Genomic DNA, 131,649 nt, shown 5'->3' with positions numbered 1-131,649 from the left:
GGTTAATTCTTTCCAGGGGACAAACAACTCATTCAAGATACAGCCGGTGTAGTCAGATCTATTAATTTGGAATCTAGACACAGTTGTGAATTCTAGAAGCTGGTGAGTAGACATTTCATGTGTAAGCCACTTAGCAAAGACAGTGGAAACCTCAGTGACTTATATCAAACTTCAACAAACGACCGGGCCGTTCGATCCCCCAGAAAATGCCGAGTGATACATGGCCATTACAACAATTTTTAGGGAATAAGGTTTATGTCTTTAGTCTTCGTAGATTGCGGCCTGAAAACCCATAGACACAAGAGGTTTGTAATATCCGACAGTCTCTCGATGGTATCCCATTGACACCGAACATCGAGACAGAGGAACTGATTAACAAAAAGCGATAGAATAGCCAGTAAAAGTAGTCTGTGTGCATAAGAAAAACGAAATAATCAGAAGAGATAATTACCGGGTGGAAGCGAGAAAGAAAACAACAAATTCACGCACTGAACAGTAAAACTCAAGTTACAGATGATGTGCAGTCCGCACAAACGAACGGGCGGCAACGACAAGAGGCCTGCTGAATATGAATGAACGGATGAAGTTTGAATTTAAGTATGGAAATAAAAACCCGTTACACTAATCAGCCATTGACTCAAGAGCGTCGACTGGCGCATTCATGAGCACTAATTCGACTGGTTCGTGGCGCAGCGTTCGAGACATGCAACTTTTATTTTTCTCATGTATCCTCCCACTCGTGTTATCGTTCACGTTACACCATACCCCATGGCCTTTCTTACCTTGTTCCACAAAACTCCAGAATGTACAAGAGATTCTTGAGATATTTGACCGCGTTGATTCTGCCTGCCTCATAGTACACGACAACGAGGTGACTTTCTGTTTCATGAACCATGGGATTTCTTGATTGTGCGGAATGGCTGAGCGGAAGCAACAGAGATACTGACATATACATATGTAATCTAGAGTGACTCGTGTAACAACCACGCTTGATGTTGCGCACTACTCAGTCGAAGTAGATTCACCTGCCATGCGGTGCCTCGCGGTAGAGTGAGACTACGTCCAGCACCGGTTACGTGCCTGACACAAGCTGTGCGTTTTGAACGACTGAACGTGGGTGGAGATTTGGAACGTACTACATAGAGACGGCAGGGAGCTCGCCAATGGCTGGATATGGAGACCCATCCGAGATCCGCACGGCAGTCCGGTCGAACAGGAGAGCCTCTCGGTGTACGCGCTTGAAGTCATGCCGGCTCACCCAGCATCCGCACGGGCATGCAAAAGCACACCGTCGCACCCTCACTAAGAACCACGGCGACATAGTGACTACTGACACATTCCCCTAATGCTCTACCCAGGACAAGTGACGCACTGGGAGCTAGCCTATCGAGTGGCAATAAAACGAGCACACTGAGCCTATTTTGTTGAGGACAAATTTTGTGAGTGAACTTAAACGCCCACAATAGTGCTGAAAACCTTGGCGCGAGTATCCAATAAATGAATAATGAATTTGAGAACAGGCGATATGGAGAGCTAACTATAGAACGCAGCGAGCACCTGTTAATATTTTCACTCGTAATTATTATTGAAAAGATCAATGACAAAGCATAATCCTCCATCAAGACGGATCTACGCGAGACCAACTATCGCTAGAGTAAAGGATATTATGTGCAGCACAAAAGCGCCACAAACACACAGACCATGAGGCAACGGCCCGCAGGTCCGAGATACGAGAACAAAGACAACTCCTTGCTGCGAGGATGCATTTCTTGCGAGAGCGCAGGGCCTTGCCGGTAAACGCGTCGGTCGAATACACGAGGAGTGACTTGCACGACCACCAAGAGATCCACAACTGGCCAAGCCGAATGGTCACAGACCTTGCAATACAATTCTGTCGTTCACAGGACTCAGAGAGTAACTAATTCCAATACAGATAGGAGGCAAGTTCAGCTGGTAAACACCAAGAGTAGCTGTGAGGCAGTCGCGCACTGCGTGGATCGATCCACAGAGACATAGAGTAACGAACGTACTCCGTATGTCGTAGGTATAACACTCTTAAGTCTAGAATGCACAGCCCAGGTCAACCCTGCTGCGCCCATCTGACAAACGACAGATGAGTCCCGAGTAACCCTGGGTCGGGCTCACGCTAGTGACACAATATGAGAACGCACAAAACACCGTCTTGACAGACGCGCAGTTCAGTGTCCTGATTCACTCAATTGACTATACATCCAGTGATGAACAGAAAGATACGCAGCAGTTGTGTGTTTGAATCTAATGGTAGTGATCTGAGGAGAGAGAAATTGGTCATTAAAATTATACCGTATATAAATCTTGTGACATATCCAAAAACAATTGTCGATATAGAGAGAGCGTCTAATCGATCTGCTCCGTGTGGCGATGTACCTAGCGATTCAGTAGGTTACTTTAATCTAGCAGCTATATAATATCGAAACCTCTACAAAAGCCTAAAACCACCAAATCTATTTGTCCAAACAGGATAGGAATGCTGGTAGCCGACCATCAGTTATATCAAGACGTGATTAGGAGATAATCTACAATCGATCTATCTCTCTCCAGCCTTATTATCTACAAAGCTTTCTCTCTCGCCATACAAAAAATCTCCAATCTCTTAGCCCACCGAAAATTATCAATTTGTTTTTTGTTAATAGATTGATAGTCAAATATACTACTGTACTGACTGTCATCCAAAATGCAGTTATTTAAGAAACTGGAAAATAGCAATATATCCATTATCTTAGAAGCTTTCCAGACTTAGAATCTTACAGCTTAACGTAAAACAAAACCTCATCAGCCTTTCACTCTCACTAATTAAAGAGAAGTCTATAAGAACACAATCGAGAAATGCGAATGCACTAAGTGTCTATACATGACCCCCGAACCAACACTAACAAAATTATCAATTTCACTATCTCAGAATGTATTCCCTTAAAGCTAGTCAGAGCATTAACAAATCATCAACATGCTCGCATAGATCGTTAATCTAGTAATAATTTCTAAACATGATCACCTTACAGTAGTTTTTAAGATGATGAATTAACATAAGCGCAAAGGTACACAAACAAATAACTCAAACAGCGCGAAAGTAGAGCGCACATATACACACAAGCATATACTTAGAGACATTTATATTTGAGTCTTCAAAAAAAAACATATCCTGTAAAGATTCAGAGAAACCGAAGAATACCTACCTGAAATTTGTTAATCTCTGTCGGGACCTCCACGAGGTTTGGACTATCGGACATGTAACTCGACGTGCATGACGCTCTTACAGAGGACGGCGAAAACAACATCTAAATAGACGATGACAGATTATCACAGGGGAAGATACTTTACAAAGCATCCGAAAACACAGACCGGACGAAGTCTATCTGTTCACAGCTCCACGCCCCTTAAAGACGCACTCACTCCATGAAGAGAGACAGAATAGAGGAAAAAGATAGGTGTGGAGTGCTAGAAGAAGTGACCCCCATATCATTGCTAATATATCCCCCTTAACTCAGATAACTTTCGCTTAACAAACATTTAAAAAATAAATTAAACGAACACCCATACACAGGCTAACGCTGTCACATTATATGATCCATAATTTAACACAGTTATTACTTCGCTGCATTATTAAATTTCTCCTTAATTTTCATCCAGTAGTATGACGTGGAATGACCCTGATAAGGGATTAATGTAGGCACTTATTTGTCTCGCTCAAAGGCATTCAGACAACGACCTCTCACCGAGGCCAGTGATTCATAGGAACTCTGCGCATGGAAAGAGATGCCTCCTAGGACAGCAAGAACAGCCCCTTGTCCAACGGCTACGTCGGCCGCTTCTAACCGACTGTGACACTCTGCCAAACCCTTTATTCCACTACTATGTAGAAAAGAGCATACAAATACAATGCACTATCAGACCCCAAACCCTTTTATTTCCTAAAATCTTGTCACACCTGTATCATCCTGTATCGTTGAAGATTGCTTCATAATCATCTGAGTCAGTTTGAGTATCAAGTCTGCTCCTGGTTACTGGGTTCTGGTTTACCTCTTAATGGTCTCTAAGATTACAGTTAACTTCGTGTTCATGCTCAAGATGTATTATTTTGCTCTGTCCTACGTTGTTGCAGTCCGTTGCCACAATATGCTGATGTAGCGCTACATCTCTGCATTGGAGGGTTATCCAGCTTACAAAGCCCACTGAGTGTCACATCCTGTCGATGTCTAGCTGAGCGGCAAGTAAGGCGCTGGAATCCAATCCTAAACTGTCGCCACCTGAACAGAGTTACTTCCAGAACCAATACAATCTTATCTGTATGCAGACGAGATCACGAATTCAAATTAAATGCTCAAACCACTCAAATCCAACACCCGTAAACGACAATTAACTTGAATAATACTCAAAGGCTTGACAAGGACAGAAAAATGCAGGATGGATGAAGGACAATAATTCATTTAGCAGACATAAACGGATCCTTTTTCTTCCACAGTAACACGATAACACTCACTTGAAAAAAAAATGTGTTTGGTAATCTTAAACGTTAAGTTTGTACAAATAAACGAACAATAAGACAGTCAGTAACATAAATAATGAGTATCTGTACAAATATAACTGATAAAAGATAGGCAATAAACAAACTCACGTGAGTCACTCTAACTGCACAATCCAAGATGTGTGTTCTCAACAACCGGGCTCCGTAAACGCTCTACAACTCCACCCGTGAGTAGAACAAAAATTAATCTAGAAATAAACAAGATACACATGTAAGTCTAATTAATTAGCAACACGAATACGCCGTAACAGTTTTAATTTAAATTGTCTCGTAGGGCACAACTGAACACTAGGTACATAAATCATCTCCTCACCTACAGTCATCGACCAAAGCACAAGCACCGGTACACACACGAACCCTGTACTTTGTCGTGCAATTAAAGAAGCTTAATAACGCTCTCAATAGACTACAAAAAATCATTAAAAAATCAATCAACGCTGTCTACAAACCCAACGTCGTCTGATCGCTGAGCCAATTATAGACTTACTTCTAGCTTGAATCTACTTCGTTTTCACACTATTTCTATTGGATTAGAACTTTACGAAAAGATCTTTGCCTGATAAACAGACACCACTACCTCTCGATTATATCAAATCATATCAAGCACGAACGCAATACTGTGCTCGTGCTCACTAGGAAGCCACACTTAGACTTGTGCCAGATACCATAAACAGGACTAAAATGAACAAAATATTCTGGTAATGAAACATTCGTCAAAGTCGATATACCCCAAAACATATGGTCTTAGACAACCGACTCTGAACGACCATAGTATTCTTTTGAAACTGGCATCCAGAAACTTATTATATTACACCGGTCGTCGCAACGAAAAAACCCATAGAGCCCAAAAGTAAATGAATGTATACAAACAATAACTATGAAATGAGCGATTTCAATATACATTATTAATAGTTATTAATATTCGGATCATACGACCTTTGGAACATTTTTCATTCACTTCTCTGAACCGCTTTCCATGTTATAAAGGGTGCTCCGTGTATATCGTCGGTTCTTGTGCTGTACTGGAGGTGGTAGACAGCGCAGGGTTATCTGTTGTCTAGCTGTTCTGTTTAAGAAAGCGCAGCTTCAGCAAACAGCTGAGTTGGTGGCCTGAAAAACACGGACACACCAGCATGAAGGTCAGCAGGTCGACAGGAATGGCTGAGACAGCCTAACACATAATAAAGCTCAGCAAACGGCCGCAATAGAACGATATGGTTCTTCTCCACTCGTGGCTCCAATTCACAAGAAAGCTAATCTGACATGACGAAAACCAAGGACTGCAACGATACCCAACGCAACTCGGAACAGCATGATATACGTTTAGATGTAGTTCCCCCAAAACCACCCAAGCGTCGATCTGCTTCGTAAGTGAGTCTGTTAGAATCCTTATTGTGCAAGTCATCTCAATGAGCGCGGATTCTCCAATTGCTCCTACTCTTAGTCTGAAAGACCACGCACATAAAACTTTGCAACATTTAAGCGAACGACGGCTGAGAGTTGTGCGATCTATTGATGGCAAGTAAGCGAAGGTTCTGTAGCCGATTTTGCTATCAATCTGTCCACACAATGAAAGAGTCACAGAGAGCCTGCACAACTACATCAGGTTGAGCACACTATGCTCCTGCGCTGATGTAAAGTAGACCACACAAGCCATCAAAGAGCAAGTGTTTGGCAAAGCGACCCCCAACCACTAGACATCAACACCACGCTGTCAAACGTGCGTTCGCCATGCGACAGAAAGTTGTTAGCTGGAGACCGTCATGTCAACCAACCGAGTCGCTGAAGGCGAACGGATCTCCGTGTATGGCTAGCTGGATAAAGAGGCCACCTGAAGACAACTGTTGGCAAGACAGGACTGCTTTAGTGTTTCCCAGTGCAAAGACACATTCCCAGGGACCTAGACTTGGTAGAACTTTCTTCCTGTAAGCGAGCGGCCGCAGGTGGGAAACCCATCGTTTCAGAGTGAGGAAATATGCTTACTAGCTGTGAAAAAGCACATGCATAAACTTATCCCGAGCTTGACTGCTTGAATAATTACGCTGTTGACGAATTGCCGACGTGTCTCTGATGGCAAGTTGCAGTCCATGGCTTGGTGAAGTGAATGCTAGGCTGGGTCTCCCAGAAATGAAGAAGTGTCTAATCTTGAGGCCAATCCTTCAAGGGAAGATACAGAGTACGAAAACTCGGACATCGTAGACAGCTGAATCTAGACAAAAAGACTACTGAGCCTAAGTCACGACGCAAACCGTCGTAAATATACTGTGAGTTCGAGGAAATAAGTTGGCTCGAGAGAAATCCTGCATTCTGAAGGGTTCAAGCCAAGATAGAGCCGTCGTTACCTTTGACTTTGGTCATCGGCATCTTATCTTTTGGGAAAAAACAGATGAAAACGGACAGGGTGGTTGGTGTCAAAATTACTCCCGGTCATTGTGGCGCTGTTGTATTGGCTGTTTATGCCCATTTACGCTCATGTAGATCAGAGAAACGTTTTGAGATTATAACTAAAGCGCGATGTGTCCCGAGGAATTAACATTTCTGAAGGCAATCTGACCAACGTCGGAAGGAAGCAACCATCGAGGTCAGGCTACGTGGGCTTGAGACACCTCATCATTTTAGTTTTGGAAGTCAGCACAGTTCATTTTCCATTAATGGTTTGTCCAAGTGCAATGCTCGTGTAAACTGGGGATATTGTGGAGAACGAGATCTCTGATCCCTATTTGATGGTGTTTCTCGATGTGGTTCGTGCTGGGCTGAGTAAGGACAGTGCGAGATATTCAGAGCTGCTATTAAGAATTCAATTTTATGACACGAAAATATGCTTTACTCTTCGGAGGATGAGCATAAAGCTACTTCTCTCTCCCGCGTAACTCATCCATGGGTCGACATCACTGAGACACGTGCCTGTGTTGAAGACATGTTGGTTACTTAGTGTCTGGGTCCGTCAAAAGGGTCCTGAACTTTGTTGTTGTTGTTGACGTGGTGTAGTGGAATTGCTGTCCACAATGGCGAGGAGTTAAAACTCTGTGAATTTTATCTGATGCAAACAGAAAAACGATTCTTTTGTATGCAATCATAGCTAAGTTGGTTGTGCTAGTGACAGCCGAAATGTTTCTTGCAGATGTGAAAATATGACTTTCAACCCATGATCGTGCAAGCAACCTCGTCGGACAGCTTTAGGTGGCGCTGACTGTCTCTATTGGCAAGAAAGAGCAGGTGCCAGCCATCAGAACATCCAGTTGAACTCTAACTGGAGTCAAATCGCTAACACCTTGTCATATCTACGATTGCATGACAGGTAGCCAGACAATTCACATCCTCTACTAGAATTAGCGTGTAAACATACGTCTTCTCGCCCTGTACCTACATGCTTACGGGGTTTCATAAAACTACTAGACGAAAACCTTAGGGTCAGAATGTCAACCAAGAGCGCTAATTACAACGTCTATATCGTGATTTTGGAGGTTCCCTGACCGCGCTGGCTCGATCAGTGGATAGGGCTCGATGGCTGATGCGTGGACTTGCAGATTTTATAAGAGAACCTTGTACTACGCCAAGGACAGAAAAATGGTGATCGCTGGCTCTAACAAGTTGTGATGGCGTCGGCGCAAAGCGAGAGCACCAACGTAGTCAACTAAAGTTGCGATCGAGAGAAGAAGTAAAAACCTCCGAGCATTAGGTTGACCCTTGAAACCTATATATCGTCAACACTTGAATTCCGGAGAGCTGAATAACGCGCCTCGACTTACAAATAAGTTTACGAGCGACACGCGCCACCTGGTATATGCATGGATAACTGCCTCCATATCGACCAGCTCCAAGTCTTTGCGAAGTCTTCCTCAGAGAAAAAGCTTCGACAGGTAAACATAATACAAGCACGGTGACCCTGCGCGATGAAATCATCACAGAGCATTCTGGGGGCAGGCTCGACTTGTCCGTCAGGGCAAGGAATGGTTGCTGTGTGTAACCCTTCGTCTGTACAGGTGAACTAGTGAACAGCAGAAGTATTCTTACCATCTTCTCTCCTCTCTACTTCCTGGGCTGTTAGCTTGCGGCTCCTGCCAGCCATGTCAGAAACGTCTACGCAAGGTTGGCGCATCTCCGACAACGTTGACCATGCATTCTCGATAGTAATCTCCTTTCAGCTCTGTGTTACACAAGTTGGGCACAATGGAAGTACCAATCGAGTTTCCGATCGCCAGAAATTCCTCGCTCATTCGTGAAGACGCCCAGAACCAATCTTTGAATAGTACTGCAAAAAGTTGAATTCTGGTGTGTAGGAACTACCGCGCGTGGACCAATATTTTCAAAATATTTGACTGTATTCCAGTAGCAACATTTGAATTAGGCAACAAGTCGTTTGCCAAAACTGTGTTTACTGCTTTTGAAGACATTGCAGGCATTTCTTCTACCAGCTGGCTGCGTGTTTGGGGGTTTGGATTACTTAACGAATCAACAGCACTGACACCAAAATCGGTCAGATGTCCTGCGTGGTCTTGAGTACGGAAGACGGTAGAAATTCACCTCGTAAGCAGCATGACTGATTAGCGGGCAGGGCGGACAGATGACTGGCAGAAATGGGCTGAAGAGGCGCGAGGGTGACGCTTGCTGAGCAGTTGACCACCTGCAGCGTCCTTCCACATGGTCATGGTGCCCTGCGATCGAACGGTCAGTTGTTGGCGAAAGATGGGCCTGTGTGTAGACTTACCCCGAAGAGGAAGTAAAGTCGATTAAGATGACGTTACTACCTACAGATGAGACATGTCGTCAACTCGTTGTGGTTCAGCGGCTACGTTACTCCCGAGGTCACAACATTCTGTGCTTTTTGTGCCGTCTTTGCTGATGAGAACGAACACTCTGTCGCGCTCGCTGCTTGTCGATACCTGATTAAATCTTGTGCGTCCAGAGGCTGAATAAATTCCTGTTTGCGGGTTGGCGGCTTAGGCAGTCCGTTGTAGGCGGCGCTGCTGCGCTGCGCTACAAGTCTGAAGTGTAGTGTTTGCTGCTGGTTCCGAGGTTGCTGTTGGCGGTGTTGGTCTTGCATTGATTGCTGCCGGATCGTTTCGGTTCTGTAGCAGCTGCAGCGGTGTGGTTGCTGCTTGTGTGATGCGTTGCGCTGCACCCTGCTGGGTTGTAGTTTGGTTGCGGTTGGGGCGCAAGGGGTTTGTGATGAATCGGGTCTGTGTTTCCTCTGACTCTTGCGATGTTCCAATCTGGTCCCTCTGACTTCTTCCCTGCGCTCCAGTTGAGGAGCAGGGACTACTGAGCGACTGCTCTGTCCACCAGACTCCTAAACTGCGGAGTGTCCCCGGTCCTGTCAAACACTGCCCGTAGACGCTTCTGGACCTCCAGGGGCAGGGTACGAGCCTGCCTCCGCCACGGCTGCACTCGGTCCAACTCCGAGGAGAGTCACGACGCCCTTGCCCGCGCCTTCGATTGTGTGGTGCGGGAACCGAGTCGAAGCATTGAACATCAGGGCATTGCTCATTGAAGGTCATAACCCGATCGCAGGAAAACATGGTGTTCTTTACACGTCATCGCCGTGTTCGGGACGTATTGACGATCTGCTCGGAGGACGGTGCCAGGGTTTTCTCTCAACGAAAGTAGGATTCGCGCAACAATCGTTCGAAATAGTGACACACGATCATAATTAATTCAACTACAGGTCATTCCGAAAAGACAGTAAGTTTCTGATTTCTTTCCACGAGACATGCTATCTGTCTGATCAGTTGTGACCTTTGTATCCTAGGGAGATACTTGAACTCTGAAGATGAGACGTGCAGCTGAAAAGATGGCGAACTCTTTGAAACCGAGAATTTCCATAAGGCATCTAGAAAGCTGTGTGAACTGGATTTTTCTTCTTATCTTCAATGTTTGGCTGCGATTCAACTTCTGCAGCCAAATTCGTAGAACCCTTGTTTACGCAGATAATGTCTCCAAATCTTGAAGTGAATCCAACCTTAAATCTGAAAGGATATAAGGGACCTATACCTTACTTGTAAGTATCGATTTGTATCCTTACGCCCGTAAGTAATTAAAATTTCATTGTATACATCAGAGTTAATTATTATCAGTAAAAATCAGAATTTTGCTAAAGAATACATAGTCGCTACAAGAGTATTCGGTGTTACTGTTAGTAACGCATTTTGTCTCAGTCCAGTAAATTAAAATTGAGAATGATTTTTAATTCATTTACAAGCAAAATATGGAACACGGGAAAATCCTACTTGCACGATATTGTTGATCACCAGAAGAACTGTCAAGTGTGAGTGGTTGAGATTGCCCCTGGAACAAACAATAAAAAATAAGTTCAATGTCACAGGTTTGTTGATATTCGAGAATAAGTAAAGATAAAGAGCCGTTCCACTGCCAGCGAAAAACTGTCGTGTCTCTGTTTCTGTCGCGGGCTTCTGGAATGGCGAGGTCTCTTGTTCCCAGGATGTAGTGTTCATCTGGCAAATTCATTCTGGGCTATGAATTCTTCTTCCAATATTACTTGACAATTTGGATTATAACTAATTAGACAAACTGGATCATATGATCGGCGATTGTCAAAAGTAAGGTTTCAGAACCGCAAACATCCGCATTAAAATCCAGCCTTAAAAATCTTTACGGCTTTGGTGAGCTAAGAAATGTTGTAGGTGTCCGAGCATGCAGGACTGTTTTGTGCCTACCATTCATTGATATGAACTGGTTCCTCATTCCAGAAAAACCGGACAAACGAGCATAGAAGATGCATGAATCCCCATCCAAGCATCCGAAATTTCAATCCACGCAGAACTTCCGAGCAGACTGCAACCAGGCAACCAGATCTACCCAGTCTCTACACCGTCCCCCGAAAAGGGCGATGACTTAGCGAGCCGACTGTGCTGATCTTGTCGAGCTCATCGATCTTTGTTCTGGCCACTCGTTCAGCGAAGGCATGGCTCACGTACATAGGCAATTTCCACGTCCGGCCCTCGACTGCGGGGAGTGAGCACTCACCCGAGGGCCACTAGCAAAAAAGAGGATAAAGAAGAGGCAATCATTAATAGTGCAAGAAAGACTGGAATGGAGTCAGCCAACGTACTGACATTTATACAATTGTCTAATAAAAACTAGTGGGCGCCAATTGTTTAACTGGTCCTAGACATCTGGCATTGAAGAATATGGATAAGAAGGGCGTAGTATCCGGAGGCAAGTTGGGCTTCCTCAAAGTTTTACACCGAGGCAGATAAATGCTACAGGTCCTGCTTACAGCGCTTCTGCTGGTCGTATTCATGGGGCATGGTCGCTGCAATTCACCTCTGTCTTTCAATTTCATCAGGGCTACGTACACCATGTACACTAAGCTACTGGATGAGGAAATTTGTTTCACAAAGAAGTTTAGGTCTTTATATTCGATTGAACGAAATTCACAGCTCTCTTCCTACTATATAAAATAATTTTTTTCAAGTGGGCGTTTAGCGCAATATACTATATCAAATTATAAACAAAAAGGTTTCATTAGGAGCAAATTTGCAATTTTATACTCTCCCTGATTCTGTGACCATGAAAACGACTTTTATTTGAGATCTTTACTGCTCTTGCATAATACATAACTATTTTTTAGTTTACATATAAATAAAATCCTAACAGACAATATGAATCTCCCGAACGAGACCTTTTTAGTGGTTGATGTTCCCATGTATGAACACAGACCGCAGTCCGGTCCACTGCTTGTCCAGAGTCCGTGAGGTAGCTCCCTTCTGGCGCACGGACGTACGGGTGAAGTGAATTGCTCACCACGACACCAGGATGGGATTTTGTGGTGTTGTGGTGAATGAAGTTGTGTTGCATGTGAGTGATCTTATTCGAGCTTAGATTCTATTGTGCGTGAGTGTGCGTAATCGGTTGTGTTATGAGATATGGTGTTGTTGGTGTTGTTTTTGTCTAGGTGGGTGTCGCTACCGTGAGTGGGTCCTTCGTGGTGTGGGCGTGCTGTGGTGACTGGGGGACTGCTGTCTATGTTGTCCGAGGCTCTTCCTCCTTGCCGATCGAGGCTGTGTGGGTATCTGAATCGTTACAGGATCGGACCGCGTAGGGCAGTAGTGGGGCTACAGTGATGTTTTGAGGCTGGCACAACGTTGTACAGTGGTCTGTTTTTTATGTTGGGTCTTGTCGGGTGCTGCTGCTGTGCGTTGGTGGTGCGGGGCTGTGTTTGTGCTTGTAGCGTTTTGTGGTGAGTACTGCTGGTGGTGGCTTGAGGAAACAGAAGAGAGATGCTTAGTGACTAGGTAGGCTGGGCAGATTGAGGAGCGGGATGCTTTGTGGATGCCCGCCATCATTCGCAAGGCAAAGAAGACAAAGTGATAACCTCACAGCAATGACGATATAAACAGAAAGTGGAAAAAATATAAAGAAACAGCAGGTACATGTAGGGATAAAACGTAGATAGAATAGAGTGGTTAAATATGAAGTCTCTTCTGCCACTAGAAACATGTCATTGAAGGCTCAAACCGCACGTACTCACTCGATATATCAAAATAAACCACATGAAGTGTTAAAGACACACCAGAAGGCTAACTAAGCGGCCCACTGAACAGTATGTAACAGCTATATTAAAAATGCAAATACACAGCTTAAGAACTTAAACACTCAATAAATAACAACACAGCGTGAGCGCACTGCCCTTTCAAATATTCCAGGGAGAGGAAGGAGCACAGAACACATACTATCCTACAATCCGTTGTCAACACATGATCGTGCCAGTCTCATGGGCAGATTCGGTCCACTCGATGCCTGAGTAATCGTCACGCATGGAGCGTGGTGGAAACCATGATTCACGCCTACATCACACTCGGAGGATTAACCGCGACTGTCTGACACATTCACCCACGCTACCCAATCTTCTTTACCATAACAAGCCTTTCTGCCCCCCGCACACCTCAATCTCGCTCCATCATCCTGTGTGTCGTGAGAAGAGGTAAGGTCATTGAATTACGTGTAATGCAATAAAATATCTTCTTTGGAAGATATATCTCCTTCGCTTCCTTTTGGCATTTACAACTGGACAGAGGGCAAGACAAATCAAAGTGGGATTTAATTTCCTGTCGAACAGCAGCTGTTTACTGTGCATGCGGTGCGTGTTATAGTACAGAGTTCGCCTACTTGCTTCGGTGCTTGTTTGCTCATGTGCATACTACTACACCGTTGTGGTCTGATTCTATATATTGTGCGCATTCATCATTGTCGATACAATCTACATTCTGCTTGCCGTGTTCCCGCGATTCCGGTTCTAAATAGTGAAGTTAGTAGTCTCCTCTATATTACTATATATACGTAAGTGAGATCCTAATTCTATAGTCGTTCTCTCATTAACGGAGCTCGTCGTAGGTACATAATCTCAATATTGTAATAAAGCCTAGAGTGCACGCTAATGTGTCTTCTCGCTGGGTAGACGATATGACAATATTCTTATCATATGTGGTTACACGTGCATAGAGTGATGCACCCTGGTATCAGTCTCTCTCCATCGTGCGATGATTTATAAAATTTACCTTGGTCGCTCCACTGTTGCATGTGTGTCGCCATGTCTCATCTAATGTTTGTTATTCATAATTATTCATCTATATATCGTTTGTAGTACTAACATCTTAACAATCAGCGCGCACTCATACAACTTACTGCCTCTTGAAAAGCTCCATCAGTCAAAGACACACAAACGGCCTAATACATATGTTTACTCACCTACTAAACTCAGAAATATAGGATTCAACAATGCTTATCTCAATAAATAATTATTTATTATTAATACAATATGCAGTATCGTTATATGTAATTTTAGTTCGAGGTTTCTTAATGTTACATGTTCATAACAGCCATGATCTTTTCAGTTGAACGATCCTTTTCCAAAGGTTTAATAAAGTAGTCTTTTACAGGTTAATTGAATCGAATATTCAGGTTTCCAATTATCCAGGTGTTATCAGAGTGATTTATATATATTTATAAAACCAACTGGTTATCAGCAAACTTAGTGGTCTCCAGAGGCTTCATTTTCATAATAAAAACAATGATTTCAGCTGTCGGCTACGAATTAACCACAAGTTAGCGGCTAGGACTGAATTTAACACTGTCCAAAACTATTTCAGCCCCGGACCTGAAAGCAGGTTTTGAAATGTGTTCCCGACTCTAAGCTGGTTCCGACCAGCCTGATTGACACCGGGTATGAAGCTGGTTTCAGTTTTTGTGACGTCGCGAAAGGAGAAATGCAAGATGCGGACGAAAGAAAGACAAATTGGCTTCGTAAACGGGCATAATTCTAGCCTGTCATAGAAGCAGGCTCAAAACTTACTCCCGAGTTGTTGTGACGACTCCGCCACCGAGAAGGCGGCAACTCGTTGTGTGTCCAGGTTATCTTACCTGCAGGGACATTTCTCACATCATTTACTGTTTACCTTAACTGGAGTGGTCTGTACATTCATTTTGCAGTCACCTCCCTTTGGTGACGTCACGTGGTATGAGCGTATGGAGCCAACATCTTTCATAGCCCACCAGCGAGCAGCTTGGTTTGAAAAGGACATCATTCACATATCTACTGGGGTGTGATGTGGGAGTTGTCTGTCCCTAATTAGCTGTGAGCGATGTCTTCTTACTCGGGCCGGCAATGGTGGCCAGTGACGCGTTCATGACGAACGGCGGCCAGAGAAGGGGACACCGCTGCACGCAGTTACACTGTGTGGGGATCCGGATGAGGAGCTTGACGAAGGGAAACCTCTCCCTGGGGCAGTAGACCACCACCGAGAAAACTGCCACGAGGTTTCCACGCACCGCCCTACTATAGGGCACATGCCAGGCACAAGACACTCGGAGCACCTGCATCGAACTATACATAACTGGAGAACAGATGAATAAAATATTCAACAATACATAATACAATACCTTTACACGCACATACATAGACTGTAGGATGCATTCATACACATACAACCACATATAATAAAGTGTAATAGAGATACACGCTTACATGAGTGGTAAGCTATATACAATAATGATTAAAATATAAAAATATATTTAAATATGTATAACCTCTATAGGCTAATCTTATACACTGTTTATCAGAACACTGGGCTGAACAGAAGAGAAGAAAACAAAAACGAACAGTCATGAAGAGGACGAACCTCAACCTAACTCGAGGTAAAAGGTATGTACCCAGAAAACTTACGTGCATCGGGTGTAGTGGTACTTGTTAAACGGGAAGAGAATGTAGCACGTGCCACCGAGGTAACTCAGGTGAAACAGCGGGACTCTCACGGAGTTGCAGGTAAACGAAGGCGATGGGCAGCAACGGCTAATACTGAACACGGAACAGTTGGTATGAACGTTCTTCACTGCCGTGTGCATCGTAACAACACATTTCACATCCCTGGCAATGTCACGACTGATTGTGTCACGTGAATTACTCGTTAATGCAAGATTTTCTCCCGCTCATTTTTAAGAAAAAGCCCGACTATTTTGTAGCCAAAAAACCCCACACACACATTATCAAACAATTTGGCACTCGGGTAGTTGCGGATAACTCCTTCATTTCAAACGAACCAGCCACTGTCCCCACCTCCCCTCACACGTCTGTACACACACTAACATGGAAACATTCTTACAAAGGGTTCATGATGTGTTCCGATACACCTATGGCAACACTCTCCATGTTTTGTCCCACATTCTCCAGGGATTTTTGGATCTCAGGAGGTGCTGCGGAAAGGTCTTTCATCACCTGGTCCCTAAATAATAATAGAGACTACAAGTACAATATATCACAAAGCAGGACAAACAGCATTTTTGGTCTACAAATAACTGGTGCATCGGCTTATCCCTTGTTTGTTTGCCTGCCACATCCCATCGGCACTCATGTTCATCGGGTATATCGGTAAATATTAATTGTCAACAAAAACTAGTAACTTTTGGATTTTTCTTGTAAAATTATTAAAACACGATGCAGTGAAATCTAGGAGCCAATAAACACAGCTCCTTAATTCAGTCGTAACTCTTTAGCACTCATTATTCCTAGTTAGATGCTTACTGTTTTGGCTGAATATATCAATGATCATCATTTATGATGGTGATAAAACTAGCATCTACTGCAAAATGCTCTTCTGTTTGTTTTGTTTTTTTTTGTATATATACTCCAAGCTACAAAATTTCTGTTGATTTTATCGCGACATTTACTTCTTGAACGACTCGACCACCATCGCCACTACTCATACAACGCTACCTGTGCTACAACTGCAACTACTGTTACGATTGCATCTTCCTCAATGTTCGGCATCGATAATGTTGGTGTTGCTATGAATGATAACATACATTGTTGGGATAGGGTCCGCTGTCACATTATCTGACAACATTCGGAAGATGTGCTGTTCCACGTTGGCCGGAGGACAGGTGTACCTCAGCTGCTCATCAACCTGCGCTGCTGCCGCACCCACCATCACCAGCAACTGTGAGCACAGCAGAGAGAAGTGTTGATGTATGATGGCTGAGGGCGTGAGGAATGTTGATGAATAATAAATGCAAGTGTGGGGTGTGGGAAAACTGTTGATATGTCTCCATGTTGTCGTCGAAAACTATATTTTAGTTTAGTGTGAAAATGATTTTTTATTGATTTGCATTTATATGGAATTTTTTATTTTTACTTTAGGATTCTCTTTATAAAAAAACTAAATCGAGTTAAAACACTTTGAGAATAGTAAAATCTGAATAAGAATTTTTTCGAGACAAGGTACAAAAACTTACAAAGCATGAATCTTCAAATGTTTAGCAAAACTTAGACGCTAAAGAAAAAAAAAATGAAGTTGAAATATATTCTTACAATGATCACCCCGAACATTTCAACTGGAAGGGTTCACGTGGTGTTTCCTTTCTTCTGTCTTCCTCGTGGAAGAGTGAAGCAGTAGTCGCCTGCTTATCTGATGTTGCTATTAATACTATCATCAACCTGTGTCTCATTGATCGTTATTGTCAAATCAGTCAGCACCTACACTGAGGTATCGTCATCATAAAACAGCGTTTATGCATCTGAACTAGTGTCACCACACTTATTTACATTTTTATTTTGATAATCGATCATAAACTGTCAGGAACATGTTCAGAGCATCATCGTGACCGCCATAAACATAGGGAAAGTGGCTATCTCAGTCACATATTGGGACAACATCGATCTTTGTGTAAAGTTAGACACATTAACGAGACAATGATATGTTACTTCGGCAAACTTACATGTCGACGTTGAAGCATCGCAAAAGAAATATGTTCTGACAATTTAAATTTTTGTCCTTTATTCTTGAAACATAAAAGTACATAAATGTTACATTTTCTGACTTTGTCGTCTTCGGTACATGTTGCAAAACGGAGCTCATTCCAGACCTGGAGGACTGTAAACTTCTGAACTCCTCTTGTAGGTGTAGGAAAGTCGAACAGCATGAGAGACATAAATTAACCGTTTATCTTCTGAGAACACTGAACCTGTCTTGTAAATAGTTTTGTTGTATGTAATATCCGAGAACTCAGTTTGCTCAAACAGCAAACATAATTTGTCAGGTTTGAATGTCGGAAATGTGTGCGTGTATATATATAAATAATATAATCTTCGCTTCATCAGTGAATGAAGAAGAATTCCACTTTGCTTCTACGACTGTGGTTTCTGTGTTTTGCAGGTTATGGATACATCTTCAGAGGCAAACATACACGCACACTCAGAGAAAAGGAACACACGCACACACAGAGACAGGCACACACACGCACATACAAACACACACAGACACAGGCACACACGCGCACACACAGAGACAGGCACACACGCACACATACAAACAAACATACACGCACACACAAACATACACGCACACATACCATATTCGTGCGTGCAGTCCCTAGTGTATGTACTCCTATATGTATATTTGTTTATGTGTGGTGTATATGCCAGATCCACGAAGGATGCAGAAAAAACAAGTGTATATTTATCTCCCTTACAAGAAATAGCTTATTAGTCTGTAGGTGAATAGTCAGGATTTGAACCCAAGTCTAGCTAGCTATTCAAGATATAAAACAGACATCCTGGCTTGTTATTGAATCTTTTTTCATTACAATGACTATTTCAGCAAACGTCACATAAATAAAGTAAGTCTTTTATCGGTAGGCATCAATCAAATATTTATTGTTGATTGGCAGACTAGTCAGATGTTATCAACAACAGGCGTTGCTCTTTTCCTACCTTGGTAACGCCCCTAAGCTTGATGAGTAAGAGCTCTGGTTGCCTAATTCTATCGCAAAAAAAATGTCAGCCACAGTTTTGTTTCCAAAAATGACCAACTCTGTATTCGTAGATGTTGGATGGTCAGGCAGACGCGGTGTGTCTCTGACCTTCCCCGTGCGACAAGTAGTTTATCTAGCGATGGCGGAGATGGTGGACATGGATGTATTATTACTTGTGTTGGACCGCCACCCTGGAGGGCACTGCTGCATGCAGCTGCAGTCTGCGGGGATCTTCATGAGGATCTTGACAAAGCGAACGATGTGACTGGGACAGTAGGCCACCACCTTGACAAACCGCCATGATGACTCCACGCATCGCCCTACCACAGGGCAGGAACCAGGCACAAGACACTGCGAACACCTGCATCACAGACAAAAACACACACACACACAAACACACACATGACACAACTAAATAGTATCTTTTCACTAATAAAAAACACGATTGATCATATATAATCATCATATCACATGTCATTGGTCATGATTTCTAAAGACAAGATCATTTGACCACCAGCGAGCAGAGAAAGAGCATGAACTGGTAGCTGACTGCTCATCTGGGTGGGATGTACCTACAGAACTTACGTGCATCGGGTGTAGAAGAAGTTGTCGAGAGGGTAGAAAATGAAGCAAATGCTTCCGTAATACCGGATGAAAAACAGCGGGATCTTCACGGCGGTACAGTTGAACGCTGGCAATGGACAGCAACGACTGATACTGGACACAATGAAAAGTGTGAAACAATTCAATAGTTTCTATCTGAGTTTTCTTGCTGGAAATAAGCATATTGACGTACAAAATGACACAAAAGGCTTATTTCAGAGTAGTTTTACACTCTAACTTGCGTTGAATTATTCAAGTATAAACGCATAAATATTCAGCCACTTTCACAAGCGTCCTTGCATATGAATGTACCCAAGGTGTGGCAGTCTACCCTTACAATGGGCCTACGATGTCCAAAGTGTTGCTTGGAAGCTTTAAGGAAATACTCTCCGCATTTTGGTTCAGATTGGACAGGAACGTCTGGATCTCAAGAGGTGCGTCCTGCAGGTCTTCAAGCACCTGATCCCTGTACAGACGGTCATGATGACCACAAACCAGGACAGAAATTATTCTCGTTTCACGAAAACCACGTGCACCAACTTATTTTTTTTAGCATCCCTCACTCGTAAATATACTCATTTGTTGTTTGGCACTCGTTTTGGCTGGATATATCACCAAACTGACAATTTAAATATAAAAGGATTAAAAAAATTGCAGACCAAGGGAAGATACACTGATGGTAAATTTACGAAGAAAAGAAACCGTATTCATTTATTAAAAGAAAATCACGGATAAGTTTTTAGAATATACTAACAATACATTAGTAAGGACTGAAATACAGACAAAACAACAAGAAATAATAAAACTTAATAATTTTGCAACTACAGAAATACATAAACAAGATAATATGTAAAGAACAGTAAGTATATGAATTAATAATACAAATACATAAAACTCCAGGCAACTATATATTATCAGCAACTTCAATTACTCTCTTCTGACTACTAACCCTCCCTTAACTTTCTATAATTTACTGTAATTCTGCTGATCACCATCTCTATCACAGCCTCTATGACGAGGTGGACGGCGGGTGGTGCTAACGACTAGCTGATGTAGTTTCTTCCATGTGTTGATGTGTATACGGTGGTAATGTTGTTGCTATCAATAATGACCTACAGGGGTGGGATAGGGTCCGCAGTGACATCCTCGGTCATCATCCGGAAGGTGTGCTGCTGGGCGTCAGCGGGAGGACAGGCGTACCTCAGGAGTTGGCTATCAACCTGCGCTGCTGCTGTACACACCATCACCTGTAACTGTTGTACACACGGAAGTGTTGATGTAGAATGGCTGTGGGGAATGCTGATGATGAATAATGACTGAGAGCGTGAAGAATGTTAATGAATGCCTTCTGGATATATTGCGACTGTTGGGCCACAGAAACTCGTATTTTCTGATTTTATAAAATGTGGAAGGGAGGAAGAATCTTAAAATAATTAAAATGCTTTTTTTCTAGAAATACGTGCATACACTTATGACAACAACAAAAAAACAAAAAACAAAAACAAACAAAAAAAAAAAACAAAACAAACAAAAAAACAAAAAAAAAACCCACAACAACAACAACAAAACAACTAACAAAATCACCAAACAAGCGAAACCTTAACAAAAAAGTCGAATTTTAGTTGAACAGTAATGTAAATGAACCAGTGAATTTTATACATATAATTATAAACATATGACTATGTCTAATTATCTTAATTTTGTCTAGTTAATTAGCTATTAACTGCTGACTGGAATGTGTCGGAGAATCTCTAATTATAATTTAAGGGTTTAATTTTAGACATCCTAGACACAGAACTTTTGTTGCTTCAGGGTACCGGAGGATTGCGGTTAAGAAATTCTACTTACGAGAATCGTCCGAAACATGTTGACAGCAATGTTTTTCCTCAGTCTTTTCTTGTTTCTTCTTCTTGTCGGAGAGCGAAACTGTTTCTTCTGCTGGTCTGAAGCCATTATTTATACTGCAATTACTTCGAGTCTTCTTGATCAATTATACTTACATCATTAACAGCTGCCCCAACGTGTCATCATCATAAAATAATGTTGATGAAGCTGAACTAGGGTCAACACGCTTGTTTGCATTTTTATTTTTATTTTATATCTTTATACGACCATGAGATGTCAACAAACTTCCCGTTCAAGCCAGCACTGTACCTATCATGCACATAAGTAAAGTATGGATCTTAAAAGTGTGGAAACATTGATTTTAATGTGGGACAGACACTAACCTAGCCCAGAGGGTGTTTAAATGTCAAATCTTGAATATTACATTTCACCACACCTTTTATTTATTTATTTTTTAGCGCGGATTATTGAAAAAATGTACTGATCAGTCAAAATATTCGTGTTTAGAAAGCAGAAAAGGTCTTTGCCCACTTGTCGTCCAAGTCAGCACTGTTATTCATACTACTTACTACTACTAGCCTCTACTGTTAATTATTACACACCACTGCTAGTAACAAATACCACTAATACTATATACTCATCAGATATTATTCAGAGGGGACTGAGCAGCAGATACCAGACGAGAGTCTACAGACGACGAAAAGAAACTCTCGGGAGGAAGACAGCGGAAGAGAAAGCCACGTTAAAAAACAAACAAAAAAAAACCAACAACAAACAAACAAACAAACCAAAAAACCCCCCAAAAAACAAACGAACAAAAAAACAAAACAAAAACAAAAACAAAGTCACACACACACACACACACCCCCCCCCATCCATAATAGCGAGCTGGCTGAAGTATGGGAAAACAAAAATTCTCAAGCAACTCGAATGAGATCGAAGGAAAACACTTACATGATGACCGTCTAATGTTAATGTGTTAAGTCCCTTCCAAAGGTCTTCCAATGGCAACGGCTTTATCGTTACCCACTAATTTCTCTCAAGAATCCCCCGAAGTAAATTAAAGACAGGAATTAATTCTAAAAATAATTATTAAAGACGGAATGAATGACGTTTGTCTCTTGAGTCCATGGATATATATAGCAAACAAAATAATATTTTATTTCCACGAAAAATATGAAGACGGACAAGAATATAAGAATAGGAAAAAGTGAAGAAGAGGAGTCTTCAATTTTCATCGAATTATTCAATCGCTTAAATGAACATTTAGAATCCAGCAGCTCAATATAGCATGACTTGTAAGATTGTGGGTATTGATCGTCAAACGACACTTACACTCAGTGCATAGAAGTCTTCTTCGGAAAAAAAAAGATACTGTCAGAAATTGTCACGAGAATTTTGACTGCCACTTAAAGCAATTGTCAATAAGCCAAGACAGAATAAAACTGTTGAGACGAGTGCTAGAAACGAGAGATTTACACACCCGTAGACCGGTTTAACAGCCGTCAGTCCAACAGCGATGTACAAATGACACTGGGAGTGAGGGAAAGTGTGGTCAAGAAGAATGAACAGGATTAAAGATTGCTGTTGGTCTTCAACAAGTCTGTGTCGGCTGTGCGCTGTACAAGCAAGCCTCACAACAAATAAAGAGCACACGAACGAATGAACGAGCGAGCAAACGAACACACGAAAAAAGAAAATTCAGAAGATGAATGGAATGCACACATACATCTAACTTCAATATTTCCACCTGTACACACGTACTCACATAGGTATGCTCACATAGGTATGCTCACATATCCAGCTACCAGTTCATCCGATGTGAGTACTTACATACTCATATATCGTCATAAAAGCGTACACCCGTAAGTACAAGAGTTTTTTTTTAAACATTACAAGACTAAATGGACAGACAGATCCTACAACAAACCGTGTAAATTAATATCTTTGACAGATTTTTTTTTAAAAAAAGACTTAGGCATTCATTACAATATGGATCTTTCCACTAACTTGTATTACTGGACTGCTGGTAGACAATTTTTTCAGTTAGCTACTAAAACGAGGCAGGTTTTTACAAAGCTTCCGGTTTAGTCACATTGTTTAGGCTCGCCGAGACTAACAGCGGAGAACTTCGCAAGAGGCTAAGCGTTGGTCTCGGCAGACAGACAGCAGTCCACCTACACACATCCGTGGTTCTTTCTCACTGCAGTTGTATGGATCAAACCTTGTATTTCTGGTGAAGTAAGTAATATTAGTAACATTTTTGTATCAAACAGCAAACAGATTGACACATACAGATACACACATGCGCTCCGAGAGAGAGAGAGACTTCGCAGCCTTATATTCTTTTCTGTGAAGGAAAGAAAGTTTGAGGAGAACAAGTTTCCATTCTTCCCATGGTGGCCTGAAGATTGTACCTCTGACGTTAAGCGAATTGAAAATTAAACTAAAAGATGTCTTTTAATTTCCTTCTAAACTTAAGGCAGTTGAAGAACGTTGAGCAAAAGAAAAATTATTTATCGAACTTCACAGAAAACTCTTGAAGTCTTATTTGGTTCTGTGGTCTGCTTGCACCTAGTACCTCCAGCTTTGCGACATTCACCCTACACAGAGGAACAAAAGCAGCTTGTGAGTTTTTGTTGTTGCTCTGGTTGTTGTTTTTAGCTCTGTTGGTGCACTTTTACTGGGCGAGGAATTTTCTCAACTGTCCACACAAAGCTACTCTTGTCCACCTGATTGGTGTACAGTGTCTCAGTGCACTCTTACAGTGGGTGACATAGTCGGTAGACAATGGTGGACCTGCCTCGCCCGGCCTCTTCACCTCCGCCATAAACCTGTCTCTCGTCTGTTGGAGTGTGTGATATACCTGCCGCTCTCCTGTAGCACCCTCAGAGCGAAGAACTGTGTGACGTAGGCAGGAAAGTAGACGTTGCTGAAGGGCGGATGGTGGTGGTGATGGTGGATGCCAGGGAGGACAATGTGTGTAACCATAGTGTCTAATTGGTGCTACAAGACCCCACAGCTCACCCCCCTGCAACGAGACTTTTCCCTACATGCATTGTTCTTACGATGAGTGCCTTTTGAGTTGTTGGACGATGCTGAAAAAAAAAAAAGATTATATTCTAAGCTGGTACTCAAGCCATCAAGCATCCTCTGTATGTCTGATCATGCGTTTGCATGTGAGTTTTCACTCTTGAGGTCTGGCTGTAGGACCAGTCGTCACCGCAACTCATTCTTTCCAATGTGTGTGTGTTGGGGTGGAGAGAAACTTTTTTAAAGAAACTATTCAGAACCGTGCAGCTTTTTTTAAAAGACCCATTTCAGCTGGATGTAACTAAAAAAGAGAAAACAAAGAAAAGCAGCCAACTACGAATGCTTGTGTAACGCGCGGGTGCGTGTTTGTTTGTTTACAGGATTGAATGGAAATGAGTTTGCATAAAATGCAGCGAGTATTTTTATGTTTGCATTTGATTTTCATTTCACTTTTTGTTTCTCTACCGGATCTTAGGGTTTCCTCTGCGCACACTCGCTTCACACAGCTTGTCCCTGACCGACAGTTAACTGTAGGGGTCAGCGCTTAGGGGTCAGCCTTTGCTAGCTCGCCGCACAAACAACAGGGGTCACAGTATAATTCACTCGAGGTGTTTGGATAGATAGGATGCCAAATAGATGAGAGGGACTATACAGAGAGAGACTATGGACAAGTCTAAAACTTATGTTTACTATTTTACAAAGTTGATCGTACGTGAGAGTTCTTTGCTAATCTTTTCTCGACAGTCAGTCTACGTGAGGTTGGAGGTGAGGGTATCTTTGTATGTACCCGTCGGGACCTCACTGTACACTTATCTTGCTTCACTCTCACACCTACTTCACATCCCCTTCACAACCAAGTCCTCTATCTGAGGAGAGATTTGTTTCACCTGCCACCACCCACCCTTCCCATGATCCACTTCACCGTTGTCGCTTGTTTTCATCTGTCCAACAGCTTGTATCTGTGTCAGAGGTCACTGCACGCAGCGATAATATAGTGTGACGTAGTTGCAGGGGAGTAGAAGGCCGACAGGTAGCACTGCCAGCCCGGTGCACTGCGCATCCAGGTGAGCACCACCCGTCGTCTGTCCTGCACTGCACTCACCTGCACCCCGGGGACAGGTGCTCTCTGCTCATCTCTCGGCGAACTTCGCTTGAGTCAGATTTGTAAGTTGAAGTAGATTAAATATTTTTAACTTACAAATCTGGGAACGAACTGTTAGAATATTAATGTGTTAGTAAAGAAAGAGAGAAGTGATTGTAATTATATGGGTACATTTTCGGGTAGTGTACCGATCTTTAACGACGTGTACAAGGGTGGATGTATCATGCACATATAAGTTTAAAGGATGTCTCTATTCGGACCGCCATAGGGTTTCTACACAAAGCAACTGTTTTCACAGTCCCGGATGCTTGATTCTGACATTTTTATGAAAGATAAATGAACCGTGTCAGGCATAACTCAAAAGGTTTTCATTGCATACGCGAGGCGCATGCGCGCTTGTTTGTTTGCATGCGAGTGCTTTGTGCTTGTGTGTATGTATGTGTGTGTTTGTGCTTGTGTATGTATGTGTGTGGAAAAATAGTGTTTTGAATGTTTCTTACGCTGGTGAACCCAAAAATGGACGGTAGACTTGTCTCAGTGCATTTTATAAGTGGCTGGCAAAGACAACTGCTTGAGACCGATACTTACTTTCAAATATTTGTTTATATTTCCTACTTTTTTATGAAAGCTTAGACGCCAAAATTAAGAAAAAGACAGCTGTCTACGAAAATGACAAATAATAGGTGTTCTTGTGTCGAACGTTCAGATATACATAAGCAATGAAAATTAGGTTTCGTTCCCACAATGCATCACTTTCTCCATGATTTTCTTGCTGGTGTTTAGGGGCTGCGGTGAAGTCATCGTCGCCAGCGCCATGGAGATGAAGAACGTCTCTTCGGCCCCGTCGACTATGTCCTGTTCGTCCTCATGCTAGTCATCTCCGCCGCCATCGGCATCTTCTACGGCTGCTGGGGAGGCAAACAGAAGACGACGAAGGAGTTCCTGATGGCCAACCGCAGCATGAGCATCATCCCCGTGGCCATCTCCATTCTGGTCTCCTTCATGTCCGCCATTCTGATCCTGGGCACCCCGGCTGAGATGTACACGCAGGGCACGCAGTACATGATCTACATCGTCGGCATCCTCCTCGCCATCGTCATCGCTGCCCTCATCTTCGTTCCGCTGCTGTACCCGCTGAAGTTGACCAGCAGCTTTGAGGTGAGCTCGCAGACTGTCAATATTCTTTCTAACGTTTCATATTTAATTTACTTTGATATAACATTTAAAAAATTATAATGCGTTAATGTTTATTTCTTCATCTTCTCACCACCGTAATGTTAAATTTAAATTATGTGTCATTGCTTTTACTGTTATATGTTCAATAAATGCTTACAGTTTCTCGCAATTAGACAGAGGTTTTACTTTGGGTGTCCTCAGTTAATCAGAGAGGATAATTGACAATGTTGTTGTGTGTTTCAGTATCTGGAAAAAAGATTCAAATCTCGACCAGCCAAGCTGACTGGCACACTAATAATGATTGTTCAACAGGTCAGTGCGTAGGGCGACCATTCTTAATAACTGGGTTTGCCTTGTCTTGCTATGGGAAGACCTTTATGGGAAAGGTAGAATGGAACTATTGGGTGACAACGAAATTAGAGTAGAGTAATGAGATAAATTAGCTGTAAAGTCTACTTGTCGGAATAAATAAATAAATAAATAAATAAATAAATAAATAAATAAATAAATAAATAAATAAAACAACCGTTTTTTAATTCTTAGAGCGTTCCCTACAAACGCAGCATGTGTGAGATTTCACAAACTGTAAAACAATTTTTTTCATTTAGCTTCCTTCAGCATAACAACATTCTGATGGATTTGTAACACCATCTTTTGTTATTTTCAAACAAATTTTTCTTGGGTTTAATTTCAGATTTTGTACATGGGCATTGCTTCCTTTGCTCCGTCTACTGCTTTAGAGGCAGGTGAGTTCACAACAGGTGATATTTGCTCAGGTAGGTCAGTAACAGGTCTGTCTCTGCTTCTCTCTGTTTATCAGACAGAAAAATTTAAAGGTTATTATTCTAGGTGTACGAGGCATTGTACAACCCACTTGCCCGTTTTCAAGTGGCTCATCGGAGCAAACCTGTGCTGTTCCTGTAACGACAAGAGCGGCCTAAGTGATATATTACTGGGAGGCTAAACATTTATTATCTACTGTCCAGACATTGCTCCAGATTTTTCTTTTTATTTATTCTGTGTCATCTTCTTCACATCTCACCCACTCTTGGTGTTTTAGCTATTTGCCCTGGCGTAGTCCATCAAAATTGAGTAGATCGTATATAAACTCCTAACACTCGTTCTAAGTTCACCTGGTACCTTTTTCAAAAATCTTGAAATGTCAGGTGTTAATATTGAAATGTGACATATATATTTATGATAGTGTTGGTTGAGTGTCAAGTTTGTACAGAAAATAAAATAATGGATGCAGAGAAACAAATGTTGTCAATAATGGAAGTCAAGATTGACTGATTGATTGAAACAACGAAAAACCCAGTCAGGGTTTGTATTCAAGTTTACCCACCCTGTTACCCTAGAGGCTAAACCCAGTAGTTATGGCCAACGGTGCACCTACCCAACTCGTTTTACCACCTGGTAATTTATAGATAGTTATCACCCTCTCTCTCTCTTCTGATTCCCTTTGAGAAGACTTTCTTCCTTGTTAAGAAAATATGGCGACGATCGTGATTAATTTAGCTCAACAGAAGCATTAGCGAAGACAGAGATTTTTCAAGACATAACAAACAAACTTTACAGACCAGTACAGAACTAACTTAATAACAGATGCTGCAAAAAAAAAAAAATAAATAAAGAGATAATGAAAGAAAACTATGCTGATCGTTTAACTAATCGAGCCCTTTGTTTTTTGTTTCCGAATGAAAATAAAATAATATTTCTGTCACTAACACTTGCTCAAAAACATCCCTTGGTCAGATGTAATTAATTTCGCCTTTCTCCAGCTTCTTGTTTGTTTTTGTTTTTTTTAATCACTTTAGTGGTAGCTTTCCCATTTCAATCTCTGACCCAAAGGCAGTGACACTTGTTGGGAATCTCGCTCTGTCTATCAATTATTTCAACTCATGTCGGGGGTTACTTTGCCTCGCGGGTTATACATTAATCAGGTAGTTCCTCCCCCAGTTTAGGGAAATTTTAGCATGTCTGTGAATACGAACTCCTGGCTGAAGTGTTTGAACAGACTGAACGTGTTGGTAACTTTTTTTTTTCTTTTCAGTGACTGGGTTTCCAGTCTGGGGGACGATAATCATCGTTGGCCTCGTCTCTACGTTTTATACCACTTTAGTAAGTTCCTGCAGAGGGTTAGCTTTCTTCTCACTCTCCCCTTCATTCTTCTGGCAATCTATCTTTCTTCCTGTTTTATCTCTTCACTTTCATTTGTTTCGCTTTCTCTTCATCTCTCTTTTGTCTTTCTGCCTTTCTTTGTCTTTTTCTGTAGCTGGTCACGTGTTTCGCACTTATTAAACCTATTGGTCGTCGTCTAGTTTTTGGCTTTGTCTAGGATGTTGATGTTTCTCAAGATGTGTCTACATGCTAAACCCTTCTCCTTAAAGTTCCGTGCATCATCTGACCTTTGATGTCGTTTGTGACAGGGAGGAATGAAGGCCGTGGTGTGGACAGACGTGTTTCAGTCGTTCGTCATGCTGGCCGGACTGTTAGCCATCGTCATTAAGGTCAGAGGTCACAGTGTGAATTAGCATAGTTTAGGATGGAGGAGAGAGGGCGTAACATGACCACACACACCACACACAGAAGCAAGTACACGCACGTATACATACATACCAGACATCTTAATCACTTATACCACCATTAAAACACATTCACACACCACCCTCAGTCCTGTCTCTCTCCCTCTCACGTACACAAAAAACAACACAAATGATCTTCACTGAGATCATTCACAATAAGTTAAACCTACTTACAGACACAATCGTACAGAGACATTTCTGTGTTCATTGAAAACGTTTTGCTGCAATTTCCGCTGTGATTAAGTAGCACCCTCTAAATGCTGTTGTGGTGTATAGTTGTGAACATGAATATACACACCACAAGCAAAACACCTGTATGATTGGTCTATAGATAATACATATCTAAGTATCATATACTAACCACAACCGACACGACTTTCTTCACGCCCCAGTAGTGTCGATGGGTATCACAAGTGTGACTATATTTACATGCTCACTGTCTTCCCGTCTTGTCCCCAGGCTGTGATGGACGTGGGGGACATGGACAAGGTGTGGGACATCAACGAAAAATGGGACCGCATCGAGTTCTTTGAGTAACTATCGTCCTGAAGTCGCTTTTTCTTTAATCTTTACTAGTGAGACCTGTTGATATATTTTTAGACCCTGACGTATCATGTGGTAGTTTGAACATTGACCACAACATTTAAAACTTATTTATTGCTTGGCTTAAATTCAAAGTGTTTATGGCTTTTACGCTGTTCACTGCAAAGTTTGTTATAAAGTTTGTTCAGTTGTACACTTATTAGATATTATTTTACATCCAGCATTAATTCTAGTTAAAGAGGTCAAAGGTTAACCTATATCGCTTCACTTGTTTTTCTTCTTGTTCAAGTTTTAACGCAGATCCAACGCAAAGGCATTCCTTTTGGTCGCTCATAGTGGGTGGCATGGTCGGGTGGACTGCTACCTATGGGTGCAATCAGGCCAGCGTGCAACGGTACTGTGCTCTTCCCAGCTTGTCGAAAGCAAAAATGTAAGTACTAATTGGATAAACAGTAATTAAAAAAACGAATAGAGCAAAATAAATTGAAATTCGTAACCAGATGTATTTTCAGTTTCGTGTGATGCGCCTGTCAAATACGCGTAGAGATTGAAAAAAAAAAAATTGAAAAGCAACTTTTTTTTCCAACTGGTGCTTGTTTAATAAAGGGCATAGGTTTGATATTTGAAACGCACCAATAACTGACCCAACAACGAATTGTTGGCAAAATTAAATACATTAAATGAATGAAGGAATAAATGGACGCAGAAACTGAATTAGTCTGTTAATTTTTTCTCATCTGGTACTTTAAAATAAACGTGAATGTGTTATATTTCTGTCAGTAGAACAGTGATGCCGACAAACTTCTCCTCATTTCCTCTCAAACAAGCAGACAGAGATGTATTCAGACACGGGGTGGGAGCGAAAGCATTAAGAGACAAAAAAGAATTTCCTCTTCTTCTTAAAACTTAAAAGCTAATGTTGTCCCTCAGATCAGTCCTGCTGAACACCATCGGCGTGTTCATACTGGTCCTGATCACCTGCCTTGCCGGTGTCGCTATGTTCGCCTATTACGCCGACAAAGGCTGCGACCCGCTGACATCAAAGAAAGTTGCAAACGCCAACCAGGTAACGTGGCTGTTGTGAGTGTCTTTGGTGTGGGTGGAACGTCTGCCTAGTTTCCTTCATGCATGATTCTCATTTTGTCTTGGTACACCGGTCTTTTTGCCCATGCAACGTTGATAGCAGGGTGAGAACTGACACTAGTGAGGGTTACTGGACCTATAATTATTACATCTCTGAGCCTAACTTGCCACTGACTGACTGACTGACTGACTGACTGACTGACTGACTGACTGACTGACTGACTATAGGCTCAACAAGATTACTGTAAGCACATCCCACTAACCAGAACGACTGACGTGTGTCTTTTTAAAGCTCATCCCTTACTTCGTGATGGAGGCTTTGAACATCCCAGGACTTCCCGGCCTATTTATCTCCTGCCTCTTCAGTGGCGCCCTCAGGTGAGGACAGTATCATTCTTGGAGACTGTGTGTGTGTGTGTGAGAGAGAGAGAGAGAGAGAGATCCGTGTCATTCTGTGTGAATGAATGAATTGTGCTCATCTTTCCATTCTAATGGCGGACTGAAGAATGCTGGAGATATTCATGGCCACCACAAGATTCTACCATTTCGAAGTTAACAAGACAAATAAGTAAGAAGGTAGATCACGAAACAGATACCATAATGCTTCTTGACATCCCCATCATTAATCGCGATGACCATGTGCAGCACCATGTCCTCCTGCCTCAATGCCTTGGCGGCTGTCACGTGGGAGGACTTTCTCAAGCCCTACTTTGATCACCGGCTGTCGGAGGGACAGAAAACATGGGCCACAAAGCTGCTGGGTAGGTACATACCTGGTTCTTTCTTCATGTTTAGAGATATAGCACACGAAGGGTTCTGAAAGTCATCTCCTTGTCTTCCCTCCATTCACTATTTTTAAGAATTAAAGTTTGTATTTAATGTAGACCCTCTCAGACACATTAATACCTCAGTGTGCATCTCTCACTTACCTTGGCACATTTTCTTTTGTATTTTTTCTTTCGATCTATCATATTTTACGTTGTAAGTAATAAGTTAGAAAGATTACAATCACTTTTATCTTGATTCCGTTTTAGTTCTGATATTTGGAGCAGCCGGTATTGGAATGTCTTTCATGGCACAAGGCTGGGGGGAACTGTGTTGCAGGTGAATATGACACACCTCATGCTTTCACAGACGACTATATTCAGTTAGTGTTAACGAAGAGAATAGTGGAGTGGGCGGAGTAAATGAAAGAAAAACTATTGTAACTATCATAGAAACATTTCCTTCCCTTTCTGTTTCTATTGACAACAGTAAACTTCTCTTCAGTCTTTGCTGTGATTCATTGCGGTGATTCATACATGTAGTACACACAGATATTTACCCCATGATATATTTACTCTACTTATTCAAAACCCGTCAGTTTAATAGTTGAATAAACGTTAATGTTACGTTGTTCGTGTGTCAATTAACCGATTTTAATAAATTGAATTAAATAAATAAAAGTACATGTACTCATTAACTAACTGATGTCTCATATACTGTCCAGGCATCTCTCAGTTTTACGGGAGCTGCTTCTGGTCCAATACTCGGTCTTTTCATTCTTGGGGGCTTCTTCCCGTGGGCCAATGGCATCGTAAGTAGTGTTCAGTTACTATTCGGGTCTATTCTTATTTTGCGTGATGAATAAGCGAGGTCTTCAGATTCGAAAATTTACAAGTAACAAATACTTTTTAACAAAATAATAAAGGCAAAGAAGTGTATTTTCTCTCTTTCTTCTACTTAATCACTTTTTTGTACAGGGAGCAGTGGTAGGGGGGACGCTGGGACTGGCCTTACCCCTGTGGATAAGTATTGGCGCCTACAACCTGCCCGGCTCACCCAGTCGACTCAAGTTTCCCACTGACAACTGCACCGTCGCCAACACTACCATCAGCAACATGACGACGATCTTCACCACACTGACGACAATGAACAGCACAGTGACCACTCTCGCTCCTGCCACCAGTGAAGTGTGAGTTGACACGATAGTGCGCTGGTGAGCCTGCACGCGTGCGTGTGTACAGTGCGAACATACTCGCCAGTAAGAAGAGCGAGTGAAAGAGTGAACAAAGAGTTTGGGTAGCTTGGAGTTGGCAAGTGTGTAGAGAGCACCGCTACGTTTGATTGCTCTCGTCAATGTTCGTGAATATTGATGTCATCATCATCATCCGACGCAAAACCTTGCAGATACGATTAGGAAAAAGGGAGATAATAAAATTAAAATCACAAGACACCAGCGGTTGTCTCCCTTTGTATCCGCAGTAATAATGTCCATGACATTGCCTCCTCCACCGACTGAAAACAAACTTCACAACTACAAAATGTGACCAGTGACTCCGCAGTTTGCAGGCAGCAGGACACATGTTTGACAGGCATAAAGAAGGTTTAGTTTGAAAATATGGTCTGCTTATAACCTGTATAGTTTGTTTACTCATTTGTCGACGCTGATATCTACTTTGAAAAAAAGCTGTTGTGTGTTGTTGTTTATGACACAGCTTCTTAGTCTAATGCTTACTTACTTTCCAGAACGGGGATCGACAAGTTGTATACCATCTCCTATCTCTGGTATCCGTCTATTGGTACAGCTACCGTGGTGGTCGTCGGACTTATCGTCAGTTTTATTACTGGTAAGTATGTAGTGACGGTGGTAAATCATCTACTACACTTAGGAGAGATAAGTGATGCCGAACTTGTATAGTTTTTTTTTCTACTGCTCTTTTCCTTCAGACATGAGGAAGTTTAGATGAATATTGTAAGAGCTGGTTTTAAAAAAAGTGTGACAATGGGAGGAAACTGAAAAAAAAAAAGAGAGAGAGAGAGAGAGAAGGAGAAGTAGCACATTTATTTTAACCAGAAAAATGTTGCTTCTGGTCTATTCAGGTCCCATGAGCATAGACGAGGTGGACTCCAAATATCTTATTCCGCTATTTGATCGTCTTTTCTGTTGTCTTCCGGCGTCGTGGCGGTCCACTCTCCGCTGCCACAAAGAGTTCCAGGACCCCGATGTATGTATCTTTGTGAACAGAAAAGCTGCATAAAGATTGGTGTACATATTTACGGCGCAAACAATAACAGAATTAGGGGACACATTGACTATCACTTCAGTAGGTTGGCTGGTTGGTTGGTTTGGTAGGAAAGTGCTTCCACCTTGCGGCGATTTCGCACTATGGGGGGGGGAGGTGCAGTGTTGTCCATAGGAATGGGAATTCCATGGGAATCCCATGGGAAACGTCCCATGGGATGGGATGGGATGGGACAGCACACATTTGTATTTCCCATGGTAGTCGATACTTGATATTGCAAAATAAATTTACTGTTATTTCATTCATCAAGGATTTAAATCTTTCCTCTGAATCACCTATTGTATGTGAAGTAGCAGGAATTATAGAACAAAAGCCGAAAAGTGGTTTTCAGTGTTGTCCATAGGATTGTTAATACCATGGGAATCCCATGGGAAACGTCCCGTGGGACGGGACGGGATGGGACAGGCATAAATTGCCATGGGACGGGATGGGACGGGATAGAAAAATATGTCCCATGGACAACCCTATGAAGGTGACAAGCGAGTGTTTTGACCACTACACTACCGGGCGCTCCCCATCACTTCAGGATTGCGTAACGGGGGAAAATATTGGAGCACACACACACCAAATCTTAGCAGGGGAGAAAACTTACAAAACTTACTGTTATAATATTTTTGAATAGGTTACCCCCCTTTTGTTTTCCGTTTTGGCTCACACACGCAAATGTAAGGAGGAAAGACGACGATGAAAATGTAACGATGACGACGACGATGACAATGATGATGATTATTGGGACAGAGGAAGGAAGGGATGGAGCAAATTCCCTTTTTGATGTGAGTGTGTGCGTCCCGACCAGTTTCAAGCCCATTTAGACTTTAAAAAAAATTACATATTTTGGCTATTTTGGCTTAAACGAATAATTAGTCAAGAAGTGCATTTTGTTGCAATGATAATGAAAATTATTTTTATAATTCTTGTCAATGCTTTCAGGATATCAAAGCTGACGAGAAGGAAACAGAAATCGTGATCCCCGCCATCACAAAGCCCGACTCTGCCTTCGCAGTTTCCTTCAAACCAGACATCGTCAACGGGAACGGAAACGTGACGTCATTTGGCAACGGGCGAGGCAGCCTCAAGAACGACTTCGGCATCGCCTCTGACAACACAAGCGACGGCGTGTACAAAACGCTGTCGACACAGTTTTGAATTATCTCCATCATGTCATCGACTGCTTGCTACATTATCATTCATTTTCAGAAACCGATGGGAAGAACATGCGCTGTTGTATTTCCTAAGCATGTCAGAACTAGCTGCAGGGCAGTGTATTTCATGAAAATAAACATCTTCTCTAAAAAAAAATCAAACAAAAGATAACAAGAAATTAAAGTTATATATCATATATTTAGCTAAGGTATGAATTTTTTAATATCCAAAGCCACTAGTTTCTGAATAATCACCAACCACACTCTTGCCAGAAGTTAAAGAACTGAAGAGGGAATGTTACGTTTCAAAGTTACCCCCCCCCCTTTTTCAAAATAATATAAAAAAAATAAGAACAACAACAAACACTGCAAAGTCTCTGAAGTTTCGATCCCGATTGGGAGGGAAAGTGCTTCGCCGAGAGGTGATGAGTTGAGAGGGAGGGGAGAGGAAAGCCGAGTACCCGACAGAGAATCCCCACACCCCGAAAAATTCAGTATTAACGTCTTCCACTAATTTGGAAATATTTGGACAGACATGTTGGAAACATATGTTAGACAGAGATGATGGACAACCTACTGTGATTCCTCAGTATTTTATTCTGTCTCATTCTGTCTCTGTCTCCCGGTGTGCGTGCGTGCGTGCTCTGGTCTGTGTGTATGCATGTGTGCGTGCGCTCGCGCGTGGGATTTTGACGAAACACTTATGACGTAAGAACAGCAGCGTCATAGCTACTCCCACGTGACCTCTCAGAGCACGTGCTGCTTGCCGTGGGTAGGCGGCCTGCTTCGCGCATTCACGAAGTCCAATTCGCAAAGGAACCCTGTGATTTATATCATAAGGTGGCATCTGCTGTACTTAATGTAAAATGACTCTGTTTTGATATGACATCATGAATAAATTATCTCTTAATTCGACCTTTCTTTTTCATGCCATCAGGGTTAGCGCACGATAAGTGCACACTGTGCATGTGATTGTGTGTGTAGGTGGGGTATGTGTGTATATCTAACAGTTGTACTTGCAACCACACAAAATATGTGATTACTGGTTTCAATGACATGAGACGAGTGTTTACACTGGACATCTACACCATCGGCGCAAGAAAGCGTCCATACACACTATGATCATGGTATATCCCAAGACACTTCTGGCATGGAAACGTTATTGCACCCGACATCGGGGGGAGAGGAGCGTGCGTCTGAAAATCGTTTGGGCCACTGACAGGGAAATGGTCAACTGGACCACTGACGGAGAAACTCGATCGTCATTGGGACCATTAAGTGGGAAAGTCGCTCTACGGTTGTTGTTTACCCCTCTTGTTTACCCCATTCAACAAAAGCTAAATAAAAGATGTTGTAAAATTCTGACGATGGTTTTGCTGGCATATTACATTTCTTTTTCCGGTAAGTACATTTTTATCCCTCGCTGAAGTCCCCTGACAGGATATTCCGTCCCGTGACTGAGGCGTGATCACACTTCACGCTTGACTGCGGTTAGCTCGTGTTTTCTCTCATTCTTCTCTTGATGATGCGAATAGTGTCCCACGATTAATACTCATTGACGGATTGTTGATTGAAATCCCCTCGACTGATGTTGTTGGACCAAGATCCTGACAAAAACATGATACAAGCACATATACAGTGATCATTATTTTACCGGTAGAAAGCTGATAATTTAAGTTCTCATTGGTGTCAGCTGAGTGAGTCCCACTACACTTTATTTATGAACATCGTGATCGTTCAGCTCTACCTATACCTGTCAGGGGTAGACAATCTCTCCGGGCCACTTGTAATTGTAATCATCAATTATTTCCCCAGTATATAATAATAATATGTTTACAATTCGATTGTCAATATCTACATTTCATGATGTGTGATAGAGACTACCCGTAAACAAAGGAGATGAAAGCAGCCCACACTCCACTGAGTGAAAAGGGGTACAACCCCACCCCTACCCCACACAAACGGGTGGCTCGAGCTTTGTCCTGAGCACAACTCAGGATCTTCTCCACAATCTTCACTCCAGTGTCAAGCACAACGAATAGACAATGGGCAAAACGCCCCTGAAAATACCCCCTGACCATTAGTTTATGTATAGATATTTTAAATTATGAACACAAAATAGTTTGCAAGCAAAATGCCACTTTTTGGCCTCCTTCACAGCCACCATCACGAGACTTGCGTGCCCGCGGTGTGTGCACGGAGGGTGGGTCGTCTCACATGGGTGGGCCCTGGCTTGGGGTGGAGGTGGTCACGAGCAGGCCATTGGTCAAAGTGTCCATCTCTCTGTTGTAAGGGTGGGCAGTCAAGAGTGAGCTGTCTTTTTGTTCAAGTCCTTGGTGCCGGCAACAGGTCGAGTCGGTAAGCAAATATTTACTTATTGTGTATGTACAGCGGTTCTCGTGTTAGGCCCCGTGATAACGACTTACACGACAGTGGTTCATGTGATAGTCAAACATCCTCTTTTCTCGTGTAACTATAATATAGTAAAGACAAAGACTGAGTGATGGGATATATTGATATATTTTTAATCTTCAGAACACTTACAAAAATATGTGGTGAAAGAAAAGAATAATTTACATACACCATAAGCAACTGCTTTGTTTAATCATTTAAAAAATCATAGAAAGTGATCTTCGTGTCGACATCATATCGTGTCAGGTTCGAGCCTAATAAACACAGTATAACAAGACACGTGCAAGATCTGCCAAACCACTGGACTAACAATATCCTGCTACACAAAGAATGCTTGCTGCATCATACTTACATACCTCTGTCACAAGCACATAACCTTGAACTCATAAAAATTAGTTTTTTTATTTTCAGATATACGATGACATCGTCTTTGTCCTCCTCCTTTTCTTCCGAAAATTCCTTTTTACGTCATTTGCTCAAATGGAGACACGAAGGGGAAGACGATGGGCAGAAACAGCGGTGAAAGTGTTGCTAAAAAAAAAAAAACAGAAAAATAATAAAGTAACACTGCAGACCCTGCAAAAAGCCCTGAACTGCCCCGAAATGCCCAGCAAGTCTGTGACCATTCCGCGCCCAGTGGACGGTCGCATGCAGGTGTTGAACCGCAAGGCACTGCCGCACGTCATCGACTGCAGGGAGGGGCGCTGGCCGGACCTGCGGACGCACAACGAGTTGCAGTCCATGGACTGTTGCGAGCATCCGTTCTTGATGAGGAGATCTGTATCAACCCTTACCTTTGAATATCCGGTGCTGCCTGCAGTTCTAGTTCCCCGATATCGCGACCTCTTGGTAAAAAAGCAAGCCAAGGTTTCAGACTATTGTGGAGCCGTTGATGCCACAAAATGTCACATAACCATTCCCCAAGGAGCCTCCAGTGACGTCACCTTGTACTGGTCTTAATGGTCCGTGTGACGTCTCCCCTCCAGCATACCAGGCGTGCGACTGAGGAGGCCAGGACATGGACACTCAAGCGCCGTACAACTCCAGAGGTCATCCACAGCTTCTTCAGCAGTCCTCGGCGCTCTCAGCCATATCAGAACCTTCGAGCTCCTTTAGCATCCACTCCAACACTCCACCACCAACGTATCCTAAGAATCAGCAAAACAGCACAACTTGTTGTCAGGGCAACGTACCAGTGTTCCAGTCTCACCTGCCGCGAGTCCCTGCCTATCTCATTCCCCATCAGCTGTCATTTAACCCAGCCGGCTCAAAATCCGATACCCATTTCGTCCCTTCCGACTCACCTCCTCCGTATCATGAAACAGAAAAGGCGGTGAGCAAGCCGGTCTTCAGTCGACCTCTGGGGCGTCGCAGACCTCGACATCCACACATCAGATTAGTGCCTCACCCATGAATGCAGCCATGTCGACGACCTCTTGCTTGCATTATGCTCCTAAGTCATCCAGCAGGCCTTCTGTCGATGCACAGCCCGTCTCGTACGTGGAGCTGAAAAACTCCATCGCTATGAGCTCAACTGTCACGTGGGTGAGGTGTTCCATGCTTCCCACCCGAGCTTCATCGTCGACGGCTTTTGCAACACAAACAACCAGGCTAACAGTTTCTGACTCGGCCTCTTCTCTAACGTCAGTCACAACTCCACCATCGAGAAGACCCGCCGCCATATCAACAAGGGCATACATACTCCTGTTCCACGTCGGCAGCGATACGTTTGTTGAATGTCTCAGCGACTGCAGCGTCTTTGTCCAGGGCCACAACTGCAACCTCTCCAACAGCCCTCAACCAACCATCGTCTGCAAGATCCTGTCTGGTTACACGCTGAAGGTCTTCGAGAACCAAATGTTCTCGCGCTTCCTGTCAGAGTCAGTGCTCCATGGATACGAGACCGTCTTCAACTTGACAATGATGTGCACTATTCGACTAAGCTTCAAGGACTGGGGCACCGCTTTAGCGAGAACCAATGCCTCCCTATAGGCAGACACTGGGTGGTGCTGTCGAATGGATTAGCAGACATTTTCATGCAATTATTTGTCAAAACTAGCACATCAATAAAGTGTGAATTGTATGTGTTTTGCCGACATCTTATTTCACGGCGCCGCTGTTACATCGCTGGTGTACATCAATCACAACATAGTCCACTCATACAACCCTAATATGAAGATTACACTCATCGCCCTCTCGTCTATCAGCGAGGTTCCAGTTCTGTTTCCTGTCTCATGACCGCTCTACCAACCGTTGAGTACGTTACTCACAGTTCATCGTCCCTCTTAGGGTTGTCGCTCTCCACATGTCCAGCCAACTAGAGTCCATTAACACAAATACACACAAACACACGAAGTCCGTACACACTGGCCGTGTCGTCAGGTGGTGTCCGGGGTCACAGGGAGGTAATCTGCGGTGACGTCACGGGTTCCTAGCCCACGTGCTGCTGGGTGCTGAACCAAAATCCCTTGGTCCTGGGATGGATTCTTCCTTATCCAGAATGGCTCCAATTCTTCGGCCCATACAGCTGTAACCTGTAACCCGAGGTTACACTATATACTACCATCTCTAAACAACGTTCTCCTATTCACACGTCTTTCTCTCTCATGTTTCCTACTTCCAAACCTGCGTAAGTACTATAACATTTCACAATAACAAAAAATATATCATTAATACAATTCCATACGTAATAACAGAAAAAGATGTCATACCTGTCTAGGCGAGGTTAATCCAAAACGTGTGAGTACCGCGCCCAGGGTGGATGGCCTCTGCCCTCTATACACACAAAGCTCAACTCGGGCGATCGTGACTCAGTCACGTCCTCTTCTCTCGGTGTCCCGGGCCTGAGTAAATTCCCTCAACTCGTTCCCGCCAAAACCTAGCGGTGAACTGTGTTCACCAAACACTTTCTGTCACAGTTAACCCTTTCCTGTCTACTGTTTTCATCCATTCAGCCATACATTCAACATACACTTTTAGTCCGCGAGCCACAAAAGGGTTAAATAATCTGAAAAAACACGGGAGGCACGGACTGTCCGAGACATCGTCCCTCTAAAGGTGTCAGCTTCTTTGGCTACGGTTGTCCGAGTTTCTCCACTTCCCCGTGGTATTAACTACCCTCGTGCACAATTTTTGTTTTGATTTCACAGTGTCCACGAAATGTGTTTGACAGTCAGGCCGACACAGAGGAGAGTGAAAATACATAAACACGCGACTCGACTTTGTGGATTTTTCCCGTTCTTGCCGCTTGTCTTTTTGTGTGTTTACTTCTTCATTCCGTTCTTCCTCCACCTGTCTGCAGTACACAGAATATGCTGATGTCATTAACAGGACAACGGTACAGTTTACAAAGGGAAATTACTGCGACCCTAACACTACTTACTACTCACTCCCACCGTCCTGCTTTTATTCCCGTGACCACATCCGTGACAATGCCATTAGTATTATAACGGTTTCCACGAACCACGATTTCTCGTCAAAACGATTTAATTGACAGTTTATCCAGTCCTTATATTTAACTGAACACCACAAGTATGTGGTCTGTATACAAATGAGACAATACTATTGTTGTTGTTCGTGAAAAAAAAATATTTTGCTCCTTTCCTGCCTTATTTTTAATCTTTATCTACGAACTTCCGCTGGTCGTGACTGACAAAGAGAGATAAAGAATCTTTTTTTTTGAAATAAAGGGTACAGATACATGAAAACTTACACAACCTGCCCTAATATTTCTCCTGATTAATCTGTAATCATTTTAATATAGTGTTCGAAATAATTCTCCTGTTGTGTTTACTTGATACACTCGGTATGTTTATTTAGTCGACATCATTGTTGCTCGATTTCAAGTTACTCGACTAGAGCATCAGCACAACTGTACATTTACATGGTTAGTCGTGCAACCTCCCATTTCTTGTGCCCTGAGACTCGGGGAGCATCACAAGGTCTGACAGGAGGAAGCAGCCGTTAGCCATGGTGCAATCACACGTCACACACACGGACTGCACGGTCACGTGCTTGTCCAAGTGCATTTATTCTGTTTACGTGATAAAATTCTATCTAAAATTTGCTCGGTATAGTCTGGCGAGCTAACATCTTATACACTATAAAAGTTTGTAGGAACTCGGCCTCAATTCATATCGGGGATTGTAACGTGCTTGTGGGTAGACACAATGACAACACTCTCCACCTTCCTTGTTTTGTGTCTTCTAGTTGGCAAGTTTTTTTAAACTTTAATTTTTAAAAACATGATGAAATCATGTTGGTAATCTGTTTCACTATCAGTTAAGGTCATGAATACGATTGTTTCAGGCGTTGGTTGTTACAGTGATATGCATCTATCCCATTATCTGTAGACATGGGAGTTAACATTTATGATACAGAAAATGGAGAAAGTTGCACGTACATTTCACAAAGATTAGAGAACATCCACGTGTGACACACTGACGAACTCTTGGTGTCAGGTGTCAGTCAGGCGGCGTCACTGCGGCAGCTGATCGGTGTGTGTGCGGAGCTGTGTCCTGAAGCTGGGTGTCCTACAGGGTACGTGTGTCACTCCAACGGCTGTGGACACCAGTGCTACCCTTCCACCTCGGTCATAGGTAAACATGTCTGTCTGTCTGTCTGTCTGTCTGTCTGTCTGTCTGTCTGTCTGTCCAACCAACTGGTTTTAGTCTTTTCTTTGAACCTAAACTTTGAATTAGTTGACAGTTAACGGCCAGTAGGGAGTGGATATTCTCAGTGTAAGACAAGTACACATTTAGAAACAGATTTAAAAAATTTAAACAGATACACATTTAAAAACAGAACCTTTTACAAATATAACATAGGTAAATTATTTCAACCACTGTCCAGTCACATAATTTGTGTGCAGACTGCAGGCTGAGGCCGGTGTGCGCCCTGTTCTGTGCCAATGGCTACGCCCGGGGAAGCGATGGGTGTCCGCTGTGTGCCTGCCTGATTGATGGAGTTGTCGCCGAGTAATAAAACACACTTCTTGTGATATAAAAAGTGCGTGCACCCAATGAATTAATGAACAATTGATTGTTGTATGTGTGCAAAGACATGCGAGAGTCTATAATCTAATCCAGTGATGCACAACCTTTTTCGGCCTGCGGGCCATATCCATTTCGGACAGCCGTGTCGCGGGCCACTTCGCCGCAAAAATACAAAAAAAGAAAAAAAAAAGTGCAGATACCATTTTTTATTAGAAGCAAGTTGTACTTGCCATTAATTATGTAGTAATTAGTGGGAAATTTGAAGTTGTTTTCCCGAAACCAACTTCTGAATGTCCGGCTGCATCGTAGAGACACCAAGTCGGAGCACTGAATCGAAATGTTCGTCCATCGAAAAAAAGATTGGGAAACGCCCCTTCGTGGGGATAAATACTTCTTCTTCCCTTTTTTCGTTTTTTTTTCGGTTTTTTCTTTATTACTAACATGCCGATTTCCTGCACTGTGGGCAGAAGTTTCGCGGGCCGGATGGCACCGCGTCGCGGGCCGGATATGGCCCGCGGGCCGTAGGTTGGGCATCCCTGATCTAATCTGTTAAACATGCAAGCTAAGGTAGACCAACGTGACACTCGTCTCACCTGTTGTCTGTTGCTGACGTCTGCTTGTGTCCAAACGAGCCTTCTGGTGGGAAATAGGACACACACACAGAAACACACACAGATACGCAGAAAGAAACACACACGCACACAGAAGCACACACGCACACACAGAAACACACACACACACTGACACACGAATGAACTCTGATCCCTTCGGACTCGAACTGTGGAGTCCGAGCGAATGTCCAGCCCTTGTCTTCTCTGAGAATTGAGCTTTCTGCAACCGGTCTTCACGTCCAACTTCTTCCTTTTATTTAGTCGAAGCACCAAGAAAATTGAGAGGACATATTTAGCTCATTTTCCACACACACACACACACACACACAACACAACACACACACACACACACACACACACAACACAACACACACACACACTTTACCCAGCATACCCACTATTTTGTGGAGTCTTCGTGTCAGGTCGTGCAAACATTGGACTTTCAAACACAAACATGTTTGTTTTGTTTCCAAATCACTAAAGCACGACCGTTTGCTACACCAACGTACGTATCCACACGCCAAGGTAGCGAAATTGTGAAATTTCGGTTAATCATAAAATATAATCAGATAACAATTTCTTTTGTTCGGTACTGGAAGGTAGGAGACAACCGCTGGGACTTTAAAACAAAATAAAAACTCAGATCGTGACGGCAGCAGGCTCAGCCGCTGTGTTCTCAGCAACCTTTGAAAAAAAGAAAGCTTGACACGATTCTTGTCTATTTGTTTACCCATGTAAGGATCGCCAGCCTTATCTAGAAAGTAATCGTAGCTAGACATTTTCTTGCTTCTATTTATTTCATTTGAGCTCCTAATTTCTGATCTCCATACCTTCTACTTTTTCCCATTCGGGTACATTCTTTTTGAAGACAGAAGAAAATGAAGACAGTTTTTCTAGCACTAAGCGTTTGTATAGTATGCGGTAAGTGGACAATTTTGTTCTATAATGATGTAGCAGTGACCATTAAAACTACTTTTAAAATTGTCAATGATGTTTTGCACCGACTTTGCGGCAAATTAACTCAATCTCGAACTTTCCTACTAGTCACCTGGTGTGTATGACATTACATTGACATCCACGTACATTTAAACATGTAGCTTGTGTGAAATGGAAAGATTTAGTCTGAGACAGACAGTTGTACAGAAGAAACCACTTGAGCATCCGCTGACTTTTGCCCAGGGTCTAGCCAAGGGGCGTCACTGCGTCAACTTGTCGGTGACTGTGCCGAGTTGTGTCCCGTTGAAGGCTGCCCTGCAGGTTCCGTGTGCCAGTTCAACGGCTGCGGACATGAATGCTTTTCTCTCACCTCCACTCCTCAGCCAACAGGTAAACATAATTATTATTTGTAAAACAACCTGTGTTATGCACCTGTCACATGACCTCCTGCCCTTCCTCAAACTGACAAACGTGGGACTGTCGATACGAGCTCCATGTTGTCCTGTCAGTCAGTCCACTTTACAGTGTTTCTTATTGTTGTTGTGGTGACATTAGCTTTACATTGTTTGTCTGTATTTTCATGTCATCATCGTCATTGTTATGGTGTCTGATTCAGACTGTCCTCGCTATCTTCAGCTACAGACATGAAGACAGTAAGGCTCAGTCTTTCTAGTTTCTGTCGTGAGATTCAAACCGCACAATCATTCCACTATTAAAAAAAATTAGTTCTTTTATCAGGTTGATTGTAGACTGTCTGCTGCGATGAAAACCATCATAGTTATGTGTATGTACTTGCTTTCTTATCCAACCCCCGCCCATGTCTCCATCAGGTTGCAGGCCTGGACGAATGTGCGCCCTCTTCTGTGAAAACGGTTTTGCAGTCGGAAGTGACGGCTGTCCGAGATGCGCATGTCGGCCTGACGATTGACTTCCTGTTGAGTAATCACCTCGTGCAGGCAATCACACGACAGTTGCTGAGAACCAGTCGTACAGACTACTCGGTGTCTGGTCATGGAAAGTAAAGCGTTTCTCTCATTGCACTCGTTTTCTCAAGCTTTGTGTGTTTCTGAAAATACCCGTCTGGCCTCGTTATGGCCGCCACCCAGGGCCTGTTACAAACACACGTGACGATAATATATAGCGATGGAAAATATTGCTTTAAGCTTAAAAACAGCTTACAAAAATAATATGCAAAATACCGTTTGTGTATGGGTAAGAATGTACTGTTCACTACAGTTCGCTTTAAAAAAAAACGGGTGTGAGATGTATTATGTAATTAATGGTTTGCTATTGTGTTTGAACACTAAAGTGCCGTACTCTGTCTACGACTTGGATACAAACGAATCTAAAACAATATTAAGCAGTACATGTACCGCTGTAAGAAATCTTCGTGAAGAATATCTCTTTATTACAATGATTACAAAACAAGACTGAATCGCGTAACGCTTTGCTAGAATAATTCAAAGGTTTTAAAATGTTTAAGCATAGATGCACTCACTCAAAAAACATCTGTAGACATGGTTGTTCTGGGTAATATTCTCTTGGTGTTATGCTGTATTTACTGAATTATTAGTGTACTAGTTCCTTATTTGTTATCAACTTCTCTGTTATATTTGTGGAATAGTTTACAGAATGGAAATTATTATTAGAGCACACACACACACACACACACACACGGAGAATCTTTAAAAACTTTAAAAGACAAGAATTATAGACATTTGACAATTCCATTGTTTACGTAATGCATGATGTAGGTGAACCTTTCGCTTACCATTAATATAGATTCTGAGCACCTGGCCATGATCTTCACCTCAGATAAGGATTCTGACCAATGAGCTGCCGCCAGATAAAACCAGTCAACGTATTTTGCCGGAAAGTGGGGCTAATGTATTAGTTTTTGAACTAATGTTTGCTTTAAATAGTTTGAGAGCTTACTTGTTGCTTGGAGGGCTTCGAGGCCTTGAAGGAACAATTGAAAATGAAAACAGCATTCGTTATCTGTCTTCTCTGTTTGCTTCTTGGTGAGTTTCATGAACTCCATGTTCGAAAACTTTTCTTTTATTTAGGAAAGAACTTAATTTAGAATTAAAAAAATGTGAAACACATTTTTATTAGACTTGTTTGACTCTTAAAGCATGCTAATTTTGTACTAGAAACTTTTTAATGGATGCCATGGTTTACTATGAAGAATCATTTTTTTAAGAAGTTAAAGCCTGTGAATTCAAGATTTTAGTTTCAAAGCTCAAAGAACTGTGTTTTGAAAGCCATTCACACCAAGTTCTCAAGAAAAGCCACGCACAGTCTAAATGTTTTCTCAAGAAGCTTGTGATTCAACAGCTGCACAGTTAGTCTGGTGTTTGCAGGCTTGAGTCACGAGGCAGCAGTGCGCCAGTTGAGTGGTGTGTGCGGTGAACTTTGCCCCGAAGACGGTTGTCCAGAAGGGACTGTCTGTCGCCCCAACGGTTGCGGTCACGAGTGTTTTCTGGCAGCCTTCACCCTCGGACCGGAAAGTGAGTAGTAGAGTAGTAAAGGGTATACGGCCACCCGTAGTCTGTTACTGAATCCAAACTCAGCAGCTTCTTCTTCTGGTTAATAATAATAATGATGATGATGATGATGATGATGATGATGATGATGATGATAAATTTATATATTATTTATATTGATTCTTGTGAACAAGTAGTAAATTGTAAAGGGTTTCATGGCTTCAGTCGTAAGGTTCAGTGAGAGAGCATAGCTATTGAATTCACTCTGGGGCACTGCATCAAAGGAGAACCCTAACCCTCTCCTTCTACCTACTTTTTAACATTCGTTAATATAAAAAGCAACGACAAGTTCTTTGTTACCATTTCATTTACAGTCCACTAGAATGCCACTTATTTGTTTCTCATCAGTATTTTCTTTCCGTCTAAAATCTACAACTTCATTTGCTTGATCAGTTATGATCATCATTACTGGCACATTTCTTCATTACTAATTCGTCCCTTTGTATTCTTTCTCGCCGCGGCGATAGACTGTCTGCACCGCCCTCTGTGCGATATGTTCTGTGTCAACGGCTTTAAGACTGGAGCTGACGGATGTCCCATCTGCTCATGCGCGTAGCTGAGTTTGTGAGTGGCGTGGACTGGATGCTCTTTGATGACCTGGACCAGAACTTGGTCTATGGTATCAGTGTTGACAAGGAGTTTTCTTACACAGTCCAGGACGATACCTGCTGCACTGGCGACTGAAAGTTTGTAAGACCGGAAAATCCTTCTTTAGTATGTGTGAAAAAGTCACAAAGAAAATTAACGTTTGTTTATGATGGAAATAAACTTGTGTATCTCGTAATTACACTTTGATCGACCTAGTTTTTTATTATTTGTTTTTATCTTTTGTTCGGTTTTTGTCAGTAAAAATTACAACGAATAATCGCATTGGAAACCATCTATGTCATGCATTACTACCAGTTTGCTGTACCAGCAATATATATTCTGGGAAAATTTAGTTTGTTACAGTAACTGTCCATTAGTAGAGATCAGTTGTGACCTTCCTCACTTGAAATACAATCGTATTGCAGCAGCCAAGGCCACAGATTGAAAAGTTTTTATATATTATGCTTGCTATCTCTTTTATCTTTTTCTCCCAGGTTCATAGACGAAATTGCGTGCACGCGTCTCTCCTCACCACATAAACAACCCCTCCTTATCAAACCACATGATCTCTCTTCCTCGTCACTCTCTCATCCAGTCTCTTACACCCTTCTTTTTCTGCCACCATGCCTGCTATTAATTATGGACCAAGCGCCTTTAAAAAAATATAAATAAATGTTTTCAAAATTCTAAAACCGTAATTCTAAAAATGACGGTAACTCTATTATTTGGTTTTGATTGTTTACTCCCTTTCATTTACAAGTCCACAGAGCACTGTGAAGTTCCAACAGTCTGTCCATCAACAAGCTCTGTCCATAAAAATCAGTTTGACTCTTTCATCAAGCGACAGTAGAGTTGCAGTTTGATGTTTTGTATCGGCGAGCAGACAACATGGAGTGCAGACATATTGCTAGTGTCACGAGAAGGACAACCAATGAGATGCAGGCTGCTGACACAATCACCCAAACCAAGACTTCCGACAGGTGGGTTTTCTGAAAAATAGCTCCCCTTGAATTATCTGCAACTGATCAAATACGACACAACATTTATTATTACATCTCAAACGAAAGAACCACCTGTAACAAGCTCTTAGAAAAAAGTAATTACACCCTGCGCCTACCTGAACTGACACGGACATCGCTGGTGTCGTCCAGCAGGATGCTGGTGGTGATGACAGTGTAGTTAAAACCTGCACCAGGCATGGAGATTCCTCGCTTTCGTCTTAGTGAAGGTTTTCGTGGGGGGCATTTCCTCTTGTCGATCTGAGTCAAGTGCAGACAGTCACTTTTCATTTGTCTCAATACATTTTTATAAGAACCTCGATCGCATTTTAATGCAAGATACCAAAGAAAAATTTCGGACAAAAAAGCGGTGGTTAGAATTTTTGCAAAAACAACGACGATGACTATGACGATGATGGACCACACCCACAGACAAGGGATGGAGTACAGGAGGGGCAGGGGGACTGTCCCACTTACATTCCTCATGTCGCATTTGTCTTGGTCTTGCCGAGTGCAGGCGTACAGAGAACATCGCAGGTGCAGTGCGAAGGACGGGAGGATGCGAACAGCTTGAAAGTAAACAGAAGCTGCGTCCTTGTTCCTGGACATGACATAGCCTTGAACAGTCGGTGGGTAGAAGCACCTGTCAGGTCATTAAACAAAGAATCATTTCACGATATCCAAGAATAACAGCGATAAAGAGTAAAACTTGAAAAAAAGGGTTTTTCCTGAATTCAGAGAGATATCATTGCATCCCTCGGTTCGCCAGAAATTACTTTCTCTGCATGTGGCAGCTGTTTACAGGGTCAACCAGGGTGATATTCCTTCCCCCCGCCTCCCCCCGATTTTAATTTCTAAAATTTATAAAAAGAGGGAGTAGGAACTGTGCAGTCTGAAACAAATTTAACAATGGAAAGGTACACACGTGGATTGTTTAATTATCCTGAAGCGTGTACAGTCTGCAATGAGCGAAGAAGAAGGTAAAGGTGGAGGGATAGGAGACTGAACACACAAACATTGCTGTTATGTAGGTGGTGCTGATGGTGGGGAGGGGGATGGTAATGTCAGGACATTGAGGAAAAGGTCCTCTGACCGCAAGGTTATGCAACTTTAGAGATATAAAAAATAGAGCAGGAAAATGACTACGAGTTGCACCTGTACACTTACCTGTCGTCGACAAGATCAATCCACTTCTCAGACTGTCCGTTCAAATCAGGCAGAGCCCTGCACCCCGAAATCCCAAGTTGTGTGTACTCTGCACACACACACACATACATACACACAGGTGTTTGTGATGTCTAAGTCATTTCAGAGAAAAAGAAAACTTACTGCAGAAAAGTGAGCGATTCTCGAGAATGGTACTCACGGCTTTCATTCTTCAGGCTGAAAGTCAGTCGGAGGGGGGTCCCGACGGGTACCCTGCTTTCTATCGGCACCTTGCCTCCGGCGGCGTACTCCACACTGTAGTCAACGTGAGCCGCCATCTCTCCCACTACCATCGTGGAACCGCTTACAACCACAGCATGCAGAGCAGCATCAATATTTAGAGAGATGATATTTGCGCTCATAAACATATTTTGTCTGAACGTCTAAACTCGTTTAACCTAAGTAGAGGAGTTGCAACTAAAGGAAGTTTGTTATTTTGAGAGTGCGGTATTCGGAGATAAATACTTTTTGCAGGAGAAGAGAGAAAGAAAGAAAAGGCTGGTAGTCTGGAAGCTTATCGAACAGGCGCTCCGCTGAAAGTTTATTGTTTTACCTTTGCGTGACAAGGTCCACCGTGACGAGGTCACCACGTCAGTGGAAATGTCACGGTTCACCCGACATTCGAAGACGACGGCTTCGTCGACAGCATACACAGCAGCGGGCTCTGTCGGCTCATATTCCACCACCATCGTCAACCTGTACACTTCGTAGTCACCCTGAGGGCGCATTTGCACCTTTTAGTCACAGTCACATTGATAATTCAACGCCACTGGCTTCATACCGCAATCAAGTGTTACTGTCATGTCATAGGTCACGAATGTCATGGCTGCTTCTATTTTTTTGCCTGTTAATTATGAGTTTACGTCTGTGTGCCCATGTTGTTTACATTCAGAAGTTGGTTTCGGGTAACACACACACACTTGTTCTAATAATGGAACGCATGTCGTGTGGCCGCAGCCGAAAAAGGTTGGGCATCACTGATCTATTCTATACTCAGTGCATGGCTGTCTTGTGCAAGGGAGCGAACCGTTTGTCTCGCACGTGTGACCAAATAAGCGTTGCTTCCCTTTGAAAAGTAAATCACGGGACTGAGCAGGGGAAAAAAAGTTTTTGATGATGTTTTCAACATAGGTTGCCAGTCATGAAGAGAAATGGTTTTAGCATCTACCATACAACCTCATGCAAGAATGTACAGCAAGAAAAATGGTTAAAACTAATTTATGTAATTAGAAGTTACAATACAACTTTATTCCAGCAAACAATTCCTCGGCTCGCATTGGTGCGAAGGGAACTCAAACTGCTGATAAACGACTTGGTTTAAGTCCGTGTGGTAACAGATTTTGCTGTAGTGAGACTGTAGTCTGCTACTATAAGTAAAGAAAGGGTTCTTACATCCATGACCTTGTAGGGGTTTCCAATGCAGTCCGAGGCGCCATTGCCGGTGTACCTGTGGAGTTTCCCAAACCCCTCCCAGCCAGAAGGTTTGTTCTGGTCAGTGGCTGACCACGACGGTATCACACAGGCTGAAGTGGATGGTCCGTTGATATCTGCTAGAGTGACCACACGGCCTCTGAACTGCAGCGGGTTGATGTTGAAAATCATGAATTCTCGGAAACACTGCACGTCGTCTGCTCCCAGTCACAGGGAGAAGGATGGAGGAAAAGACGCATAAAGGATTAGGTCAATACTAATACTAATACGGCTAGTTTAACGGGTCTAAAATGTGTTTAAAATAATAGTGTGCTTTGGAAAGCTATTTCCAACTTCAGCTTTTTAATTTTATTTTGTCTGTCTGTCTTTCTCTCTCTGTTATCACATCTCTCTCTCTCTTTCTCTTCTGCTTACCTGTATGTGTATAAACGTGTCTTTGAGACTTAAAGAGAGCTAGAGAGAGAGATGAAGATGGTCGCTTGTTGGTGCAGTCCGTTATTCACAGCAATAACTCAGCCTTGTAAATAGACTACATCGAGAAAGAAAGCATGTAGCTCGGATATGATTTACGATGACCCACAACGTTTATAGCCGAGACGGGGGATATGGGGAAGGGGGAATGAGAAAGGAAAGATTAAAAACCAAAACAATTCTGCGCATTCCCTGTCTGCACTTATTATCATATATATACACACACAGCTTACACTCGCACTCTCAGCCTCATCACACCTCAACTTACATCGTTTCAGTTCACACGCAAGTCCGTAGTGCTCAGCGTCGCACAGACTGGTGAAGTCCGGCCTATCTATATTGCGGCACTGGTCACCTGAGTATGGGGCCGGACACATGCAAAAGCCATCTTTCTGGCAAACACCGTTGTTGTAACAGTTCGAGCCAGTCCGCTGGCAGTGGAAGGTCGCTTTTACTGTAAACAGGATAAATGAAGGAAGGAAAGCCAAACCTTTACACTCACAGAAACAGTAACAGACTGAAGCATACGCATTTTCAGCAACTACAAGCTCAGTGTTCAGTCCATACCACCCTGAAATGAACTCTGGGTATGTGAGTGAATAAGACCTGTTGTACACTGTATATGGTGTCGTCTTCGGTCGCTATTGAGGGAAAATTAAATTAAATGGAAACACATTTTCTTCTCTCTCTCTCTCTGTCTGTGTGTGAGAGAGCGTGTGTACCCTCTGAGACTGTTGACCATAAATATTTCCTTTTCCTTTGCTTTTACAGCTCTCCCTGACATGTTTAGTAGAATGCATAAGTCACTGCCTGCAATGCTTTAGTTCATAAGAGATGTTACTAAAAATCCCGATGGCGGATTTCACCTTCTAGTAAACTTTCAAGAAGGAAAACGAGCAATCACATACCTCTGCTAAAAGTTGACAAGAAAGATAGGAGGGTCAGGGTAACAATCGCATTCGCCATCTTTGCGAGTAAAATTTTTCTTAATTTTGTTTTCACTTCCGCTTGTCTCCCTTTTCCCTTTCTGCTACTTCTCTCCCCTCATTTTTTTCTCCCGGCTTCCTTGCTCTGGGACAGGTAACCCTTCACGTCGGTCTTACACACACACAATGAGATAGATGTAAATGTGCAGCTCGTTCCCTGAGACCAAGAGCTCCATGTCATGCTTGACGACACGCTTGATGACAGGCTTGACGACAAGCTCTTGTCACATTAAAAGTCAGCGACTTGTTCCAACGCATGTGTCTTGTTTTGCTCCCTGACCTTCTGAAAAAGAACAGAGAGGTTATGTGAAATCATTGTCTTTCAGGCCATGTTTAAAATGTAAACAATATAGAAAGAGTCTATTTTTTCCCTTCTTACATCATAAAGACGATTGTGCACAGCCCCAGTGTCTTCACACAGGGATCTTAATGTAAATATTAATCCGTCAAGTTTTACATAAAGCTAAAAAGCAGAACTTCTCTCTCTATATATATATATGCAGTGGAGCTGCAATGTATGTATACATACACACGCTGGCTCCCCCCTTTTCTCCCCGAGTCTTTTTCGCTCTCACAGAATATTGTCTCAAATTACAGCTTTGCCCGCGACTGATTTCCGTAGGGACGTATGTCGCATTTTTTTCTCAATATTATTTTTATATCTGGAATAAGCGGTGACGTATTACAACGCAGAAAATAATCGTCAAAAAATTAGAATGGAACTGAGCAAGGCACAACTATCAAACAGTCTATGGCCTTTGTGTCATGGAAACGGTCATTTCCTGCCTGATTTGGTGAGGATCGGATAAACCGCTTGGATTTGATCAGGTATCAAGCCCACACACACAGACACATCCACCCTATAATTTACCCGACCCCCCACCAACACACACCCATGCACACGAACACACAGCCGCCACACTTATAAGATTGTATAACGTGTTTTTACAAAGCAAAGGAATATTTCTGAAACTAAAGACTTTTCCAAGTATGTAAAAAAAATTCACTAGCATGTCGTCACAGGAAGATTAATTGCACACGAAGGCCTAAATTGGAGTGTAATTAAGCAAGCGAATTAATTGCACTATAAAAATGTCAGATTGTACATGTCAGTTCTACCTTTACATTCACTGGTTGTAGTGGATGTCTTGTTGGTAGGCAGGAAGGTGCTTAGTCTCTCCCTCTCTCTCTCACACACACATGCTCACCCTTAGACTCGCTCAGACACACGTGCAGACACGCCTCCACACATTTTATGCATGCCTGCAAGTGGACAGGTGCGTGTGCAGGTGTTTGAGTGAGAAGGATAAAGGACACACGTCACGTAACGCACTTTAGGTGACGTCTACAGCGTTAGGGAGGGTCTACAACAGCTTGAGTTACAAATAAAGTTAGGAAAGGCGTAGACAGATATTTTGGGTTGCGTATATACCTACATATTTTGGGTTATGCGTGCGTGAGCTTGGGTGGCTGCAGGCAATCTTCTGCATTTCTTGTGCATTTTAATTTGTGAATAGAAGTGAATACATTGTATGCGTCACATATAAATGCCAGAAGACTGAAGAATAACTTCATCAAACACTTACAAGCGACAAAAATTTAACACAAATCTTCAGAAGTTTTATAAATAATTTATTTAGAGATTTTAAGAAATTGTACCACTGATGCCGATCCGGACAAATCAAGAAGATGTACAATGCAGGCGACTACCTGTCAGTTGTTTTCATTTATTAACGTCCCCATTTATCGGTGTTCCTTCCTCTAAAGCAGGCGCTCACCCATTTGGACCACACAAGAAGGATCGCACAAACGACGAGGCTGACGACAGAAGCGATAACAAACACGCACGCGGAGATGATCAGGGCCGACAACTCCCGGTCACTGGCGGGCACGTGGTCGTCTGTTTGAAACATGCATGACGTCACACAATATCAAATCACACATCAAGCATAGCCTCCTACACCCAGATAGGTTTAGTATGCGTAACAGTTACTACATGTAAACAGAGTTATCGCTAACTATGGTCTATCTATATGTTGAGGACTATTTCCTTCTAGAGTAATTGGCGCAAAGTAAAATCGGAAATTACAAGAAACAATAATCTAGTAACAAACACCTTGATTGATTGTCCCAGTACCTTTAGCTTCCTGTCATGGGCAGATCACTCTCAACTCTTAGAAGCCACGAAAGTCGTTGTTTCTCTCTCGTCTCTGGCTGGACCGGGAACCGCTCCTCCTCTCTTCGTGTCCTCGATGTCACACATCCCCTCGCCTTCTGCTGCAGGATATCAGTTTAATGGCTAATGTATTGTGCATTGAGATATTCCTTTTTGAGTTTATACTACCGGATGTTTTGTTATCATCCAATCAACGTACCTGTCTTGATAATCCCAGTTTCTAAGTTTTCTATCTGCCGCCGGTAAAATAAAGTGTTTTAAATGTTCATTTCTTTCTCCATTTCTCGGTTTGTGTGTGTGTGTGTGTGTTGTGCAGAAGATGAGATGTTTACCTGGCAACTGGCACTAGTCTCACAGCCGACCACAGCACACGACAACACCAAATTTGGAGACTGAGGAAACCTGGGTAGCAGAAACTTGACCCAGAAATACCCGCGAATACTGGGGTCTCCAGCGTCCAGTCCGTATCTTTGGATAACACACCTGATAAATAGTTTTTAATTAAACCATTTATTCGTCATTAAACAACATCATTTTTTATAATTTACAGGAGTTCAAAGGCATGCATTACGGATCTTAAGTTTACTTCAACTAAAATAAACCAGACTTTGGTCTTATATAAAACGCACACTATACAATGATCAGGTATAATAAAGTATAATCAACGTTTCTTACCCATCTTTGTATATAATGATTGCGTTCTGAGAATCATCTTCTGCAGGGCGAATATCACATTCGTTGATAAACAGATCCAAGAGGTCTTGAAAAGTTAGAAAAAGGGGAGCAAATTTTGTTTTTGAAAATTTGACTGTAATGTCGGTATTATACACAGAGATATACTGACATAAGCAGGTACATGTAGCTGGTGGACATGGCCTTAAACATTTGTATACCTTGCTCACTTTTTTAGCCACACGTAAACGATTAAAGAATGGATGATTGTATCTAATAAAGTGGGAAGCTGTCGAAAAAGTTCAATGGGATAGAACTCAGGGAATCGTAATGATAGGGTTCATCACACTTGCACTGTGTGACCTGCTCCGTGTTTTTTTCGGCCCTACATGACCTGATGTAGGTAATGAGTAAATAAACATGCATATTAGAACTGCAACATTGTCTTGTAAAGACAGCGGTTTTTAAACTTACATTTTAGATACAGTGGTAGTCAAATAGATAATCAGAGAAAGTGGAACTGAAAGATGTATATAGACATAGTTATTCTGACACATAGATAGTAGACACTGTCGTACTGACACAGGTATCTGAGATATCACAGGACTGATACAAGATTATACAGTACATCCCTACTGAAAGACTGATATCAGGCGCAGCGTTGTTGGAGCGCTAGGAGGTGGAGAGCTGAGTGAGACACGCACACTCTGGGTGTAAATGCACGAGCACTGAGCGCCGGTCAGTGACGTCCTTACTGCTATGGTCCGTCAGCGAAACGTTGGCCACCAGTGACGTGCCAATCGGAAGCAGATCGTCACTGCCCACGAGGGTTCCGTTGTCGTAGGTGACGACCATGTTGAAGTTCTCAATCGACTGTTCGTGTCGGTGATGCTGAAGGAGCATGCTGATCATCAGATGGTTTGTCAACAGAAATAATTCAAACTGTTTACAAATGGGTTTACAGAGACGCGCAAAACTACATAATTACAAACAAGTACTTAAGATTAGAAAATGGCTTTTAGAGATAGGAACAGGATAGATAATCAGAACACATTATGGACAAAACTATGGAATAGCGAGTAAAAAAATGGTTCATTAACCTGAGTATTGAAGTCTCATCAAAATATGGATGCCATGAGAAAACGTTAAAGCCAAATTAAAGGATTGGATGCAAGACTCGAGGTTACACATATACCATGACATATTTTACAGAGCTAGTTAAACAAAATTATTACCTAAAATGAGCTGGATCAAGGTCAACTGTCATCGTTATCGGACCAGTGGGAAACTTGGCCACGTGACATTCCACGGTGATAACTTCGTCGTAATTGGCCAAGTAGTTGTCGTTGTACTGTATGAGGTACTTCATCTGGTACACCACTTTGTCTGACTGCCAAGACCAGAATGGATTGTGGCTTAAAGACCTAGTGGGGAGCAGTTTTATTATTACTTTTTTTAGTGACTTAAAAAGCTCTGTGCAACATGATTTTTTTCTCCAAATTTGGGCTAACAACTATTTTTGTTCTCGAGATAGAATCCTTTACCACCATGCACAGAAAGAGGTCGAACTCAAAAGGTCATCTTAATTAACATATAGTTCTCGTTCTCCCATTGGCTGAAACTTAGAGGATGTTTGGGAAGCAGCATCTTGCACTGAGATTTTAAGCAGTCATCAGAAATAAATTTACACATCACTAGACTTAGAAAAAAAATTTAGGAGAAAAGGATGGAAGAGAGGGCAATGGAAGAATAGTGGATAACGGAGGAGGCGGGGTAGAGGGAGACTGGTAGCGGAGGAGATTGGGTTTACTTGTTCTGTGGCAACAGGATCGGCGAGGCAAGGGTTTGGGTCGTTTTGGAACAGGCGGGAGTGACCGAAGCCAAAACTGAAGGCAGCCAGGTCCGGGTTAGTCGCCTGCAGTCTGATGGGCATGAGGTAGCACGTGTCTTGCGATCCATTTCCCATAAGGCTTTCCAGCGGGTAGATCTTCCCGATGAAGTTTCTGGGTATCAGAGACAATGCCACCCGGTCACCCCAACATTGTATGCCAGCTGAAAGAAGAAAGTACTTCAATCGTTTTTATTGAAGTGGACACCACGAGCCATTACATGATGATGTGGTATGAAAGTGGGAGCAGCTTTGTTTATTTTCACACACACACACCGAGACATACCCGTGGAAGCTGGCACTTGTCCCCATGGAAACCATCTTGACAGGCGCAAGCCTCCGCCACGTGTGTGAGAGAGGAGTTGAAGCATGTTTTGCTGCCTGCCGCACACTGCAGGTCGTCGGTGCACAGGGTACCCCCATCATAATACCCGGGGGACGAGTAGCGGCAGTCGGCGCTGGACACGCCGTCCAGACAGTCACACGTCCCGTCGCTCTGGCAAGAACGACCCTGACTACAGCCCTGGCCTGGCCGCCGGCAGTCGAACCATCGGGCGAGCACTGTGAACAGTTCACAGTGAGTCATTGGGAGTCCTCATGTCCCCTGTTCTGCCCTCGACCAAAGTGTTTTTGTGCTGATTTCCAGTGTATGTGTGTGTCTGTGTGGGCATTGAGGTCTAAAGACCTTTGGTTTAGAGAGCCAGTGCGTCCACTGCAGACCTTTTAATTAATTAAAATAAATGCACACAGGGAAAAATCATTTAAATCCAGCATTAATTATTCTCAAGCCAGTCATGGTGTCGCTTCTTTCTACTCTTTCATTTGGTTTAATTGAGAAACTTTCTTCTCAGTATCGTCAATTCCTCCACGTGACTGACCTCGCGGGAAGACATAGTAACAACGCTTTGAGCGTATACAATGTAAGTATATGTAAATAACAGACTTTTATAAAAGCATGATGTAAGACATTTAAAAGAAGCCAATGGTACATATGTAAATAAATATGTGTAGAAATAAAAAAGATGTTGGCTGTGGCTCACCATTTCCTGTAAATGCCTGTGTCAGGAGCAGCAGCACCAGCAAGGCCATCATGGCGAGAACTTGTGTCTTCTCTCAGATGTCCTTCACCCTGCTTGACTGAGCTGAAAAAACTTGTACTTCATTGTGAAAGCATGGAGCCGGTAAACTAAAGTTTAAACGTGTAGATAAATCCCAGCTCATGAACTTGTAAATGGTCCTCACTCTGTCCCTTTCCCCCATCCTCGACCCTTCTCCTGCTTTCTGTCATTGTTCTTTGTGAAACATTCATGTCACATACATCAATCATCCAGGACGTCTTCAGACACGCAGGTAGCTGTTTGTGGAAGGACTTCTGAAACAGCGAAACATGTTGCAAGCTTCCCTTCAAAGGAACGTGTAGTGTGTAGTGTTTTCCTCTTGCATCTGTGAATTAACCGATAAAACAGTTGACATTACTTCATCGACAAACTGCTCCCTGACGATTTTAAATCATCAACTCAGTTCTCTGCCAACGAGAGTTGTGTGTACTGTAGAAGTCTAGTCAGTAACGCAGTCATCAAGCCATCGCCCTTCAGGAATTTCCAATAACAGATCAGTAAAGAGACATCTGGTACATCCCCGACTGTTATCATTCTTCATCTGTGGTGATAATGTCCTGCAGAGAAATCAAGATAATTCCGAGGCAGTTCTAGCCGCGCCATCGAGAGGGTTGCTGACAAGTTCATCCTCAGTGTGACGATGCCAGTAGTTTGTACAGAAGGTTACCAAGAAATTCACCAGTTGTGAAGAGACTCGGTGCTTTTACTCCCAGAAATAGTCGAAGTCGACAAGATCATCATCTCAAGATGGTCAGCATGTCCAGATACCTGTTCCTCTTGCTTGCATCTGTTTGTCTGGTCCCGCAAGGTGAGACCTACCCGCTCTTCTAAAATCTTATTCGTCTCCTCTTCCTGTTCTTTGATCTTCTTCCTATTCTAATTATTTAATTCAATGATTTATCTAGTTTACAGAACCGAACAGGAACACATAAAAATATGTCGCATATGATTTACTTGTAGCAAACTAATGAAAACCTTATTGTTTCTTGAATTGTCAGGGTTACATCACACTGAAAGTTAAAAATACAGCATATTGAAGCACACACCGATAATAACAGATGTGAACTTTAGTCACTGCATAATGTACTTAGTATCGTTTCTTTCTCTAGTATCTTATGATATGAAAGCTTATGTTGCACTCCACACCAACAGACTAAAGATTTTACTCCACAGAGAAAACAGGTAAAAGCATCATCATTCTTTACAGGTGTAGAACATGCATCACGATGTTTTGTCCATGATGCACATGAATGTTTGTGAGAGCTGTACTCGTCATACATATATATATATATATATGTATGTGTTGTTTATGTTGTGTATGTTTGTGTGTGTGTGTTTCTGTTGACAGTGATCAGCCAGATACACTGTATGAGGCCGTTACAGAGATGTCTAAATGGTGGAACATGTGACTCCTACACAGGACAATGCCATTGTGCTGGAGCTAAAGGCACACTGTGTCAGTACCCGGATGCTACCTTCACAACAGAAGGCAAGAACACAACTTACATTATTTACTTCGTAGGCGTTGTTTATTTTACCACTTTAAATTTATGGCATTTACACATTTGTGTGTTTTTACAAACGTCCGACAAATGATCTGTGGTACACACTCCATACAGAAGTCTCTTGAATTGTGTATTAGTTTGGTTACCTGGCTGCTTGATTATCTGTTTACAGCCACAACAGAGATATGTCAAAGAGCCGTGTGTGCGAATGGGTCTGTATGTTTGGAGATGAAGGGCACAACAACAACAACAATGGGTATATGTGCGTGTAACATGCAGCAGACTGGCAGCCTGTGCAGCGACCCCCTGTGTGAGACTTACTTTACATCTTCATTACATCTTTCTGTCTTCCTCGCGTTCTGAATTAGTCGGTAGATGGATATTTCATGTTTGTAGATGATAGAATGGCGATCAGAGGCTATGTGATGGAATGACAATACTCAGAAGGAATAGTAAACAAGTGAGAGTAGCTGGAACGAGTTTGACAAAGAAATCGACTCCCGAAGATAGGAAGAAAAGTATATGAAAGATTGTAATAAATCGAAACCTGAAGCGTTTTCTTTGCTATAATGAGGCTTTGTTTATCTCTTTTCCTCTTTGGTAGATCAAATGAGATGCACGCGGGAATATGTGGCGTTCACTTTCCTAGTGGAGGCTGGAGAGAGCAGTACGATAGGTGCTGTACCACTCCTACACTTTGACAAACAGTGTATGATCCTTAGCGATAGGCTGGCAGAAATACCAGGAATTGTGTCTGGGTGGCATCTTCTGCAAGGAAAAGCTCTCCTCCATCCCTCCAATGAATGTTACAATGCCATTGTATCAACAGAGGTGACTTGAAGAATATATCTTCTTTCTTTATTTTGTTTGTTTTTTGTTTGTTTGTTTGTTTGTTTGTTTGTTCGTTTGTTTGTTTGTTCGTTTGTTTGTTTGTTTGTTTCTTTCTTTCTTTTCCCAATACGTTGCAGCACCAGAAGCTCCATAACTTAAAACCCAGACCACTCACCCTTGTCTCAAACATCAGTAAGAGAAAAAAAACCATCGCCATCATTCTTGTTGTTTCTTAACTTCAAGATTAACCTCTTCTGTCTATTTTCATCAGCAGTACAAAACCACAAGAATAGACACTAAGTTGTTCTCTGCGTGTTTGTTTTCTTGTTTACGGTTAAAAACGTTAAAAACACGAAATTATGTCATTTGCTTAAGAATATGAGTGTTATGTAAAACATGGGGACAATGAAGACTAAAGAAAAACAAACTTAAAGACAAATACAATGAGGAAGAATATAAGGTTGGTAGGAGGGAAAGATCACCAGAAGATCATGAGTAATGGATGCAGGGCGTGAAGGAGGTAAACACCTCTGAATGATACTAATGTACATCGTTGACACAGGAAGCAGTGATTGGTCTGTTGGCAGGGCGTGTACTCAGTGTATACCCTGCACTACATGATGAACTACCAGAGTCCCCTCAGGGTGTCCGAGTACGACAGTGTGGTCAGCCTGAAGTGCAAGTTTAACACACAGAACAGCAACGATGTCCAGACGAGTGTGGAGGTTCGTCCACTCCACCAGCCAGACAGGTCATGTGACGAAAGTGCTTTTTGCTATTCATCCATCTTGCACCATTCCTCTTAATATGCATTTTCATTCAAGCGCGGAAATAAGATATAATATGGTCCAATGTACAAGAATACAACACAAACATCAAAGTATTGCGAGATCTAAACAACAACAATTCGAGTATCAAATTTTTTGTTACAAAATGGCAGAAGTCCCAGTTTAACGGCGTGAAAACATCATCCATGTTACTAGGACAGATTTCCTTTTTTCGTTTTATTTACTTGTACTAGAGTGCTCCAGGTCTGTGTTGACAAGAACTTATCGATATTTCCTATAGGAAGTTGGATTTGCATACTAGAACGGCTACTCAAGGTTCGTTTGGTGACATGAAGGTGCTGACGTCAGAAGGACAGCCACTTCCGCTTCAAACAGCTCTGGACATCGGGGAGACCATTATCATCGAGTTCCCTTTCAGTCAAATACCGATTCTGAGTAACTTTCTCGACTTGTTAACTAAAATTTATTCAACTTTTTAAAATGCAAATAACGAATAAATATAACTGGCCAAAGAAAAGGAACTTCGGACTATCAGAGTGTCTTCTCTCCATTCTGTCAGTCTCGTTGGTCACTTCTACAGATGGACCATTGTATCAGAAAGGTTTTTCATGCAAACATATTAGAGTCTGTCGATTATTTCTGTCGGTATTTTATCTAAATATAGAAATATTAATATTAGAAAATGTCTTATATTGTTTAGAATATTTTCTAGTATTGACAACATTTGTCTACTAATAATTTACAGTCTACTAACAATCGCAGATAACAAAAATCAAATAAATTAATTAGCCATGACATTTTGCTTCGTGTTTGGAGAGCAAGAGACTGTTTATAAAAGTTAAACAATATAATTAATACGTGAGTAGCTCAGAAAATGGTCTTCTCATTGTTTGGTACATGTATACAAGATTTAGTCCTAACAAAACATTCTACTTACTTCTTCAACGCAATATGCCAGTGTCTTCAACATTAGGCAGAGGTGATGAATAATAAATAAATTATCTTTTTTAAGACTGACACTTTCTTTGACATTTCCTTTTCAGACGATCTAACACTTGGTGTTACGGACGTCACAGCCTTTCCAAGCGACATCACCTCCGGCATTCAACCTACCATTCTGGTAGAGAATGGGTCAGTAGATGTCTTGGAGTAGTCTTCTGAACATGAAGCTGGAAGTAAAGAATAAGATGATGATGATGATGATGAGATGTGTAGGTGAGTGAAGTCAGTGAGGTTGACTGAAGTCTGCCAGTCAGGCAGCTCAATGAAGTATGTCAGTCTTGCAGGTGCATCGCCATGCCGGGAGCTGTACCCACTATAGAGAAGTCGCCCAACTTCGTCAAAGTACATCTTCGTGCTTTCCGCTTCCGACAGTCCGACAAGCTCCACCTCGTCTTCAACATCAGCGCCTGTCGAGTCCAAGCTCTTTGCTCGGCGAGTTCCCTCATCTTTTTTCTCCATGTCTCGTGATGTGTCTCCTCCCTTCTGTCCGACTTATTCGGTGTTTCAGTCCTTGCCTTCATTCTCCAGTCCTTATGTTCACAGACGGCAGAAGTTACTTTTTTGATTCAAGTATTAAAATCTTAATATAGTCAAATCTCGATCTTTGAATGAGCGGTTCGGAGGTTTTCCCCTATCATTAGGACTAAAGAAACAACGACTGTGTGGATGTTCAATAGACGTCAGTCAAAACAAATATCATTAACGAGTCTTTTGTACCGACCCATATTTTCTTTTCTTCTTTAGAGACCAAACTGTTAGCTCATGGTCTGACCCGAGGGAGGAAGGTAACAAACACACGCAGTCCTGGCTACTTTAATGGTCACATCACTAACTTCTTCCATCTTTCCCTAAAGTTCGTCCGCCGGATGCAATCCAGTCTTACTTGCCGGACGGTGAAAGTTCGTTCCTTAACCTTCCATCTCTCTGGGTTTTGTGTTTCAGTGTCAGGATCCCTCCAGACAGCGTCGCGATGTCACCACGGGAACAGTGACCAGCACTCACTCTCAGGGTTACGCCGTTACATTGAAACTGAAGCCGTCACGTGACAGCACTCGGCTAGGTCAGCACAGTTACATATACAAAAATGTTACATGTTTATGCCTATATCCCGAAGCATGTATCTGGAATGTAACGGGAGGGTGTGGAAGAGGGAACCAGTGTAAAATTAATTTGGAAGGCACCACTCCTGCAAAGCCGGTGTAAACTTCACCAGAAGTCTCAAACGCAACAACGATGTTTGTTAAAACTTACTCGTCAGTAACATACCAAGGTTATCAACAGTCTTACAAAGCTAGTTATGTAATATTCTACATCACAACGTGTTCTCTGCTCTGCAGCAGCGCCCTCCTTCAAAGGCTGCCTGAAGACATCCGAGTTCTCGGCCTTGCTGGCAATGGCGGCTGTGGCGACTGTGGCGGCTGTCATCGCGCTGGCTGTTGGTGGGGCGGTTCGTTTCTGGTCTCGCCATAAATAATTGACATCGCTGGAGATTGTAGATCAGCAACATACGCTTCTCATTCAACCCCGCCTCCGTTTCCAACTGCCAAGAACGCTTACAGATGAAATAATGATATCAGGATTTTAGTCAATCTTGGATTATAAGCAACCGACTTTGAAAGCAATAAAAAGTAAAAACATGGCCGTTTCTGTTTTAAATAATCGTGAAAATCTGATTACATCCGAGCACTTATATGTGCCTGTGTGTGTGCGTGCGCGAACATGTGTGTATGTTCGTTTGTACGTGTCTTTCCTGTTTTCTCTCATTGCTCAGTTCTCAGATGAGAATCCACGTACCGAAAGCTACCCTAACAACAACTCTTTTGAGAGAAATACACGAAGATAAATATATTTAGTAACATTTAGGCGCACTTCAGAAAAAATGGGAACACATACAGTCATTTGCCTATTTTTAACCAGTCTTCTTTTCTGTGTTTTATACATATATATATATATATATATATATTTAACCCCTTTTTCGTTGTTCTACTTTAATGAATGAACAATGTGAAATCAGAGCTGCCGCTTCTGAAGACTGCCCCCATCTATATTATTCTCTCACGCATGGGTTGACATCGGGGCGACTTGCTATACAAATAGCTTCTGTCTTTTGTAGTGTGGAGTATAAAGAGGGAAGTTAAATTGCTCAACAGCTTAGAGGTGACAGGAGGGGCTTAGAGACAGACCCAGACTACACGTGACAACGTGAGGACCGAAGATGAGGACTGACTGAGGATAGACGTTTCCCATCTACAAGTTAAAAATTAAAAGAAAAAAGAAAGCAGTAAATTTTGTCTCCACTACTAAATCAAAAGCAAACGCCCAGCCCACTCATTTCCATATCTAAAGGACAGCTTCCTCCCAAGCAACCCAGTGTGTTGTACTTTATTCAGAGCCTCGCTTTCATGAGTTGACAGAAGCTTGGCAGGAAACAAAATGGCAGCACTTCCTTTCTTTGCGCTTGTGAATGTTTTGTGCTGGGGAATAGGTAAGAACTATTACCTTGCAAATAATATAGACATAAAACTTTGGACAGGCCGACATCAATGTTTTGTTGTTTAGCCTTTTCTAAATCTCTGTTAAGTAAGATTATTTTTATTGTTTGCTGCAAGATAAGTTTTCAACGGGATAAACAAAAATTCTTCCATGGTACAGGAAAAGTATGTACAGCAGTGTTGAAATGATTGTCACTTTTGAAACCGGCAATAAGAAACTTCAGGTGTCTCCTGATGAGCCCAGATTCGTCCAGCATCGGAATGATTGCAGGTCAGGGCGGCTTCGACTGCCATCGACCCGGAAGTGAATGTCAGAACGGCGGCAGGTGTCAAGCAGACGGCCACTGCGTTTGCGTGAATTCCTGGGGTCTCAACTGCATGTATTCATCGTCAGATTATGCAGAAGGTGGGCAAAAATAATTATTCTATCCATCCATCGGTCTTGTCACCCATAGACCCAGTCGTCAAGTCATCCTGTAATCAATTATTTCAGTTATCTCGCAACTATTCATCCAGTCATCATTACTCCCATCCATCCAGCCAAATACATTGTATGTCTTCCGCTCACCCACTGATCCAGTTATCCCATGATTATCCATTTATTTCTCCAAGCTATCCATCAACGTACGACAACTGTTACTGTACAGGGGACGTCAGCTGCCGTGCAGAGTTGGGGTGCATGTCGAAGACATGCTTGACTGCACAGAGCGGCCAGCCAGCGGTGTGCGTGTGTGAGGATGGCAGGACAGGGCCCCGGTGTGAGCAGGACAGATGTAAGGACGAGCAAAACCTTTCCACTTATCTAAAACTAGCAGATTCACTGGTTTTACTTAAAGTTTCCTGTTTCCATGAATTTTTTTTTTATATCTTCTGGCTGACTAAGAAAAAGAAACCAGTCATCAAAGAGTTTTATTTACCTTACCGTATTTAAGGCTATGAAAAATCATATTTGTTTTAATTTTTTTAAAATCAGAAATATTGTTTTGCTATGACATTCTGATAGTATCGTTTAAAGTTTCAAATCAATCTATAATACTTTACTATATGACATTTATTTAATGATTAACTATATATCAGTGGCTTTCATTGATCATTTTAATATAATTATATATTTTGAATTATTATTTAAATTATTTAAAAAAAAAAAATCTTCTAAGTAAGAGACGAACTAATTAAGAGAGTGACTGAAGGACGGTGCTAGGACACACCGAGAAAACATTCACCACCCTCCACCATTATCCAGCCTTGAAATGATGTAGGGTCTCTTGTTGACAACATGTTGTTGTCTTGATGGCAGTTCAGTTCAAATGCTTTGTGGACCGCATCGCCTATAACATCGTACCGTACGGCAATTTTGTCGGCTATATTTATCGCCTGAGGTATGTATATTTCCGAACATGTAATTTCTTGTGTCCATTAACATGTGCAATTCCTTCATGACTAACTGAATATTTTGTTAATTTGTTTACGATCTCATACTATTTTTTATTTGGGGAGGAAGGGAAAGAAGTGGTAGAAGCACTTGGTTATGCCTCTTGGTTCTCATACAGGTCTTGATTAGTTATATTGACTTTGTTTTCTAATGGAACCAATCTTTAGAAATCACTCTCAGTCCTCTTGGTTATCATTTTCTTCTTACCTTCTTTCTTTAATTTATTATTTTACTTTTAATGTCTCATTAAACACACAGATGTGTCTTCAAGGCGCACAACTGTCTTGCGGCCTTACCGTATTGTTTAAAGTAGGTATTGTAAAGTAATACATGTTTGAAGGTCGTTTGCAAAAGACAAGCTTCTGTTGAAAAAATAAATACAGAATTTCAAAAACAAATCCAGGAAGAACATGTTCGTGTCTATTTTAGTTTACATGTGATGGGTGGAAGGTCTTTGTCTGCAGTCTCGGCAACTACAACAATCCTCAGTGCCGGAAGGACCTGGTCACAAACGAATCCCAACGACTTGGATCCGTCGTGGGGAGGCTATGGAGGCTGGGAGTATTTTCGTAAACAAGGGGGATCCTGTCCAGCAGATATGACCATGACTGACGAGGATAAACTTGTAATAACTAAACACTGTTTTACTGGGGAAAGCATGCATGCGTTTGTGTGTGTGTTTGTGAGAGAGCGAGAGAGAGAGAGAGAGGTAAAGGTATCGTGTCCCTTCTCTTCACGATAGGCCAATAAACTTACAAAGATAATTGTAAGTGTATGATCTAGAAGACCACAAGTATGTCCAGTACCTGCAAATATTGCGGCAGGATTTGAGAGATGGTTGACTCAGTCTGACAAGTACATCACTCAATACCAAACACAAACATGACAACATGCAGCTACATGTAGTCTGTCATTTCTCTTGGACAGATGTCTCAACGAGTGTACTTCATCGTACAATATTCACCCGAGGGTCTGAGAGACTATGATGAAATTGTGGAGTTCAAGTGCGACTATCCTCCCGTCCAGTTTCGCGAGTTCACAGCTGACCTCGAGACTCAGCGCCTCGACCCTAGGTCAGTGACGTCATAAACAGCTGACTTGTCATTTTCATCGCTAGTGTTATCATCAACAAATTATAGAAAAATCGCCTATGTATAGAAAGTGGTTCTGAGAAAAAGGAAATTGAAATTGTGATAAACAAAAAATGAAAAAAAAAAATGAAAGTCAAATGAAAGGAAATAAATGGGATGTAAATTGTCTCCTTCAGACAGTTAACAGATAAAACGTTTTAATTCGAGGATGTTGATATGTGATCTACCTATGCCGCTAGAAGAGATGTTGATTCTTAAACGCTGTTGTTTTTTTCTCAAGACACTCTTTGTGACAAACTTTAAACATGTGTGTGTGTGCGTGCACGCATGCATGTTGTATAATTATTTCAGTTTGTTGCCTCATGGGACTTGGACGGACACGTCGGAGAACTTCGTGTACAAGCTTCTGGACGAAGAGATGAGGCCACTTCCTTCAGAGTCAGTGGTAAACGTTGGGGACATACTCTTCTTCCAAATCAGCCTAACCGAAACATCAGGTAACCACAACGCAGTTCAAACGCCCTCCTTCCTCCCAAAAAGCCGCACAAACATCAAAGATTACTTCCTCCAACCGTCAAAATCATCTCGTTTAACCTCAGACACAAAGATATCAAAGCAGAGACTCAGTGAGAGAAATGGAAGCGGCTACCGAAACATTCACTGGAGTTACCAGCACTGATGGAGACGAAGAGAAACGAAACTTGTGTCGTTCGCTTGCTTCTTTCGTGACAGCTCATGAACGCTCACATCTTCAAAAAGGTAAAGCTAGCATCCTCACCAATCTCTTTCTGCGGCCGAGAAGCCGAGAAGACCAAAATTCTGAGCACATCCTCAAGATGTTTACTACTGCAGGCAGATTAAGATTCCAACGGACATTTTCTGCTACAAAAATAAAGTTCAAATGGAACTTGGAGGAGACTGCATTATTCCTCCCGAAGGCTGACCTGAAAAATTTAGTTTTCTGACAAAGACGAAGCAAGGTTTCATCACTCAAACGCCTAAGATCAGCAGTTAACACTATTTACACGATATGGACATTCTCCCCGCCAACAATGTGCATTCTCATCTGTGTTTACATTGCTGATGGTGTTACATCACACTTTGTAAGCTACTGTTTGGTTCCTTTGCCCTCCATATTACATTACTTTTTCAGCTCATTCAAATGTCTTGTCAACTCGACAGTTTTGCTGCTTCATGTTGCAACAGTGTTCTCTTGTCTTTGTTTGTAAGGTCTGGCAGACATGATTGTCAAACGTTGCACGCTGCTTGATTCACACAGTCGTGAAGAGGCCAAGTATTTCACGGATCTGCTGGATCAGTCTGGGTTTGTATATTCCTGTCTTAAAACTTTGTTTTAATAGTTTGTTTTTTAATGTTGTTTTTGTAGTCTTACTTCATTTACATAATTTAGATACTTTTAAATATCTAGAAGTGTTACTATTTCAGTATATGGCAAACAAAATGTTTCTATTACACAAAAATCAAAGAATAAAATTATAAAAAAGCAGCAGCAGCGTTATCTATTAAACTATTATCTTATGGTCCACGAATAGGATTTACGAACAAACAGAGTATATAAATTGGTTTCGCTTTCCTGGATAGTGTCTTTTAGCCAGTAATCAGTTCCTGTTTAGAAACAACCGACAGCACTGTTATTTATTTTGAACAAATGTCAGCAAAGTCAATCCCATAATTGTTAATTTTTAACAGGTGTGTGCTGCCTCCTCTTGGCATGTCCATCAACAATCAAGGCAAATCTGTGACTCTTGGCTTCAGAGTCATTCGATATACCTTCTCACCTGTCCTCTATATTAACTGTCAGGTATCCGGCTGTGTGCCTACGACGCTGAACGATGTCGACAGGTGCGTATTCATTTAGCCACTGACTTCGACAGTCAGCCAGTCTTTTGGCCTTCTCACATTGTTTGCTATTAATTTCTTTTTGTTTTTTTGGTCAGTTCTTTCTACCTTCATTCCTCTGTTACAACGCTCCATGCTAGAAATACTTCATTTTGTTCTTTTGCCTCATTTTATTTCTCTCATTATTTGTCTTTCTGAAATGAATACTCATTGCAACATATATGAGGAGACATTCCAACTGTCTGTCGTGTGTCGTCACAGAGCTGTGGGTCTCCGAGACAAAAGAGGATGGCAAGCGAGAACACCCATCCAAATAATCAGTCTTACCACATCACTTCATATATTCGAGTGCGGGAGCGCGATCAGGAAGCACAGCAAGGTAGAGATACAACCGCACCTTTCTTTCGACTCGCAGTTTTGCGCATGCCCCGAATCTTTGAATAAATGAAATGTGCAAAATAATTTAAACTCTGAGAACTACTTTTGTAAAATATAAAGTACAATTTCTTTATTGTCTATTTCTGTTTACAACAGATATATAATTTTTTTTTTGTTTGGGCTTTAGGTAAGCAAAAATTCAAACCACGTGCTGTCGCATTCCACACACCTCTACAGTTACGACACTCGCTCTTAAATTTCCCTTCTTGCAATAATTATCACACACACGCGCGCGGTACATTTGTTGGCCCCCTTTCAATAGTAATATCATAATTGATATGAAGGACTTGGCAAAAGCACTCTTCTTGGCAACCAGCTGTTTCCATCTACGCCCAGAGGGTAGCATTTGGAAACGGTGATGTAGTGGGTGCGAAGGTCTGTGATCATACTGATTCCTTTTAACCGTTAGAGCTCCAGAGTATAGGTCTTTGTGAAAGGCCATTGATATTGTTAACAATCTTGACCAGCCTCATTAAGCAAGCCTTGTGTACCAAAAAAAAAAAAATCATGTAACATATAGCCATTCAAATTCAATGATGATGATGATGATGATGACTTTTCCAGACATTATCACACGGACGAGTGATTTTGACCTTTGTACGGAAACAGCAGAGTTCAGGATCATTCTAGCTATCACCTTGGTGACGCTGACATCGCTGACAACTGCACTATGTGTGTGCATGGTCAAGAAAGTTTGCTCCTCAAAGAAAGCATTTCTGTGATTACAGTCGAATGCAGGAACCCAGTGACACCAAGATAATTTCTTCTTGAAAATCCCAATAAAATAGTTGAAATGCATATTATTTTTTTAGTATTATATAATGACCTTGTTGGTGTTTAATTATCAATATTTAATTTTGATTTACCAGGTTAAGCGTAAGTCCCGAGACGATATTTGTATATGATTGAAGCCACTGAGCTTAAATAAACATATGACGCACACGCATTCAGCAACAATATGATAACATTTTCTGTTGATTTTTAAATTAAAAAAACATTGAAGTGTTTATGAGAGGTGGGGAAGGGGACAAAAAAATAAATAAAATAAATGTGCGAACATCAGATGCAAGGTACCGTGACGCAGAAAGGTAGATAATTCTTGTCGCTGGTAAGGTTGATTTGACAAAAGTTTGTTCCCCTTAACTACGCCGTAAGTTCACTCTTCTCATTGTCTTTCCTCTTTCTCTAAAAAATACAGCATTACAATCATCCAAACCTATAATGGCTGTCATCGGGAGATAATTTTATCAGTTCCACAACCAGGTTATAATGATGCCAGGTTTGGCAGCCCTCTACTCCATGTACACGTACGAAGACTTCAAGACCACACGAATCACGCGTGTAGGACTAATACGGGCACTTTCCTTTTAAAAAAAAAAAAAAAAAATCAGGTCAAGCACAACTGTTTACATTATCCTTTATCATCATTGGTATTACAGTTTCGTTTGGTCTCCTCTAGAGATATCCTATACGCATTTACAGTTTTTACCCGCCCACCTCTCGCTCGTGTACGAAAATACCACACGTCGATGATTTACTCCGGCCTAGAAATACCACACAAGCACTGACTTAGCTGTCAGTGAGATGTCAACAAAACGCATGCGGAGGACCGCTAGTCGTTGATCGTTGAGTTTCACCATGCGAATGAGGCACTCGGTTGCTAACACTTCAATCATAAAGGTTTTTTTCACCTGGTCTGTGTACACGTCGGCCGACATTTTTAAAGTTTGGGTTTACCTCCCCTCCATCTTGTGTAGTCACTGGATGTGCATGACTAGCAGCAAAATAACACCTGATTCCATGCGTGCACACGAACGAACTAATCCATTAATCGACTGTGACAGCTCTGCTCTCTTCATCGTTTGGAAACTGCTATCAATATTTACCTTCAATTGAGTCAAGTTTACTGCCACAGCCCAATGTTAACTGAATTTTACCATGGTTCAGACATGTTGACAAGACACTTCTGCACTAACCCACATCATGTAAACAGGCATTAGTTTGAAATTTCTCCCACGAGAATATCCATGGAATAATTTTGCAGGTGGAACAGTGCCCGTACATTTTAATTGAATTTGTGTTGAAAATTTATTTAGTAAAAGATAATTTCACAAATATTATGATATCAAATATGATAAGGAAACGATAAATCAACACCAGAAATACCATATGTGCTCCAAATTAATATTGTTTTAACTTAACTATAGAATTTTTATCTCTCAAATTATCTGGCATCTAACAGGATCATTCTACATTACTTCGATTACCATAACCCAGTGTAAAATGCCAACAACTATTATCAAGCAGCCCTTGCAGACAGATTAAAAGCTCTCATATGCCCTACTTAGGATCTCATCAATGAATTCAGTATTTGACACTTACTAGATATTGTTTATTTTCTTACAGCTGAATTTTTCTAAACAATATTGCATTTTGAATTCTCTTAAAATTGCTAATAAAATTTTTTGCAAAAAAGATACAGGCAGACATACATTTTGACATACATTTTAATGACCTTGTTCTGTACAAATTGTTCCTAATTCATGTCTTCATTATGGACTAGTGCAGTCAGCAGTCATGTCTGAACTTGGCTACTTCTACGTCAGTAGATCTGAGTTTGTTTAATATATGTAAACAATTCCTATTGTTTAGATTTCCTAACTGATATTACAATAAACTGGCACTTTTATTTCCTATCATATTAACCTTTATATACTTTTTAAACCAGTTGCATAATGAAAATACAATTTGCTTGAGAAGTCCCATAATCTGTGTGCCAGTAATTAGTAAGATTGTTATTCAGAATGATCTTTTAGAATTAATCATTCTCTTAAATTGGCATGAACATTTTTAAGTATCACATCTGCAATATAAAATAAGTACTGGGGAAAGAATGCAACATAGATTATGGCAGTTGTTTCTCCACCACAAGTGTCATGACTCACTTGCATGTTGTGATAAGCATGGCAGACAAGCTCTGCCCTATTGTTGGTGTGCATGACACACATCGGATGATGTTACAGAAGCTATCAGTCTGAATAAAGTCCTTTTTTTAGACCCATAGGAATTATTTATTTAGTGTTAGTTTTATGGCTAGGATTTTTGCTTAGGCTTTGTGCTCTATATTCAGGCATAAAACGCATAAAAACATCCTCACAATATTCTCAGGTGTTTTCATCATCTCTTTCTCTCATCCCACCCCCTATTTATCTTCTTTACACATACACAGTCATACACACTCCTTTCCATCTATCTCTCCCAATTATCTCTGACCCTACCTATTTGTAATCTTATCAATTACTTTCAGCTAACCCATCAGGGCACATGCTTTTGAGCATCAGGTGCAGGATGAAAAAAAGGTCAATGTCAGCTTAGTGAGCAGAGTAGACCTCTCATGCTCAGTTGCTTAATCTGTGATTGCTACTGCTGATCTTTGGGTGATTTGTAAGTATAACCTTATTTTTTCCCCTTTGCTAATGCATTTTCTGTCATTAACCCTACTTGATAATAAAGTGCTCTATCCTGTCAGTGAGTTTTATTTTTTTATATTTGGCAGTACATCATTTAGATAAACCACATGTGTCCTTGCATTTAATGGAACAATAAGTTGGAAAGAATCTCATCTTAAAAGGATTTTATTTTCTTGAGGAAATTTTTGAAATCACTGAAGCAGGTAATATCTGTCAACAGTTAAATATAATTGTCATGCAAGTAATGAGATGTTCATGCACATTTCAATTTTAAAGTTTCAGTCATTTTTCTGTTGCAAAATTTGCAAATATAAATTACATGTTATCCGAAGGTGGGGATATGTGATCTCCATATGCAAATAGTAGGTTCTACTTTTTCTGATTTCAGCATGCTTTTTGATCAAGATATATCGGCATATATTATATAGACAGAAGCAATTTACAAACAGATGTATGATTATGACTAGCCCTTTTTGTTAGGTGCATATGGCAGACCTTCCAAACTTCAGTATCTTAGTACTTCAAAATGATAGTTAAAACCGGTGCATATTTCACATTCAGATCCTTCAGCAGCTGGATATTTGTCTAGATGCTGATGTATCAAGTGACAGCCTGCAAGCTTTTGTTTGATAAACTTGCAGGTGACTGGAACAGTGAGCAGGGGGTGAAAACCCTAGCAAGTAATAATAACATCATTGTGATCCTCATTATATATCTTTTTTAAATATACATAATTTATTCATTTTCCTAGCTTTTTGTTCTCACTGGATTTTCTATGGGTGTTTTTTTTGGTACAGTATAATCTTTAGAGTTGATGTCTAATGAAACTGAAGTGCCCTAATGGCCTAATTGGTGATAATTGCTTTAAACCCGTGTGCTAACAATGTAGGTGTTCATGACAATCTTGAAAGAGAAAAGATAGAATTGTGTCACATGGGATAACTGTACTTTGTACTTTGTGATGGGTGTAGTTTGAGACTGTCGCCTGACGATGGTGATTATCATCACGTTGTCGTGATTGTCGTTGTTGCACTCGTTCGATGACATACTGCAGGCAAGTCGACCCAGCGTGACGGCTGAAGAGCGAGCGGCGGCTTGTCGTGACTTTCGCCCTGCTTTTCTTTCTCTCCTCCCCCTGTTCCTCCGCATGTGTAGTTGCTGTCTCGGTGTAAAACATCACTCCCCCTCTCCTCCGCGTGTGTGGGTGGGGGTGAGTAGAGTGAGAGAGACTGTGTGTGTCGGTAGAAGCTTGAAATCTACTAAAAATAAAAGCTCGACACATTAAGTTGGCAGGGGAGTGCCTGGAGGGGTGTACATAGCGAACAGAAAGGCAGTCAAGACAGATGTCGCGCATTTTATTGACTGTATCGAGTAGAGCGGGATCTGGCGACACGAAAACACATCTCATCTGCCGCAAACCCTGTGACATCCTCAGGTTTGTTGCAGCAAACAGAAATATTAAAAAGACAAAATACATATGGACGGGTGGATTGCCGCCATATTAAATGATTATTTGATTAGCAAGTTTATACAAGCTCATTTTTGAAAAAAAAAAAAAAAAATCAAGAACTTCTCTTTCTGAGGGCCCAGCCATAAAAGTCGACATCTTTTTATTCAGTGAGTCTGTTGCCTATTTTTAATATTGCTTTACAGAGGTGGCGTGAGTGTGAGTATTGAGGATGACCACCAAGTATTTCACGGACAAGTCCAGGCTGCAGGCTGCGGGTGGTGGAGCTAGAAGGCCGCTTATTTCCCGACTTCCCTCTGGAGAATTTGAAGTCATACCGTGACCTGCCGTTAAGAGACGATGACATCATTCTTTGCGGCTATCCGAAATCCGGTAAAGTTTCCTGCCTCCAGGCGATTTTGAAACGTTGAACGATTTGCAGAATGAATGTATGCTTGGTATGTTTAGCTCGTAAGGATTGAATGCTCAATCACAAAATAAAGGTCATTTGGTGAGTTAACTTTTATATGGGAAATATTTTCAAGGGGCCTACATCCCCTCATTCTAAAATACGTCCTTTGATTCGTATCTCCTCGTTAAGTCTTTATTTTAGGAATTAAATCAATATAATTAAAAAAAATTAATTATAAAATATCCCCATTGTAATTTTGGACTTTTCATGTATCTTGACCTCGCCGAGCCAGGCACTCACTGGGTATGGGAGGTGATGATGATGCTGCTGAGAGGGCAAGCCGAGACGATCACCTTCAAGAAGTCGCTCCACATGATCGAGTTCAACTCTGCGGCCAATATCGGCGAGTTTCAGTCCCCGCGCGTGCTCAACTCGCACGTTCTCTACGCCGACCTTCCGCACGAGGTTCACACGCGCCGCCTAAAGATCGTCTTCGTCTGCCGCAACCCCAAGGACGTGGCCGTGTCCTTGTACAACCACCATGTCAAGCTGTCGGAGTACTACGAGTACAGCGGGGAATTCAAGGACTGGCTGGAGCTTTTCGTGGAAGGGAAAGGTGTTTCACCTATTTCCAGTTTTATATGTTTTCTATATACATGTGGTGGAAGCCTGGGTCTTTCGCTCTATCGTTCTACCTCTCTCTCCCTCTTCCCCTGACTCTGTGTGTGTGTGTGTGTGAATGCATACAGTCTTGTTAGTTTATCACAATTTTTTTTTTAAAAATCTGGTTGATCAAAGGTATTACTAATCGGTTAATATTCTCAAGTCAGAAGATAAAAAAGTGTCTGTCTTATATCAAGGTCTGATAAAGGGAAGATATCACAGATGTTATCACGGTACAAACGCACTTTTTCTTGGCGCCATTAGTGTGAAATGGGGCTTAGTTGACTGCGTGTTCAAAGTTGATGGCATCGCTCTTCGAGTGGCAAATGTGATGTGGAAGAGAGTTCGACTGCAGAGCAGCACAGAAGGAGGACGTCCGTTGTCCGTGACTGTCTTTGATGATGTCAGCATAGTTGTTGTTTGTTTTTAACATGACGTAAAGACAGCATAGTTCTAAAGTAATGAATCACCTGTACGTGTTTTTCTTTCAACATTTGAACTGTTAATCGACTTTACTAACTTTATGATTAGCTTACTCGCATGCACATAATCGTGTACACAACACGCACACACAGTGCTTGCACATTCACTCATCAATATATAGCACATTTGTATCTGCACTTAACCTGCTTTCCAGCAAAACAAGACAAAAGTCACATGTCAGGTCCCGCAAAGTGATTTAAATGTGCACCAACTTTAATGTTGTTCCTCCTGTCCGCAGTCGACTATGGTTCATGGTTCGACTATACTAACAGCTGGGAGAACGTAATTTACGGTGACCGCGTGAACCCTATCCATGTCGTCATGTACGAAGATATGAAGGAGGTATTTTTTTTTATCATATATGAACGTGTGTGCATGCATGCTTGTGCAAGTGAAGATGTAGAAATTCATGTCATTTATGATAATGTTCATCATCAGTATCATTATTATTATTGTAGGATCCAAGTCGTGAAACAAAACGCCTTGCTGACTTCCTTGGTGTAAGCTGCTCGTCGGATTTGATCTCGGCAGTGGTCACCAAGTGCGGCTTTGACCACATGAAGGAAGACAAGAAACCTCATCAGAACCACAGCGAGGTCATGTTCAGAAAAGGTTAGAGTAGCTTCCCTTCCACCACCCTGTTAGCGCTAAGGGGCCGAGGACGGGCGTGGCTCAGCGCTACAGGCGGAGTTCATGGGCGAGAACAAAGCTAGGTCGGTGACCTCGCCGACATTCTATTTATCGTTAGGATTTCATTTCCCCGGCAAGACTGCTTAGCCGTCTCTCTCTCTGGAATGTTGTTTAATACATCTCTGTATATGTACCATTTTGATACATAAAAAAAAAAAACTTTTCTTCCTGCTGTCTGTTATTCTAGAAACTGTTCATTTTTTTTCTTTTCCTGAGTGACTCTTTCATAATTGCTTCTTTCTATTTACATCAGGTATGGGGAACCTTTTCCATACATGGATATTTATATCGTCTTTTATGCAGTGTCATATGATATTTAATATTTTCAAGATTTGTCAATACATTCTCATTATGACGTCACTAACCCTTGCTCTCGTTACCGTCGTTACCGTTATATCTTCAGTGATCGCCCTTTACTGCCCGAACGCAGCGAGTCTTCGCATTGTTCTACTTCTTTGTGACTATTTCGTGATCTTGTTCAGAGCAATTAACTTGCCCTTTGGTTGAGATGTTGCGTCATATAAATTCTTAATTTATTATTATTATCATTAGCGGGCTGTCATCGATTTCAAATTATAGACTTAAAAATTCGCCCGCTGTATTTAGTCATTGTGTCAACATTTTTGCAGCCTGTACACGCCCAGCCTGCCTGGCACTGACTGCCCTCCGAGTCGCCGCAATAAAGGCCGCGGGCACATGGCGAGAAGCATGTCAATCATGTACTCATATATGTCCTGTCTGTCCCGTAACTGACGTTCCTTGGTTGTCCCGTAAAATATACCTATTGCGATTCCCTTAATATATAAATTTTTGTTGCAATGATAAACACATAAAGACTTCATCGACTCGAGTCCCACCTGCGGTTGCCTTTGCAAGGCCAGATCAAATGATTTCGCGAGCTTTATACGGCCTACAGGCCGGCATTTCCCATCCCTGATGAATAAAATGAGCGACTTCTGCTCACGATTGGTTTAGAAGTCACATTTAGTGCTCATCAAATGCCGTTCGGCTCTGTATCACTGCTGACAGCTGTTTATTTTGTCCTGTCCCTATAACAGGTGTTGTGGGAGACTGGAAGAACTACTTCACCGTAGCCCAGAATGAAGCTTTCGATGCCATCCTGGCAGAGAGAATGAAAGGCAGCAAACTGCAAGTCCGATACCAGCTGTGAATGTATCTGTGCCACCAAAAGGGGGGAAATTGACGGGTACCTCGACATATTTTATTAAGATGATAAACAATGTAAACAATTGTTTATTTTATTACATTGGCTTGTAAAGCTTCCAGCTATATGTGAGATGCAAAATCCTGCCAAATTTAGTGTACTGGTAGTATCTGACCATTGTATACTTGGAGTCAACGCCATTGTGCGTCAGTGTGTGTGCGTGAGCGCTTATTCATGAAAAAAAAAATAGAGGTACATGGATATTTGACTAATTGTAGATATATTTGATTAATTAGAGTATATTTGACAGAACTTTACACACGAGGCCATGTTTCTGGGATCTGTTGCGGGATCCCCTCTCACACTTGACCCTGTGTTGTGACCGCCACACTAATTACTGTACTCGTGACCTGTGAGCTTGACTGCATGAAATAATTTTTCATAGATATTGTTGTTTACACTGATATATTTTCTGATTCTAAAATTATCTTGATATATACTTGTTAAAAGTACGATATCTACATAATACAATTTTTGTAAGATATATATATATATATATAAAACACTACGTTAATTACAATATTGAATGGACGTCACATGTCACGAAACAGGATCAGATGCAGCTAATAAATCACGTTTTATCTCCCTTGTGAGTGTCCTGCACGCCAAGCATCCTTTCATTTTTGTGTTTTTGCCGCCTTAATCTTGATATTGAAAAAAATATTACCAGACTCCCTTGATGGTTTTTATCTCGCTGTTATTGTAACCATATTTTATTAATGTTTTTATGTAGAGCGAAAGCATTGGTCTCATATTTCCGGCGTGGCCCGTTTTTAAGGTGTGAAATGTCTCGATGTTTCAGTGTCTTCTTGTAAATACTTGTATCTCATTGTAACTGGATGCCATACGCCCACATACACCCGCTCACTACACACGTGCAGGTTAGCTCGAGTATCGCCGTGCATATGACGAAAGTTGGCCATGAGCCGACAAGGACTCCTTTGCACGGCCCGACACCTTTGTTGGCGAGCATCGCTAGTCGTCGTCTCTTGTAGACCGGCTGGCGAGCCTGTTGGTTTATCAGGACACATGTTTGCGCCACACCGACTGCAAGACTTTCTTCTTGCCATCGATTTCTTGCTGACGTGGGGGAACGCTGGCGTGTTGGCATGGCCGCGAGGAACGGTTCTGTGGCAGGCCTTGCGTGTCCATGTGCTTTGGCAAGACTGAGGAACGGTTCCTTCACATGCACAACGCCTGGCTTAAAATACGTCGATGGACTGGCAAGACCGAAGAACTGTTTAAGGCTTTAGAACATGTCGGCCTGTTGGCAAGACCCAGGAACGTGTGTGTCGCAAGCATGATGGTGTTGGCAGGCGCGGTCTGTGGGACGGAGTGGCACGACGGATCGACCTGTGGTAAGCAGGAGTGTCACACTGTGTCTGATTCTTCTTAAAAAAAATTTGACAACTCCCGGGGAGTTCTTCCTTGCCAGTTTCCCAGACGTGAATACAGTCTGAACGATAGCTGGTTGCCCGGTTCCACCACAAGACAGCTGGTGAGCGTGACACAGGCAAGAACACCGAAGGTGCTGCTCTGGAGCTCTCACAAACTGTGTTACAGATGACCCGGCATTTTTTAAATTTGACATTTGCGTGCCCGCCACTTGAATGCTGTCAAGTGTAACCATAACTGATAAATGCAAACCTTTGTCCTGCTCATTTCCGTGCAGGTATTAATTTTTACCCACTCTCTCCCCATCCACATCGTTTTTCGAAATTGTCTGATGAACATGCCAAATTTACAGAAAAAAAAACCACAGAAGAAAGAAAAAGAGGATAGTGTTGCAAGTAATAATAATTACGGTTTCCGATTCCGTGTATGTTTCTGGTAACCCTAGCCCTGCCTGCGAGGTGTGACGTCTGCAGAGAGCGGTGCAATTTCTCGGACCCTGGCTTGCGGCGCATGCGCTGTCAGGGGGCTGCGTGATGGCAAGAGTAGGGACGCGCTGCAGCTTATGTTACACGTCAAGCACGCAACCATCTTTTTTTTCTTCTCTCAGAGAGAGCTCGTGTGTGTGTGTTTCAGGTGATGGTTCACTTGTTTATTCCTATTAGAGGACTGAGAGCAGCAAGAAACACTAAAAGTATTAAAATCAGTCGCCAGAGATAAATGAACAGTGATACAGATACCAAAAGCAATCAAACGACACAAGAGATAAAAGACACGCATAGTGGGCATTGAAAATGATCATTTGTGCCTGTTAACACTTTTCCATTCAGCTGGTCCCTTTGGAGGAGATGGCACTATTGCCTTTGTGTCTGGAAAGCGAGAGAGAGAAGAAAGGAGTGTCATTAAAGTGGACCGCAGCTGTACCTGTACTTACTAATGTCACGACCGTAGTGTTTTATTCGGTTAAACAGCGATTTTTTGGAGGGAGGGAGGAAATCAATCTAGTTTCTGTTTTCAAGTAGTAATGTGGAAACGTTGGTTTTTTTTTTTTTTTTTTTTTTGTTTTTTGGTCTTTAGTTTAAATCACCGGCAAGAAAATGTTAGCACGAATCGAAGAACAAGTGATGGCTTTCGCCTTAGAGGCGGGGTAATTAGAGAGATGCTTCACAGAAAGATTTCAAGCTAACCTAGCATTTAGGAGATTGCATCATTTCGTCGTGCTTAAAATAAAAAAAAAATTAATAGCCGTAGGAAGAGGACTTTTATTCTGACTCTTCCTCACCTAGTGACTTGCCAATTGGTCATCTTAGTGTCTACCGATCAAACGCTCTCTAATCCAGTGTGACAAGTCTTTATAATATGCTATCTAAGCATGCCGAACTCAGATTAACCTAAATCCTTTTCCTTCCCTTCACCTCCCCAAAATTCTTCCCAGTACATTTTATACCTTTAGTGGAGACCGCCGTCAGCCAACGTGTCCACCTGTAACAGTTGTCATGGAGGGCCCCTTTGCCACCGCTTTATTACTACGGCTCTAGAGGTAAAACATCTGTGGGGTCTGGACACCGATTTATAACTTTGGGAAGAAGACACGGTTGTCTTTAATTCTCCACGTTGCCATAGGGCAACGACCTACACTCGCATCATTGACTAAGGCCCTTGATCAGGTTCGGGATTTGTCTACACTTGACGGCGCCTTCTACAGGAAACCAAGGCCAGTACCAAAATTTCAAAACCGGCTGTTAAAATAATGTCCATGTGGCAAAGATAAAAGTCCAAGCATAAAGAAAGTCGAGAGGTCGAGACGGCCAGCCTGGAAGTCTGGTACAGACAGAGGTATAACAGATAAATACTGATGTGGGAAGACCAGCCAGCATGCTTCCAGCAGTTGGTACCAACTGCCCCGAGCGTTCTGGAGACTGATTTTAAGGCCATTGGGTGCAGACACTAGAAGGGTTCGTCCATCCTTAAAACGGAGGATTTGCAAAACATTAGCAACTGGGCGGACAATAGGAAAACCACATTTAATGTTTCTAAAGCAAGAGGTCATGACTATCGTAATGTACCGGAAGCAGATGCCACCAGTCTTCAACTTCACTTCCTCGTTAATATTGGAAACATATTACTGAAAGCCAAACAAGCTGTGAAGGATTTCGTTGCCACAAGCTTTCGTTACAAGGCACTAGATTATGGCATTTAAACCTCGGAGTCCGAGAAGAAGAAAAAATTTGAAGACGAAATACCAGAGTGGGAGTGGTTGCAGCGGATGCCCGCGGTCTCTCCGTGCGAGCACGCACACTTTACGGCTCCGTCACGCATGCCCACTGACAGTGGCTCCACCTAGCGGAGCTGCAAATTGAGGCGTGTCAGCCGAGCCGACTTTTTCATCAATCAGAGGACAGGTGAGAGGCAGGGGCGGTAATTGTGTTTGCTAAGAAGTGGTCATTTTGGGGCTAGATATAGCGAAAAGAACGAGTTGCAATCCTTCGCGGGAGTTTCAGGCGGGCTTCTTGACATGGGGTGTCGCGACAGATAGCAGCGGGTGGCAGGGGGGAGACGACGCGTCTAGGAGGGAGGAGATGCTAGTGGAGATGCTCGTGATCCCACGCACACAGGCGTACAATATTAGCAACTACAGCCGCATATACAAATGTGAAATAGCTGGTCATAAAATACAAGACCGGTATATTAAAAACAAAAGTTAACTTTCTCTATGTCACAAATCCCAATGCTCACGCATTCCTATCAGCGGTTCTTTCCAAACTTTTTGGTTGCATCTTTTTTGTTTGTTTGTTTTGTTTGTTTGTTTTTTTTGTTTTTGTTTAAACTGACAAAGTCCCGACTTCACCTGCTTTAGCATAGTCAAACTTTTTCAGCCTAATTCGAACGACATGACCGAATATGCTATGGTGTGATGACCTCCTTCATCGTTTCAAAGTTAAAAAATGCACTTCCTTCAAAAACCTTAATTAGCTTCGTACAATATTTAAATAGCTCTGAATATAAGGTTATGCATACTTCATCGATGACATTGGATGGCAATTACTTTTTATGTTAATTTACTTTTTTTAATTGGGTTCCCTCCTGATACGACGAGGACTGCACGTAAAACAACTGTTTAGAGGTCTTTAAAAGATTTGTCCTCCTTGTCTTTGTCTCCTAGTTTTTACAGGTGTAGTCTCTCACATTCTCTATCATTGGCACTAAACTTTGGCGTTTCCTTCCCTGTGGAGCAACCTTTGCACATAATCTGCACTTTGATATCAACTGCCAGAACATTGTGTCTTTAACAGATTTTGTTTACAGAACAGCCCAGAGGCTTTCTCTTAGTGCCTAGACTTTAGTTTTAGAGTTCCAGGACTCTTTGTACAAACCTACAATTCACGGCTGCAACCACGAGAAGATTTTACCTAATTTATTCCTGGCTTCACTGGCTTGGATCCGGAACTATTGTGCTTTGCAAACTGGTTTTGGACACTTTGTTGGGGAAATGACGATGGCACAGCTATGACCGTTGCTGGTTTCTTGCTATCAATACTTAACTCAGCTGTGGATGATTGCTACTGGGTGGAACTCGGAAATCATCCCGGTTCTTCTGTTCCATCACCGCGCAGATAATTTCTTGACAAAGTTCACGATCTCTCTTTCTCTCTTCTTATCTTTTCTTGTCATCACAGCGACAATCTTCCCATAAGAGGGAGGGAAGAGGATTAGGGGGGAGTTATAGTTGAAAAAATGAACTTCGCAGACACAAGCTGTGTTTCCAACACTTTTTGTCGGCCAGATTTCGTCAAGAGGAAACTGCTGTCAAATCCCTCCGCAGGCCTCCTCAGACCACAAACCTTTCCTCCTGCAAACTGTACATTTTAGTGAACACTTCTACAACACATCAATAAATTCGATTACTTTAAAAACAAAATTATTAGCAAACTCTTGTTTATAGGAAACATTGAAACTTTTGGCAGAATTTCAACAACGACGTTTGTCTTCGGTATCAGATTTTTTAAAGAAAACTTCTCCTCCATCTCAAGTCTTTCCTCCATCTTGCAAACCGACGCCCTCCTACGTCCTCCCTGAAATCTGGCCCACCCCAAAGAGCGGGCCCCGCCCACAGACCCCGAACTGCGCGGCCAGGAAAACAACGCAGCTCTCATCCGGGGAAGAGGCGGTGTCATGTGGCGCGCGCTCTGTGGAATTGTCCGGTGACGCGCGACAGGCACGTGAAAAATTGAACAGCTCGTGCAAGCTGCGTGGAAAAAGCCTCATAAATTCTTCATCCGCTCGTCTTGCCGAAATTTAATTGGTTTCTTTGTGGTTCCCTGCCCATGACACTAGATTGTAGACAATGGCGGTCGGCAGTTATCTTCCCTGGAAGTACCGTTGGACTAGTGATTGAATTGGGATTGCCGTTCTTGTTCATTTCTTTCGTTTACCTCCCCTTGAGCTGTAAAGGTTTTTAGCCTTATTTAGCCTCGTTCTAGTGATAGGGTCTCCGGTTGCTGGCAAGAAATCGCGATGACTTGATTTTCTGATAGAGCGTGCTTCTGCTGGAGGTAGGGCCCGGATGTGAGAATCGTGAAGAGGGGTCGGGTTCATGATAATTTAATCGCCAGGCTTGCATTAATTACAGGCTTTCGGAAAATGCTTGGTTCGCAATTATCTAATCGTGCACTGTCCTTTCATGTTAAGCTTCTAACAAAGAATAGCTTGCGGCAATGATACGCCATCCACTGTCATATTCTTCGTCTGAAGCTTTTGTCTCCTAAATACCCTTTCCCCGCTACCGTTGCTTTTGCGAAAACGGCGACGAAAACACGTTTACGCTACTCTTCTCAACACTGAAGCCCGCGTTACTCAAACAGAAATCTTCGATGTGTTTGCCTGGTCGAATCTCGAAAACCGTTTTCAATGGAGGAGAGAAGACGCTTTTATGGCAGCTGCGCCATGTTCGCCAAGTCGTGCACGCACACACACACACAACACGCACATGCGCGCACGCAAACACTCAAGCAAGTACACAAGGAGGCTTTACAAGTCAGTGATGCCCGGATGTCTCCTTACATATCCACCTTTCAGACCTGTGCAGCCCACGTGTGCCGAAACCTTTTGGTTGATGCCCTGACCACAAGTGTCGGTTGTAAGGAAGTCATGAAGCAAGCCATCAAATGCCGGCAGTGCAGACCTGCAACATGTTGCGAACAAGAGTCAGAACAGCTTCTTCCCTGAGCAACTGTTGTTCTGGGATAAAGGAATGAGCCAAGTCCGCTGATCTTGCTTTTTTTTCCTTCATTTTTTATTGCTGCCGTGCCCTTCTCCACACTGACCGCCGGGATGCGCAAGGTGCGGCCGGGTGCGCGTGTGCGTGAGTGGGATCGTGCGTGTGAGATCGGGGCTTTTGATGAGAGTGGTTGATTGGGAAAGCCCAGGCATGATCCCAGCGGTCTGTAGATCTGTGGCGGCTAATGAGATTGGCACACGGAGATATCTAATAAGGTCAGGCAAGGCGAAACCACGGAGAAAATTAATTCTCGCACGTTCCGCACGCCATACCCAGCAAGGCGTAAGAACGGAGGAGCAGGTGAGAGTACGACAACACAGCGTGTCAAGACGCAGCCAATGAAATGGGATGGGACAGTCGTTTCCACAGGTTTTTTTTTTTCCTTCTTTTTGTCCAGCTTTCTTTTGTAAACAGGCAGAAATTTACCTGTTGTAATAAACTGCACGAATAATTTTGTTATGTCTTGGACATCGTCATCGTCATCGTTCCTCTATGGACTTAGATGATATTTTGCCAAGGTGTCATTTCCTGATGCTTGTGTTTCTTCTGTGGCTGTCTGTTGATCCATTTGTAATCTTTTGTGTGCGGCGAATTGAGTAAACACACTGGATGATGCGTTTTACAAATTTAATTATTACTTTAATTAATCATTATCCAAATATTTACTTTAGAATTCTTTATCGTGCTTGTATGTACAAAACGCCAGTTTGAGTCACAGTTGTAATTGTTTCTAAATCGAATTACTAGAAGTATAATTAAGTTTCAGACTAAGCACTGAATTCATTTCTTGTTCCTGTTTTTCCGACTGTATTTAATTCAGTATGTGTTGAACTTTTACTGTTGTTTGAAGTTAATCATTTAACACCATGCTTTGTGAACTTAAACCCAAAGCAATGATTTTTTTTTACATGGTAACGAAGGACTTTTTTTTCTTTTTGCAAAGCTTTTTTCATCATGGGTTATTTTTTGGGGGTTGGGTAGGGAGAGGGAAAACGATCTTGTGCCTACCGCCTTCGTGGTTTAAAACATTTGACTTTGGAGCAGATCGAAGATCAGGCACGAGTGGCAATGTATCCAATGTATCCCATCAAACCAACCATCTAACCAAGCAAAGATGGAAGTTCTATGGCTGGAGGGGTACTATTACGCAATGACCGATAAAACTCCCTTAACCGTTGTAAAGTGGACAGGTAAACTACATACCGCTTACTGCCCCTAGAGCTAGCAGACAATAGAACCTTTATGCTTTTAAAGTCTTTATTTTGTGAAATAATGTGTGGAGAGATATAACATTTTGTTGATATACATCAAGCACCAAAAACGTACCGCATTCCAGGTAACACCTTCACCAAGATTGTTATTCTTCCTTAGCAGCTGACTATTGGTTGATCGATACCAGAGGTGGAAACAGTTTTTTTTCTTTTCCTGTTGATTTTTTATGTTTTAAATGCCTGTGAGCGCAAACCTCACACACTCCCTTGTTTACATGCACTACCTCCCTCGCTCTATCCCTCCATCTCCTTCTCCCCCCCTCTCTCTCTCTCTCACACAAACAAACATACACACATTGTTTTACCTGCACACTTCATGTATAAGCTTTTACTTAAAAATTCAACTGTTAGATCCTTACAATCTGCTTCCCTTTTCTGTCAACTCCTATAGGACATAAACGGGAGTTTTGTTAGCACAGATCGCCATATTGTGCACATCGGCAAATGTTATGCCCTTTCGTTTCCATGGTAACCTTGCTATGGCGCCTCGAAACTTTGGTAGGCAGCTCGTGAGCCGGAGAGCACGTAAAGGGCCATAACTGCAAGCAAAAATAAACAGACCCAACACATGGCTCAGCTCAGTGCTCCAGGCTTCTCCTCTTTTCTCCTACAACGGTTACTTCCCTTAGTGCTGTTCTCACCAGATGGCGCTCGTCTTCGTCAAGTTGATGCGAACACTCATAAACACGACTGCTGACGCATGCGCTGTTCAGTCTTCCTGCCTGCGATGAAGGTTTTGCTGAAACGTTACGTGAACGCTGTGCGCCAGGTCCTGCCTTTCATGACAGGAGAGTTCACCGTTTTGTTGTATCCCAGATAAGAAGTAGACCACGTACACAAGTCAAGATGAAACGGGCCTGAGAGAGCTGGGTCTGATATCATTGCCGATATCTGTAATTTAATTCATTGCCGAGAAACAAGTGCAGGCCATCTCCCATCAGCTCAGATGTACAGCTATAACAAACACTTTTAAAAATGTCTGAGGGTAAAAGCCTGGCTTGTTAGTGATTAAGTTTTTTTTTCTTCTTTTTAGAGTTTTGTTCCATATGATCCCGGATCCTCAAAAGGTAGTTTTACAATGTCTGTGGATTTTCAAACTGTCTGTTGAGTTTATGAGCGTAAGCAAGCTTGAATTGGCTGGGAGGGGGAGGGGTAGTGGTGGCTGTTAAGATGTTTCTGCTATTACACATACTCACAGAACAAGTTCCTTTTGGGTATAACGTGTCTCGACAACAAGCCTGGAAGTGTTCTTCGCCACCCGACTTGGAGGTCGTGGGGCAAGGCCGACTCTAAAATTGTTTATTCGTTCGCGACAGTTTTACTGCGTGAAGCTGTCACACTTTAGCCGACACGGTTACATACAGTTTTGCAGGTTCATTTTAAAGTAGTTGTAAAAATCAGAAAAAACTGGCTAATGAAACAGTTCGTCTGCTTCCAAGAAATAAAAAGGTTTTATTGCTAGAGATGGGGTATTGGCGAACGTGGCATCTGCATGAAGCTTTTGTGTATTCACTTGTTCGAGAGTTCCAGGATGTTGCAGCGAAATGTATCTTAAATATATATCTTTCTTGCCTTGGGAGTGTTGATAAAGAGTAAGCCATACTCATCTCTTTATCGAACTACCATCGTTCCTTCCTCGCCTGCTGTCTTACTTTTGATAAAAGCCTGTAGTCTGGTGGTCCTAAGGCCATGTGGTCCTGTGACAATACAGAGACACCATCGTCTGCGCTTTGTAACATCCATCCACAAAGTGGGAGTCGCCAACCATTATTTGTCCATTAGGTGTGTTCGTGGACTTGGTGTCCTCATTCTGTGTATTGTGATGTCTCAAGAACAGAGGGGACTTATTCATCAACATTTAGAGAGTTTCTTGCACTGAGGTAAATCCAGTAACATTTTTGCTCCCTATTAAACCTTCGTAGATAAGAATAGAGCTTGAATAAAGCAGGAAAAGGCTCAGAATATAACATTTTCTTGAGCTTCAATAACCACCCTACACAAGACTCAGGGCATCCATTCTCAATATAGCAGAACAAGGCTTCCTCGCCCTTCCTGTTTGGCAGCTTTGCGGATCTCACCAAGTCCAACTCCCCAAGGCGCTTGCCTTCTATAATTAAAGGTAAGCTCTGCAATGTTCTCTTTTAGAACTTAAAGTTCCTTCTCCATTGTTTGGTTGCGTGTCTTCTTTTTTCTGTTCATTTCTTTCTCTTTTGGAGGGAAGTAGAGGATGGTGGTCCGGAGTAAGTGAATGAGTTAGCGAGTGCGTCAAGTTTCTTAATTTCTCCACTGGCTCAGGCTTTCAGAATTCAGTTCGATGAATGTACTCGATCAGGTCAATAGACATCCAAACCCTGCAATGGCATTTGACTAGGTGAACTTAATCCTGCAGAATGTTTTGCTCTGTACGCATGAGCCGGCGGGAGAGAGGGAGAGAGAGATAGTCAAAGAGACAGAGGGAAAGGAATGGTGAACTTGTGCTCATTTCCATAGAAATGGGAGATTTAACATTTCTAAGGCCCAGAAAAAAATCAACAAACTTACCAGGTCACGACAATTTTAAGCGCAGACATCCCCGAACCGAGGCGGGCTTGTGCGCCGTGTAAACATTTACTCCAGGTTTAAACAGCGCGCGCTGTTTCCGGCAGCTGCGTGTTTACGACACCACGCGACAAGTGCATCATGTCTGTTTTCGGGCCAAACGATGGGCAGTGCTCCCTCCTCATAGGTCGTCGCCAAATACATTATGGCTTCCACTGCAATTCCTGGAATGGCACCACGCAGATAGTTGCAGGGAGAAATTGAAAAGCGGAAGTGAAGTGAGAGGATCGGCACCGGGAGACGACTGAGGTCTTGAAAGCGTTTTTCCAAGAAGTTAAACAAAACGTTTGCTTAGGTCGAGTATCACTTAAATAACGAGTTTCGATGTTAAAGTCGAGCCAGTCAGAAAAAGCTACACAAATATAAAGATTAAGTGCTTAAAGAATTGAAGGTTATAAACTTCAGGAAATGAAATAACGAAGTTATATTATCTATCTGGATGAATTATTTTATTTTAAAAATATATATTTCTAAAACTGATTATATTTACCATTAGACCTACATTTGCATTATTTGAATATCATATTAGTTAAGAGCCTTTAATACCTTTAATACAGGTAACAGATATACATATGACAACCCAACTTGGTAGAAATGTAAGTAAACCAATTTAAAATTAACAAACCCATTTTTTGCGCTTTTCTCCTCAGTAAACAGTTAATCTCTCCCATAGTTATGTATATTCAGATAAAGTTTCAGTTCATGTCCTGTCGCTTCCTTGTCCATTAACTCAGTTCTCACATACAACTCACTGCTCACCTGTATTCTATCACAGTTAAAACACCTTTATGTCGCAGTGAAGTGTGCATTGCGATGTCCAGTTACTTTCTTCAGTGTTTTCTGTCGTATGACGGAAAGAAGGACAAAAGCAATGGACTCTGAGGACTCTTTTCGCTGTCCGTTAAAGCTACTTTTCGTGAACATCAGACAGAAGTAGATGTGGCGATGAGTCCGTCGCTGTCGCTAGGAAACGTTATCACGTGTCGACATGGCGAGTAGTGGCTGCAGCAGGTCAGTAGGTAAGGACACAGAGAGAGCAATTACTGACGTAATTACTGGCAACGGCGTACCCACTACGTCTTAACGACGTGTTAACAGCGTCTTGCCACGAAGGCTGCGCGTGGAGAACGAGCGAGTAATTGCTAACGGAAACGCTGTTTCTCTGCCAGACATGAACTTTCTTATCTTTATCAAAGTATATTTTTTGTAAAAATTGCAATCTGCGACAGTTACGCTGTTTGAATAAAAGGAGCACCTTTAATTGCATCTTTTGTTTTCCGCTTGACCGAAGCATTTAACTACCAATAAGATTAGACCAAATGAGCAAAAACACAACCTGCTTTTGAAATAGATAGCGAACCCGGAGAATGCAGGGTGCGTCTGAACGTGTTTTGTTCAAGCCGACTTCTGGCAGACAAGTTTCAGGTATTTTTCGCAGCTACGTGACTTCAAAAAGCGGATTCCAGACAACTATCATACAATGGCTTCTTGTCAGGAAGTTTTTCCAGTTCGCAGTATCTTTAAAGAAATATAATATCATTTGTATTTTAAACTTAAAACTTCTTGGCAAAGTTTAAAATAAAAAAAATTCTGTCTGGCACGTAGCCGCTTGAAGGTGTAACAGAGTCTGTAGCTCGAAAAAATTGCCACTTGCCTATGTCGAGTTTGGGACCAGACGAAGACACCACACCGATCAGGTCGTCTGTGAGGACATGGCGCATGCTCGTCACCGGTTATCACATTGCCGTCCTTTACATTGCTGTCGTTTCAGATAGAATCCACTCTAAAACCGGTCTTCAGCCTCACCTGGAGAATCGTGTCCACAATAAGAAATAGAAACTTGTAGTTACCGGTAAGTTGAATATACACTTACCCGTGGACTTCCCGATTCTCTAAATTCTCATACGCAATGAATAAACGATTTCTTTTTACGACTAATATTAAATTATTGTCTTATTACTACCAAAACAATTTTTTTAATTTAAAATGGATAAAAGTCCTGATAGAGACTCAGGGGCAGTAAACTGTGGTGCACAAATATTACATATTTCATGCACATTAAAAACCCTTTTAACATTGATAAATTGCCTCCCTTGTACTTTCCCTGCCTGGCTGCTTGTCTCTTTGTTTGTCTGTTTTGTTTGGCTCCTTCATTCATGTGCTCATTTTTCCCTCCATCCTCATTTATTATTTGTTTATTGACCGATTTATTGATTGACCTTTTCCTTCCTTCTGTCCACTTGTTAACGACTGCGCATGCTTGCTGGTCGGTTCCATCGAGAAAGTACTTCAAGAACGCGCGTGACTGATGTAGTGACACGGATAAGAACACTCGAGAGCTACGAGTAACTCCAAGAGAAGAGGGAGAGAAATACAAAGTAGCAAAGCGATACAAAACTCTAGCTGTTCAGCCTGAAAAACAGTTTAATTTATCATGTTATTTGGAAGGGGAAACTCTCTTATTTCATTTTAACGAAATGTGTCCATGACAAGTGCCATCTAACTAGCTGGAAGTAGAAAAATATGTTGTTCATCATGAAAGACAGCACGAGCATGTGCTTATTCAAATTCTTTAAAAACAAAACCGATTTTTAAAAAATATTCTAAATTTGTTATTTCTAGATTGTCGCAAGTCCCTCTCAATCCAGCTTTCCCGATGTGGGACGTAAGCTAATGGTGGGTCTGCCTGCAGGCCTACACGGCCTGTGGTTCTTTCTAACAGGGAAAGTTGAAAGACGCTTTTTGATGGGCTTTAATAGAACTTCCGGTTGCCTTGCTGGCTCGATAAATCGACGGCGAAAGTTGGGACTAACCGTTAGAGCTGTACGACTGTGCCAGCAGCCTGCCTGCGGGGCTAGTTTTGATTGCCAGTGCGCATGCGTACACCAAGGCCGGTGTAATGGCGGCGAAACAGGCCAAACTTCACAGCGAGATTTAGCGAGATTAGCATTAACTTGACAGGAAAAGGGAGGTAACGCTGTGTTGAGCGCTGCGTAGTTGGGATACATTGAAGTATGCAAAAAGCTGGAAAACACACTTGAACAAAGTTTGTAACTTCAAAGAATAAAAATAATTACAAAATCTTGTTAAAAAGTCAGCTTTTTCAGGTTTGTGTTTTGAACTTATTGTCGTCTGTCCAACATAATCAGCTATTGTGCATCATTTCACTAAAAGAAACCGAGTGTTGGATTGAAAATCACCAAATCAACGGATTATCAAATGTTACAGATCGCTGTTCAAAACCAGATCACCCAAACAGCAATGTTTTTTTTGCATTCGCCATTATACTATTGAAAAGTTTATTGTATCAGAAACTCATTAATCGTCAGACATCAGCATTGACAGAAAGTGCATGTGCGACATGACTATCTTTGTCGATATCCTCCCAATGTTGGACGTCGATCAAAAAAAAAAAAAAAAAAAAAGTTAAAGTTTGTCGGAAATCATCACTTTAAAACAGTATTCTGTGTTGGCACTGACGATACAAACGATGTCCAATGATTTCCTTTCGTGTAAAGGATCAGATACCGATACATTCCGCTCAACATTTAATAATTAAAAACAACCTTTTATTTAGAATGGAGTCTGTAACACAGCTGTATGATAATACAAGGAGGCCGCCATGCTATCAAGTGAAGTGAGAGTATAAGGGTGGGTTTTTTTCCCTCTCTAAACAATACCAAATAAATCTCCCCGAGAACAACGCACAGCTGTTTTCAAACACAATTAAATTAAAATGTTGACTTTTCCTGTAAATTCCATCATAGATGGGCTATTACTTTTGGTAATGTAGCCAAAATAAAATGCCAAGTATAGCAGAATTAATTTTCATAACTCTCAAAAACTGTGATTCCAAGCTAAAGACACAGATGGATGCATCAACCGATGGATCATTAGATGGATGGGGCGGAAATGAGCAAAACAAGTAAACAATCTTTACTGGGTTTCACATAAAAATGGCTTGTCATAATCTTGAAAAATAATCGCTTAGGAAAAAGTATTTGTGTCTCCGTTTCAGCAAGAAGCGAGGAGGCGGCGGAAATGAGACAAAAATAATAATAATCATCGGAGGCTGTGCTTGATGCCCCAGTGGCCCCTGTCCTCATGGCCCTTACAGCCAATGTGACGGGTTTGAACACAGGTTGATGAGTGAGTAGGTGTAGGTAGCTCTGAAACAGTGACTGTTACCTCTAGAGTATGCATCAATGTGGCTTACCCCTGAGTTTGGAATCACACACACAAACACACGCAAGATTACAGACAAACCAATTTACCTTTTTACTATAATATAGTTTTATTATATTGTATAATATAATTATTTTTCTCTTGACAGACATTGCCTCCTTCCTCTATTTTCTGCGTACCTGCGATGTCTACCTGCTTTTTTCGTCTGGTCTCTTCTTGATTTGATTTATTATTTATACTTCTTAATATTGTTTCTCCCACTCCGCATTTCATCATAGCCTTAAATCTCTCCTAATGTCCTCTTCAGAAGTTTCCTTATTTTTTTCCCCTCCAATCCTTTCTTATTTATTTAGTCTCTAATTATCTTGACTGTATAGGTGGTGCATTATTTTTCGTTATAAATTTTCCTTAATGTTTAAATTTATGATATTTTCAGATAATCCTTCTTGGAAAGTTTTTATAATTTCAAAAGATGCCATTGCAAGCATACGGGTATTTTCCGAATACCTTCAAACATAAAATGTCTTTATAGAGAAAATAACCCTCTGGGATTACTTGTAAAACTTTCAGCGCCAGGAGGAATCAATACATATTTTCTGCTTGTTCGTTAAACTTTGACAAGTAGAGCAGGAGAGGAAGAAGACAGAAAATTCGTGAATAAATAACAGGGAACGAGTGGGTGTCTGGAGGAGAGAGTAGTTAAGAGAAAGGTGTGGGGGAAAGGGGAGGGGCCAAACCCCTGCACATAGTGCCCCAAAACCCCCCAAACAAAGGTAGTGGATACCTAGAGGCCAAATTTGACCGAATGGGTTCAAACATTGAACGACAGGTTGCAAAATGGTGAACAAAATTTCATCGGAGTTTTCCACGGAAAGCTTAAATTTATGGCAAATCACTGCATGGGAAGATGAGAGAGCAGAGCATTTATCAGGGACTTGAATGTGGAAAATGTGTAAAAAATCGAAAGTTTTTTTTTTTTATTAAAGCATGCCCACGTTTTTCCCCATTTTTTTTTTTAAGTAAATGTTGCTGTAACAGGGAATTAAGTAATAGATGGCGCGTTACACCGACCGGCATTTTCATCTAGTGTCCACGTCTACCTCTTTAGTCTAGGCATCTTCTATCATCCTTTTTTATTTTCTCTATCTCTTCCTTCTTCGACTCTCACCCAAACACACACACACAGGATATTAATAGCAACGAGCTTGGCACGCGCGTGAGTGTGAAGGACTGTGTGAGTGTGAGTGACTAGAAGATGTGCAATTATTAATACAAACCGAAGGAAGTGGGACAAGAAGATTTTAGTCGTTACCCAATGTATCATCGACATCGCAGTGTATGTCAGTGCCAGTCCACCCGTAAAACCACCTTATCATTATAGGATCATTCACCTTGGAGACATACTGTACATTCCTTCCATGAATGCACAAGATGACATTTGAGTATGCCTCGCAATCAAGAGGATATAGCTTTGAACTTTAAAGTTTTTTTTTAAGCTGATCGGTAAATTATTCACTTTTTTCACGGGTCGTATAGTTTTCTCGTATTTAAAAAACAATAAACAATGAGAAGAAATGTAACTCAACAAATAAAGGCGAGAAGCGGTATTGCATGTGACAATATGGACAGATAGTTTTGGGATCTGGTTGGCAGTTTCTTGAAAAGCGGTTAGCCTCTGGGAAACCCTACATTTTAAAACAATGTCTTTCATTTAGTCCTGAGTGATATTCTTATTCGAAAGGATTTAAAATAAGAAACTACTTCTTTATATTCTCCTATTTCCATTAATAGATGCAGCAACCCTAACAGTTTTCCTGTTTGGATTTGGTTAAAAGGAGATTTGTCTGAAAATCGTCCCAAACATTGCTCAGTAGTATGGGGAGGCTTGGGATGAGACTACTTTCTTTATAAATATAAAAGATGTTATTCAATTATATTGAGAGCAGCAGCAAAAACATTTCACTAACCCGCTCTGACTCCCTCTTGTCGTCGATGCTGTCATCTGCTGATGTACTGAGAGCTCAGATGTCGCAGTGAACAGAGCTCATCGACTGATCGTGTGGAGAGAGGGCGGGGCCAGAGAAGAATCAAATAGATGATAGTAATTACAGGGCCTTTAACTTGTCAACCCTGATTCTTGGCAGTAATATTCAGCTTCTACAGAAGTGTTTAGTGCTGTCATACTTCTGTGCCTGTACATTTGTGTATATATATGCGTTTACATTTAAGTGTTTGTGGATGAAGCTTTTTTTCTTTTATATTGTTAACATGTCAGTTGGTCGGTGTAAAACGCAGTGAACCTGGCTTTGGAAGACATACAACAATATCAGTTGTTCTTTTTTCCTGATGGTGATGATGATGATGATGATGATGATGATTGACTTTCTATTTTGCAGTAGAACAGTAACAAGAGGATTTTTCTCGCCCAACTCATGCAACAGAGCCAACCGGTATTGTTTCTCTTCCTGTCCCTCAGCAAACAGAGCCCATCGATTGCTACGGAATTTTTAACACGTGAGCGTTTAAGAAAAATGGTGATGGAGTTATTTGTCCGTCATCCCAAGGCAGGTCTTTATGTGTCGGTGTGTGTCGGCAGCAGGATATCATGATGTGGATTTGTTTGCACGTCAGCCAGGTAACAGAGCTCTCAGGTAGCATTCTTAACCTGTCTGCCAGAAAGCAGAGCTTCCTGTTGCCGTTAATCAATGGTGTGCCAGATCGTGGAAGCCCCTTCTCGAGTGGTTCTGGTACCACGAGCAGGTAGTTTAGGATCAGCTGCAAGTCCTGTCTCTCTGGTACAAGTTAGTAAGACTGTCAGGTCAGATGGCGTCTCACAAGTTTGTAAACGAACTTCAGTAAGAAATAACTGGCGTCAAGCTTTACACTTTATTTTCGTCCCTCGGGTATTTATTCCGGCCTCTGACATGTGGCTTCAGCGTGGTATCTCAAATATGTCGCTTAAACAGTTTGTCGTGTGGGGCTGAAACACATTTTCCGAAACAAAACTTTATTCGTCTATCATGTCTAGTTTTATTTCAGTTTGCCATGGAAGTCCTAATACAGTATCTCACTTGCATGGTGCAAAGAATGGACGTAAACAGTCCATCGGTAGCTTGACAAAGTGGTGACCACGTAACCTATTGCTCATAATGTTGTTCTTTAAGGTGTTTACCTGTCATTTCCAGACAGTCAGTTCTCCTCCATGTCCTCGCTCCTTCTCGTCTCCTTCGAAAACCTGACGTCCTCGCGACGTGAGACAAAGACACCAGCGGAGCCTCCTACGGATCGTCCTCGTAAACCTCGCCGGACGTCAGACGTCAAAATCCTTCAAAGCCAGAAGTCAGAACTTGGCGAATCGGCTATTAAACATCTAGACACGAGACACGTACTCCTAAACCGAATGAAGCCTAACTTCAATCACACACCCCGCCTTCTCTCAGTCGCACTTATCCCCCACCCCACCCATCTGCCAATACCGGCTTTCAAGGCCACTGAATCAAACCTTTTTTTTTTGGAAGATGCTCTTTGAAGACTTCCCTACCCCCAGCCACCCACCACCCGACACTGAGGAAAACTGCGAGAACTTTACTTCATGATGGCAGTGGTGAGATGTGCCGACAGGAAAGCGGCTACAGAGATGAAGAGCAGGAAGTGCTCGCTTTCTCCAGCGCATCCCTTGAGCGCATCTTCACTTCCCGCTGCAAAAAGCAGAGCTCAAAGCACTAACACTATGGCGCAAGACTTCGATTCAGGTTTTAACATTAACTGCAATTCAGCCAACGGTCCGACTTCAGCACTTGCTTCCTAATACATCTAAGTGGAGTTTAGTTCTGAGGAAAATGGTATTCAGGCAACTGGAGGGTATTATTTGGAAAGGTTTTGCTAGTCCAGGTGTAGCAAGTCGTTTATTATGTTCTATGTGTATGTAGTTGTCTGTCCTGCTTATTATTTTCAATATAATGTCTTCGTCAACAAAACGTAATCTTGTTTAACATGCATGGACATTATTCTGAGAAAGTACAGGGAAAGAAGCAAAAAACAAGCGCACTTTAACTTTGTTTGAAGCAAATGCACAAAAAGATCAATGTAATGTTCCATCTAAATCTGTTCAAGTGCTTCCTTGTCGTCTGCTGGTCTCTGAGGCTTACATCAGAGTAAGAGCGACTGAGACTTCGTGGTGTGAAGGCACCTGACCCATTGCCGCGCTCCCCGACGGTTACCCGCCTGAGGATTTCTTCTCACGCCTTTTGTCAGCACGGCGAACTAGACACAACATCCACCCGAGGACAGGAAAGTCGTGTTTCACAGAAAGGCAAGACAGACAGACATAGATATGGATGTTCTGACTCGTTTTTGTTGAAATTTTAGTACTACAAAACAAATCGTTTGCTTACAGCTTTGTCTGAAATACAGTTCTCAGACGGTAATAATGTCGAGTGATGAGATCGAAACCATTAGACATCCATAACAACTTTCTTCTTCCTGGTTGTTCTTGTCGAAACCTTGACATCATGGATTTGAGGATCGTGTCGTACATTTTCAAACCTGAGACCAAGAGCTGAGAGAGGTGGAACAGAAATTTTTCTTGTCAGATAGTACCTTATAAGGTAACTCTACATGACACACTGTAATTTTTGTCAACTCTTTGCCAGAGACGCTTCTTCAGGAGAGAAGGAACGAGATAGTTGTCGTGGATAAATGCCAAGCAATCCTTCCTGCGCAAAAGGTCTTTATTGTCCGTAAATGCCTGCCATTTCCGTGCGCAAAATAATTATCTTTCTCTGAGAAAGCCTAGCAATACTTTCTTCATAAACATAAATTTTCAGGAAACGATTTAAAAGGTAGTTTGCGAACCCAGCTAGTGGAACATCCAACGTGTTCAGTGAATACGAAATGAAAACAATTTGATTAAAAATTAATAGAGTTGGAGGAACAAAAGATTGTGTACGTACCTCGAAATAACAGGAGGAAATGCAAAATGCATATTTCTCTGGATGAGCAGTAGATCACCTATCTGTGTACTTCGTTCGAGCGCGCACACACACACACATACACACCCGCGCGTACCATTGCTCTCATGATGCATAGTTTGACATACCTTCACATAAACCCAAACTATTACAACCCCATCCTCCCTGTATTCGAAAAAAAAAAACCAAACTGAGCTTCGAACTCAGGTTAGAAAGCTCTGGCTGTACAAAGACAATATCTTGCAGCGAGAAATCAGTACATTGACGATGTGATTGTGTAACGTGACAACAACGTGGGAAGTTAAAAGAGTTCAACATCGAATACCACTCTGGAGTAAAAATAAAAATTACCGCTGAACGAATCTTTTCAAGTAGACCGCATCAGCAGAACTAGCTGCTGGCGTCACAGATGCCATGGCAACGCCATCGAAACTGAAAAGGGCGATTACAGAGGAACACGCTCATCAAATGTTTCGTACTCAACGTCCCGAACAAAGGCACGCGCTGAGTGTGAGGACGATCCTCGCTGCTTTGGTGAGGAGAATGAGGCCTCATCGGGATGGGTCCGTATCGATGGTTGGACAAAAGGCACAATGATGTCAGCGGCGAAGTCATCGCTGAGGCAACAACACGAGAGACAGAGGTTGTCCAAACTCATCTCACAAACATTCCCTGTCCAACACGGAACGGGACTCTTTTTTCTTTCGTTGTGTCCTGCATGAAATACCAGGGACTTGCTTTTCACATCCCTTCTTCTGTCCATAGTGTTCCAGTTTTTATTAGTTTTTTTTTTTTAGAGGATTTCAACTATTCAAAGATGTTCAAATAAAGACTCAATAATAACAATTTACCAACCCTTGAGACAAAGAAGGAGGAAGGAAGCTGTCGGCGCATTAACTTGCCAATGAAATATTTTTGTCTCTTCTTGCATTTTGCTTTCTGTGCAAATGACGAGATGTAACAGTCATTGAAGTTGTTGCAGCATTTTGTGTTGGTGATGTGTCCTGTTGCTGTTGTTCATTTTAACGTGCACGTGCTACAGTACAGAGCGTGGCTGCGACATTTCACGCGCCGTGTTGAGTGAGGCGGCCCGTCGCCATCAGGGTGGCTGTCTGGTGGGCCGCCAGGGGGAGCAACCGGAAGCCATTGTCCAGTCTCTGCTGTGTGTTGTATTTACCAGTTTTTGTTTGCTGTTTGTTTTTGCGTCTTCTTGCGACTGTCTTTGAAAGGGGACTAGTTGCTGTGACTTCCTTAAACAGGTAAAGAGCTCTCTGGATGAGAAAAAGTTTCTGGAGTTGAGACACTCAGACGTACACACACACAAGGGAATGCAAAGTACGCATAAACAGACACGCACACACATGCATACACTAACACGCACCTACCTTCACCTACACACACAACTACTTATTCATCAATATTTACATATTTTTAAAGGTACTATGTACATCTGCGCATGAACTGATACATCTTGTACACACGATGCTGGCATACTCTTCAGGTTCTAGTGGCCATGGATGCAGGCCTGGACTCACAAGTGTGTATGTGGTTTAGAGCCAGGCTAAAAAAAAACAGGACTGATGATGCACGAGAAAAGATGGGGAGATAACAGCAGCCAGCAGAAACATGAAACAAAACTTTCATGCCAGCGTCGACTGTCTGGGACCAGACGTTTACAGTTGTGTGACATCTGCAAACACAAATCTCTCGGCAGTCTCGGGCCTTCATTTCCATGCCAGCGGTGGAGACGCGCAGACGGGAGGGAGGCATCAGCTTGACCGGAAGAAGGGGAAGGGGTTTGGGTGGCCAGGCGCCGCTGGGGTGGGCGTGGACGGTCGGCTTGTGAGAGACCAGAGTCAAGCACCCGCTTGGGCCGCGGACGCACGCGTACTGTTACTTCCGAGAGTCCCTCCCGCTTGCCCATGACCTCTCGACCTCATGACCTCACTTTGTGCAAGCTCATGACTTGTAGTGTCGGAAAACAGCAAGATGAGAGAGAGACACACACACCATGCATTCAGACAAGCAGACACACACACTTACACCCACAGTCGTACTTAGACGAATAAATAAATAAACAGGCGAACACATTGGCTTCCACTACTATCCATTGCGCTTAAAGAAAGGTTGTGCTGCCCGAAGTGTGAATAAAGTTTAGCTTAAGTCCTTCAGATTACTTCCAGGCTATTTCCTACTCTGCCTGACCACAATCAAACCAACTCTCACTAAGCCCTTCTGCTTTCTCATCCACCTCAGTCCACCTTCTTCCACATCGCTTTGGCACTGGTCCTTTGAGCCAAGGTCCCCTCGGTGGCGCTTTACTCCACCAAGCCAAACAATTCCACCAAACATAATGTCGTCTTCTTTTCACCTCCAGCACTGTTCATTTCCGGCTGGTCAAGACCTGACTTCCGGTCCCATACGTAAAGTGTTCAGTGGTAATTAGCGGAAGCCTATCAGGTTTTGACTGCGCGGAAGGATAAGTAGGCTCTTGGGGTTGCTCTTGGTCGGTCTAAGAGGGCCTTAGTGTTGTCCAAGTGTCTGCCTTGTGCAAGAGACGTTTGCACAAAAGGCGATCGCCCAGGAACTATTTTGCTGGCCCAAATGTGACCTAGCTGGCGCTAGCAGGTCTACCGCGGAAGAATACAAAGAACGTCATTAAGGAAGAGCTGCCTAAAAAAGAGACCAGGAGACCGAGTGAAAATTCTCAGGGGAAAAAAACCATGAGGAATTATGCTAATTCCTTAGCAACGAGTTTCCTAAACATCTTCATTTGTTTTTCTATTGTTCTTTTTTGTGCCGTAATGTCTTTTCCTTGTACTGTCCTCTTATTCTGAATTTATTTTTCACTTTTGAAACAATGCAAAAGGTGTAATAATTTTTTATACATTTGTTGTTGAATTTTATTTTGATGATAAAAAGTATCCAGAAAGAAAAAAGACATGTTAGTACTGCAGATTATATTTTAATGACTGTTAAAATATCAAGAAGATGCAAGAAAATATAAAAGAGATACTTCAGGACCAATCTCAACACTACAAACTCTTCATCCCGGGGTACACGCATTATCTTTAGAGTGAAGTGCTTGTTAGTGTAACTAGTTTTGTCCTTCGCCTCTTAAAGTGCTTATAATGTTTTTATGTGTGTTTCCCCTTGTATTATAATTGTCATATCTCCCTCATTTTGTAACTACGTACAACAGCTCACTGTCTCCTTGATCTTTGTAATGGGAAGAGGGAAGAGCTGTAAATGGGGGGAGCAGAAGGTTTGTTAATGGAGGGAGCAGAAGGTTTGTTAGTAGAGGGAACAGGTTGGTTAATGGAGGGAGGGAGGAAAAGAAGGAACAGGATGTGGAGAAGCCATGGAAAAGGTACCTGTCCCTCTTAAAAGGTTTAGGAAGGAAATACAGCGAAAAGGAGAAAGAGAAGAGTTGTGCACCGCCATCAACAAATAATATGTCTCTGAGATAAGTGCTTCTTGACACCGGGTTCTTTCAACAACCGGAAGGTTTTGTGGTTATCTTCACGTTTTATCGTTTTATTGCTGCTGCTGTTATTTTATATGTTCTATAATTTTATTTGCTGCTAGATGTTTGTCCCTCTTCCATTGAGCTTGTGTTTGACCTCCAGCGTCGATGATGGTGATGATAATGATGATGTCCAGAAGGACTGTGGAGCTGAAGTATCAATAATGATGTTATCCTGATGACTGTGGGTGACTAATATCTAAATGAGTGTGACGGAGGCAGTGGACTTTTTCTCTCGTCAGCATACATCACTCCACAGGTCAGCGCGACACCAGGTCGCGTTGTCAGCAATGGTTGTCAAGACACGAGTTGAGCTCGTCTTGTCGAGCCTGTACAGCATCCCACAATTCTCTCGGACAACTCCTCTCCATCCCCCCCCCACCTTTTTCAAAACATTCCACCCTCAAAGTGAATTTTTTGAAGGAGATTTTTACAACGCAGGCCAAGAGAGCGAAATGTGTTCTTCGCATCACCAATGTCCCTGGAAATCCTTTCTCGCCTCTATTGCCATCGAAGCACAATTTTCTTGTTTTTCTTCTTTGCTTTTTAAAACTGCAAGGAAGAAATTAAAAATAACACCTTGAACAACAAGACGTGCTCTGCGCCCTAACGACGCGGAGGAGAAAGTCGATGGAGCTGCGAGGTGAAGCAGGTACTCCACATCCCCGCTCTGCCCAAATCGAAGCAGCTAAGCAGGTGCACGATACGCGTTGACTCAACATCTAATTAGTGTTTCCAACATCCTCTTCCCCACCCACCCCTGCTCCTGCAAGTCTCTACAGCATATATGACTAATAATTTCGACGAAAAATAAATATCTGAAATTTTTTGTTTGTTTAAATTCACTTTCTGGAGGGAGATGCTTGTAGGTCGACGGGTAGCCTCCACGCTCTCAATCGATTGGAGGATGGGTGTGATGGGGAGGGACCTTCTCCAAATACTGGACTTTATTCCGTTCATTAACATCCCGTAATTATAATTTATAACGAGAAACCTGCAGGAGAAGTTGAATTTGTCTTAATTGTCTACCGCAAGGTGGCGACACAAGTACTAACACATTTAGCGGGAGGGTAGAGAAGGGAGAGTAGGTTGGGGAGGGGAAGGAAGTAGTTCCATTATTTTTGAGACGGTCCCCTATCTCCGCCAGGTAACTGCCTCCCTTTTTCAGCCAGCACCACTCGCGTCTGCAGGACATCCGTGAACCTACATCAATGCCGCTGCAGCAGGCGGCTGGCTGGGACGGCGTACACAGCGTGCGGTGCAGTCGATGAGGACAGCCCGGTCGTTGTGTAGTTCATCGGTGGTGCTGCAATGGTGGCGTCATTATTTGCATTGGAGAAGAGGGGTTGTTTGCTCTGCCCGCGTCAGAAAAAGAGTTTTTCCCTTCTGTATCTTAGGCGAAAAGCATAGACAAAACGACCGTTGATCACTGTGTAAATCAACGATTAACTGTCGTCTGTTTTTGCGTTGCTTGGCGATGGAGGACACCTTTGTCAACGGCTTTGCCTGTACTCATTCACGATGGACGGCTCCCGGCTCTCCGTGACAAAACTGTTATGGCCCGCGGCTACAGGAGTGAAATCAGTGGTTGATGGTGAAGAACATAATGTAGCAGAGAGAGAGAGAAAGAGAGAGAGCGAGAGGACAGAGAAAGAAAGAGTGAAAGGAAGGAGAAAAAGAGACAAAAAATAGAGATGGCTAGAAAAAAAATAACAAAGACAAGAAAGAGAGAATTAAAGACACAGAAAAACTCGACTCAACTTCTTTATTGCTAAGCCATTGAACCTAACAATTGGACTGGTGACCTTCCCGTACCAGGGCAGCCACGCCATGTTGCCAATAATATTACAGTATAAACAATACAACACGTCACATATTGACTGAAACACAGTAAACAAGTTAATAAAAAGAAAGGAAGATACTATTGCACACACATAAATATATCATATCAACTTATCTATTTCTCGTTGTCGTCTTCATCCGTATTATATCATCTGTATCAGGCAGCATTTTACAATGGTTATCAAACAAAATATTTTTAAGGGCAAGTATTTCTAGATTTTTCTGATAAAAATGTAGTCTGAGATCACTCACTGACAAATAAAAAGTGGATTCATCATCGAGGTCAACGTTACAATGTTAAAGGCATCGGATGAACTTGGCTTTCATAGTATACTCTGTTTTAATGGTGATTTCGGAAACACCTATGAATCGAATCGTGTGTTTGTTAGGAAGAGTGGGTAAGCGTAATATCAAATTCGAAAATTATATATATATATACAGTAAATCTGTCACTGTTAGATATGTGATCTGCCAGTTCTGTGAAAACTAATCTTTCTTTGTCTGTTCAGCCAAAAGTTTACCGTCTCCTTCCCAAACGAACCCAAACCCGTTTCTGTTAAGATCATCCAGTACTTTTGTTACCATATTGAAGAGAAACAACAGAACTTTATATATTTTTAAGGTATTCTGTGACTATGTGTTGTGTTGATGCTTAGCCGGTATCTAGTGCAGCTTACCTGTGCATGTAAACAGGGAGAATTGCAGTATTACAATATACATTATCATTGGGTGTGCGGGGACTGACAGTATCTTTTCCAGTGAGAACACGTGTACTGACTCAATCTTATGATACTCATACATACCCCATAATAGAATAGGAAAATAAAATGGGTGTGGCTTGGTTGTCAAACAACTTCAAAAACTACATACACATACACGATTATCTCCCATGAGAATGCGCCCTCCCCTTTGTTATTACTATTTAGCGCATGAAATACGAAAACACGGGGAAACATTATAGTTTTTGTCTTCGCTAACAATTCTTAAATCGTCGTAATTAAATAAATATTTAAAGTCGCTTAATGGTTTTCTGTTTATTAGTTTTTTTCAACGTCAATAATGTTTGCATGTGTAGTCTTGTTACACAGCAGCTTAGGAAAAGGTTTTTTTGTGTCTATCTCTTTGAGGATTTTTTTAGCACCGTAATCGTTGCAGTTTCTTCATTCGCTTTCGTTAGTTGATTAACATTTTTTTTACACCTATAGCGATCTTGTATGGAGCTTGAGCAGAGAGCAGGATGCAGTTTTGGTGCCGGGCGCTGGACGTACATCTAGACTTTGGTCTGTAAACAACTCAGGTGTCCTCACCTCCATCTCCCACACCCCCTTCCCACCATCTTGAGAAAGCCTCCCTTTTAAGAAAAAATGTGGAGACATCGGGGTCGATGTGATGTCGACCGGCATCGCGCTTTATGCTTGGTCTTCAAACAAACGTCTGCTGCGCACGACCTGCTTCCCATGGCTGCGAGAAATAAACTGGTTTCCTGCGAACCTCGGGCTGGTACTCTGACCACGTGTATACAGTCTACCTTGTTGATGATGTTTGCTCTGGGGATAGTTTTTGTTTTTGCTTAGAAAGAGAATCTTGTGATTTCAATGTTGTGTCATCACACGAAGCACTCTTGCGACACTCTTGTCTCACGTGACTGTAACCATGTAACTGTTTAGTCCATGAAGGTTAGTGGCAAAGCAAGGTAACAGTACGATTGCTATAAAAGGTGCACTGAGGCAAACCGTTGATATGGTTACAAACATGGGTGATTTCACATTCATTCATTCTTTTCATTTCTAGAATTTCAGTAATGCCGATGCCGGTAGTCGTGTTACCGAACACCAAGGTGCCGCCTGGTCGGTGGTCGGTCGAAACACTGTTTGAAATGCTCCTAAACCATTTATTTCTCACAAATTTAGTTTGTGGGTATGGTGACGAGACGCAGCTAAACGAATTTTATTTATTTATTTATTTATTTATTTATTCTGGTTTTGCCCAGGTGTGCTTGGTGTCAGACACAGCAGCTAAACACAGTCATCCAAACATCAGTGCCGTTGTGTTTTGAAAGCCATCGCCGAGAGAAGGTTCGATGTCAATGCGAGCGATCACAGTGCCTTGGTTTGATGTAGGTTTGACTTGTCGATTGTTGTCACGCGAGAGAGAAAGACTAGTCTACCTAAACTGTCTTTTATCTGTTTCGGGTGAGACCAAAAGAAGACTTTGCACCTGAAGCATTGACTGGCTTTAGGATCAGCACAAGCAAAACGGCATTCTGTAGATAAGGATCACTAAGAACACCTGCAGGAAGGCACCATGAGCTCATTAAAAAGGACTTTGTGAATAAACTGTTTATATTTTACATGCTTACATGGTTGTGAAGTTTCAAAAATGCTCATAATGTTTTATTAAGCAGAAAAATGTTGAAGGAAGTTTTAGGATGTGTGACTACAGTTTGGAGAAACAAAGACCTGGTTGTTAAAAATGTTAAGTTGCAAAGAACCCTCTAGTCCTAACGAGATACCGAAATTTCTGTTCAAGGATGCGTTTCTGTGTATGCGTGTTTCTGTTTGTATTTGCTTGCTCATTTTCCATCCTTCACCAAGCACGTTTATTGAGTACCGCCAGGCTTAAAAACTTCTAAAATTTTCTGCTGTTCTCAAATCGACCGATTTATTCCCCAAGAAAAAGACTCAACGTTTACAGCTGCTCTCTGCAAAAGTTCAGCCGCGAAGTTTAACTTCGATTTTCTGTAAGGAAGTGAAAAAAAAACCATCTCTAACAATCCCAGTTGCGAAACATTCACCACGCATGCGCCATTTGAAGCGCACTTGGTATTGGCTTGTGTTGCTGCCAACGATGTCCTGCCAGCAGCCGACAAAAACCCAAATGTTCCTAAACTAACGACGCCCAAAAGACTTGCCAGGGACCACGCCCTAACACCACCTTGCTGCTGGCGTTGAAAACATGGATTTCTTTGTTTGAAAACCCGTCAATTGTCTCTTGATAGGCTCCAGCTTGTTCACGGAACTAGAAAGACAAGTTCTCGGTCGGTTCGTTCTAGAGGATGGTTTCTTGTCGATCAACAGAGATGAAGTGCCTCTTTCTTTTGCCGAGGACTTTATGACGATTGCAAGCCTATTGTTCAATACTCTCTTTCACCTTTCCATTTTCGGAGAAACTCTTTTTTTTTCTTTCCTGCAGTCTAATAATTATTGTACAACATCTCTCCTCTTTTCTTTTTTTGTCTCTCACAGCTTGCATCGCCGGTACCAGCTCCCTCCCACCTCCGTGTCAATGGGATGCAGACGAGTCGGCGTTCCAGATGGTCTTGACAATGGCCGTGCAAACTTTCCGGTGTCTGGATTCAAGATGGCTTGGACCAACTCTTCTGTGTAAAGATCCATGTAGAGCTGTCTTAACTCGGCGGCCAGAGTCCAAAATTCTTTAATTCAGTTTCTGTCTCTCGGTCTTCTTTGTGTGGGGATGCCTAGGTGTTAAAATTTTGATCTCTCCGCTGTCTTTTCTCCTGCCTCTTTTCTTCTTCATCCTTGTCTTTCCTGTCTCTTTCCCTCGTCCTCTCGTATCTTTTAGCAAACATTTTCTTGTTTTTGCTTTGTATTGTTTGTCTGTTTTGTTCTTTTCACATTCCTTCTTTTTCTCTCATTCCTTCTCCTGTGTCCTCCCCTCTGTGTCAGACCCATCGAAGTTGAAGCAAAGGCTATTTGATTTGCAACATCCTGCGTCTCTACAATGGCTATTGATTCATTCGCTGGTGTATTTCTGCTCTTATTAATACATTTGATGCTTCGGGATTTGTAAGATTTTTTATTTTTTCCACTTATTTTATGAAAAGCGTGTGTCATTATTACTCCTGACATTCAATCAATCGATGAATGGTTCTCTGGAATTTTCGATTGAGGGTTTTAGACTTTAAATCCTTTTTAAAAATTATTTTCTAGTCCTTTGATTTCCCTTTTTTTCCCCTTGGTTTGGAATTTGTTCCTTTAGTTTTTGTGTTAATGGCTTTGTCCCGACCTTAATAATATCTGACTGATGTAGTTACCAAGATAAACAGGTCATCTATTTTTAGATATGCCGTGACCTCAACTGATTTTACTAGACACAATAGGGAAACTAATTTCAGATGCAAACGGTTCAAGCAGTTACGTTCTTGAATGATGTTGATGACTTGTCAAACAGTTGCGAACAATTATGCATTACAAAATTTTCATTCTGCTCCTTCGTTATAGAACGAGGTCGAACTGCGCCCCTATAAACATTTCTTCCAAACCATCCATCAACAACAATTTAGTACTCGAAGACCTCGGAGTTTGTGTGGTCCTCATGTTTTCTAAACCTTTTGTCACTTTAACAAACATAAGGTTCGGTTGTTAGAAATTTCGATTCTTTAAACAATCGGACTGGGAAAAAATAGTTTTTGCAGGACAATGACCTCGGGTTCATTGAGAACAAAATCCTGGGGCTTTTTTTGGTTATTGTTTCCATAGCAGCCGAGTGGATACGCGCAAAGTTGATTGGCTGCCGCAGCTAGCATAAAAAAGCGCTCGAGCAAAATTCTATTAGAAAACACAAAAGTTAAAACAGTGAACTGTGGTTAGTTTTTGGCTACAAGTAACAGTGTGGCTGCTTCACATTTTAAGCCGGTCTTACAAATGTTGTTCAACCTTTGACCAAACTGTGTGTACAGGTCCAGCAAACCATTGGCTTGAGGGAGAAAACTTAGGACATTGGAGCTTTGGTGAGCATACTGAGGTAAGTCCAAATTCGTTTGTCAATATATCTTCCAATACAGTGTGATTTTAGGAACTTTGGGATGTAAAACTTTGGGAATTTGACAGGTTAAGAACAGTTTTTAGCAAACGGACTAGTCTTAAAGTGTCTGAGTGTCAAAGAACTGAGTTGTTTACAAGAGGTGAGCGACAACCATCAGGTGTTTAACAAGGAAATATTGGAGTGATGCTTTTCCCCTTGCTAAAAGCCTGGATGTGATTCTACTTTAAGTTTGCGGGTATATTTCAGGGTGTGAATGTTTTCTCAAAGTCAATAAATGTTTAAACAAAGTAATAAATATGCGAAAGAGCATTAACTTTCTAAGAGGACGTAATAAATTCGTATTATACCGAAAAAAGTATACGATGACCACCAGGAACCAATGTCTAATCTAGGGATTACAATGTCTACCCGAGGAATAATAACAGGCATTAATAAAGAGCGACTGGTGGATGTTTTACTACCTACTCTCATGCAGTTATCATTCGCCGGAGCATGTACCAGTAGATTGACCGCGCATGTGATAATCTTCTCTCGGCTTCTGGAAGTAAGACGTGATTACACGGGATTTTCCGAGATCACGCAAAAATCTGGTCCCCAATAGGAAAGGCACCCCGAAGTCTGATTAATTATTAGTTCCATCAATTATTAGAGACTGTGGGGCAGACTTTCCTGATTAGTTCTTTGCACCCAGCCCTCGGCTGGCTACCGCCGGTCTAAGTCGGGATTTGCAGTCGGAAGCAGCTGGCGTTTGTCTGGTTCTCGAATATTCTTCTTTGTTATTCAGAATACTGGCTGAAAGGTCTGTAGATCAGATGTTTCTGTTTATAAACAAAAGCACATCGATGTGTGTGTATGTCCGCGTACGTTCATGGAGGTTCTCTAACATTGTGGTTAGCTGATTTGACTTCGGAGTAGAGGGTTAACGGTTCGAGGCTAACGTTTGCAGTAATAGCAGGAAAAATCTGTTTACCTAGTCAGCACATGTAGGTACCTGATTTACCAGGAAGGCAAAAGAATGTTGAATGAGGTGTAAACATGCAAATTACCAGACTGTCAACCACTTACAATTTTCTCTGAGCGGAACAAGAAAATATCAAACTTCAGACATGAGCACAGATAATTGTCTAATTTGTGTAGTATAGATATATAGTGTTTCTTGTTGTCCTGTGCTGTATGTGTAATACAATTTGTCAGCAGATATTGCTGAGGTGAAAAGTGTACCATGGTAGTAAACTATTCACTGCACACGGTCAGTTGTTGATTGTTGTGTTTAAGTGGACTTTGTCGCTCAGTGTGCGGCGGGCTTTAGGTTAGTGCAGGAAGGTGAGGCATGTTCCAAGACGAGGTTTCCGGAAAGACGAGCGGAACAGTCGAACGTCAAGTGCAGGCGCAACAAGTACAGCAAAGCGATCGCACACGTCGTCAGTGGTTTGTGCTGGCTCGCAACGCTACTCATGTGTTTGCCACTGTGCATGCGTGTGTAAGTGTGTGTGTACTCGTGCGTGCGCGCCCGCCAGTGATGTACATCAGTAATCAGTTTCTGTAAGTAGCCGGGTGACATGGGAGACAATGTTTAAGAAGAGAAAACAGGCTTTTAAATAGAAAATATTAATTGTAGAGATTTTTGCTTTGGTCTGGAACAACTATATTTTCCACACGTGTGCATAAATGCGCTCGCAAACACGCAAACACATAAAAACATAGAAACAACAGACAGACAGAACAAAGAACCAACCACACAGTCACAACAAGGGGGGAAATGAGAGAGCACGCAGCTAAATTCTTCTGATGGTTACACAAACTTTATTGAAATTACCCGACAACGATTAATGTTCATGAATAATCAAAATTGGAACTGAAAGAGCATGTAATAATTTATTAGACTTAAACAGCAGTAGAACTTGGTAATCACTTAAGATGGACAAAATGTCTGCTTAAAGGAAGTTGGGGAACAAGAGAAATTTAATGTTAAGCAGGAGAAGACAACTATTGAGTGAATCAGGGTGCATGTAATAATCACGATGGACCAGAATAATCACCATGGAAAAGAATAATTATCATCAAATATTTTCAATAAACGTTTACTATGACAGAAAAATAACAAGAAGGTAAGAGTTCATTGTGAAGACAGGAGATGACAGCAACAATGAGGATAATGAATGACAATAATGATAGATATTATCGATAATAATGATTGATAATAATGATAATGATATCTGCGTAAGCTTGTTAGCACTTTTTATTAGAGTTCATACAGAAAACAGAAGATTCCAACACAGCATTTTACGAGTGCTGGAGGCAAGTAGACATTGAGACTATAAATAGCGCCGCCTCAGGACTTACGGGAAGGGGGAACAACTCTCGTCACCGGAAATCAGTTGGGAGCTGAAGTACACAAGTGTCTCGCTTTTTGTAGCTTTTACCTTATGTCTCAAAAGTCGCTTTTAGGAAAATTGCATAACACAGTATCTTAGACAGTCGGCAAGAACCACTTCAAAAGGCAAAGCTAATTAGGTTTAAATGTGCAATTTACTGAGTGCACCTCTACATGCCATTAGTTTTCGCTGTCCTGACTTTTTTTTTTAAAGGGCTGACACATCTTTGGCAATCATACATGATTTTGATTGGACATGGTGCATATTTTACAAAAAATCAGGGAAAAGGATTATGGTTCATGCTTTTTTTAAAATGATTTTTATATTCATCACCACTAACAATCGTGAAAAAGGAATTGTCTATCGCAAGGCATTGATATGTATTTGTTGTTAATCACAGGAAAAGAAGTGGAAGTAGAAGCATTGAAAGTAACAATGTTATGGGCTTCCGAAATAAGCTTGAGTAAACAGAACTTGTTTACTGTTTGCTTAGACTAATATTCAAAAGGCCAAGGATTAAATGCAAATTCTGTGTTTTAAGAGTATTCATTTCGCAGACTTCACCGCTGGATAGAATTGAAATCCTCTTTAAGATCTCAGAAAGGAAACAAGGAATTAGGGTAACCAATAAATATTTTCCAAGTATTCCATTTCTGGCTTGAAGTGAGCATGAAAATTCCCAAAGAAGGCCACAGGTAATGTGAGCTTCTGTGATGTTACCGCGAGCGCCCATTAGGTCTGTCCATACTTTACATGATGTAACATAAACCACGTTTTGAATGTGTATGTAGGCTGAGTTTTAAAGATAAACAGATAAGTTTACGATGTTAAAGAAAACTATAAAAGATGAAAGCATTTTCCAAGCCAGCTGAAAGGTTGTTGAGACCATGTCTGTCGCAGACAATGACATTAGCCAGGACGACTTTACGATCTTTGTGATGGCATGGGTTGGGAATGAAAGAGAACTGCTCTGACTTTTGTCGACAACTCCGCAGTTTGATGCCAACAACATCCACTCCAAACAGTGCAGTAAAACGAGACAAATGTAAGAGTTCACAAAAACCCTATATTTTGTAGATATGTCCGTTCGATTAACACGTGACTTAAAAGAAACAGGTATGTTTATCATTCTAACTTCAAATACTTTCCCTGTTGATGGTTCAGATCCTCCAGAACCTTTCTCGTCTAATATTCTAATTTACCTTGTCGCAAAGGAAACGGTAGTTCGTTGTTTATCTACAGATTGGTCCTTGTGTTGTCTTCAAAACAATCAGTTTTGATTGCATCGTTCGACATACTGAGAAGAGCGAACAATTGGTAAATCTTTTCGCAACAAAAACGCATAACCACATTTTCACAGTCCTGGTCGCCAATTTACATTCAGATATCCGACCATACTCACCTCTTCGCTCACGCACACACATGCAAACAGTTCGAACTCGGTTTCTTTGCCTTCCAGCAATCAAATGACACCACCATCTACAGGCGGTAGGTATATTTTCTTGCCCCCAACCACTACCATCCCACGAACCCCACCTTCCTTCCTTGGGTCTCCTCTCAGCAGCTAATTAAATCGGCGGCCTTTGTTGTGTAATTAAATTAAGGCGAGCGCACGGCCATTCGGCATATGTATAATGTATCGGGCGAGTAATGAAATTCGCCACTCCATAGTTCGCGGGCCCATCGCGTCACTCATGAATAATTAAACGCTCGGCCTTTCCGCTGCGTTGCAGTATTGCCAAGTTGTGCCGGCTTTGATGAAGATGGGCAGATGGTGTCGAGCGAAGAAGAAAGTCGTGGTTGTCGTTCATCTGGGACAGGGTCGGGTGAGTAGATGGTTTGTTGCTGATCAGTGATGTCAGACAAACAGAAGAAGGAAAGAAAAACAGAGCAGTGAGCGAGGAGGAGTGCAGGGAGGGGTGACCTCATTTCCACGCTAATTCAATTACCAGCGTCTGTACAGGGACTGCCGTTGCGGAACGGCTGGGGAGTGTTTGTAGACAGGATCTCCAAGAAAGGTATGGTTGAAGAATAAAGTACAATTGGTATCTCGAAGCCAGAAAAAAACAACAGTAGAAAACACAAAACCAGACTGCAAGATGAGAACGAAAGTTCATATATATATATTAGGTAATTAAGTGTGGATTATCTTGTAAGATATGTATCAATATGGGTAAATAATTATGTAAAATGTTCTTAGTGTATTTGCAAAGTTTGTACTCATAAAAGAAAGTTAAGAAGAAAGTTTTACAAACAAGATGGTTGAGGAAAAACAGATTTATATAAAAACGACTCAGGTGGAAGGTTTGATGGTACAATTTATGAATGAGTTCGATAACTGCGAGAAAATCTTCGTCGGAAGTCAGGTATCGAGAAAGCAAGCAGACGCAAAAAGGGATTTATAGGAAGACTCATACAGGCTCAACAGTAACATTACTAAAGCCAAGCATCCAAAAAGTTTAGTAAGAGTGAGTGTGTAAAAGGAGGGAGGGAGACGATGGCAAAGTTTTCGGAGTCTTTTGAAGTCTTACTTGTATAAGTAATGTATCAGGAAAATACACAGTATTGAAGAACCACATGACCACCTGACTCGTCCTTCACCACTTGTGAACATTTCAGCATTCAAAGATTACACAAAGGAGGACAGTATTCAGACCTTACTCACATCAAGCATTTTGTCTCAAATCACAGTCACCTCAGTATCAGCCCGCACAGAACCTTTGGCCAGAACCTTTCTTTTCTCACAAACTCGCCAAAGGAATTGTAAATTAGCAGATACCAGTCGTGCAAGATGGTTCAGCAGGACTTTGTCCACAATGCCTCTTGGCGCCCTTAGTCCCTAGAAGGAATTCCTTATCTATCCCTGTTTCCTTTAATGACGCTGACGAAGTAACCAGTGAGTGGTCCTCATAGTTTCATTCTGAGCCAGTTATGCATCAAATTCCGTCAATCCATCAGCTGACGGTTAATAAACTCCTGGCAAAAGATCTTACATGGCATAAAGAGCACAAACGGCAGACACACAAAGCAGACTCCAGACTATTGTCTTCACATCAGTGCACGGAGGTTGACCCCAGGGAGCAAACAGACCGGAGGGAAAACGGGAAGATTGCCTGTTAATCATTACTTTTCAGGCTGAACAATGTATAATTTAGTTTGGACTACCACTGGAATAAAACGTATTGCAACTAAAACTAAAAATGTAAACCAAACATAATTGAGAAAAATTGACTTAAAGGGAAAGAACAGTGTAAATTGTTCGGGTGAGATATGAGGTACAGTGACTTCACCTCACTCCCTGATCTCCGGCCATGTAGGTGTTCTAGTGTTCTTTTGTCATCAATGTCATTTGGAGACAGACAGTATTGTACATCGTTTTCAGTTTGTGAGTTAAGGTGGAAATATACTATAGAAAAATTTTTTTAAAAAAGATTTCTAACATTTTCTGACAGAAAATCAAATATAAAATAACTTTCTAACAAAATCTGCTTTTAAGAGGTTACTATTAAAATTTTGACTGTAATGGATGATTTAAAAAATTGTGTACTATTTTTTCAAAATAACTTTCAAACAGTACACAAAAATCATAGATAATTGATTTTAGCGTCTTTGTGAAGGACCAGTTATTATCTTAATTTCAAAGAATGCTCACTTTGATAATTTTTAAAGTTGTAGAGATGTGTGTGGTCAAAGTAGGGAGCCCCAAAATTTGCGCTGGACAAAACACAAATTTTTTTTTAAAACTTCTGCTTATGTCAATCGCCAACGATTGTAATTGTAGATTATTTATGTTGAGTGTGACTTCAACATTTAATTACTGTAGCTTTAAGCTACCTTGAGGTTTCATTTTTTAAAAAAGTAAACACACCATGTCGACAAAATACCATTGGTGAAAACGGAGTTCTTCTAATTCATTTAAGTGTAAACTTTGCGAAGCTAAGTGTGAACAATTAATTTATTTCACATCAAACATTTTTTTCAACATAAATGCATCTTGAACCATATATATTATATGTCAAAGTATCAAAATATGCTGTTATCCCAAACTCGTCCACGGCATCCCAAAGCTGCTACTTTCTGGAGTGTACTTTCAAGTCAGAATGATACATCGATACTTACATATAAAATGTCAGTTACTTAGTCACACCGAGCACAAAACACTTTCATGATGGCTTCGTTGGTCTGTGAGCTGTTAGAATTTTCTCAACATGGAGAAAGAAGAGGTCAGGGGTACAAATAACATTGCAAACCGTCTGACAGAGTGAGTCCTGCAATGCTTTGTACACCTGACACCAACATTCATCTCATACAGCAAATGGAAAGTGGAAAGTGGATAGCTGGGCATTGCTATGTTTGCGAGAAAATTCTGGAGATCTGGCTGTCGCAAAGCAAGTATACCATCGCCACCACCATCACCACTAACACATCTGTTGTTTTCCTCTTACATTTAGCAGAAAACAATTTCATTGTGGTTTTATTAGGTCTACGAGCTGTTAGAATTCATGCAATATGGAGGATGGGGTAGTACTGGTAACCGTCTAAAACAACGACGACTGCAATGCTTTGTACAGCTGACTGACATTAATATTCATCTCATACAGCAAAAGTGAGAAATGGGAAGCTGGGGATAAATATATTCGCTACAATACTCTAGAGAGCAGGCTGTCGAGGAGGAATAATATACTACCATAACCACCCTTGTGGGTCTTAACTTTCTCTCCTCATCTTTCTGAAACAGTACAAAGAGAGAAAGCTGTCAATGCCACTGAGGACAATTTTTTTCTTTATAATTATAGATATGTATATGTCTAAACTGATCACGTGTCATAGTGGTCATGAAGAGAAGGGTCACCGGGGTCTTAATGAATAAAGGTTCTGGTGGTTTGGTCATTTTATGTCTTGCCAGCAGGAAGCAGGTACTTGGAGTCCTCTAGTTAGCTGTGAGCAGGGTTTCCGCTGGTGGCGTAAGTGCGAGTCCCGCAAAGAGGGTCCAGTGGAAATTGTTCGTCCAGCAAGTGTGCTCGAGAGCGCGTCTTCACCTGTGTTTGTGTGCATTCTTTGTTTGCAGGATCCACAAACCCTTGCTAGCAATTAGTAAACACTGTCCTATAAGGTTTCGTAAAACAATGTACAAGCCCAGCCTTACACTTCCTGACCTCCGGGGTTCAGGCCTCTCACCATCTATGCAATGCATGCATGCAAAGCAGGACGGGAGGAACATGCCGCGCATGACATCATCATAGTTAACGAGCACTTACCTTCATCTCCCCCTTTCTCCCCCTTCACGTGCTGAGCTCGTGCCAAGCATTTACACGTGCATTGGTGGGAACCTGTCGCACCAACGGATGTGTCATTATTGTTTGTGATTATATTTAGCACAACCACTCCTATTCGCAGCTCCTGACCAGCTGCATGGGCAAAGACGTTTTCTGACACCCGACAACAGTCAGGACCCTTTTCCCCAACGGTCATGTTTATGCAATGGCGTCAGTCCAGATCTTGCTAGGTGATGACCATGGCTGCAGGCGGTGTTCATACTGCACCTGATGGAGTCTGGGGTCATGGGGGGATCACGGGGTCTGAAGTATTCAGCTTGGCACGATTGTTGAGGAGAGGATAGTGGCTTTGGTTCTTGCGTGCATGTGTGTGAGTGTGCGTGAGTGCGCGCGCGAGAGTGTTTGTGTGTGAGAATGCCCTCGCTAACTTCATTGTCTCCTTTCTGTCGATGTTGTCGCTGTCGTGCTGCCTGTATGAGTCACGTGGCGGTAACCGTGGCGATGACGGAGAGAAAACAAAGCCTCCAACAACAACAATCTCTTTTCCTCCAAAAACGTGCCATTGTGCTCTGTATTCGCGAAGAAAGGCGCGCAAAGACATTGTCGTTCAAAGGTCGATCACGAAAGGTACTGGGAAACATCAAGCATGAATGAGGAATTGTTTGCCACCCCATAATTTCTCTTCCAAGCAATTTGTTTAAAGCTTTTTTTCTGACGGCCCTGAGTATACAAAACAAGACTTTTCAAGTTGTCACAAGGGTGAGCGCGGGCTGCGAGGCCTGTCCTCCCTCCTCATAGTAGCAGCAGCAGCAGCATGCTCTCATCATGAAGCTTCATCTGGGTTTCCCGAACGAGCGGCCATCGAAATCTTTGGGATTCTGGAGGCCGGTGGGTTCGTGACAAAAGCAGTGCTGTGTCAATGCTTGGCAATTTCCCTCTGCAGGAAGGGATGGCGGTTTCTCTTTACACTCACAATGTGTATCCATTCCATGGAGCAGCCCTGGCATCCTGCGGGACATCAGTGTCACGTGCGCTAAGGAGGGTCTCAACATTCTTCACATCCTCATGCCAAAAAAGGAGAGACAAGAAGGGTGGTTGGGAGGGAGGGTTAGTGCTCAGAGGTGTGCTCTTTGAATAGTCAGTTCATATTTTATTTCTTCTATTTTTGAACTGATTAAGCTGCAGCAGAACGTGTTGATGCTAATTGATTTTTTCAAGAAGGTTCTAACTCTTGTCTTTCAATCTAGACGCCATATTGGGCTCAACTTTTCAACGAACATGTTTCATGCCGTTCACAGCACACCACTCAATCCCCAATTCTTCCCTTACGCACTCCTACCATAGACTATGCATTTTGCTCCTAAAAAATAATAATAAAAACATGTTTTCTTCAGGGAAAGGCGGCGAAGGAGATCCCATTAGTGTCTTTTTTGCGGACGAAACCAAGTTTTGTGGGTTAGAATTATGCGCATGTTTCTGTGTCTCCTGTCGGGGTTGATGCCGTTTTGGGGGCCCGGGAAAAATAATAATATTAAGAGTAAGGGGTCCGGCGGGGTAGACTGCAGGGGGTATGGGGTGTCGTGTGAACTGTGCTAGCTCACGTGTCTCCCCCTCCTGCCTATTGTGATAAGTGATAAAACATTGCTGGGGTCCTTACAGGTTCCTGCGAGTTCTGCATGCACGAGGCAGGCATGTCAGTGCTCTTGGCATTTCCTGAAGAATGGTGTTTATGTCTTGAAGACTTGCTGCAATAAAACATAAGGGAAAAGTTTAGGCTACTTTGGGATTCGTTGATATTTATACTTGTAGCTGTCAAAGTCTCAGGGTAGTTTGTAGCAGGAGATTCCTCCATTAAGACTTGTGTTAAACATTGGTGAGTGCTTGCAGCCATACATACATCTCAGGCTTGGCGAGGGAACATGGTCATCAGTGTGAAGGCTTGCAACTCTGAAGCATGAATGATGTTTTGTGGTCAACACTGAAGGAGCATTTTGAGTCTTTGTGTTGATTAATGTTGGAAGGTTGCAACGATGGAGGAATGAGACGACTGCATATAGAAGAGATAATAGCTTGATGAACAAGTTTAGAGTATGTGCAGCTTTTGTTTCAGCGAGGACAGTTTGCTATGTGTTTAATTTGTTAAAACTTTAATGCAGTGATTAATGCTTTTGCCGTTTGGTTTTTCTTTTGTTCTATCATTATTTATTTATTATTTTTTCAATCTATTTGATTCTTTATTTTGTTTGTTGTTTAATCACAGTTACTTTCTCTTCCTTTTGGTTTTTTCCTTGCTTCAGTTGTGAACGTACTCCCGTGAGCAGAATTTCTGTAAAAGCCATTAGCGGTGAAACATCTGGCAATCCGCTTACCACTCTTCTAAAATCAGAATCATTAAAACATTAACCCCTTGAATACACAACACGTGTTTAATACCTCTACCTGATATTGTCTTTATGTTTTATTCATCTTCCACATCACATTTGCTTCTCTGACTACAAGGCTACATTCAAACACTCTCTGAAAACATGTTTGTTCACTAAGTAGTATCCCTGAATTACTGTCCTGACTCCCTGGCAACACTGTCTGTCATGTTAACCATCATGTAACGACTCCATCTTACACTGTTTACAGCATCTACATCCCTTCATACCTTCATCCATTGCATTCTACTCTTGTACCTCAACTTTATGTTGTTCAGTGTGTTGTGCCTATACGTACATCCCTGTCCACTGGCTGTTATCTTTTATTTATCATTATTGGTCTGCACAGAGAGTGCGATCTATCAGTCGTGATGCTGCGCGTTATAAGATCACATTATTATTATTATTATTATTATTATTATTATTATTATTATTATTATTATTATTATTATTATTATTATTATTATCGTTCTTAGCTTCTATTCCTTTTCCCATTACCTATACTTCCTGCCGTTTTCACTTTTCTTTTTCTTTCCTTTCTCTTCTTCCCAGTTCCCAGTCTTATTTTTCTTGTTTATTTTGTGTTGTAAATTCCCTTCAGCATAATTATACTCTCTGTGTAGCTGTGGCGATAGCAGTAGGTCGTAAGAAATATTTACTTTATCATTGTTGTCAATTCGCAAATGAAGATTAAATACAATATTCCCAGTGTGATGCTTGCTGTACATATTCAGACTTTTTCACTTACATTATTCAGCGTCACATACAATTATTATTATATATTGTGTAAATAATCAAAGATTTTACCAACAATTACAGTAATATTTCAAATTCAATTCATATTGATGTATGAGACTGAGGTCTTTATGAACACTCGAGCATTGTGAAAAATTGCCATTCTTTTGAAGTGCACTAGAGGACTGCAAGCCTCACAATTATCAATGTGAGCAGCTAAGAAACTCACATTTGACATCAACAAAAGAACTTCCTACTTACGACTCTTCAACGGTCGCTTTTTGTATTGCTGCAAGTCTCCAGGGTTTTATGAACGGCTGTGACACCAGCTAAACACTGTGGACATGCTAGTATTGGTATTGCGAGACCAACTTCTGGGTTTTCTCCTAGTGAACCTTCTCTGCGGGAATTCCACACACGCTCTACGCGAACATCACTGGAATGTATTTCAGTACATTGTCGTCTGGAGAACTACATGTATTTTATGAACAGCTGGCTACCTTTTTGTTTTAAGCCCTTCCTCGTCTTGATAATGTCAACGTTCATTGTGTGTGCCTGTGAGTCTGTCACATTCACGATGCTCATGTCTTCTGTCTGTGGATTTGTCATCAAGTTCATCGCTCGTGATGTCCGAGGCATTAGTCTCAGCTTCTGGCGCCTCTGGTCGTCACCTGGACGCTGCCCTTCCTTGCCATCGATCATCGTGTCTTCCTCCTGATGTGAGGACTGAATGGTGTGTGGTTGCCTGGTATTCGCACAGACATACATTTTAAAGCCTCGTCCACTCCTCTGTTATTTTATCATACGATTGTTGTAATGCAAAGCTCTTTATTGGTAAGAGTGTGTTTCTGCGCGTGTGTGTGAAACTGAATGTGTGTGCGTCTGTGTGTGTGAGAGAGAGAGGAATGTAGAACAGAAAGAGCAATATTGTATGAAACTTGACACCGTAAGTATTTTTTAAGAAGTCTGTCAGACGTGTGAGGCCAAAAGGAACGTTAATTCGTTCCGCCATTTCACACAAAAAACCAACAAACAAAGAAACAAACAAAAATACAAAAAAAAAAAAAAAACCAACAAAAAAAAAAAAAAAAAGAAAAAAAAAACACAAACAAAAACCCGAACTATATATAAAGAATTAAAAAAACCAACACCTAAATAGTTTAATGGCAAAAATCATGGGTGGGAGATTGATGTTTTACGGCGAGCCAGCAACTAAGGCTATATCATGGCAGCCAGCCGTATAAACAGATGCCCGAGACGAGAGCTGAACCCAGGCCAGCTAACCCTCACTGTATTGGTGACAGGGTTAAGCGTTAGGCCACTGGACCGCCCGGATATACAGGGAAAGGAAACTAGTAAGTGAATGTGTGTGTGTGCTTTCCCCCCTTTCTCTAAAATCCTCTCCCGCTCGCCTTTTAAAGTTACCGCTCTTTACTGTCCGCAAGCTCTTCCTGTACCACTTCATCTTCCTACAACCTCCACTTCTCCTTCTTCCTACATCGTCTTCGACCACAGCTTAAAACTGACGTCTCATTTAAAGTCAATCCTTCCTCCTTCTCCTTCTCCTCTATCCATCCATCCGCTGACTGGTACTAGGTGATTACCAGATAAGCTGGAGTGCCAGTTGAGTGGCCTGCCGGTCCCGGTAGTTGGGAGGAGGGAGTGGAGTGAGGGTGGGGACCTGATGACGTAGCGGTGACAGCTCGCCGTTTGGGGCGAGTTTGCACCACGTCGACCAACGTGTGTAGCTTACCTTAAAGTTAAACATCAAGACTTTGACAGCTGGCAGCTGGTGTCACATTCAGTGGATGAAATGAAAGTCCGTTAAATAAACAATGAAAATAAGGGACTTTTGTTGAAACCCACACATAAACTTTGCAGTAACTCGAAAGAAATGAAGGCCATTGTTATCGTCATTTCTGTCTTTACATCGCTGAGCAGACACAAGTGTAACAGCTGTTGCCACCTGAACGACCAGACCGTGAGCACAAGTGACATGCAAAATCCGCTTTCTATATCTGCTTCTCAAGTTACATTAAAATGTATGTATCTGTAATGAAAACACTTCACATAAAACGTAGATCGTGAGGCTCGTGTTTATCTAGACACAGGCTTGTGGCCGGACCACGAGGTCCCTGTCGTCGTATTCTCTGAATGTGTTGTCCTTTCAAATGGAGTGCCTTTACCTTGCCTTTCTGAATTTATATTTTCAGTTTTATTTATTTGTTTTAAGATTTTTCCCCTACAAAATGTTCAAAGGAGAAATGATGATTCTTCTACAATAGAAGGAAGAGCCCCATTTTTTTAAACCCTGACATAAAAGCTATAAAGAACCACAGTTCCCTTGGAAACACTAAACTACCTGAGACACGGTGTTCTTGAATGAAAAGCACAATTTGAACCCATGAAATGCAAAATAACATGCTTATCCTGCATGCAATTTTTTTTCAAAATGTGATCTAAAGACATTACATCGTGGAGTTCAACATTCCCCCTGCAGGGGACGGACTTGAGAAACAACAATAATAGGGTGTTTGTCCCATTTTGTAAGAATGAGACAGACAATCTTGCATTTCAAATGACAAGTAAAAAAAAAAAAAACAAGGAAAAAAACCAGACAGGAATAATTTCACTGAGCCTGACTTTAAATGGCATTTGAATTTTTTTCCCGAACTTTAAAAAAATGTATCCATAATAATGTCACTAAAGTTTGTTAAAAAATGTATTGCCTTAAATGAAGACGACATTAAGTTAAGAGATGAGGAGACAAAAATAAAGAAAAAAAAAGGGAATGCGGAAAAAATATCTGAAATCGGGTTGGAGAAAGCACTACAATCTTCTAGGAGGACTTTGATAGAGTTGTCTGCCGGTGCGAACGTGCGTTGCGTGCCGCTAGGAGCGCTCGTGCTGCCGTCTGACAGGGTTTTTCGAAAGTCAGACATCCCCGAGATTTAAAATAAAAACGGTTTTTGTTGCTCTGAAACCTTCAATCAAAAGGATGAAATATTTGTTTAATGACCAATGGCTTGTTTTTCCACGTCTGCTGACCTGTATTATTATTATTATTATTATTATTATTATTATTATTATTATTATTATTATTAAGGGTACATTTTGGCGGCTTTCATGAAATATTTCCGTACATAGCTATTAATGTCTATGTCTAAGAAATGATCACATGGCATTGTCAGCGCCTGCTATTCAGCTCCATTACAGTTTCACTCTACACACTGGCATTCTAGAACTATTCTCGTTCTTGTTTCATCACAACTGGTAGGATATAAAATAAGGGATTTCTAGATTTATTTTCTTGTACGTTTGTTTGTGTAGCATCCCTGCTCGCCCTTGTTTCTGTTGATTCTCCAGCCTCCATATCGCTAGCTTTCTCGGGAGAATCTCGGAGAAGATATCTCACTATCAAGCCCTGAGCTCTCGGTTTCTCACGAACTCTTCCAATTAGAGTGTCTCCTTTCCTCTTTTTATCCCCGGGAACCTGCTAATGTTTACCATGCTAGCTTGCTTGTTTTCCCTTTCTTCTGGGGCCTAAGGTGTCTGATTATCCACACGGTCGTCGCTTTTTCGCTTATCTGTGAAGTTCATCGCCGACTTTTATCTATTTCACCTCGTCTGTAACCGTGGTGCCGTGTGGACGGAGTTCAGGAAACCGATTTCTGTCTCAAGACACGCCCAGGATCGGTCAGAGGTCAGACGTAGCACACGCTTCTCTTCATCTGCGCATGCGCTATGGTGGATCTACATCAGGTTGAGACAGAAATCAATCGATTTCTATTTTTTAAAATGAACATATTATCGAAAATAAACCATTTCGATTCAATTTGTTGTTGTTGTTGTTGTTGTTGTTGTTGTTGCTGCTGCTGCTGCTGCTGTTGCTGTTGCTGTTTATAGCCCTAAAGTGTGTGGGTACCGGCAGGAATATTCCCATTCTGATCGCGATAATAACTTGGCTCTAATGTTTATAAAGTACCACAAAACTCGCTCTGAAACTGTCATGGCCTGTCTTCTAGCCCACGACTGTTTTCAGTCATGTTACCAAAGATCATCCGATATTAATCGAAGGCTACAAATCCCGTTTTGCTTGGAATGATGTTGCAAGTGATGTCGTTCTCTACACTTTTGTAGCAAACAAAAACGTGAAGGTAAGTCTTGATTTTCTCTGGCTTAGACAGATCTGCCATTGCGCATGCCTGAGCGTCAGACGGAAGTGTCAAGTACTTGTCTTTTCTGAGACATGAATATTGACTAAGAACAACGGTGTAGGTATATCTGCTCACGTGCATTCGTATCCCATTACTTCTCTCTCTCTCTATCTCCCACACATCTTACTCCCCCCTCACACACACACCCTACCCTCCCCCTCCCCACACACACGTGCGCGAGCTGTACTCTGCAAAAGGTTTCAAGTTGCTCAAGGCGGAAGGACGATTGCAAAAGAAAGGTAGGCTCGGATATCTATTATCAGGAATGAGAAATCTTATGTCACATTCTCTCCCGCAGTCGATGCTCCATTACGACAACCACTTTCTGATATTTTTTCCCCTCGGGTACCACACCCAAGGAAGAGGCGTAAATGACGTCCTTTCTCTTGAGTTTTTACTTATTTAGCTCGGCGGTGTCTGCATTTAAATGCCAATTTTCTCTGAAATATCTCTGCGCGACTTCGCGGGATTTTTTTTTATTTTTATTTTGAGTGTAATTTGCTCAGGCTCATCGACTGTGGGATGTACTGGCAGTTAGCGCACGCAAACATGAGAGATGCTTGTTGTCATGCGCGGTCCCTGTCTGTGTGTCGCAGTCCTTCTGTAAACAGTGAGTTGTGTTTGACAGCAGGGTGTCGTGCAATAAAAACGACTCAAGTCAAATTAATGGTATTATGGCTTTGCCTGGAAAATCAGTACTCCTGCACTTCCCTCTGATGATTTTCTAAGGTATTTCAGGCTTAATCAAGTGTTTCTTTGTAGAGGTTAGACGCAGATGAATGGATCGGGGTTCCAGATTGGTCTACAGAGTTGCCTTGTCGCTTCTAAATACATCATCATCATCATCATCGTCGTCGTCATCGTCGTCATCATCATCTTTTGCGTTTGTCAAAAATAATTCATAAAACATCATCGTTGGGTAAATGTGGGAAATAGGCCTTACCTCTACTATCCTAAGGGATGTGATTGAGTGTTACTCTGCATCATCTCCCCGAACGATGATAGCTTCAAAAAGTCTATAGCTTCAAAAAATCTTATTTGTTACTTTCTTATTATTATCTAGCTGCCACTCGGTATGAACTAAAACTGAAACTGGGCACATCGTTAAACAGATTATGTTCAGATTCAGTCTCATCAAACAACTGTGTCATCAGCTCTTCAAATATGCATAACACACAGTGAATTTTCTACATTATTTAAATACATAACAGACTACAGTAAACTTTATGTAATATGTATGCCTTTTGGGGTAGACTCATGAGTCGTCTTTGTAAGATTATATTTTCTTTACGACAGTTATCTTGTGGCTTTGAATCTCTGCCAATTTTTCTTCATCAATTTTTAAGCAGTTATTCACCTTGCCCCGTAGTTATGATCAATACATCGCTGAATACATTGCAATAATTTTTTAATTAACTTTGGTTGTGCGTGTCAACTAAGTCTTTAATTACATGCATTCATCAATCAGCGCTTGTCTCCACTTTATCAGCAAGAACTCGACAGACTCTCGCGTGCACAAATATCAGAATACACAAGGCGGACATCATTGTTTTGTTGTCTCTCTCTCTCTGCACTTGTCTGTCTTTCTCTTTTACACGCACGCAGGCACATATGCAGGAACAAATATATACATCTATCTTTTTCACGGGGGATTTCACATCCTCTCTCTCCTCCTTTTCCATCTTCCCCATCTTTTTTTTTCTCTCTCTCTTCCTGTCGCCCCTAGCTGACCTTGTCCAGAGGATTGGACGCGAGCTCTTCCCCCTTCCCCCCTAAACCCCGGGTAACTCAGTGCACAGCGACACGTCAGCCGACCCTGCTTCTTGTCACTTGGCCCTTCACTGATCACGTGACATGTCTCTTGTCACGTGGCCCATCACCGATCACGCGACCTGCCGTCGGCCACCAAAGCCGCGACCGCGCATGGCTGCAGCGACGATCGCATCAATCAATACGGAGTTACCGGAGCAAGAAATTTGCTTGTTCTCTTGTAAAAGAAAAATATCAATATTGTGTGCGAAGCCCTGAACACCCTTCACCCTTTTATCACGCGCTTAGCCCCCGCAGTCTTTGATACCAAAGATGGGCTCGGCCAGAGCTGTCCCCGAGAAGTGCTGGCAATAAGGCTACAAAGAAGCTCGCACGCGAGTTTGATTCTTTAAACATAAACGGTTTATGAAACTTCATCAGCGCCAACCCGTTGATTAGCGCCAAGGTCTGGTGGCTGGACTTGACAGGACGCCGAGAGTCATTGGCCGTGTCGTCTTCATGCTTCGCTCAATTGCACGGCCGTAGATGTTGAACATGCTCAGTCGAGAGGCAATAAAGCTGTTTGTGGCGGTGCTACGAGTTAAATTTATGCATTTTGAGTAAATAAATAATTAAATAATATCCGGTAAGTTAATGCAAGCGTAGCTAGAATCAAAGCTTTGTCCAAGGTCTTACTGATGTTACAAGGAGTCATCAATGGTAAAAAACGCTCGTAAAAGCTTGGTGCCAATTTTGACCTTTCCATCTATTGTCCACAAGTTCTTTTTCATCTTTTTCTTTCTTTTTTTTTTTTTTTTCGTCTTCTCGGAAATCGCGGTAAGATGGAGACGGTTGATGGGCTCAGTATGACATTAAGGTCATGTGACGAGAGGATCTCCTCCATGCCCTCGATTCACCGTCTGTAGGGTCGCCGTCCTGCTCAGGGTGTCAGAGCATCTTCAAGTGTAGTCTCAGGCCTGGTTAGTCAAGTGGCCGAATTAATTTACTCTCTGATGGTGGATGTGTTGGAGGATTGGTGAGGCTAGCACCATCCCATGGATTGTTTCGTTTTGACCACGTCCCCTTCAGTCTTGCTAGCAGCCCGTCTGACACCGCATTTCACTGTTATTTTCCCCCCGAGACTTGGTCAGTGCCCACATCTGTCACTATTATGCTAGGGTGGGTATGAATGTACAGTCTAGCTGTGCCTTAGTATTCGAGGTACGGGTAAAGTGAGGGTTAGATGAGGTATCTAGGTGAGGGGATCAAGGTGGTGGCTGATATTGTTTGCTTGACATGGTTACTACGAATGAATACTGCTCATGTTTAACACGGAAAAACAATCTGAACCCTGAACTCTGAGTCCTTTCGGTAAATATGACGAAGATTCTAGATTGAGCTCAACAGAAGTGAACAGAATTGTTCTATACCTAACATAAAAAGTTCATATATCACAAGTGGTAACTGAGGAGCGGTTATGTTGGTCGTTGTCGCTAGGTGTTGGGAAGAAGATACATCAGTTGACAAGACTTGTTGTCTCCTTGTCGCAGGCCAGTGTCGCCTTTGATGCGATTCCATCCTCCTCTACAGCTTTGTTGTTTGCACTGGTTCGTTCCACAAGCTCAAAGTCTGTTTTCCAATGTAGTTGCTGTCTGTTGCAGTAGCAGTGTATCTTCACTGACCCAAGGTGTTCCTCCTCTGCCTAATTCTACCGTAAAAGTCTCTGAGGACAAACAGATTCTCATAGTCAGGAAACTTGTTTAGTTCTTATTTCTTTGCATCTGGGTACGCATCATTGTAGGGTGCATAAACTTGAATCTACCTTGTAGCTTTTTGATTTTTTTTAAATTAATGATTTGCTCTGATACGCATTCAGTACCTAAGAGTTTCTTTGTTACAAGCAGGTGTAGAACAAGAGCTACTGTTGACTGCTTTCCTGTTACAGACTAAGCGAGGACATAGCTTGACTTTGTTTCGTTGTTTACTTTTCTTTCTGTAGTCTGAAATTCCCTGGTTGGTTCCTTAGGTTTCTACATAAACTCTACTATCTCCGGCTCTTTGTGTTCGCTGAATCCACAGACATTGTCTGCTAATCTTCTCGTATTCGTTTTTGTTGTCCGTGTGGTGTTTCAGTCCTTTTCTCGTCTTCATCCGACCGTTTCCTTGAGCATCAAGTGAACCCCGTCTGGCTTGCTAGGCCATTCCAAGTTTCACCAGAGCCCCGTTAGCCGCACTTTTCAGAGAAGAATCCCCTTTTCTGTCGTTTTCCACCTCCCACGACGACTGGCGAGGGACTGGACTTTGGGAGGCTCCACGAGTAATAGGTTTGAATAATTCTGTGTCTCAGCTAAGAGAAACCAATGACAGAGCTGAAGGGAGTGCTGTAAGTACAACCATTAACAGCTAAACTATTAATTTACACGTGTAAACAATAAACTTGTATTGGCAGTGTGTAAACAATTATTTGGTGCAAATTGGAGAAGGAATCGAGAATTTGTGGAGACTGTACAAGAAATGGAGATGTCCGCTTCACGTAGAGCAGGAAGAAGCACATTTCTTTGTTACAGTGTTACAGTTACAGTGTGTGTAGTGATCAGGTGACAGGAAGATTTGGGGCGATGACAAGAGTTTTTCTGGCATGAACTCGCTTAAATCACACTCCACGAATTTTATTAAGGTGCAAAGAGGAAACAGGCGGTGTCGGCCAGCACCTGAGAGAAGAGTGAGAGAAGGAAGACTGCGGTAAAAAGATTCGCCACAGGACAACTTTCCAACGAAGCTGTTCATTCAAGGGTTGTTCAGGTCAGCAACTAGTAGCACACTCCCTTAACCAGTGGCTACTGAACATTTGGATATCCGATTTAACAGGAAACGAAAAAGCGGTGGAAAATGATGGCTAGGTTCTGTTTTTCTCATCGAATGCCCGAGATACAGTGAGCCACTTACAGGACCTTTACCTCCACCCTTTCTGCCAACCGTAAGGTAACGATCCAAATCAATTATACGACATAATTAATGCATAATTGAGAGCAGCGGAAAGCTCGATAGATGATAACACTCACAAAGACTCCTGTGCTACTCCGATGCAAGTGAGTTGCTCTCATCTGCAGGTGTATTTCTCTCAGCCTGCATTTATGTTCATTTATGTTCATTTAGCTAACAACAAAAGCAGCTCCTGGCTTTTATGACCCATAACATCCTGCGCCGGGCGTTGTCTTTGACCGATCTGAGGAACCTTCATGCTGGATCCATTCCTTGATGTGCGGAAAAAGAACTGTTGACAGGTTACCTGCATAATGCGATGGTTTGCACGATTAAAGGTTAATATTTTGTTTTCTATTTCTTGTTCTCTAAGGCAACAAAATTCTAATGGCCAGGGAATGAAAGGCCAGCAAGAGAGGACAACTTAGTGCCGCTACATGCCGCTGCTTATCAAAAGGTTTCAAACTGTTATCTCCCCTTGTAGTGCCGCGGTATGAGCGTTGGCTAAGAGGCTACACGTCACCGACACAAATTAACATCCAATCAACACGCGCTCGATATCTCCCAGGTAACCAATCAAATCATTTCCCTACAGACTCGCTGCCGAGCGCCCTGCATGTTGTCTTTCACCGGGTGTGCAATCTAACCGGCCGTCTTCCACCCAGCCATCGCCTCTCCTCCCTACCCCAACCTCTCTCATCTCTCAAATTTGTTCTTTCTGAGTATCTGGTAAAAGTAGAATTCCGTCTTTTGACCTAAACAGAACGATGCAATGGTCCATCGAGAGATTTCGTGAGATTTATTTGTTCCTTAAGCCAGACAAAGCCAGTCAGAGCACCAGGCTGAATTCCAAATTTCTTAGCCTCAAAAAGAAAAGAAAAAATCTGCTGGATAGCCTAAACAGAAGAGAAGGTAGATAAAGATGAAAGAAGAAAATTTGATGAAGAATTGGATGTTTGAACATGAAGATCTGCATGAACTGAGACATGAAAGTAATTAACTACTAATCTTTAGTTTGTTACTTTCTGGCGCAGAGATGTTACCGAACATTACAGCCTGGTGACATTTACATTGGTAAATGTAAATTGGTAAATTACCATGGTTTGCCCCACAAAACCCATTAGGTTACTTCGCCCTGGTGGTTGAGTCACCTTTTCTCTGTATTTTCCTCGCACTGCTTCACACACAATCGAAGACTGTGTTAGAGGAACCCCAGCCAAGCTAAGTACAGAAAATCTCACAGGGCGTGAAAATACTCAAATCTGTGGCTCATTTTTCTGCCATTTTAACCCCAAGAATGTGAAGAGAGTAATAGTTACCGACATGTAACCACTGGGCAAAGGAAAAATTACACCTTATTAGGATTTTTATAACCATCTATGTGATGTGCAGGTATTTTTTTGAAGGCAAGATGTTCTCATCGGAGAGCTCTTTAAGAACGGATTTTGCTTCCGTCATGCTTCATCTCACCAGGCGCCACCTACCGGAGCTCGCCCTTGGAAACGGTCATGTGCATGCAATCATCCGCACTGATAATGATGAGAGAGAAAGAAGGGGGAGGGGAGTAATAAGCAAGACAATGAGCACACGTGGGAAGAAGGGAGGCGGGCTGGAGGAGAGCAGCGATGCAGTCAAATTACCCGGATGGGAGCCTGACATTTTACTTTCTGACTTCTCATAAAATTCTGTGCTGCGAAGTTATTCGGCTAGAAAAAAGGGAAGTAAACCCTTCATTTTCCGAAGAGGCACGGCTGGGTTTCACAATACAAAACGCAATAAACACAGCCCCAATGCGATTTCAATCGGGAAAAAAACAGAACGAAAATAAAACCTGACTCCAGCAGCTTTAATACAGGCGAGAAATGAACTTTGACATGTGCACAAGATAACATTCATTTTTTTCCCAGGGCTAGCTAACTTTTGGTTCTCTCCGTTTTTAATGCAGGACATTCCAATTCGAGATTCAACAAGACAAAAAAATGAGATTGCGGAAGTATTCAAAAAGATATAACACACAAACTTCTAGATGCATAAACACATATGTACATTCATTCATGCATTGTGTGATATTAACCCAGACATGGATAGGCCGACAGGCAAGCGGTAACAAAAGCTAACACAGTAAAGCCGATAAATGCACGTTTGGCAATGTCTGTTTATGTTGCACGATCAGGTCAGTGCAGATGACTGCCGCCGCTAATGGTCCGTGGTGCTGAGGTCAGCTGGCTGCTGATTTCATGGACATTGCAGCTTTTATCTCACTGTAGGCGGTGAACGGGGAACTTAAACACCACTGGGTGTGGCTGGCCTCTCCAGGTGTTTATATTGGTTTTCAATAGATCTTCGTCATCTCAAGGTACTCTGTATTCTCCTTCACCCCAATGTCACCACAATGTCGAGTTTCTAAGCACTCCTTCATTCCTCCATGGATGTGTGTAGGTGGATCGCTGTCTGTCTACCGAGACCAACGCTTAGCCTCTTGCGAAGTTCTCCGCTGTTAGTCTCGGCGAGCCTTAACAATGAATGTGAATAAACCGGAAGCTTTGTACACAACTGCCTCGTTTTAGTAGTAAACTGGAAAAAATCGTCTACCAGCAGTCCAGTAATACAAGTTTGTAATTTCTTTATTGCACCCCCTCTCCACATTTTTAATTCTCCTTTCGTATCGTTATCTCCGGTCGTTGACCTGCAAGTGACTGGCACAGTGGAGATTAAGAAACAAGTAGATAAGAAAGCAAATAGGTAATAATTTTAGTTACTACGCACTTCAAAGTCGTTCCCATAGCGCGAACAGTGACAATCTTTACTAATGTCGTCGATAGGTTCTTGAAATGCGACTGAAGGCGAGACAAAACATAAGGCAAACAATGTGACCCTAGGCTAAATGACATACAAGAGTTACAAATCCCTGCGGTATATTTCTGGTCACAAAAAACATCACCGAACTTCTACATAAAGATCCAAAACACATAAAAAGCGGAGTATGTTTAGAAAACTCACCAAAACTCTAGAAGAGCTCGCATAGGATTTATTTTGCACTCAAATGATTTCTAATGTATACATGTAAAAGAAAATTTGCTTTTCAGATGGGGAAAGGTAACCCCAAGCAGTCAATAGGTATAAAAATTGACCGAGTTACCGTTCCTGAAGTGGGTGGTCGATGAATAAGTCGACATATTAAAGAAACAGAGCTTGTCAAAATACGCCTTTTATTTTGTTGGCACCTGCACCTGTGGAGGTTGTGTGTTTGCACAGTCAGGGGAAAACATGTCGAACAGAGCAAACTGAAAACCAGTCTTTGCTGTAGGATTGCTAAGTCCCCCATCGTAAGAGTGTAAGAAAACTGTAGTGATCAAAGTGTCTTTTCTGTGGGTGTAACCATGCGTGGCAAAGACTTTAAACAAACAAAAAGACACAAAAAAAAAAAACAAGAAGAAGAACGGGGAAAGTAACAAGAGAGAAATAAACAAAGAAAACAACTATAATGTTTATTTTGTTGATTATTTATAACAAGCAAACAAGTAAGCCAGAAAGAAAGCAGACCGGATGAATAAACAAATTAAAGGAAGGGATGAAGAAAGAAGTAAAAAAATAAGAAGGAAAAATATCACCTTTATAAACCCCAAAGGGAGAGAGAGGAAAGGGGAAGGGAACGAGTCTAGTCGACGCAGTCGCCTTACCTTTGATCTTGAACTGCAGGTGGCGTTGACACCCAGGTCACTCAGGCATCAAAAGACTAGGAAAGAAAGTTCTAAAAGGCCACTTGAGTACGTGAAAAAACAGAAAGTTGAGAAACGAATGAACACAGATGAATGAACGAGCCTGTGACTAGCTCATTCTCACACTTTCACTCCCACGACGATCTCACGCAGAAATAGAGAGAGAGAGAGGGAAACACAAAAAGACAGGCAGTCACCCTCCCCCCACTCATGCACACAAATACTGACCGAAGCCACCCAACACCACACCCGCATGTTGGCTGAGCTACCCCTTCCTTTTCCCACACTAAAGTTCCACCCCTACCCATTTCACAAGCATTGAAAGCCTTTTTTACTTTCACTTGTGGTCACTCAACCATGACGAACGTGCGCCGAGGTCTTTAGCGCCTGAACAACTTCCTACACCCGGCCACCGCCGGTTAGGTTCCAATGTACGGTTGGGCTCCCCTGAGTTCAAAGTTTTC

The 131,649-nt window shown here is 42.0% G+C and overlaps 9 protein-coding genes and 1 pseudogene across 17 annotated transcripts; 6 read left to right on the top strand and 4 right to left on the bottom strand.

Annotated features, from left to right (window-relative positions):
• Positions 1 to 15,097: 15,097 nt before the first annotated feature.
• On the bottom strand, positions 15,098 to 17,458 carry LOC112557563. The gene is made up of 5 exons (XM_025227507.1): positions 17,385 to 17,458; positions 16,880 to 17,013; positions 16,180 to 16,299; positions 15,744 to 15,875; positions 15,098 to 15,394 (listed from the first exon to the last, which is right to left on the bottom strand). The coding sequence occupies exons 1-5, from the start codon at positions 17,400 to 17,402 to the stop codon at positions 15,205 to 15,207; spliced, it is 594 nt and encodes a 197-aa protein (XP_025083292.1). The 5' UTR covers positions 17,403 to 17,458; the 3' UTR covers positions 15,098 to 15,204.
• A 1,245-nt stretch (positions 17,459 to 18,703) lies between these two features.
• Positions 18,704 to 21,401, bottom strand: LOC112557302. The gene is made up of 5 exons (XM_025227069.1): positions 21,278 to 21,401; positions 20,546 to 20,682; positions 19,767 to 19,895; positions 19,412 to 19,543; positions 18,704 to 19,187 (listed from the first exon to the last, which is right to left on the bottom strand). Exons 1-5 carry the CDS (start codon positions 21,380 to 21,382, stop codon positions 18,956 to 18,958), a joined length of 735 nt encoding a protein of 244 aa, XP_025082854.1. The 5' UTR covers positions 21,383 to 21,401; the 3' UTR covers positions 18,704 to 18,955.
• Positions 21,402 to 25,925: 4,524 nt separating this feature from the next.
• On the top strand, positions 25,926 to 35,906 carry LOC112555436 (sodium-coupled monocarboxylate transporter 1-like). Its single transcript, XM_025223841.1, is given in 18 exon segments — positions 25,926 to 25,966; positions 26,207 to 26,567; positions 26,829 to 26,897; positions 27,280 to 27,331; positions 28,639 to 28,706; positions 29,015 to 29,095; positions 29,630 to 29,703; positions 30,003 to 30,143; positions 30,644 to 30,779; positions 31,089 to 31,174; positions 31,442 to 31,557; positions 31,831 to 31,872; positions 31,875 to 31,900; positions 32,286 to 32,372; positions 32,539 to 32,750; positions 33,305 to 33,405; positions 33,659 to 33,783; positions 34,792 to 35,906. Coding segments are annotated over 18 exon segments (2,034 nt in total). The 3' UTR covers positions 35,008 to 35,906.
• A 2,112-nt stretch (positions 35,907 to 38,018) lies between these two features.
• On the top strand, positions 38,019 to 39,407 carry LOC112555428 (annotated as a pseudogene).
• Positions 39,408 to 41,482: 2,075 nt separating this feature from the next.
• LOC112557456 lies at positions 41,483 to 42,436 on the top strand. The gene is made up of 3 exons (XM_025227323.1): positions 41,483 to 41,627; positions 41,876 to 42,013; positions 42,286 to 42,436. Exons 1-3 carry the CDS (start codon positions 41,585 to 41,587, stop codon positions 42,393 to 42,395), a joined length of 291 nt encoding a protein of 96 aa, XP_025083108.1. The 5' UTR covers positions 41,483 to 41,584; the 3' UTR covers positions 42,396 to 42,436.
• A 5,378-nt stretch (positions 42,437 to 47,814) lies between these two features.
• On the bottom strand, positions 47,815 to 52,392 carry LOC112557844. Its single transcript, XM_025227922.1, has 9 exons — positions 52,105 to 52,392; positions 51,465 to 51,650; positions 50,687 to 50,922; positions 49,848 to 50,010; positions 49,455 to 49,597; positions 49,256 to 49,343; positions 48,566 to 48,731; positions 48,208 to 48,349; positions 47,815 to 48,111 (listed from the first exon to the last, which is right to left on the bottom strand). The coding sequence occupies exons 5-9, from the start codon at positions 49,585 to 49,587 to the stop codon at positions 47,927 to 47,929; spliced, it is 714 nt and encodes a 237-aa protein (XP_025083707.1). The 5' UTR covers positions 49,588 to 49,597; positions 49,848 to 50,010; positions 50,687 to 50,922; positions 51,465 to 51,650; positions 52,105 to 52,392; the 3' UTR covers positions 47,815 to 47,926.
• A 1,418-nt stretch (positions 52,393 to 53,810) lies between these two features.
• LOC112558109 (EGF-like domain-containing protein 2) lies at positions 53,811 to 58,182 on the bottom strand. Of its 4 annotated transcripts, none has more exons than XM_025228318.1 (9): positions 57,959 to 58,182; positions 57,205 to 57,479; positions 56,841 to 57,083; positions 56,266 to 56,420; positions 55,735 to 55,934; positions 55,034 to 55,118; positions 54,691 to 54,841; positions 54,320 to 54,456; positions 53,811 to 54,082 (listed from the first exon to the last, which is right to left on the bottom strand). In XM_025228318.1, the coding sequence occupies exons 1-8, from the start codon at positions 58,008 to 58,010 to the stop codon at positions 54,322 to 54,324; spliced, it is 1,296 nt and encodes a 431-aa protein (XP_025084103.1). In that variant the 5' UTR covers positions 58,011 to 58,182; the 3' UTR covers positions 53,811 to 54,082; positions 54,320 to 54,321. The 4 variants fall into 4 exon arrangements, with proteins under 4 accessions (XP_025084103.1, XP_025084102.1, XP_025084104.1 ...); XM_025228317.1 differs by having other exon boundaries at positions 53,812 to 54,082; positions 54,320 to 54,459; XM_025228319.1 differs by having other exon boundaries at positions 53,813 to 54,082; positions 54,320 to 54,459; positions 55,786 to 55,934.
• A 70-nt stretch (positions 58,183 to 58,252) lies between these two features.
• Positions 58,253 to 63,800, top strand: LOC112558108 (EGF-like domain-containing protein 2). Of its 2 annotated transcripts, none has more exons than XM_025228316.1 (10): positions 58,253 to 58,844; positions 59,385 to 59,525; positions 59,714 to 59,851; positions 60,146 to 60,372; positions 60,960 to 61,123; positions 61,441 to 61,595; positions 62,204 to 62,291; positions 62,447 to 62,594; positions 63,105 to 63,222; positions 63,503 to 63,800. In XM_025228316.1, the coding sequence occupies exons 1-10, from the start codon at positions 58,784 to 58,786 to the stop codon at positions 63,634 to 63,636; spliced, it is 1,374 nt and encodes a 457-aa protein (XP_025084101.1). In that variant the 5' UTR covers positions 58,253 to 58,783; the 3' UTR covers positions 63,637 to 63,800. The 2 variants fall into 2 exon arrangements, with proteins under 2 accessions (XP_025084101.1, XP_025084100.1); XM_025228315.1 differs by having other exon boundaries at positions 58,255 to 58,844; positions 63,500 to 63,800.
• A 414-nt stretch (positions 63,801 to 64,214) lies between these two features.
• Positions 64,215 to 70,416, top strand: LOC112557193. Its single transcript, XM_025226891.1, has 11 exons — positions 64,215 to 64,647; positions 64,926 to 65,060; positions 65,302 to 65,427; positions 65,952 to 66,033; positions 66,551 to 66,711; positions 67,014 to 67,159; positions 67,529 to 67,674; positions 68,408 to 68,501; positions 68,888 to 69,040; positions 69,299 to 69,416; positions 70,040 to 70,416. The coding sequence occupies exons 5-11, from the start codon at positions 66,685 to 66,687 to the stop codon at positions 70,103 to 70,105; spliced, it is 750 nt and encodes a 249-aa protein (XP_025082676.1). The 5' UTR covers positions 64,215 to 64,647; positions 64,926 to 65,060; positions 65,302 to 65,427; positions 65,952 to 66,033; positions 66,551 to 66,684; the 3' UTR covers positions 70,106 to 70,416.
• Positions 70,417 to 70,601: 185 nt separating this feature from the next.
• LOC112557836 (sulfotransferase 1A3-like) lies at positions 70,602 to 78,600 on the top strand. Of its 5 annotated transcripts, none has more exons than XM_025227907.1 (7): positions 70,602 to 70,625; positions 72,783 to 72,919; positions 74,599 to 74,785; positions 75,097 to 75,420; positions 76,189 to 76,292; positions 76,409 to 76,562; positions 77,699 to 78,600. In XM_025227907.1, exons 4-7 carry the CDS (start codon positions 75,120 to 75,122, stop codon positions 77,809 to 77,811), a joined length of 672 nt encoding a protein of 223 aa, XP_025083692.1. In that variant the 5' UTR covers positions 70,602 to 70,625; positions 72,783 to 72,919; positions 74,599 to 74,785; positions 75,097 to 75,119; the 3' UTR covers positions 77,812 to 78,600. The 5 variants fall into 5 exon arrangements, with proteins under 5 accessions (XP_025083692.1, XP_025083689.1, XP_025083690.1 ...); XM_025227904.1 differs by lacking the exon at positions 70,602 to 70,625 and adding an exon at positions 70,697 to 71,155; XM_025227905.1 differs by lacking the exon at positions 70,602 to 70,625 and adding an exon at positions 70,697 to 71,169.
• The last annotated feature ends 53,049 nt before the right edge of the window (positions 78,601 to 131,649 follow it).

This window comes from Pomacea canaliculata, linkage group LG2 (assembly GCF_003073045.1).
Source record: "Pomacea canaliculata isolate SZHN2017 linkage group LG2, ASM307304v1, whole genome shotgun sequence".
Lineage (NCBI taxonomy): Eukaryota > Metazoa > Mollusca > Gastropoda > Architaenioglossa > Ampullariidae > Pomacea > Pomacea canaliculata.
Note: the sequence above shows the minus strand (reverse complement) of the source record. Positions and strands in the feature narration are given on the sequence as shown.

Excerpts from the sequence above, each read along its gene's own strand:
- LOC112557563 (XM_025227507.1), bottom strand. Across the intron at positions 15,876-16,179 it reads GAACACATCATGAACCCTTT|TATTAGCCGTTGCTGCCCAT; the intron begins GTAAGAATGTTT and ends TTCCGTGTTCAG. Across the intron at positions 15,395-15,743 it reads TACCACTACACCCGATGCAC|GTGCTCCGAGTGTCTTGTGC; the intron begins GTAAGTTTTCTG and ends AGTTCGATGCAG.
- LOC112557302 (XM_025227069.1), bottom strand. The coding sequence starts at position 21,382 with ATGGCTTCAGACCAGCAGAAGAAACAGTTTCGCTCTCCGACAAGAAGA. Across the intron at positions 19,544-19,766 it reads TTGGACATCGTAGGCCCATT|TATCAGTCGTTGCTGTCCAT; the intron begins GTAAGGGTAGAC and ends CATTGTGTCCAG. Across the intron at positions 19,188-19,411 it reads TTCTTCTACACCCGATGCAC|GTGTTCGCAGTGTCTTGTGC; the intron begins GTAAGTTCTGTA and ends TCTGTGATGCAG.
- LOC112557456 (XM_025227323.1), top strand. The coding sequence starts at position 41,585 with ATGACAACACTCTCCACCTTCCTTGTTTTGTGTCTTCTAGTTG. Across the intron at positions 41,628-41,875 it reads TGTTTTGTGTCTTCTAGTTG|GTGTCAGTCAGGCGGCGTCA; the intron begins GCAAGTTTTTTT and ends TCTTGGTGTCAG. Across the intron at positions 42,014-42,285 it reads CCCTTCCACCTCGGTCATAG|ACTGCAGGCTGAGGCCGGTG; the intron begins GTAAACATGTCT and ends ATTTGTGTGCAG.
- LOC112557844 (XM_025227922.1), bottom strand. The coding sequence starts at position 49,587 with ATGGTAGTGGGAGAGATGGCGGCTCACGTTGACTACAGTGTGGAGTAC. Across the intron at positions 48,350-48,565 it reads ACAAATGCGACATGAGGAAT|ATCGACAAGAGGAAATGCCC; the intron begins GTAAGTGGGACA and ends CACTTGACTCAG. Across the intron at positions 48,112-48,207 it reads CGATGTCCGTGTCAGTTCAG|TTGCAGATAATTCAAGGGGA; the intron begins GTAGGCGCAGGG and ends GTATTTGATCAG.
- LOC112558109 (XM_025228317.1), bottom strand. The coding sequence starts at position 58,010 with ATGATGGCCTTGCTGGTGCTGCTGCTCCTGACACAGGCATTTACAGGA. Across the intron at positions 57,480-57,958 it reads ACAGGCATTTACAGGAAATG|TGCTCGCCCGATGGTTCGAC; the intron begins GTGAGCCACAGC and ends AACTGTTCACAG. Across the intron at positions 56,421-56,840 it reads ATCCTGTTGCCACAGAACAA|TCAGACAAAGTGGTGTACCA; the intron begins GTAAACCCAATC and ends TGGTCTTGGCAG.
- LOC112558108 (XM_025228315.1), top strand. The coding sequence starts at position 58,784 with ATGGTCAGCATGTCCAGATACCTGTTCCTCTTGCTTGCATCTGTTTGT. Across the intron at positions 60,373-60,959 it reads ATGCCATTGTATCAACAGAG|GGCGTGTACTCAGTGTATAC; the intron begins GTGACTTGAAGA and ends GTCTGTTGGCAG. Across the intron at positions 63,223-63,499 it reads ACGTGACAGCACTCGGCTAG|CAGCGCCCTCCTTCAAAGGC; the intron begins GTCAGCACAGTT and ends TCTGCTCTGCAG.
- LOC112557193 (XM_025226891.1), top strand. The coding sequence starts at position 66,685 with ATGACCATGACTGACGAGGATAAACTT. Across the intron at positions 68,502-68,887 it reads GATCTGCTGGATCAGTCTGG|GTGTGTGCTGCCTCCTCTTG; the intron begins GTTTGTATATTC and ends AATTTTTAACAG. Across the intron at positions 69,041-69,298 it reads ACGCTGAACGATGTCGACAG|AGCTGTGGGTCTCCGAGACA; the intron begins GTGCGTATTCAT and ends GTGTCGTCACAG.
- LOC112557836 (XM_025227907.1), top strand. The coding sequence starts at position 75,120 with ATGATGATGCTGCTGAGAGGGCAAGCCGAGACGATCACCTTCAAGAAG. Across the intron at positions 75,421-76,188 it reads GCTTTTCGTGGAAGGGAAAG|TCGACTATGGTTCATGGTTC; the intron begins GTGTTTCACCTA and ends TCCTGTCCGCAG. Across the intron at positions 76,293-76,408 it reads TGTACGAAGATATGAAGGAG|GATCCAAGTCGTGAAACAAA; the intron begins GTATTTTTTTTT and ends TTATTATTGTAG.